Source organism: Hyperoodon ampullatus (genome assembly GCF_949752795.1).
Source record: "Hyperoodon ampullatus genome assembly, chromosome: 1".
NCBI classification, from domain to species: Eukaryota; Metazoa; Chordata; class Mammalia; order Artiodactyla; family Ziphiidae; genus Hyperoodon; species Hyperoodon ampullatus.
Genome location: NC_136914.1, coordinates 217,782,836 through 217,925,932, shown reverse-complemented (window position 1 = coordinate 217,925,932; position 143,097 = coordinate 217,782,836). Strand labels below are relative to the sequence as shown.

At 44.1% G+C, this 143,097-nt stretch overlaps 2 protein-coding genes and 1 long non-coding RNA gene across 6 annotated transcripts; 1 reads left to right on the top strand and 2 right to left on the bottom strand.

Annotated features, from left to right (window-relative positions):
- Positions 1-23,668: 23,668 nt before the first annotated feature.
- Positions 23,669-45,856, bottom strand: BAG3 (BAG cochaperone 3). Of its 2 annotated transcripts, none has more exons than XM_079707845.1 (4): positions 45,601-45,856; positions 30,350-30,676; positions 28,543-28,947; positions 23,669-25,030 (listed from the first exon to the last, which is right to left on the bottom strand). In XM_079707845.1, the coding sequence occupies exons 1-4, from the start codon at positions 45,784-45,786 to the stop codon at positions 24,215-24,217; spliced, it is 1,734 nt and encodes a 577-aa protein (XP_079563971.1). In that variant the 5' UTR covers positions 45,787-45,856; the 3' UTR covers positions 23,669-24,214. The 2 variants fall into 2 exon arrangements, with proteins under 2 accessions (XP_079563971.1, XP_079563972.1); XM_079707846.1 differs by having other exon boundaries at positions 28,546-28,947.
- Positions 45,857-54,201: 8,345 nt separating this feature from the next.
- On the bottom strand, positions 54,202-97,842 carry LOC307058997. The gene is made up of 3 exons (XR_013811107.1): positions 97,596-97,842; positions 89,753-89,907; positions 54,202-54,273 (listed from the first exon to the last, which is right to left on the bottom strand). It is a non-coding gene; the product is annotated as an uncharacterized lncRNA (long non-coding RNA).
- Positions 97,597-118,455, top strand: TIAL1 (TIA1 cytotoxic granule associated RNA binding protein like 1; the record flags this gene model as incomplete). 3 transcript variants are annotated; one of them, XM_079712665.1, is made up of 12 exons in its annotated part: positions 97,597-97,628; positions 105,267-105,363; positions 110,816-110,914; positions 111,154-111,208; positions 111,366-111,453; positions 113,345-113,420; positions 115,349-115,457; positions 116,129-116,224; positions 116,333-116,417; positions 116,649-116,772; positions 117,110-117,249; positions 118,078-118,455. In XM_079712665.1, the coding sequence occupies 12 exons, from the start codon at positions 97,597-97,599 to the stop codon at positions 118,202-118,204; spliced, it is 1,128 nt and encodes a 375-aa protein (XP_079568791.1). In that variant the 3' UTR covers positions 118,205-118,455. The 3 variants fall into 3 exon arrangements, with proteins under 3 accessions (XP_079568791.1, XP_079568790.1, XP_079568792.1); XM_079712664.1 differs by having other exon boundaries at positions 110,765-110,914; XM_079712666.1 differs by lacking the exons at positions 97,597-97,628; positions 105,267-105,363 and having other exon boundaries at positions 110,873-110,914; positions 118,054-118,455.
- Between the last annotated feature and the right edge of the window lie 24,642 nt (positions 118,456-143,097).

Genomic DNA, 143,097 nt, shown 5'->3' with positions numbered 1-143,097 from the left:
GTCAAGGGACAGGTCAAGGAAGTCTGTTATTCCTGATATTATTCATCATTTTTCCTGGAAGTTCTAGACACCACAATAACACAGTTTTTAAAAATAAGAGGCAAAGGGCTTCCCTGGTGGCGCAGTGGTTGGGAGTCCGCCTACTGATGCGGGGTACATGGGTTCGTGCCCCGGTCCGGGAGGGTCCCGCATGCCGTGGGGTGGCTGGGCCCGTGGACCATGGCCGCTGAGCCTGCTCAACCGGGGCCTGTGCTCCGTGGCGGGAGAGGCCGCGGTGGTGAGGGGCCCGCGTACCACAAAAAAATAAAATAAAAATAAGAGGCATAACACTTAGAAAAGGTAAGACAAAATTATCATTATATACAGATATGATTGCCTACCTCGTGCTCTACCACCAGAACAGCTGGATTGGAGACTGTATTAGTCTGCTAGGGCTGCAATAACAAAATACTATAGACTCGTGGCTTAAACAACAGGAGTTTATTTTTTTACAATTCTGGAGGCTGGAAGTCCAAGATCAAGGTGTCGGCAGTTTTGGTTTCTCCTGAGACTCTCTTTCCTCATATGGCTTTTGCTCTGTGTGAGCTCATCCCTGGTGTGTCTTCTTCTTCTGATGAGTACAGGGCCCCACCCTTATGACCTCATTTTACCTTGGTTACCTCTTTAAAGGCCCTATACCCAAAGAACTTCACACCGGGTGTTAGGATTCCAACATTTAAACGGGGGGAAACACAATTCAGTCCGTAACAGAGACTATGGCCATAACTGGGCTTCTTGATATCTTCCCAGTGGAACTGATCTGAGAGAGGGAAGAGAAAGAGAAAGGGAGAGAGACAGAAACACAAGTCAAGCAGGCATGCTAAAAGCTCTCTTCCCTAGTTTCTCCACTTCTCCTGGAGGTGGAGAGGGAGTGGGGAAGGGAGGGAGCAGATGTGTTAGTCTAAGAGTGGATGGAAAGCCTTGCTACTCATTAGAATAACCTGGGGAGCTTTCCAAAATTGTCCATGCCTTGAGGGGGCGTCTGGACTCGTGGATTGCTTCTTTGAGAAATACTTCATATACCATAAAACACACCTTTAAAAGTGTAAAACTCAGTGGTTTTAGTATATTCACGAAGTTGTGCATCTATGATTGCCGTCTAATTCCAGAACATTTTCATCATCCCAGAAAGAAACCTCAGATCCATTAGCAGTCACTGCCCATTCCTCCTTATCTCTATCCCCTGGTAACCACCAATTTACTTTCTCTCTCTATGGATTTGCTTGACATTTCATAAAATGGAATCATACAATATGTGGTCTTTAGTGTCTGGCTTCTTTCATGGGCTAGTGTATTTTTAAAAAATCTCTCTGATTGTGCAGCCAGGGTTAAGAACCAGATGCTAGCAGAAGTCCCTTCATGGAAACAAGAGAAGTTCCAGAGGAATTTTTCTGAGCCTCACCTAGGGTCAGTGGAGAGCAAAAGAGAGTCCCAGCAGCTCTGGCAGAAAAAGCTGATAAAGGGTTCTGACTGGTCTAGCTTGGGTCACATATTCATTCACCCCTTAGCCAACTGTAGTGGCCAGAGAATAATCACATGATCACTCCTTTGGCCTTTAGCCTGAGGAAAATGGGAGCATTGCTGAAGGATTTTAAGTAGGGGAGGACATAATCAGATTGATTGATTGATTGATTAAAAATATTTATTTATTTATTTTGGCTGTGCTGGGTCTTAGCTGTAGCATGTGGGATCTAGTTGCCTGACCAGGGATTGAACCCAGGCCCCCTGCATTGGGAGTGCAGAGTCTTACCCACTGGACCACCAGAGAAGTCCTCATAATCAGATTTAGAAACATTTACTTGTCTAGGAAATTCAAACTATTGATGCTAAGGAAAACAAATTAACCTTAAGACCCGAATATTAAGAGTCTAATGCAATGATGCTGCTAATAAAAAAAGATACCCTCTGTTATGGACTGAATGTTTGTGCCACCCTTACCCCCCCTACCCCAAAATGTATATGTTGAAACCCTAACTCCCAATGTGATGGTATTTGGAGGTGGGCCCCTTAAGTTTTAAGTGAGGCCATGAGGGTGGGGTCCCCATGATGGAATTAATATCCTTACAAGAAGAGGATGAGAGATAGAGCTCTCTCTCTACCATGTGAGGACATAGCACAAAGGCAGTTTTCTGCAAGCCAAGAATAGAGCCTTCATAGAACTCAGCAATGCTGGCACCCTAATCCTGGGCTTCCCAGCTTCCAGAACTGTGAGAAATAGATTTCTCTTGTTTAAGCCAACTAACCTATGGTATTTTGTTATGGCAGCCTGACCTGACTAAAATATCTCCCAAGTCCAACTACCAATATATAGCAAATACAGAAGACTGAGGATCTAGTTAAATGACACCGTGGGGATACAAAAGGAATTATACTGTTAATTATTTTAAAACGTGATAATGGTATTTGAAAAGTCTTTACCTTTTAGAAATCCATATTGAAATATTTATGAATGAAATCATAGGACATATGGGATTTGCTTCAAAATATTATGTGAGTGGGGAAGCAGATTGGGATAGGGATGCAGCAGGTCTGGTCTGGGTTGATGGTTTTTAGGGCTGGGGGAATAGGAACACAGGAACATTATAGTATACTGTCTTCTTTAATGTACATTCAAAATTCTGCAAAAAGGTTAAAAGTAATAAAAATATATATTTATATTAAAGCAGGCCTGACTCCATTTTTCATAGTGGTTTGAGTTTTTGTGTATATATAAAAGCACTAAAACTATATTTCTTTTAAAAAGGAAAAAGAATACTCTGGCCATAGTGGATTGGAGGGGTTGGAAAACTGGAGGTGGAGAGCCCGGTTTAGAGGCTGTTTGAATGACCCTAAGAGTAATGGTGATGGCAGGAGGGAAAAAGAAAAAAACAAAGAGACACTTAGAAAGTGGAGCGCCAGGTATTCGATATATTAAGGAATTACTGTCAATTCTTTTTTGTTTGTTATTTGGTTGGGTGTGGAGAGTGATAGAAAGAGAGGCATAAAGTATGAGGCTCAGTTCTTGGCTTGAACAAGGGGTTGGTGACATCTTCTGAAGTAGAAAACATCCAGGGAGGGAGTTCCCTGGTGGTCCAGTGGCTAAGACTGTGCTCCCAATGCAGGGGCCCAGGTTTGATCCCTGGTCAGGGAACTAGATCCTGCATGCTGCAACTAAAGATCCTGAACGCACAACTAAGACCTGGCACAGCCAAATAAAGAGAAAAAAAAGAAAAAGAAAAGAAAACATCCAGGGAGGAAAAAGTTTGAGGGAGAAGGTGGTGAGTTCAATGACTTTGAGGTACCTGTGGGGCACCCAGGTGGAGCTGTCCAGTTGGTTAAGAGGTCTGGGAGGAGGTCAGGCAGGTAGAGAAAGCTATTAGTATAGAGCAGGTGATTAAGGCCGTGCGGGTGCCTGTAGAGGGACCAGCAGGAAGAAAGGACTCTGGAGAAGAAAAGAAATCTGAGCCCAGGAGAAGGCTGACTTCGAAAGGAGAGCTAGGGCTTCCCTGGTGGCACAGTGGTTAAGAATCCGCCTGCCAATGCAGGGGACACGGGTTCGAGCCCTGGTCCGGGAAGATCCCACATGCCGCGGAGCAACTAAGCCTGTGTGCCACAAGCACGGAGCCTGCACTCTAGAGCCCTTGAGCCACTACTACTGAAGCCTGAGCACCTAGAGCCTGTGCTCCACAACAAGAGCAGCCACCGCAATGAGAAGCCCGCGCACCGCAACGAAGAGTAGCCCCCATTCGCCACAACTAGAGAAAGCCCACATGCAGCAACAAAGGCCCAACGCAGCCAAAAATAAATAAATAAAAAGAAAAAAAAATGAAAGGAGAGCTAGAGAAAGAGGAGCCCACAAGACAGGCTGGAAGAAAGCAGCCAGAAAGTTAGGGGGAGAATTAAGGAGTGTAAATGTCATGGAAGTTGTATGCAAAGGAATAGGAAAAGGGTCAACAGTTTTAAAAGCCACGGAATGTTCATAGACAGAAAGAAATGAACACTAGCCATTGGATTCAACCACAAAGACATTGTTTATGACCTTGGTGAGAGCAGCTTCTGGACTGCTGAGCACATAAGCCAATTGCCTTGGGTTGAAGAGTGAATGGGAAGAAAACAAAGATGCTTCTAATGGCCTGCTCTCCCCCTCCGCAGCCCCTTATAACGGAGGCTGCCCTGTGCATGATCCTTTGGCCCTAAATAACCACATCTTGTAATATGAGGTCAGAGACCTGACTGTCTCCTCTACTGAGGAAATTATCAGGCTAATTAGGTTCCATCTCTCTTGGGCATCTGTCTGTTGACAGTGGGAGCTGGGTTAAAGATTCAACGAGCTGGAGTGATCATTATGGGATGGTGCTAGGTGAGAAGTAGAGAGAGGGGAGAATGGAAGAGATGGTCAGAGAGAAACAGAGAGAGAGGAGAGGAGGAAAGGGGAAGGGAGAAGAGTGGAGGGGAAGGGAGGAAAGATGAGGAGCATCCGATCCTGATGGGCTTGCAAGTCTTATTTCAAGTTTCTGTGGGACCAGCTTTGTTTCAGTGTCTTATGTCCAGATTTGCACATGGTTTCTAGTGTGTTCCTGCAAGAGGCAGCTCCCTTGTGCCAGCCAGAAGGGTCTCTATTCCAAAGGAACTTGAGCAGGAAGTGAGGAAGTAGAGGTGGTGAGTGTAGACAACTCCCTCCAGAACCTTGGTTTTGCAAGGGAGGAGAGAGATGGGGCACTAACTGGATAGAGTGATGAATGACTTAAGGATATTTTAATGCTGATGGGAAAATCAAGAGAGAGAGAGAGAGAAGCTGGACACTCGAGAGAGCTGAGATAATGGATAAAGCAAGATCTCAGAAGAGGTGGGTGGTGAGATCATCCTCAAACAGAGCCCATGAGCCCAGTGTCATTGGCACTGATGCATCTGACCTGCATCTGCTCCCCAGGTCAAAGTGGGTCTCTTCTCAGCTGCCCCGCTGATCATGCTTCCTAGTAAGGGAGGAGCCACAAAGACTTTGTGCTCTGTCTTAATCCACCATGTCATTCTATCAGGCCTTTAGCAGCTTGGGTTCAATGTATAATATGTCATGTCAAATGCCTCACAGACTTGCTAAGTCACTGCCTGGTAATATTTGACTGCTGTATGTGATTGCTTCCCGTTGGACTTTATCAGCACCCGGCTCCAATAAAGAGCTTCAAAGATGAAGTTGGTTGGAATTCTCTGGTGGTCCAATGGTTAGGACTCAGTGCTTTCACTACGGATGACCCAGGTTCAATCCCTGACCAGGGAACTAAGATCCCGCAAGCCACGCAGCGCAGCCAAAGGAAAAAAAAAAACGATGGAGTTGGTTACATTCTAGCTGTTTTGATACAGCTCACTTAAACACTGGTTTTAGCAGATGAGTTGGGGAATAAATAGTAATGTTCAGCTGCATAAATGATATTAAACAAGGAATGAGGAATTAATGCTAAAGAAATTGCTATTTACCTTTACTTAGATAACAAAGGAAACCCTTAGGGACTTCCATGGTGGCACAGTGGTTAAGAATCCGCCTGCCAATGCAGGGGACAGGGATTCGAGCCCTGGTCCGGGAAGAACCCACATGCCACAGAGCAACTAAGTCCGTGTGCCACAACTACTGAGCCTGTGCTCTGGAGCCCGCACACCACAACTACTGAGCCTGCGTGCCACAACTACTGAGCCTGTGTGCCACAACTACTGAGCCTGCGCTCTAGAGCCCTTGAGCCTCAACTACTGAAGCCCGAGCGCCTAGAGCCCATGCTCCACAACAAGAGAAGCCACAGCAATGAGAAGCCTGCGCACTGCACCGAAGAGTAGCCCCACTCTCCGCAACTAGAGAAAGCCCACTCTCAGCAACAAAGACCCAACGCAGCCAAAAAGAAATAAATTAATTAATTGTTTTAAAATGCTTTAAAAAAACCCCCCCCCAAAAAAAAGGGAAACCCATAGTTTTTCCAAAAAGTTCAGGGAATATAGTAATGTAGAGCTTACAAAGTAAAAGTTTCCTGTGTTTCAATTCCAGAGAGAATCTATTTATATCAATAATATGACATATATTTCCCAGACCTGAGAGTACCAACATATGATATACACATAAATACAACAAAAATGCTGCCATTCACCTTCTCTTCTACAGCTTGCTTTTTCTTTTTCTTTTTTTTTAACATCTTTATTGGAGTATAATTGCTTTACAATGGAGTGTTAGTTTCTGCTTTATGACAAAGTGAATCGGCTATACATATACATATATCCCCATATCCCCTCCCTCTTGCGTCTCCCTCCCACCCTCCCTATCCCACCCCTCTAGGTGGTCACAAAGCACCGAGCTGATCTCCCTGTGCTATGCGGCTGCTTCCCACTAGCTATCTATTTTACACTTGGTAGTATATATATGTCCATGCCACTCTCTCACTTCATCCCAGCTTACCCTTCTCCCTCCCTGTGTCCTCAAGTCCATTCTCTACTGTCTGCGTCTTTATTCCTGTCCTGCCCCTAGGTTCTTCAGAACAATTTTTTTTTTAGATTCCATATATATATATGTTAGCATATGGTATTTGTTTTTCTCTTTCTGACTTACTTCTCTCTGTATGACAGACTCTAGGTCCATCCACCTCACTACAAATAACTCAATTTCATTCCTTTTTATGGCTGAGTAATATTCCATTGTACATATGTGCCATATCTTCTTTATCCATTCATCTGTCGATGGACACTTAGGTTGCTTCCATGTCCTGGCTATTGTAAATAGAGCTGCAATGAACATTGTGGTACATGACTCTTTTTGAATTATGGTTTTCTCAGGTTATATGCCCAGTAGTGGGATTGCTGGGTCATATGGTAGTTCTATTTTTAGTTTTTTAAGGAACCTCCATACTGTTCTCCATAGTGGTTATATCAATTTACATTCCTACCAACAGTGCAAGAGGGTTCCCTTTTTTCCACACCTCCTCTCCAGCATTTATTGTTTGTAGATTTTTTGATGATGGCCATTCTGACCGGTGTGAGGTGATACCTCATTGTGGTTTTGATTTGCATTTCTCTAATGATTAGTGATGTTGAGCATCCTTTCACGTGTTTGTTGGCCATCTGTATATCTTCTTTGGAGAAATGTCTATTTAGGTCTTCTGCCCATTTTTGGATTAGGTTGTTTGTTTTTCTGATATTGAGCTTCATGAGCTGCTTGTAAATTTTGCAGATTAATCCTTTGTCAGTTGCTTCATTTGCAAATATTTTCTCCCATTCTGAGGGTTGTTTTTCATCTTGTTTATGGTTCCCTTTGCTGTGCAAAAGCTTTGAAGTTTCATTAGGTCCCATTTGTTTATTTTTGTTTTTATTTCCATTTCTCTAGGAGGTGGGTCAAAAAAGGATCTTGCTGTGATTTATGTCATAGAGTGTTCTGCCTATGTTTTCCTCTAAGAGTTTGATAGTGTCTGGCCTTACATTTAGGTCTTTAATCCATTTTGAATTTATTTTGTGTATGGTGTTAGGGAGTGTTCTAAGTTCATTCTTTTACATGTTACAGCTTGCCTTTTCATTTAACAATACTCAAAACTGAATATACAACCTGATAATTTTGTAAATTACACATGTATAGAAAAAATAGTAAAGGGAAATATAACATAATGCCAATAGCAGTATTCCCTGGGTATTAACATTATGGAAGAGTTTCTTCATTGCATATGTTTTTTGCCTTCTGAATTTTCTTCAATGGAAGTAGTATATTACTTCTAAAATCAGAATATGTATATATATATATTACTTACTCATATATGTATAATCTATATATACATACATATATGCACACATATTAATATATGTATAATATGTATACCTGCACACACATGCACACACATATTATACATATAATTTGAAAACAAGAGACAAAAATGATGAATTATCTATATCTCGGTTAGTTTCTCATTTGAACAAGTTGCCTGTATTTCTGCTAACGTTGATGTTACTACAGAAATCCATTGAGATGAATGAAATGCAGGCTCAAGTCTTTATTTTTTTTATTTTTATTTTTTGGCCACACCATGTGTCACTTGTGGGATCTTAGTTCCCCAACCAGGGATTGAACCCGGGCCCACGGCAGTGAAAGTGCTGAGTCCTAACCACTGGACCACCAGGGAACTCCCTAGGCCTAAGTCTTTAGAAACCAAGCCTCCTCTCCGTGTTGCAGGCCCATGGCTAACTGCCTCACTCACTCTTGCTGCCATCACTGTCCTGCTTGGAAAGTCTCCACAGCAGAAGGCAATAATAGATGGGGAAAGAAATTGTGTCACAGACCTAAGTGACCCTGCCGGAGAAACCCAAGCATTAGCATTTGTGGCTCAAAAGGAAAAAGGAATGCAAGTCAGGAATGTATGAGTTCAGACACACTTGCAAGTGAAACACAACACAAAACAAATAAGAAAATGTATTGGTTCACATACTGAAAAGTCCAGGAGTCAATATCTATCAGGCATGGCTGGATCCAGGGGTTCAAACTATGTTATCAGACCTTGGTCTCACTGTCTCCACCTCTCAGCTTTGTTTTCCCCTGATTGATGGTTTTGTGGCATGTTCTCTCTGCATAGTGACCCCTGGAAGCTCCAGGTCCTCCAGAAAAAGATTCTCATAGCTTCAGCAAAAGCCACAGAGCTGATGCTGGGGCTCTGATGAGCCAAGCCTGAGAAATGTATAGAAAGGAAAAAGGCCCCAGCTGAGCCAGGTGGCCTGAGAGTGGAGGATCAGAGTTTTCCCAAAGTAAAACTGCGGTTCTTCTGTTAGCAGAAGGGGAAACAGTGAGCAGGCAACAACATCAGATGCCCGTGTTGGTGATCAGGTTTATTCTGAGATCTGCCTTACTTGTGGGGAAGTCACCCAATCTCTCTGGACACTGATGTCCACATCTGAAAATGAGAGGGCTGTACCAAAAATCTCTAATGCCCTTTCCAGCTATAAGGGGTCAGTGTCACAAAAAAATTTTTTTCCAGAAAAAAACTGAGGGTGTCAGCTGCTGAGCCTTCCCCCTCTATCAGGCCAGGCACCTGATCTTCCCAGGCAGTGGGGGTAGGATGGATACTAACAGGGGACCTCCATGCCCCACAGGCTTGAACTCAGGCCTCAACATCCATCCTGTCAATCACACACATGCTGCTGTCCATTCCACCTGGAGCTCTGATTTGGCCCTGGTGAAGGCAGGCATCAAGGACAAGGCAGCACCTTGCCTAATGAGTTCACGTGTGTAAAACACCAATTCTCTGCTCAATAGACTTCAGTACCTCCCTATTATCAATCAAATTTGGCAAAAAGGGCCTCACCTTGAGTTTTAAGGCATGATATGGCCCCTAGGTAACCTGACAGATGTATTTATTTCCCACTACTTCTTTGTATACATTCCATGCTCCAGCTACTCCAGACAGCTCACTGTACGATTTCTCCCCAGCAAGGCCCAGAAATCCCCTGTTTCCTTTTCAAACTTCCCTACTGGATCAGTCCTCAGCAACTTAGAGGGAAGGACTGAGTCTTGCTTGCTGATGTACATCTAGCTCCTAGCATGATGCCTGGTATAGAGTAGGCACTCAATAACTATTGAGTAAAAATTTCCCTGAATGAACTTCATACTTTTCCACCTGCAGACTTTTGTTCCCTTTATTCCTGCTCCCCAGAAGATGCTTAAACCAGCTTCCCCTAATCTACCGTCCTCTCTCTCCTCGAACCACTCGAGTCCCATTACACCTGCATTTTATTAGCATACTATGTTCCGTCATGCAGAGCCTCAGCACACCGTGTCTGAACTATTGGTTTGCCTGTTTTGCTGCTGCTCACGCCCTCACCCCTGCTAGATTGGGAGGAGCTCCCTGGAGGCAAAGGATAGGTCTCATCCATCTCTGTATCCCAGTCTTATTATACTCTCTGTGTCTTGGCAGCAATTAGAATAACATCTGCCATAGAGCAGGTATCAACAATACCTGCATAACCCAGGTGGGACAGGCCCCTCTTCTGTGTCCTGGAGTGCTTTCTTGCTAACATATTGAGGGGAGAGTGGTAACAGGAATCAGATAGTCCTACTGTCTCGCAATCTGGAAACGGCTCTCAGACAATAGGACTCTAAGTCTGGTGACGTCCAGCGGTACCTCAATGGCAGGGGTCCTGGAGGAGGAGAATTTCGGCTTCTCCTCTGTTGGAGACACACCCCCAGTTGATCAGAACTTGCTTACCACTCCTTTGCCTGCCTTACTAGTCTTTGCTAACACAAACACCACTAAACGTGATGGAGGCCACAGTTGTGGACTGAGATGCCAGGAGATCTCACAGAGCAGCCAGTATAGTTTTTAGAGGAAGGAACAAAAGAAATGCCTGCACTTAGGCAGTTCCCTTGTACCACCCACAGTGAAGAGGTCTTATAGCATTAGGCCTTCAGAATAAGGGCGTCCACAAAGACACTCCTTTTCTCCCCTTCTCTGTCCATCTCCCCTCATGCCTCCCTTTCCTCCAGCCCCCGCACCCCACCGTTGTGGAACTGGACCTGCTGCCCTATTCTTTCTTTCTAGAAACTCCCCCTTCTTCACAGTTTATTAACCCTCTTGCCCAAATCTTGTTGATTTTTTTTTCCTGCTTATTCCATCAATTCCTGAGAAATGTGTCCTAAAATCTCCCACTATGATTGTGGTCGTGTCTATTTCCTTTTATGTCTGTCAACTTTGTCATCTATTTTAAAGTGATGTTTTTATTAGGTGCTGGATATCAGGTAGGAAAACTTACAGATATAATTTGAGGCTCTGGATGATGGTAAGATTTATTTTTGCTTCTGGCAGGCAGTAGGGTCTGGGCAGATACCCTTACACTCTGGTTTTAAACCAGAGGTGATTCTGCTCACCAGGGGACACTGGCAATGCCTGGAGATAGCTCTGGTTGTCAGAACTTGGAAGAGGGGGTACTACTGGCTCCTCTAGTGGGTAGAGGCCAGGGATGCTGCTAAACGTCCTACAACACAGGACAGTCCCCTCAGCAGAGAATTAGCTGCCCCCAGATGACAACAGCACTCAGGTTGAGAAACCTTGCAAGAATATAAACTTGCCAATCAAAAATAGAGCTGATTGGAAGCTGAACTTCCATCTTTGTGAGGGTTTCTCTATTTTCACCCCACTCCTTGCTGTAGCCCTTTGGAAGTCTCAGCTGAAAGCCCAAGGTGATTACTTGGGCTCCTCCTCCTTGGGCTCCAATTTTTGTCCCCTTAGCATAAGATGCTGGAAACTTCTCTGCCTCTTAAGAATGGGAAAATATCTCAAAACGAACTTCTCTGTTAACCCTTTTCTCTAGGATCTTGGCCCTCAAATCCTCACCATCTTGGTAGCTCACCTCCAAACACATGTCTTCGATGTTTTGTTCAGCCTTTCTAGCTGTTCTCGATAGGAGGGTTGATCTGCCGATCTGCCATTATGGAACCACCGCTGTCCACAGAGGGAGGAAGTTGCTTCTGACTCTCTTCTCAAGTCTTTCAAAGGCAGGCTTTAGGCCTTACCGTGATGCTGAGTTTCTTCTCTGCCCATACCTTGCCCATGTTGCCTGGAGAGGGGCATCTCTAGTCCCAGTGGCAGGAATGATGATGGGTGCTCTGATTTCCCATAATTACTGCCACCATCAAGAGCAACGGGAGAGGGCTGTGGGGTGGTGGGGTTTCTTATTAGTCATCTAAGAAGTAAACATGACTCATCATTAATTTTTCCATTCTCAGACAAGGATAAAATAGCTCTGTCTTGTATGAGGAAATTTTATTTTGACCCTGCTCTTTATGAAAGAATAAGCCTGGCATTAAGTGCTAAGACCATTTGCATTTTCCCCCCCAAAGTCAGGCTTGCATTGCTAGGAAACCAACCAAGATATGAGTGGGCCATATCATCTCATCTCAATGGGTGTGGTCAGTTTCCATTACTGGAATAGAATTCTAATCAGATTGTGAATTGGATTATTTCTGATTCACAAATCTCCCCAATTTTAGAAAATGGGGGTGTCTCATTTATTCATGGAATGAAAGCATGAATGAATGCATGGCTGTGTTCTAATCTTAGACCAGCACCACATCCTGTACTTGCTTTTTTTACTTGGTTTTCAAGGAAAGCCTTGGTCTCTGTTAGTGTATCACTTGTATTATAAGAAATAAAAAAATAATGAAAGAAGGAATTCATTCTGAAATGCAGCCCACAGTCACAAGAATGACTTCCTGAGAAAGCAGGAAAGGATTTCTTCGGGCTGGGGTAAAAATGGAAAGCACAGTCATGAGTCGCCCCCTACCGCTCAATGGGGTGAAATCTCTGACCTCAGATTTTAATTATTTGTGGCGTTGAGTCCTCTGTTAGCAATCATGGAACTGAAGCTGTATTTCGTGAGTCCAAGGGGAAGCGGCTTGCTAATACACACAGTGAGTTACTGGGGATGCTGGGATGAAGAGCCAGGATCTCAGGACCCCAGGGACTAATTTAATAGCCACCCAGGCCAGCAGCTGCCAGCTTTAGTCTGTGCTCATAAATTAACTCCCCAAGAGATTTCCAACTTTCAAATAGCTTTTGGTAAAGCCTTAGATCTAAAGAAATATTTCGAGCTTCACATTCCAATGTATCACAAATAAAATCACATTTATAATAAAATAAACCGTCTCAGCCATACCTTTTGTACTAATTGATAATGTTATTCTTGGGACCCCCTCCTTCTCTCCCTCCCTCCCTTCCTCTTTTTCCTCCTCCCTCCTTCCCCCTACCTCCTATTTCCTCTTTTCTCTTATCATTCGAAGAATCTTAATCCTTAAAACCTTTCATGAAATGAATGAAATGTTATTTCATTATTATGAAATGTTACTTTATTGTTAAACTATGTATTTTATAAAATCTTGATCGTTAGGATGAACTATAATGAATAAAATGGAAGAGTTACCATATTTTTAGTATTTCTAAACCCTCAGGGTTTAAAAATATATTGGGGATAATGATCATTTTGTCTCTTTTTGTCTGAAAGAACTTTGTGACCCAATAATTCACCAAAATTATCTAAAATTTTTAAAAAATATAACTGGGCACCTATTGGGAGAAATTTATAAATTATGCCATAATTATGATTGTGTGTGGGAGGGCGGACCCAGAGTCATCTTAGAACTTTCATTATTCAGGCAAGAGTCTCCGTGTAGATTCTTTTAGTTATGAAGATTTTGTGCAAGTAGGCACTCATTGCCATGAGTGGAAGGTGACGTAAACTTTTTTTAAAGGGTTGATGAAGCCCGTTTCTCCCTTAATACCTCTTGATAAGTAAATCCGGTTGCCAGGGAGAAAGAATATAAACTTGCCTAACAGTTAAGGAGTTTTGCAGGGGCAAAATCTCCAGCTCCCAGGCCTTTCTCTCTGAGATTCAAAGACAGGAAAACCTGTTGGGATAGATGAAAGGTGGCTGACAGAAAAGCATACCAAAGGCCCCAAGGGAAATTCTGTGAGAGAAATCTGAACTGGAGACCAGGGGTGTGGGGTGTGAAGGTGGGGAGATTGTTGGGGGGCGGCAAGGAGCTTAGCTAAGGTTCACAGGAGGACATACCTGGAGGCCCAAAGGTGGAAGTCCATGGGTAAAAATTGGTTGACTGGGACTTCCCTGGTGGCGCAGTGGTTGAGAGTCTGCCTGCCGATGCAGGGGACGTGGGTTCGTGCCCCGGTCCGGGAGGATACCACATGCCGCAGAGCAGCTGGGCCCGTGAGCCATGGCCGCTGAGCCTGCGCGTCCGGAGCCTGTGCTCTGCAACGGGAGAGGCCACAACAGTGAGAGGCCCAAGCAAAAAAAAAAAAAAAAAAAATTTGTTGACTGTTTCAGCTGCATTCTGTTGAAGTTGGCTAAGACGATTGTTCAGGTGAAGGTGTTCAGAAGAGCCTTGTTATAGTGATAAACACCTGTTCTGCATCACACCTGGGAAGGAAGGTGAATTGTGAACCCCTCTCAGCAGCCATATTCTTTGTGTTAAGTAAACTGTTTAATCTGCTTATGCTAACAGGTGTGTGAGTTTGCGATCCAATGAGCTGGAAAGGTCCGTGTCCATTACTCCTAGGCCTCAAGCTTGGGCTGAATCTTCATGGGGACCACATGCTGGTTCCCGCACAGGGTATGGCTGAGGAGAAAGTTCTGGATCCAAATGTTGGCTGTATCAGTGTGATCCAAGAGAGCCTTGAACTTGGACCCTGGAATGTGGCCCCAAGGTGGTGGCCTTAGGGATCCAGGCCAGGTCTCTGCAAAAGGAGCAAGTGTCCACCCAACAAGGAAGGGCCTGCTTTCAATGGCAACACCGGGGTGACTTTGAGGCACTAGCTGGTGAAAAAAGCTCACCTCCTGTTCTCTCTCTCTCTTTCTGTACCTGCAGCAGGATGGAGCCCACTGACCTGAGTGCCTCCTGAGGTTCTTGGATAACTCAGGGAGGAAAGGAGAGGCCTTGTGATGAAGGCACGGGGCTTTTGCCCATGAGGGCACGCAGGTGCTCCAGCAACTAATTGGAAAAATTAGAGACCTGACTGTATGTGGACCCCAAAGCATTGCTTGAAGCAGATAAAACTAGTTACAAGGTCTCCTAATTTGCCTTGTTTAGAGTCCCAAGAAAAGCAATACCATTTTGTTTCTGTAGCCAGCTGCCCTCTGTGTGTGGTCCTGAGATGAAGCTGGTCACATCCTCAAGCACTCTGCCTTTAGGGAATTGCATCATTCAAACGTCTTCTCCTCCCCACAGACTGTGCTAAAGGTATGGGCATTCTGCAGCCTTGCTTTGAACATGTTACTCTGCTTCATCACCCTGGCCCTAGCTGAGTTGACCAAGGCTGAATATCCAACCCAAGACAGACAATCTGTGGACTAGTCAGTGAACTATATCTCCTGGTGCTAAGAAATGAGCTGTCAGCCAAATCTATACTCAAACATTTTAACTAAGATATGTAAAGAATGAGATGTGGAGAAATTGGAACCTTCCTACACTGCTGGTGGGAATGTAGAAATAGTGCAGCCACTTTGGAAACCAGTCTGGCAGTTCCTCAAAAAGTTACACATAAGAGTTACCATGTGACCCAGCAAGTATATTCACTTGGGTATATACTCAAGTGAGATGAAAACATATGTCCACACAAAAATTTACACACAAATTTTCATAGCAGCATTATTCATAATAGCCAAAAAGTGGAAACAACCCAAATACTCATAAACTGAGGAATGGATAAATAAAGTGTGGTGTATCCACACAGTAGATGTTTTTCAGCACTAAAAGGAAGTGAAGTCCTGATTCATGCTACAATGTGGATGACCTTGAAAACATTACATTAAGTGAAAGAAGCCAGTCACAAAAGATCAAATATTGAATGCTTCCGTTTATATGAAATGTCCAGAACAGGTAAATCTGTAGAGACAGAAAGTAGATTAATGGTTACCAAGGGCTGGGTGTGGGGAGAGGGTTACGAGGAAATGGGGAGTAAATGCTAATGGGTGTGGAGTTTTGTTTAGGGAGTGATGAAAATGTTCTAATGTTGTTGTATGTTTTTTTACATTAATTAACTTATTTTTTTATTTTTGGCTGCACTGGGTCTTCGTTGCTGTGCACACGCTTTCTGTAGTTGCCATGAGCGGGGCTACTCTTCATTGTGGTGCGTGGGCTTCTCATTGCAGTGGCTTCTCTTATTGTGGAGCACAGGCTCTAGGCGTGCAGGTTCAGTAGTTGTGGCGCACAGGCTTAGCTGCTCCGCGGCATGTGGGATCTTCCTGGACCAGGGCTTGAACCCGTGTCCCCCGCATTGGCAGGCGGATTCTTAACCACTGCACCACCAGGGAAGTCCCAAATGTTCTAATGTTGACTGTGGTTATGGTTGCACAACTCTGTGAATATACTAAAAAAACTGAATTGTACCTTTTAATGGGTCAATTGTATGGTATATGAATTATATCTCAATAAGGCTGAAGTTAAAAGAAAAAGACATGTAGATAATGAAACAGTGAACAGTGGGAGAGGAAGCTAAACGGTTCAGATATGAAGAAAGACCATGTGGCCATGAGGAGCCTTCGTAAACTGAAGTTCTGGGTGTAGAGAAGCTATATCTCCAGGAGGGATGGAAGGAGGAGGAAGGTGATAAAGTCTCCTAAAGCTGTGTGATTTCACTGCTTTTCACATTATTCCCACACTGGCGTGGTCATTTGAAGCTAAGCAGTTCCAAGAATTTATAGGTCATAAAGAGCCACATTGTAGGTATTCCTCCTGGAGCTTGTCCACTGTGAATTTCCATGTGACTGATTCACGACTGAGGCCTTTTTGCTGGAAGTTTGTCTATTCTGTCACACCCTTCCTGTATCAGTGGGAGGATGCTAGGAAGGCACGTGGGCATGGGGGGTTTTGTGAGGCTGGGCATGTATGTCTTTAAGGATCTAGGTCACGAGCTGGCCCTCACACATGCTCTGTCTGGCTCAACACCCCACCATCTAGGATTGGCTTTTCTTACATTTTGTTTAGAAATGTATTAAGGGGCATCCTTTTTGTGTCTCAGTTTTGGAATTGGACTGTCCCCTTAAACATTACCCTTCCATATACATAATGTTGAGGGGCCCTGAAGGGTGACTGCCATTGTTAGATACCAACTGCCAGGGGCATTAAGGGTCAGTGTGCTCTTACAGCCCCCATTTCTCTATTCCTGTGTGTAGATTCCAAATCTGTGGTCAGATTCCAGCTCCCAGGAACCACTCTGTTTCCTGGTCTCTTTGCTGAGGTCATTCTTCCCAAAGGTTCCATCTCATGGCAATTGGAATGGCCAGTAGTTGCCAACTTGAGTGCTTCCCTGATGGCATAATGTGCCCTGATTCTTATGTCCTAATCGTTGTTGGGTAGAGAAGAGCGGAGCAATTTCAGGAAGAGCTGGCAGCTCAGTCCAATGGCAGACCCCGGGCCGCTCTGGATCCCAGCCTTCCTTCAGCTCCTGATCTTCTCAAGGCCTGGCCCGGGTGTTTCCTGGGTTCTGGGGATCAAAGATCTTTGCAGTAAACCCTGTTGCTTGAGATCTTATGCGGGGAGGGGGTCTCTGTTCCCTGTTCCTTGCAACTGTAAAATCCCTGCCTGGAACGCACTGTAAAATGACATAATCCGGGGCTTCCCTGGTGGCGCAGTGGTTGAGAGTCCGCCTGCCGATGCAGGGGACACAGGTTCGTGCCCCGGTCTGGGAGGATCCCACATGCCGTGGAGCGGCTGGGCCCGTGAGCCATGGCTGCCGAGCCTGCGCGTCCGGAGCCTGTGCTCCGCAACGGGAGAGGCCACAGCAGTGAGAGGCCCGCGTACCAAAAAAAAAAAAAAATGACATAATCCAGGCCTGAGCGGGGGCTTGCAGAGGTGGATGGTGATAGCAGGGAGAGAAGAAACCGAGGTGTGTGTGATTACGCCTCCCCTGGACTCTGCCCAGATACCATCTTGAGGTTGGAGACCAGAAGGACCTGTGGAACGGTTCCTTGGCCCCTTCTCCTTGCCACTGGGTGGTGTGTAGGGAAGGATGGTGGAAACAATGTTCTCAGTTGGACAAATTGTTGTCCCCAGGATTAGATGTGTTAAGGCATGTAGAGTGAGGTGCTCTTATTGTCACCATTTAACTGAGGGAGAAACCAAGGCTCAAAAAGGTTAACGAACCTGTCCTAAGGTCACAGAGCTATTGAGTGATGAGGCTGGGATTGGGACTCAGCCTATCTGACGCCAGCGCCGACTCCCAACCGCTGCCCTTAAACCGTGTGTGAAGAGCGCAGGCCAGGAAAAGAGGAGGGACTTGAATGTGCTTGCACGAGGGGGCCAGGAGACAGCCCCTGACTCCTTTGGCACAGAGCGGTTGGGGCTGGAGACCTCGCAGGCCGGCCAGCTCTGAAGCAGACACCACAGGGCACTGCTGGCCGTCTTGAGGGCAGGATGAAAGCCGTGGATGCGGTGGGGAATAAAGCAGGATTTCCACAAGATGGAAAGAGGGGGAGCAGGGAGCTGAGCAGGGAGCTGTGGTTATGGCTGCACAACTCTGCGAATATACTAAAAAAAACGGAGTTGTACATTTTAATGGGTCTGCCACTTCTCCCGGTCACATGGTCCACCCCAGGCGGGGCACAGTGGTCCGAGAACCTGGGCCACAGCCCTTGCTCTCTCAACTCCCAGGGGCAGAGGGAAGGACGGAGGGACCGAGACAGAATTACGTATTTATACCACAGTTGGACTTGAGCCTTGCTAATTGGCAGCAGAAGGCCAAATCTGGCATGCAGATGGGTTTTGTTGGGCCTGCTGGGGGTTTTTAACATTTTAAAATATTTAAAAATTGAGAGACTTCACAGAAACAGATTTCTGGCCTTGCTTGAAAATTGGAAAGCTCTTACAACACTGGACCCATGTCCTCACGTGGCAACGAAGGGCTGGGACGGAGGAGGGTGGTGTCTGCCCCCAGCCACGCCCTCTGGGATGGCTGGCTCTGCTGCTCCTCCAGCTGGTGGCCTCCGTGAGCGTCTGGGATTGCGTCCCATGGAAGGCTTGTGCTGTGACAGCGCTGATGGTGCTGAAGGAACCCTGGAGTTTAGATTCTAGGTTCCTGGAGGGTATCAAGTGACTGCTCACTTTCCTGTGTGCCCTGAAGGCAACTGTGCATAGACGTTTGGTGCTCAGGAGAAAGTAGGTACCAGAAACACTGACCCAGAGGTGACTGGGGTCTGGGAAGTAGAAGCCAGTGACCCAGTGAGAATGTAAACAGTATGTATCATCAGTCAGGGCTCTCCAGAAAAGGTGTGTGTGTGTGTGAGTGTGTGTGTGTGTGTGTGTGTGTGTGTGTGTGTGTTTAAAAGAGATTTTAAGGAATTGGCGATCGTGGGGACAGGCAAGTGGGGAACCTGTGGGTCAGGTCCCCAGGCTGGAGACTCGGGCGGCAGCTGACCCTGCAGTCTTGAGGCAGGATGTCTTCTTTTCCAAGAAATCTGTTAGTGCTCTTAAGGCCTTCGACTGATTTTATGGGGCCCACCCACCTTAATGAGGGTAGTGGTCTTCTTCACTTCTACAGAATACCTGCACAGCAACACCTAGACTAGTGTCTGCTTAACAGCCGGGTACTATCACCAAGCCACGCCGACACAGAAAACTAAGTGTCACACAGTGATAGGAGCCGTGGGATGAGGACGGGAGCCTGGGAGACCTCACTGTAAGAGTGGGCAGGGGACGGGGCGAGTCCAGGCCGCTCTGCCGGGACTGCAGCCCAGGCCACAGGCGCGGGCAGGGGGCGGACTGCAGCAGGAAGAGCAGAGCCTGGGAGGCCAGGTGCTGACTTCAGCTGCTCTTTCCAGGTATTTAATAATAAGGGGGGGGGGCTTCCCTGGTGGCGCAGTGGTTGAGAGTCCACCTGCCGATGCAGGGGACACGGGTTCGTGCCCCGGTCCGGGAGGATCCCACATGCCGTGGAGCGGCTGGGCCCGTGAGCCGGGGCCGCTGAGCCTGCGCGTCCGGAGCCTGTGCTCCGCAACGGGAGAGGCCACAACAGTGAGAGGCCCGCGTAACGCAAAAAAAAAATAATAATAATAATAATAAGGGGAGTAAACTGGGGATTGAGGGGGAAATCCCTCTTTTGGGTTTGCACTTTGTCGGCTCAGGAGAAGGAAGGAGCCAGGCGGACAGGAAGATGGAGGGGCTGATGGTGGGATTTCTCTTTGGATCAGAGGAGACCTGCTTCCTCAGCAACAGGGCTGTGGACAACCCAGGGCATCAGGGTGGAGCGCTGGCTAGGGCAGGAAAGGACAGGAAAGGGAGTGTTCTAGAAAAAGGCCCCATCTGCCTGGAATTCTTTTTCCCATGCCTTCCCCATCTCCTTGTACCTCCTTAAGCCTGCCTTTTTAGCCACACAAATTATTGCCATGAGAATAAATTATTATAAAAATTGAAGCAATACAAAAAACAAAAAACAAAAACTGCCTTCCAGAGGCTCCGGGAACTCTGCCCCCCACTACCCTGGGTGCCCGAGTACGGGGACCTGAGCACACGACCCGTGGCTGCCTCCCCCACTGCCCACAGAGAGCGGACGGCACCAGCTCTGGCTTCTCCTGCTCTCTCTGCTCCTGGACCCTCCTCGCCCTGCTCAGGACTCTCCCCCCGGACTGAAGCAGCCCTTCCTGGTCTCCACTGGTTCCTAGTGGGCAGCGCTGGACAACAGGCAGCTTGAGTATCAGGAAAGTAGGGACACGCCCAACCTCACATACACACAGCTGGAGGAATGTTTTGATTTTTAAAAAAGCAACAAGAGTATAGACAGGGCAAACTCAGATCATCCTTACTCTTCTTTTGAGGCTTACGGTTGTTTTTCTTTTGAATGACACTGTGGGGAGGCACCACGATTTTTTCCACGCTTAGGGCCTCCAAGGGCTTAATCCAGCCCCGCCTTGCACCCCTCCACATGCAAACATTTCAGTGCTCAGAGGATGTAGGGACACAGCCGAGAAACAGAGGTGCAGCCCAGGAAGGGCACAAAGACACAAAGGGCATGTGTGCCCTGCTGGGGCTTCTTTTGTGCCACCTGGAAGTTCAAAACATGCTGGAACACAGAAAGAAAGGTATTTGCCTGGGTGACTCAGACATGTTCCAGCATTTTCCCACAGGCTCCTGCACGTCCCAAAATAACTGCAACCTTGGATCCTGTCCCTTGGCCTATGATTACGTTTGTATAACGTTACAGAGCGGCGGCCACCCTCACACGGGCACTGCAGGAATGCCCAGCCCACGACGGAGCTCCGTGCTGCATGGCTGGAGAAAAAGGAAGCACAGAGACCACAACAGGAAGAAGTGCCAACTTGCTGGAATCACCCAGACCACCAACCAGGGCCTGGGTCAATGCCTACCTTTCATAGATGGGGAGAAAAAGGCCCAGAGAGGGAATCAATTTGCCTAAACTTACATTCTGGGGATTACAAGAGAAAGCTGGTGGGAGAGCTGGCTCTAAACTCTCCTCAACTAATATTGATGTTTATTTCTGAGTAAACGTCAATTTAGCCTTGGAATCCTAAGACCTTAAGTCAAAGGAACTTTAAGGGACCTTGGCCGTCCAGGGTGCCCATGTGCCAGGTCTGGACAACAATGTGGGAATAAGGTGTCAGAATGGACCTGCCCTCAGGGGACTTACAGTCTTGCTTAGGAAGTGACTAGAGATATGAAAACAGCTGGAAGACAACTGTCCCCTGGCAAACAGACGGAAGGCTGTTGGGAATCTTGGGAAATGGAAGTTTGATAAGAAGCGTACTGTCTGAGCCAGGAAGGTCTCACAGACAGGTAGGCCTCAAGGGTGGGCGCAGACTTGGGTGGGAATGGCTGGAGGGGAGCAGAGGCAAGGTGAGAGGGGGAGGGGAGCTCCAGGAACCTCTGGAAACCAAACCCTGGGGTCTGGGCGCCCAGCGTTGAGTCTGCAGGTGACTCTAGTATAGACGCCATTACTTAATAGTTCCAAGTTGGGAATTCCCTCGCAGGCTCACTGCCGAGGGGGAACTAAGATTTTGTGAGACGCGTGGCGCAGCCGAAAAGAAAATAGTTCTAAGTGACTTGTTTTATCTGAGAGACAGGAATAACCTCATAGGATTTGGATGCAATATGTTAAAAAAAAGAACCGATGTTCTGACCAAGGAAGAGGTGAGAGGTTATTCTCAAATCTCTGTGGTACCTCACGTGGAGTCCTTTTCTTCTCGGTGCTAAAGAAGATGGTGAGACCAGCATGCACTTCAATGTCTCCTGGGCCTGGATTCAATCCTGCCCCTGCTCCTGGCTCGGCCAGCCCAAGTCACTTCCTTCGCCCATTACACGAGGACGTTAATTACAGCTAATGTGCCAGCAGGCACTCCTTTCACTGCTTCCCGTGTCTGATTTCACTTAATCATTACCGCTCCCCTGGCCCCATTTTACAATCGAAGAAACCAGGAAAGAAAAGGCTATGTAACTTGCCCACCGTCCCAGAGCTTTTCCGTGAAGCTCTGATTTGTACCCAGTTCTGAATCAAGCCTGTGTTCTTAAGTATAATGTTCTCTCTTTTTTTAATGTTCTCTTAAAGAGCACTGGGATGATTAAATAAGCCGAACTCCCCTGACACTAGGAGCCACTCAGTGGATATATGTCCCCTGTCTCCTACAGGGGCAGACAGGCACGTTAACAAGAGCCTTGCAGCCAGCACTATTATGCCCAGCCGGTTGCCGCCGTGCAAGGCCCAGGAACCACCAACACAGGTTGGGTAACTCCTGCCTGATATCCACGTACCATCTAATTTGGATGATTGAAAACATTCTAACTACGTTAAAGGGCTACCTGTTGATGGTCTTCAGTGATAAAACATCAGCCTAATTCAGTAACCACTTAAGAAGCCTTCACGTTGAGATCCGTTGAGTAGATGCCCAAGTCACCAAAAAGATGGTCACATTCTTTATCTTTGATTCATCTAAGAAATAGTCCAGTTAGCTTTTTTCCTATTTACAAATTTGCGTTTCTAGAATCGGTGGTGGTGTTAGCAGTCAGCTTTTACTCCTCAAATGAGTTCACCCTGTAAAGATGTTGGCGGATTCCCATGGGGATGACCTCATCCTTTCTCATGAAGCTGAGAGCAGCAAGCACACTGGCGTGTATTTTTGTGCAGCATCATCAGGCACCAATATTAAACTCAATACAGTCATGAGGAATTCAGCTCAGGGGCTCTTAAGCCAGAGGGCTCCCTTGGAGTTCCAAGATCTCAGACCCATCTTCCTCTTCCTTCTCAATTTCAGGTTTATTTGGCAAAGGACTTAAGAAAACAAGATCTTGCATATCTCCACATTCTGGGCGGTGGTCCTTCCCAAGCTCTTAAAAAACCTGAGCCCAGAACAATCTTCTTCCTCCCAGTGGCTTCGCAGTGCATCTGATCCCTAACCCCAGTGACTTCGAGGAACCCAACCTGAGAAGATAAACCTGGTCTCGGACTGGCGTGGTGACTCAGAGGAATGTCAGATAAAGATGACCCCAAGTCTCTCATAGAACGTGTGCCCAACCCCCAGTGAGCTGGACTCCAGGGAACGCTTGGGCCAGCCTCAGACAATACTGGGAACTATGCACTTTTTTTTTTTTTTTTTTTTTTGCGGTACACGGGCCTCTCACTGCTGTGGCCTCTCCCGTTGCAGACACAGGCTCCGGACGTGCAGGCTCAGCGGCCATGGCTCACGGGCCTAGCCGCTCCGCGGCATGTGGGATCCTCCCGGACCGGGGCACAAACCTGTGTCCCCTGCATCGGCAGGCAGACTCTCAACCACTGCGCCACCAGGGAAGCCCAGAACTGTGCACTTTTGAACCCACTCAGCCCTTTAGTGAGGCCTGCGGATGGCCTGGGGCCAGGTGGGCAGAGATGCACCTCTGCTGGTGCAATCTGAGGTGTGATGGGCACGTTCCCATCGCCTGCGTTCACAGCTCTGAGTCTTCCCAGGTTGCAGCTGCAACCTGAGAATGAAAAATGACCAAGACTCATTTTCTCATGGGTCGGGCCAGTAGAGATGTTACAGATCCCAGAGCAGGCTTGTAAATGTGTCTGTTTATTTTTCCTGAAGCCAGTGAAAGACCATCTTGATGCTGTCACTCTTCAAAATTTAGAAACCACAGAAGACATTCTGAGTTACATTATTACTTTATTTTCCTTTTTTTAAATGTAGCATTAAAGTCATCCAACATACACATATTCCTACGGCTCCTTACACATTTTATTCTATCTAAAGTTAAGTATTTTAGCTATGAGATGACAAGAATCATCCCATTAAAATGGCAACACTTCTGAAAAATGGGTTTCATGTTTACTGATGAGAAATTGCCTCCCCATCTACCCCGCAAAAACTCCTTCAGTCCAGAGCTGTAGAAAGACAGTTCACATCCATGACTAACATGTGGGACCCATACAGAGAGGGCTCCAAAACAACAAGCTACGGGGTTAAACTTCTGTAACAAGCAACTTCTTTATTTGTACAGAATACGAATACAGAAGAAAAGCATCATTCTCCTTTTAGCCCTTTTATTAGTGTGTTTTGCCTCCACCCAAGTTACTGCGTACCAAGCGGCTATGAATAGTAAAAACCAACCGATTTTAAGTGCCTGAAATGCATGCAACTTAAAATTCTCTAGAGCACACAATCAGTTCCCAGTCTCCGGGGCTGATTTTTTATTTAGTGGAGACTATGGTGCTGCTGGGTTAGCAGCTGTGTCTGTCGTGCTGCTGGGGTTTGGAGCTGCTGCTTCTTTGGCTTCCGGCTGCTGGGTTTCAGTATTGGGATCTTCTCCACTTCCAGCACTTTTCTTGCTCGTGTCTGCTGTCGCGGCACCCATCTCCATGATTTCCTGAAGTGGCTGATCGGTTTCAAGGGAGCAAGGCTGGAGTTCATAAACCTGGACTTGACCTGGGACATCTATTGCTTTCTGTTCAAGTTTTTCCAGGATGGTCTGAACCTTTCTGACGCCATCTCTCCTGGCCTGGCGGACATCAGCTCGTCCTTCTGGGTCTACCGAATCCAGGGCCAGTAGCTCTTTGGTCAAATACTCTTCTATCATCAGGTACTTTTTGTCCGTCTTCTTGCCTTCAAAGTTGTCCACAGCCTGCTCCAGCCCTTGCACCTTCTCCAAGATGGCTTCTACTTTCAGCACACCTGGATGTTTTGGGGGTACCTCAGCTTCTTCTGGTTTTGGAGGTGTGGCTTCTGCAGGGGCAGGGCTGGGGGCTGCTCTCTCTTCTGCAGCCACGTTCTTGGGGGGAGAGGGGACGGCAGAAGGGGCCGGGCTGGGAGGACAAGGCACCGGAGCAGAGGGAACCTTTACTTCCACTTTCTCAGAGGGAGGCGGGGGCTTCTGCGAAACAGGTTGAGAATCCACCTCTTTGCGGATCACTTGAATCGGGATGTGTCCAGGAGGGAGATCTGGTCCAGCTGGGCCTGGCTTGCTTTCTGGCTTGTTTTCAGGTTGGGGAATAGGCGAAGGTTCTCGATGGGTCATGGGTTGCTGAGAAGAGGCAAGGACACAGAGATAGTTTTAATAACTGGCTGAGAGTCACAGGCAGTCGTTTGTAGCTAGTACTGACTAGAAGAAAACAGAAATGACTTTTTTGAAGTTTAATAGTATAAGAGGGATTTTCAAAGTCAGCCAAACCTGTTACAAAATTAAAATATGATATTCATCATGTATGTGACCAAACCATTGTTATGCTCCCATTTGTTAACCTTGGTCTCTTGGTCTGTCATCTCTCACTGAATTTTTCTGGAGATGGTATTCTTACGGCAATGAAAAGAAAACCAATATAATTTTTAAAAATGAAAATACCAAAAACTCATGCTGACAGCTGAGTTACTTTACCTCAAAGCAAAGTCCTGGGTGACTCAGACTTTCAGGTGATGGAGCCAAGGAGTAATAATGGCCACTTGCCCCCCTTCATCACCCTGTGTGACAGTCTCCACTCAGGGTGTGGCCTTCCCATCTCCTGTTTCAGAAAAGTTATAATCATCTTTTTTTTTTTTTTGCGGTACGCGGGCCTCTCACTGTTGTGGCCTCTCCCGTTGCGGAGCACAGGCTCCGGACGCGCAGGCTCAGCGGCCATGGCCCACGGGCCTAGCCGCTCCGCGGCATGTGGGATCTTCCCGGACCGGGGCACGAACCCGTGTCCCCTGCATTGGCAGGCGGACTCTCAACCACCGCGCCACCAGGGAAGCCCTCATCTTTTTTTTAAAAAAAAAAAACCTATGACAGCCTTGTGGTTTCTGCCCAGACTGATGTATTTTTTGAGAATAAGCAAGATGCTGAAAATGGGTAACGCAGTAAGAATTCTGCCTGGACACATTTGTGCCAGAGCTAACATTCAGCAGTGCAGAATCTCTGCACTGACTACATTGGCTACAGAGGCTGAGATACTCTTTAATATGACTATAAGCTATAGCAATATTTAAAAAAATTAACTATGCTTGAAACAGAAACATCTTGGTTCACCTAGCATTTAAGTGAACATCTAAAACCCCCTTAAAAATCTCACACACTGATTTTATCAACTGGGAAATAGGAGTTGGACTACATTATTTCTAAAGTACTCCATATTAAAAACACTAAATCCCACTATAATGTTCAGTTAGGTCAAATCTCTGCAAGCCTCTAAAACGGGACTTCCAAACAAGGTATAAAAGGGAGGCCACTACAAACAAATAAGATTAAGTGGAAATAGGATTAAATATTGTTTCACCAATTATAGAAAATATTGATAATATGGGAAAGATATGAGAGAAAACATCTCCAGCTTTGCAAATGGGCACTTCTTTCCCATTTGAAAGGATTACTGAGTCTGAGTAAGGATCTGATGGACGCTTGGCTGTTTGAACACCAGTAGCCTCCTTTTCCATCAAATCTCTTCTGCCAACCAGAAATGCTTAACTTTGGCCCTTAGCACTCATGAACCAGCCACACGCCTCTTCTTGGGTTTTAAAACAATGGCTGAGTAAGCGACTTTGGAAACACTTAAGAGGGGGCGCCCTATGGCTTGTACTCTTCAAAAATGTCAAGGTCATGAAAGCAAAGAAAGACTGAGAAATTGTTTTCCAGATTAAAGGAGACTAAAGGAAAACAACATCTGCATGCAGTGCTCATGATCCTAGATTAGATCCTGGAACAGGAGGAAATTGCTATAAAGGAGATCTGAAAATGGACTGTGTATGAGACAACAATGTTTTAAGGACGTTACACTTCCTGCATCTGATAATTCTACTGTGGGTATGAATGAGAAGGTAGCTCTCTTAGGAAAATATCTGCTGACATATTTAGGGGTACTGGGCATGATATTTACAATTAAACCTCAAACAAAAAATATAGATAATAATATATGGAGAGATGAAAAAATTATAAAGCAAATGTAGCAAAATGTTAATAGTGAATATGGGTAAATCTTTGCTTTCATGACCTTCATATATACTGGACTTCTCTTCTGTAAGGTTGAAATCATTTCCAAATAAAAAAGCAAAAAAACAAACAAACAAAAAACAATAAAAGGAGGTGTTCTGTTTGAGGGCCCTGAACAGTGTCACCATCTGTAGTAAGAAGATGCCCTGCATTTGTTTACAGGGCACTTTCCTTTTAAAAACTGTGACCAAGGGACTTCCCTGGTGGCGTAGTGGTTAAGAATCCGCCTGCCAATGCAGAGGACGTGGGTTCAAGCCCTGGTCCAGGAAGATCCCACATGCCACGGAGCAACGAAGCCCGTGAGCCACAACTACTGAGCCTGCAATCTAGAGCCTGCGAGCCACAACTACTGAGCCCACACACCACAGCTACTGAAACCCGTGCGCCTAGAGCCCGTGCTCCGCAACAAGAGAAGCCACCGCAGTGAGAAGCCTGCACACCGCAAGGAAGAGTAGCTCCCGCTCGCCGCAACTAGAGAAAGCCCGTGCGCAGCAAGGAAGACCCAACACAGCCATACATACATACATACATACAAATAAATAAATAAATAAATAAATAAATGCAAAGGCACTTCCACAATGTTGAAAAAATAAATAAATATTTAAAAAACAATGTCGAAAAAATAAATAAATATTTTAAAAACAATAAAAAATAAAAACCGTGGCCGAGAATTCACTCAGCAGCTGAGCGGCCCCGGCTGCCGAGTGTTCTCCGGCTAAAACTAGAAGACTTCCTCCCCCAGGAACCAGTGCCTGCACGTCTCTACTGAAGGATAAGCGGGCCCTGCCTGTAACTTTCACCAGGCAGGCAGGAAGGAAGGAAGGCTTTCCATCCGCCCAGCCAGCCGGGCATCGGCCAGGGAATGTGGTCCTCTACCGCAAAGGAGGAGAAAGGAGTTAAGACATGCTCCCTGTGGCCAAGGTCAGAGCAGAGCTGAAGGGAGCGGATGAACACTTTTGAAATAAATGCACAGGATAATCAGATGCTGAACTGTAAGGGACTCATACTAGGCACCGTGGGAAAGATGAGGAGGCTTCATGGAAGTGGCAAGACTGGCTTGTCCCTTGGAGGATGGGGACAGCTTGGATTGTGAAGGCATGTCAGGAAGTGGGTCCAGCACAAGCAAAGGCACAAAAGAGGAGACAACAGAGTGAAGGGCCTGCAGAGTGCAGGAAGGGGTGTGAGTGAGGCCGGAGACGACGCTGAGGGTGGGGTGTGGAGGGGCTGCAGGGCACTGCAAGGGTATGGTGGGCACTGAGACACCTGGGCCCCGCCACACAGGTGTGTGACGCTGTGTTCTGCCCGCTGTTGCCCACAGTGGTGGCTGGAGCTCTGCCCCTGAGGCAGCTGCAGCGAAAAATGAGCAAAAGCTGTAGAAAGCACTGGAGGTTCACAGCCCTCGCCTGCATTTCTGCTGATGACCAGCCGTTTTCAGGATCTTGCTCTCCCCCAGTTATGCGCGTAAACCAGGAAGGGCTGGTGGGGCGGGGTGGGGGGTACCCAGGGCACCTGCACAGAGCTCCTCAGGCCCTGGAGAGATGCTGCCCCAGCTAGTCTGCCGACACCGACTCCCATACCTGAGGCCTGTCGACCACGGTTTGCACACGGAGGGACGGCGGGGAGTGCACCGGCGCGCTGCTTCTGGCTGGAGAGCCCTCCCGGCTGGACGCACCCCGGGCGGGTGACCGGAACGGGGATGCTGCCCACATGGTCCGGGGCTCCCAGTCATCTCCCTGGATCCTGTGGTACACAGGCTGGTGGGTCTGGTATTCACCCTGCTGAGCTGGGTAGTGGGTCTTCTGGGCTTGGTGGAAGGAGGGCTGGGCTGCCGGCCGGGTGACATTCTGCTCATGTATCACAGGGATGGAGATGTAGCCCCGGGGGAGCTGGTGACTGCTCAGGCTGCTCCTGCCAGAGGAGGAGGGCAGGCTGGCCGAGGAGGACGAGGATGAGCAGTCCGAGGCAGCCGGAGACTGGGATCGCTGCAAGATGCAAAGGGTAGATGCACAGCCCCGTGAGCCACCCGCTGTCCAGCCCTCCGACTCTGTCCCCATTATGCGCCTGCTCTGGGCAGCAGGTTTAATATGACCTCCCGTCTGTAAGCCTTTCCATTTTCAAAATGTAGTGTTAAGACTGGGAGCTCAGGAGTCAAGAGGCCTGGGCTCAAATTCTTAACAGCTCAATAGCTTTAGGAGCCACGTTTAACCCCCAGCCCAGTAACTGGGCTGAATTGACTATTCGGTAAAATAATCTGTGCATGTGTCCCCGCCCCAGTACCACACACAGGAAGCGCTTGCTACATTTTATTTATTTTTGTCACTTCATTTCCTCTTTCCGTAACCCTTTTCCTGCTTATCCACAGAGAACTCAGCTGGGCACTGGGAACTGTGTCCCCTGTGTGGACCGAGGCAGGCCAGGTCCCTTTCCCTTCCCGACCACCTACTTTCTATTCTAGAAAATCAGAAGGGTGTTTCCCCATCTGGCTTCTAAGGGCCCTGCTAGCTTAAATTTGTTCAGGTTTCTCTGACTGATGTGTCACTTTTGATTTTTACAACAAAAACATTACAAATTCAGGTACCGCTTCTCCAAGGAAGGGAAAAGAGCCTCCTGGTGTCCCACATTAACTATGATTTTTCACCCCCGGAGCAAGCATTTGTGCTCAAGAGCAGTGCAGGAGACACGACGGGATGGTGCGCAGACAGGAAAACCAAGAGGGCTTAACGGCTCAGGATTCCTACTGGGGTCCACTGGCCTTCAAATCTCAGCTAAGAACTGGATTAAGAACTATTCTTTAGACATTAGTGCAAGAAGTGTCCGCTTCAGGCTTAAAACCTGAAAAGCAGCTGCCTTCCTGACTCCTGATTTTACATTTCCTTTTAAACTGTGGACACTGTAAGGGCAGGTATGCGGTCTCATTTTCACGTCAGTACAGCTCCAAGCAGTTAATACTTACCTGTGAACACTGAACTGAATGAAATAACACAGAGTATCTCTGCATTTCTGATATAGAAAGCTCGGTGGGTGTACGGGGCATCACATGAGGAGCCAGAAGGCCAGGCTTCCAGTCCCAGCGATGCCACTTCCAACTTTATGATTTTGGACCAAGCTGTTTACCCTTCTGAGCCCCAATTCCTTAACTACCAAATAAACCATGATCCCTGCCCACCTGAAAAACCAACCTGTGAAACGCTGGGGGGACGCAGGGCTGTCTTGCAAGCGATCTTTGCTGGGTGACCTCTGACGCTGCAGGCCAGGCCCAGATGCCCCGCATCTCACCAGGCGTTGCCCTGGGCACCGCATCAGGGTCTGGGGCAGCCTAGGAAGCACAAAACCCGGCACCCCCGGGTCGCACCCCACAGGCCCGCGAGCCAAGCCTCTCCTTACCTCAGGTCCATGGGAGGCTGGGGGCTGGGCTGCTGCTACCGCTACCGCCTGTCCACACGGTTTATCTGGCTGGGTGGCTTCCACCACTCCCCGCAGAGGTGACTGGGGCCTCTGTGGGGCCGCCGGGGCTACCTCGGTTTGGAAGCGCTGCGTCCCAGGCTGGGGGTAGGCGAAGACAGGATGTGGCTGCCGGCTCTGGGCACCTTCGTGGAGGACGGGGATGGGAATGTAGCCTGGCCGGAGCCGGGGGTACACGGTGTGGCCTTCTCTCGTGGGCAGCGGCCTGGAGCCCTCCCTCGAAGGCCCGTTTGCAGAGGATGCGATTTCCTAAAATAAAGAGAAACACAGACCTGTTAGAAACTGGGAAGGAGACAGCCCTGAAGAGGAGCAAGCATGGCACCGAGCACTCCGACCTTCCAGAGTGACCCTGGGTCCCGCAGTGCCAGCCAGGGCAGCTGAGCACAGAATGTGTGGGCACCTCCCCTGACCCCCCACTTCTTCCAGATGCCCCACCCCCTACCGAAGCCGCTGTATGTGCAGCAGTTTAAGAATCAGAAGCATCCAGAGGAAGCAGAGGAGCTAGGGTATCTGTTGAGCACAAGAGAAGCCCCAGGTTCCCAAACTGGTAAGACAGGTTTCTTTTCTGGGTGACACGGCAGCAGTGCACATAGGTAAGTCACTGACCGCCTCCCAGATCTTCAGACCCAGATCAGAAGGCGTGAGGAGCATTCAATTCCAACTCCCTAAGCCACAGCCAGCTTCTCCGCTTTCTAAAAGGTCCTCATGTCTCCTAGCGATACAGACTCGTGCTGGACCCCAACGCAGGCCACAGCTTGGAAATCTGCCGAGAAGGGGCGGCAGCGGGAGGCTGCCTCCTCAGGAATATTTTCAGAACAAGCTGCGAGGAAGGGAGATACACAAGGAATGCAGAAGCAGCACAGGATGAGAGAACAAAACCCGGGGATTAATTGTGCTGGTCTTGTGATGCCAACAAAGCTTGCTTGGCCAGGAGTGGCTGGGTCTCTCTTATGTCCTCTCACGAAGTTCTCCCTTCAGCGGCCTGGCTATTTTGGGACCCTTGAGAAGGCCAAGTTCCAGATGTACCACAGAGAAAGATCTTGTTTCAGACAACAAGGCTGGCCCGTCACTCACCGGGCAATGTCACTTCTCACCAAGCAGAGGCTGGGCAACTGAAACCAGGGACCCCCACGGCTTCCGGTCCTGACGATCTCCTGAGCACTAGAGGGTCCTCTTACAGAGGAGGGGGCTAAGGATTTGTGCCACTGACACACACCGAGTGGGTGAACTATTACGAAGGAGCGTGATCCTTCCTCACGAGGCATCCCTCTGAGCTGCAGACGAACGCCAAGAGCTGAGGCTCTAGGAGCTTCAGGGTGTAATTCCCAAGGGGGCAAAACTGGTCACAAGTAGGGAGAGCGGAGGGCTGACCCTGGAACTTAGCCCTTTCGGACCCATGAACTGCTTGCCTCCTGCCGAGCCCCGCCCCGGAGGGCCTCCAGCACGAAGGAGAGGCAAGGGTGTTGCCATGTCCTTGGGGACGCCAGCAGACAGGCACTCTCAGATTAGAATACCCACGTGCTCAGGGCAGCGGCATTATCTTAGCCTGCTTAACTCAGGGCACCCAAGAGCAGGGAGTGGGTCCAGGCCTCACATTCAGAACCAAATTCCTGCCATGAGAGGGACACCAAAAGGGAGGCAGCACCAGGGACCGAAGAAACGCCGTGCCGCTCGGAGCTGACTCACAACAGGCCGTCCGGGCATTTTCTCCACGCACTGGGCACCTTCCTTCCAGCCTGGAGCAGGGGCCTGGACGAGTGCCGGGGCATCGTCTCTGCGGGCTTCCTCCTGGCCACACACAAAAGCAGAGCTGAGCGGTCAGCAGCCCTCATCCGCTGACTGGCCCCTGGTCAACATCCTCCTCCCGAGTTGATTGGTACCATGGGATTACCAAACCAGCGAGGCACGATCCCTGCCCACTGGGGGCTGCAAGAAACAAACAGGAAGCAAAACTACCTGGAAAGCACAGGAGGCCCTGCGGATGGGGGGCCGCCTGGGCTTTTCGAGTAGGAGGGGGCTTTCCTAGAGAGGATGCAAGTCCATTCTTACCTCTGTTAGCAACAGTTCTTTCATCTGGGGTAGTTCTCTTAACCTCAGTGAGCCTTAATCCCCTTTTCTAGAAAATGAGCTAGCAACACCCACTTCACAGGACTGTCGTGAGGTTTTATGAGAGCACGTCAAGAGGGACACCCCCCCCAAAAAAAGAGGGATGCCGGGAAGGCTAAAAGGCATGTGAATCCCCCGCTAAACAGGCCCACGATTATGCTCCTCAGACCCCAAAGTGTCAGAGGAATCAAAGCTGAAGGACGAAGTTAACTGGTGGTGACCGGAGTAGAACGGTGACTGCACCTGGAGAAAACGGAGTCGTCTGGGAAGGACGGGATCCCCACCCCCGCCTTCGGAGGGGATGGAAACGTTCTCCGTCTTTCTCTGGGTGGTGGTAAACGGGTGTACGTCCGTGTCGAAGTCTCTCACACCGTCCACTTCCCTGGGACCCCAACACTGCCCCTCCCTTGCCACATTCCACCCACACTGTCCAGACCGAACAGGTGAGGGCTGCCACCCCCAGCATCGCCACGCAGCCGGCTGCTGGCTGGGCCTCCACCTCAGACCCTCCCGGGGCCTGGGAACAGTACAGAGGCCTGGCTGAGGCTTGACGGCTCCTGGGGGAAGCCCCCGGACCCAGAAGGTACTGGAGCGGGCCTGCCACGAGTTGTGCTTTTTATGCATCTCCCTGAGCATATTTTGTGCCTCAACTGAAAGAGAAAAGGGAAGAAAAAGGAAGGAAGAAGGGAAGGCGGGCAGGAGAGCAGTTCCGCCTGCCCCAGGGGCTGCGACAGCGGAGCCCATACCTGACCTGGTCTTGGGAGCAGTGCCACGTCCGGGTCCGTGGAGGGAGCGTGCGGTCACCGCAGGCAGGGCTGGGGGTGTCAGGGGCCCAAGCTGGAAGGCAGGGTGGCTACGGGAGGCCTGGAGGCCACTTTCCTACAGTCCTGAGGTCTGCACTCCTGGTTCCATGTGAATTAACGACCCATTTGTGCCATGTGATAAAAACCCACACATCTCTCATGATGGCCTCTGAAAGAAGGCGGGCTCCCGGGCCACTCTGGTGGGGGCTTTGTTTAGAAAACACTGCTTTAGGCAAGTTAAAAAGACCACCTCACTTGTACAGAGTAGAAAACTAACACTTCTACGTGAATAATTTAAACCGAAAATGAAACGCCCACCCATAACAAGGTCTGCACCAGATGCTGACACCACCTCTGTTTCTACTCTCCTCCCATCAGAGCCCTGTCAACAGCAAATGCTTCAGTTTTACTAACCAAAAAGCACTGCCCCAAAGAGTTAAATTGCCCTTCCTATCTTCTGTGGTGTTTTCATCACAGTCTAGTAAAAAAAAAAAAAAAAAAAAAAAAAAAAAAGACGTAATTTTTTTCAAAGGAAAAAGTTTGGTTTTTTTTTTTTTTTGGCCACGCTGCGCGGCATGTAGGATCAAACCCGCGCCCCCTGCATTGGAAGGGCGGAGTCTTAACCGCTGGACCGCCAGGGAAGTCCAAGAAAAAAGTCTTTTAAATGTTTAATGTTTATAATTCTCCTAGAATACGACTAGAACATGTCTCCTCAGTCCCATAAGAAGTGTTCTCGAGTTCAAGCCCAAGCCTACTGGTTATACCAACCAGCATCTTTCATAGAAGAAAGGCACTACCTGCCCCACCCTGACTTCACTGGGGACTGGGGACTCCGTCTCCTGGGGGTTGCACTTCTGTGTGACCCCGTGATAGGGACGGGGTGCCATCACAGTCACCAAGTAGATGATGGCCGGCCCTGCCTCCTCATCACCACCTGCCTTAGCTCCCTAAGGAGCAGTGACGGCTTTACAGGAAGCGTTTTCCAATCAGCTCAGCTCATTATCCTTACCTGTGGGCAGAGCCATCAGGAATACATACATATGAAATCCAATTAGGAGACAAGAGCCTGACTTCCACTGCTTATCTCACTGCATTAATTTATAAAATGAACTGGTTCACGCTTCTGCTTTGTGCATTGCATTAAAATCTTCTGCAGGTGCCAAACAACTCCATGAGAAGGCCGGGATAAAAAGGAGGGAAAACTACCTCAGGTGAGCCAAAGTCTGCCCTATCCAGTACAAGGTATATTACTAGACAAGCCTGGGGCCAGGTTCTGAGCTTGGATGAGCCCGTGGCTCACACAGGTCTTGTTTGCTTAAGAGCACAACTAAACTTCACTGCTGAGTTTTAGTAACAATGTGGGTGCTTAGGGGACAGCTAGGAGACTTGGAAAGAGGCTGCGCTTGGTCCTAAAGCCGACACTGCCCTGAAATATGTGCGCTACGCAAGCAGCTCACATCCCCTCCCTGGGTCTTAGTTTCCTCAGCTGTGCAATGAAGGGGAGGCCCAGATGTTCTGTAAAGCAGTGGTTCTCAGACTCTAGGGGGCGTCCGGGGCGCCCAGGAAATGCAAAAAAGTGCAGACGCTACGCTCAAACCCCAACAAAGTCTGACTCAGAAGGTGTGTGGGCAAGTCCAGCCCCCATGGCACTGGGAGCACTGACCTAAAGGAGGTTCCTTGCAGCCCTGACGTTCTCCGCGTCCTATGATTCCAAGATCTCTTCTAGCTCTAAACACCTACATAAAGCTCAAAAACAAGGAAAAGCTGATGTGGCGGAAATCTAAAAATGACCACTCTTGACTGTACCCAGTTAAATCACATTAGAACTCTCTGGAATTCAAGGTGCTCCAAAGTTTCATGAACCAAGTGAAGAGGAGGAAGCTGCTGACCTTGCACCTTAAAAGCAGGGCGGAACCATAAACCCTGAAAACGGCGCCCCTGTGAGCCCCGACCCCAGCTCCACGGTACGGTGCTCTTTCAAACGGGGGCTCAACACCTACAAACCACAGTCTGAATGAAGGGGAACAGCGACAAAGGCAACTCTGAGGGCTGCCCTGCAGCACCTCCGCCTCCACAGCCTGGAGTCCTAAGTAGGACACCGATTCTATCAACTGGGTTTTTAGGCCAGAAGAGTCTCACGCCTGCCAGGCAGTGACTTTTACTAAAGACACTTCAGAACTCCTAAAACAGAAAAAAAGATGGCGGGAAATAAGAATCCTGGGACTCCCCATTTAGCGAGGATGTGGATCAAAAGAAAGTGGCTTGGCTTGCCTCTTTCAGGCAGGAAGCAAAACAAAAGAAAAGCTTCCTTCTAAAGCGCACAGACCTGCGCTTCAACATTCTACCAAAACTTCGTTTGGTATTACAGGCCACAGACATGAAATAAGGTATCATTGCCAATGTGATATATAAAGACATATCTATATCCCCACAGCCGAACTCAAAGTTCCCACTGGGATGTGGTAAAGGGTCTCTTCTACTGCCCCAGTCCTGTTTGGGGCACGTAATGGACTTCGGGCAAATTCTGCATAATAAGTAAAGTCCACATCCACCAAGGTCTGTTTACAGCACTCCTAGTGAGACAAGAGTCTGAGCTGTAAGCAATCTAGTCCCAGGTGCTTGGAGGTTTTAACTGATATGCCCTGTTATTAAAGTATGTATACTTATCTACAAAGAGTTACAGATGTAGAAAATAAACTTATGGTACCAGGAGGTAAGGGGTGGGGGAGGAATAAATTGGAAGATTGGGATTGACACATACCCACTACTATGTATAAAATACACAGCTAATAAGGACCTACTGTATAGCACAGGGAACTCTACTCAATACTCTGTAATGGCCTATATGGGAAAAGAATCTAAAAAAGAGTGGATATATGTGTATGTATAACAGATTCACGTTGCTGTACACCTGAAACTAACACAACATTGTAAATCAACTATACCCCAATAAAAAAAAAAAAAAGTATGTACAGTTGATCCTGGGATTACTGAGATGGGTGTCCCTATGTGCTTCTGCTAGGGAAAAGCACATTTTTAAGATGTGCTTAAAACAAGAGAGATGAGCCCGTTTTCAAGTTGCCATTCGGGACTCCAATCCCGCCCTGCTGCTCGCCAGGTGTGTGCCCTCAGACAGGACTCCTTGCTACTAAGACTCAGTTCCTCCAGCTATAAAAATCCCCATGCGTTCCAGGGCTTTTTGCAAGATTTAAGTGAAATAAGGCACGAGAAAGTCTTTGTAAACTCTGAGCTGTCCCGTGCCCTATACAACTACGTTCCTCCATTCCACAAATAGTTACTGATGGACCCAGCTTTTACCAAGCAACAGTTGGTTGGGCCTATTTACAGAGTTGTGAATTTGGCTTTAATTCTTCAGTGATCTCACCAAGTTGGTAATGAGCCTGTTAGACTCTGAAGCCCCTTTATCTGAGAGTCTTAAGAGCACTAATTAGCAGGGATGGCACTTTCTCTGCTAAGAAGTGCATCTAAAGTTTCACAACCTGGAAGCAAACACAGCTAAAAACAACTCCAGGGGCCTGAGCGCTAAACTCCCTTCTCCCTTCAACAGGCCCCAGGCGCTGAAGGGGTCTGCCTTGCAGACAAGCTCACCTGAGAATCAACACGCAACCTGCAGTGACTGTGGTTCCTGCACACATGCCCCTGAGACCCAGGGGAAAGAGCCAAGCCAGGCTGGGGCAGGAGGCGTCTGGGAGTAGAACATCTGCTGGTGTCCCCCTAATACTCTCAGTGTGTCCCCCCAGGGCGTATAAGCAGTCTCCAGGCCACAGCTGGGTATGTCCCCTGCTGGGGAGAGCGCTCGGGGCTCAGAGGCCCCCATGGGCCCCCTGGACCCCTCCTCAAGGATACCATGGAGCAGATGTGGCCCAAGGTCACATGGGAAGTGACTGCAGAACCAGGAAGAGAATCCCGGTCACTGGAGTTCAGCTCCTGAGCTCAATGGCTTCAGGGAAATTAAAGACTAACTACTTCCTCTTCAGGAAAAAAAAAAAAAAAAAAAAGGGTAGGGATCAATCTAAAGGCATAAATCACAAACGGAAAAGTACCTGAAATTTCCATATTAGGAAGTGAAATCTTGTCTGAATTTAGATAAAGAGACCTCTTCATCCCCATGGACACATTTCCATGGGTTTCTCAAGGTTCTTTCTCGGACTCAGGTAGAACACTGTTCAGTCACTGGGCTCCTCCGTCTGTGAGATGTCAACCATGCAAAGCATCTGTTGGTATCAGGGTGCTGGGCTTCCCTGGACATGTATTTTGTACAAAACACAGTTTCGCAAAAGAAAAAAATCTCCGATTCATCAACCACAGCTCCGGCAAGGGGAGACTCTGACAGATGGTGGTAGTCTCGGGGGGACTGCTGGAAGGACCCCTCCCCCACCCTAAACAGCTTCTCAAAGCACTCCTTCCCCAACAACCACCCTCCCCCAAAAGGGTGGTGGCAATCAGAAACCCCCTGCCTCTCTCCTTCCACCCACGGTGACATTTCCCCCGCTTAGGGCAGGGTCCAGTACACCTGTGCAGAGGGCCAGCCCCTCGTTTAACGTGGCTCCGTTTCCCCCCAACACCACTGGGCACTTGGTCGGTCCTCAGGCCTGTGCAGAGACTTGGAGGGAGAGCCCTGCCTCAAGCAGTCGGGATTACGGGTAAACACAGCGCCCCCTGCGGAACACAGGATACACAGCTCCCCTGGCCCATCTTGGGCAGGGTATCTGGGGTGAGTCCACAGACTGATGAAGCTGTGGGCTGCAGGTCTGGCTGAGGCTCCAGAAGGCCAACAGCCTTCATCTGCCCTCACGCTGAGTTACTGCCCAGCACCTACCACACCCACGAGGGACACAGGAACCCCCCGGGAAGCGTGCTGAGGGTGTCTGGACACTGGTGGGAGGAGAGTCAGCTAAAGTGGTCCAGGGGCGATAAGAAGAGGCCTTGCCTTGGGAAACGAGACTTCATACCCATCTGGGAACCAAGAGACCCACGTCCAGCCAGCACTGTCCAATCTGTGGGAAAGCCAAGCGCCTGTGAATCCCCTCCGACTTCTTGGCAAAGACTGGGACTGTCGCCACGGACCACACATGTGCCTCAGGTCAGGCCCTGGCTCATCACTTTCCCGATCCTCATGACCCTGCTGGACAGGTACTGGTGTATGCCCGTTTCTCAGAAGGAGAGACTGAGGCTCGGGGAAGGTGAGTGATTTACCTGAGATCACCAGAACCCAGGTCTGTCAGACGCCAAGGCCGGGGATACGTTAACCCTTTCACTATTCCTGCCACCCCTGTACACTGTGTGATAATGATTGGCTAATGTCTCCAAACCCTTCACCTTCTTGGGGTAAAACGCAGCAGGAGGGAAAGCATTTCATTTCGCCCGGTTGGAGCTGGGCTGAGGCGCAGACCTGGAACATTCAGTTCGAGTGTGGTCTCGGTCAGGGAGCCAGGGCTTGATGCTGAGTCACTGCCTGGCTGAGGCAGGGCAGCGACAGCGGGGCTCACCTCTGAGTCACACAGCCCCAAGACTCCACACAAGCCCAGCATGGGGCCTCTGCAGGGAGAGAACCCAGGTCTAGCCCAGCAGGAGCGCTGGTCCCGCTCTGACACTCAGGGTCCGTGGAATAATCTGGAAGATTCAAAAGTGATGTGGCTGCCTTCTCTGCCACACACGTCCTCTCCTTTCTTCCTGCCGTTTCCATTTCTCAACTATTCATTCTTTCTTTTTTTCTTTCTTTGTCCAAGAAGAATTTTTTAAATAACTGAAAAGAACAATTCTACTTTAAGTTAAATTAAATTAAATTTTCAAGAAACTGAGGAAGTTACTTCAAAATAGGAAATGTTTGTTCTTCAAAAGGATGCTAAGGCATTTTCAGGGGAAAGTCTCGCCTCAATCACTAGGGACACAGCTCTGCGCAGGGAGCTCTTGGGAGGCGCACTGTTTACAGGCTCCTAACGTAGGCAGCAGGCAATCTACAATCCCGGGCGCTTCAGAATTGACAGTGAATAAGAGGCTTCGCTCTGCAGCGTCTGATCTTACTGCCAGCCTCATGGACAGAAAAACTGGAGAGAGACTCCTTCCGTGGCGCCGGGGCTGCTCTCTGCCGCTGTGGCTTAGAGGCATCTGGCTGTTGCCAGCAACCGGCCTCCCCGGCAGGCCTGCTCCAAGACGCTGTGTCACTGGCGGGGACAAAAAAGAGCTTCTCCAGAGCCGTAAGGATGAATTTAGGGAATCAATACCAAAGTCCCCGGTGGAGAAAAGGCCATTCAGAAATTCAATAAAAAGGAACCGGCTCCCGGGAGACATCTGGGAGCAGAAGACACCACCGCTTAGGAACCAACAGAAGGCTTCCCGCGACACGTCTTCAGGAAGGGAGGCTTTCCTTCAACCAGCCTATCCACTCCGGAGCCCAGGCCCAGGTTTTACTCTTCTCCACGCAGGATCCTTCACACGCTGAGCCTGTAGACCCTGCCGGGCTCTGAGAGGCAGAAAGGGGAAAGAGACGCAGACTGTGCCTCTGGGACTCCCAGTCCACAGGGACGTGACCCCGAGGCAAAGCAGAAAAGTGCTGCCTTTTGGAAGAAAGATTCGAATTGAAGTAATGTGGAGTCCAGAGCAGGGATAGCCTACTTCACCGGAGAGACAGAATAAATGCTTTGTGGAAAATGGCACCGAAGGAGGCAGAACTGTCCTCTGTGTGGCCTTTAAAACCATGACTTGCAGAGAGCAGGTGCTCAAAAATGTCGGAAGAGATGAATGAGTGAAGACTGGGGTCCATCTTCTAGGTTCAGACCCAGGCTCAGGAAACGAGCCAACATTTCTGATCGGCTGTAAGAGATGGACTCAAGGCTGTTTACGCTCCTGGCGAGCTCGGAGCATAAAGGACTGAGTATAAAGCAGCAGCCAGGTCCACTAGCGGCAAGCCTGTCTGTCACCTGGGGTGGGGGTGGGGGGGCGTGGTAAACCTCTGGCCACAACAGTCTTTCTGTTCCGTCATAGCTGAGGGGCCAGGCACATCCTCTCTCTCCAAGTCTGTTTCCTCATGCATAAGGTGAGCCTGACAGCCTCCACCTTAGTGAGCTGCTTTGAGGATTTAAAGAGAGAAGGTTTGGAAAAGCACCCACCTGCGTCTGGCACGTATCTATAAATATGTTGACAGACAAAAAAATAGTTCATCCCTTCCTAAAGAAATTCTCTCTGCTTAAGCTTTTACAAGCTGCCTGGCTTGCTGAAAAGCTGCCAAGGCCCCCAAAGAAATTGTCATAGAAATATGTGAAGAGTTTAAGAACACCAGATATCTCACGCAGCTGCACAACGCCAAACAAGGGCTAGAGATCAGCTTCCACATCTGCAAAAGGAGGGGATCTGGAGCCTAGGTTCAAAAGTCCAGCTGTGAGTCTGAGGGCTGAGGCACAAAAGGGTGTGTAGACTTGATTCACGAGCAATGGGGAGCCGGGAGGGGCTGGAGGATTCCTCAGTCAGGTATGAGAGAGGTTTCCTCAGCGTCCATCAGCACTAGAGGGTCCTTGGAGGTTCCTAATAAGCAAGGCCTTTGTCATCTGCTCCCAGTTTTTCTACACAAGGTGTCTTAAATATGTAAGAGCAACATGAAAACAGCAAAACTATGAAGGAGAAAGAGGAGCTTTGGATTACGCATGGTTTCTTAATTTTTATGAAAAATACCAGATCATTTTAAAATGTCAATAGGAAGTTAACAGACATGCAGAGTGGTTTATATAAGGCAACTGTGTGTCATTCCAGAAACGAGGACAGTGCTAATCAAGCCTCATGGGTGGTATGAAGCCTTCTGACTCACAGGCAGCCCAACAGCAACAAACAACCAAGCCTTCCCGGCCCTGGCTAACGTCAAACGCTGCCACGGTTCCCAGGCACTGACTCTACCCTTGTAAAGGGTAAATATACTCCACAAAACAGGGTACAAGCTTTGCTCAGTTCTTGCATAAGCCAAACACAGACTGCTATTTAGAAGGGAAAATGAAGGTCCTGGATGAGCTGGACTCATAAGGCATCTGGCCATGTTCTTTATCCACCCCCAGCAAATCACTATTCATCAGTCATAAAGAAATTTGCTCCAGAGTAACTGCAACTTGCTGGAAATACAAAGGAGAGAATGGCCACTCATTTCCTGACTGTGTTCCGATTCTAAGAGGCACAAGAGCTTGCAGTCAATCTGCAAAGAACAAGGTGATCTCATCTTTAAGAAAATTCAGGAAGCTCCGCCGAACGTGAAGGGGAAGAAATGGGGCTCTACGTCAGTCGACATTCAAAACATTTCCGATTTCCTCTGAAAGGATGTTCCTACCTGTCTCGCACAGAGCCTGAGGATAGTCTGTCAAATGACTGTGGTGAGATTCTGCCGGCAGCGGAAGACAAGAGGGAGAGACTCTGGCTTGCTTCTTCCTGGGGTCCAGGAGGGTCTCGGGACCACCTTCCCACACCTGGCACTGGCACCCCACCAGGCTCCAGCCCTCCCCACGCCACCCCTATCTTTGTTCCCAGAAGCCACGCACCGGGCGAGTTTCACCACGAAGGAAGGGAGGCTCCGGTGACGGCTCTGCAGGTTAGATGTTGAGCAGGCCCCTTGAGGATACCAAGGCCTACGCAGGCGCACGTGAAGTCACAGCTCCCCCGCCCCCCTAAGAAGTGGGATCATTGTCCTTCGGGGGCTCCCAAATGCCAGACTGCTGGAATCAAGAACCAAGAGGGAAGCTTTTTTGACATACAGATTTCTGGGCCCTACCCTGAGCAACTCAGATTGAAAAAGGGGGTACCCAGCGGGCAACGCGTGTTCTTAAAAGGCTTCCCTGGAGACTGCCAGGCTTGGGAATCCGTGCCGGGAGGAGGGTCTCACTCTGGTCGCAGGAAGGTTTGTGAGGGAGCAGCACAGTGCCGCGCTCCGAAATATCTGGGCTCTGTTTATTTAGCAAGAGAGCCTGGAGGAGTGGCTGCACAGAAACTGTACATCCCCTGATTCCAAAGTGGACGTCAAGCTCTCTGCCAGAGACGGGGCCTGGACTGGTATGAAACTGCCAGGAGATTAGTGGGAAGCCCACGTGTGCAGAAAATTGATATCCGGGAAGACTGCAGGTTCAGTTGCTCAGAGTGGAGCTGGATTAAGCCCAAAGCCTTTGCCTCTAGCTGTCCTGCCTCTGCAATGAAGGGCAAGACACTTGCTTTCAGTTGCCGCCTCTGTAAAAATGCGATGAAAAGTCACTCTAACCACCTCAGGGGAATGAGAGAGGATCAATCGTAAGACAACAGAGGATAAGACTAAACCAAAGTTCTAATCTTTTTCTTCTTTCGACGAAAGCCATTTCTGTAGCTACATGGTTAAACTGTAAACACCCAGAAGCTGTCTTCTCCAGAAGAGGGCTTTCTCTGTTTTTCATGCTCAATGAATAGCTCTTTATTGATTGACAGCATCTCCTCTTGAAAGTAAGGATGCTCAGGGGGTCCTCTTAGCTCAGTTCCTCTAAAATCACCCTTTGTTTTCTGCCTGAGCCCTTTTCTCCTTCCACGTTAAGAAACCAAATTTCGAATATAAAGTAACAGCGAAGGATTTTCCATTGTATTTACTCTGGAGTAAGGTGTCATTCATATAAGTGAAAGTGAATTAGTCACATAGATGTTCTGTGTATATCAAAGCACAGTCTTGAAAGCAATGAAGCCCAGAGCTAATGAACTGAATGTTAGTTTTCTCCCTATGTTTTGGTACCATGCTGAGAAATCTCAAGTAATTAATTTGGTAAAGAGAGCTCTTTTCTTGAGTTGATCACATCCAGCCATCACCATCTAAGTAGTCACAGAACGGAAGTCAGCCACCCAATACTTGATGGTTGGGAGGACACAAAAATTATCAAGTATTCCAGCCTGCACGCTTCATGGTTTCATAAAAATTTAAGACACTTCTACCTTCCTCTGAACAGATACACTGCCTCTTATCGACTTTTCAGTGTAGTTCTCTCTTTGCTCTTGGTACTAGCTGAGTGGCCTTTGGAAACACACTTGAACTCTCTGGGTTGTTTTTTGTTTTTTTGTGTGCTTTTCAAATATATTTATTTATTACGTGGGCTCCGTAGTTGTGGCTCACGGGCTCTAGAGCCCAGGTTCAGCAGTTGTGGCGCACGGGCTTAGCTGCTCCAAGGCATGTGGGATCTTCCCAGACCAGGGCTCAAACCCGTGTCCCCTGCATTGGCAGGCGGATTCTTAACCACTGTGCTACCAGGGAAGCCCCTCTCTGGGTTTCTTAGAAAAATAGAGGCTGGGGTAAAAGGTCTTTAAGGACCTTTCAACTTTAAAATTCTGACTGTTAAATTTTCAAATCAACTTTTCCAGCATCAGACTTCTGATTTAGTAGCTCGTATTTTCTACTTGTCGAGAACAATAGTAGTAACTCAACCTGTTTTTTTCCCCTTTGAGAGAGTTTATAAAACCACAGCCTAACCCATCCACTGTACAGATGCACAAAGATCTCAACGTGCTGGGTGAGTTTCATGTTGAAAACAAAGTGCCAGCAAGGTGGGACGTAACACTGCACTCACAGTGGGTATGTTCAAACTTGATCTTCGTTCACCACCAAGGATGCCAGCGGATTCTGACTGTCCCTGTCTCTATAGGAAGGAAGCCTCAAAATGATACTTTTTTTTGTTTTTTGTGTTTTTTTGCCCACAGTAAAGGTCTACATCCTTGCAGGCTGCAGTAACAGAGCTGGTTTGAAATGAGCATCAGTTTCACTCAATAATGGGCTGAACAGACAAGCAAAAAAGTATACATGGTTATGCCCATCCCAGCTAATTATAGCCTCTGGTACTAATTTTCAGAAATAAATATACAATTAATTTCTTATAAATGTAAGCTGCTGAATCTACAATGTCTCACTGTTGGGCACCAGTCTTATAAATATTTTTAAGAAAAAACTGCATAAAAATGAAGGTGGATAACACAGATCTTTCTTCTAAAATAATGATTTATAAAGCATTTTTAATTTTGTGAATTTTTAAATCTTCAAAATAACTTATCAGCTCTTTATGACTTTTATTTTTATTTTGCCCAGGCAACGTAACACTACCCTTTAAGTATTTTTCTTTTTGCCAAGCTTAATATTTTGAAAAAGCTCAAACTTATAGAAAATTACAAGAGTAGTACGATTAGTTATAATTTTTTAAGTTAACAGACTCATTCCAAGTTTCTATTTTCAAATTTTCATGCTTCTAAGGATTAAGTAGTATATATCCCTGTATATATGTAAATGAGGCATCCTTCTAATACAGAAGTATTACTACACAGTTATTTGTGTATTAGAAACAAATCCTAGGTATTTTAGTAACATAACAAGGAAGGGAATGTATTGCCATTTAAAAAAAAGAAGTCTCTTTCTTGCCAGTGTGAGGCAATGTCTAAGGCAATAGCCAACTAGGAGACAGTCCCACATCTTTAGTTTAGAAACTGCCTGGAAGAACAGCATCTTGTTTTTAACAAGTCATACTAGAATATATTCTTAGTGAAAACAGTTTCAACCAATAACCCAATTTTAATTTCAAATACAGAATGGGAAAAAAAAAAAGGAATGAATTTACATCCAGCCTCCTGAGTCACTCTGTGCCTGAGATGGGAGGGTGAAGTCAAGACACCTTCAATCCAATTCAGGAACTTTAGGGGGTAAAATTCCTAACAGACCCTAAAAGACCGCCACCCCAGCTTGCCAATGGCCCCCCGGCGTCCGCCAAAGTACGGTCAGCAGGGTGAAACCCGGATCTCGGCCCTGGAAGCCGGGCGGAGGCCGCGGCGGGGCCTGGCCTGGGCCTCCGATGCTGACCAGGCCGGCCTCCCCTCGTCTCCTGGCCCACGGCCCCTCGCATCGAGCCGGTGGACCGACCCCGGCACCACCGCGCGGGTCCCACTTCCCGCCCGACCCCCGGAAACCAAACGCGGCCCAGGGAGGACAGTCCTCTCCCGGACCTCTCCCTCGCCCCGACGCCGGCCAAGGGAGGGGGCTCGTGGGGGGGCAGCAGGCCGACCCCCATGAGAGCTGGTATCCTTCTGGGGGGTCCGTGCGTCCCAGGTGGCCTTCACTGACCTCCGGGGCACCGGCTCAGGCGGGCTACGGCCGGCGGGCACCTGGCGCCTCGCGTCCCCGCAGCCCGGCCCAGTCCAGCCGCCCCCTACGGCCCTGTCCCGACCGCTGGCCGTCGAGGGGGGGCCGCTGACCCGGCGGCCTGCGGCGCGGGCCCTGCTCACCTTGGGGACCTCGGGGGGCACGCGCGGGTCGTTCCACGTCGTCGTACGGCTATTGTGGTCCACGAAGAAGGGCCAGCCGGTCTGCGGGTCGATCTTGATTTCCCAGCCAGGGGGCAGGGGGTCGCGGTCGCCGGCGCCGCTGCCGGACGCCATCTGCACCATGGGCGAGTGGGTGGCAGCGCTCATGCTGGGTCGGGGTTGGCCCAGAGGGGCGGCCGCCGGGGTGCCGGATCAAGGGGTGCCGGGTCACGGGGTCGCGGGGTGCCGGACCTCCAGGTGCAGAGTCGCTCGCTGGCCGCGGCCGGAGCTAGAGTCGTGCGCGCCGCCGACGTGTCCGGGAAGCCGGCGCCGGGCACCTTTATGAATTAAAGGAGGGGGTGACGTGGCCGGAGAGGGCTGGAAGCGTCTGGAAATAGCCTCCTCGCTGCCAAAGGGGAAGGAGGAGATAAAGGGAGGTAGCAACTGGCCGGCTAGAAACTTCTGGTCCCATCCAGATAAGTTGGCGGCGGCGCCGCTTGGATGTGGAGCTCCGCCCTGAGTCATCGGCTATAATCGTGGCGGGGCGGGGCGTGGGCGTGGGCAGGGCGTGGGCGGGGCCTCGGCCAGGCCGCCCCTCCTCCAACCCTCCACCTCCTCCCCAGCCCCAGCTTCCCCGGCGGGGGTCCCCCGGCCGAGATGGCCCTGGGGTGGGCCCGGTGCATCCGCGGAGTGCGCGTGCCGCCGGCCGGCAGGACTAGCGAGCCCCAGGGACATCGTCTGTGTGTCCTGGGCCGGTTTCGGTTTTCAGACTCGTTCCCTCTTCTTCGAGCCGCGTGGGTGTTCCCGGGACTGGCTCCTTCGTATAAAAACAAAGTCATCGTTAGCCTTTAAAGTCGCTGGATTTAAACTCGAGTCTCTCCCACCTCCCCTTTGCATCCCCATATACTGATACTCCAGGATATTGGCCCTCAGTTAGGTTTTAATCACTTTTTTCCATAGGCTTAAGGGCCGTCCGGAAGGAGCTCTGGAGTGTTGATCCGACACCATCACCAAGCCAGGGAGAAAATGGAAGTACAAATGGAAACTCACCTGCCTTTCTTTCGAAACCTAAAGAAAGATTGCATCAGCGCATGGTTTTATGCTCCTGAACCTCAAATCTGAAATGTAGAAACTATCATTGCATTGAATAACTTTAAAGGAAAAAAAAATATTCTTTTGGGTTTGGATCTTTTTTATGGTGGAAGTTGGTTCTTGCTATCTTAATTTGACCTTCATTTGGAAAGTAGAGGAAAATTCAAATCAGGAAAAAATTTTGTTTGGTTAATTCAGTGGTGGGTTGCACTTGTAACCTCAGCCAAGCACCTCAATTCCTCTGGGAGAGAGAGTGCGCCCCCAGAGGCAGAATGTTTGGGGGGGGGTGTCCCATTTTAGATCCTTAGGCATGCAGACTCATTCCCTTAGCCAGAAACATTTTGAGAAGTTGCCTTGGACTAATATTGGGCCCAACTTTCCAACTCAAATGCAGAGAATACTCTGGAACCCTCAGAGACAACACCTTTTGTGTCTTCCCGCCCTCAAATTACTCCTTTTGGAGCAAATGCTAGAGAGGCCTGCCAGTCACGTCCAATGGAATGTTTCTCACTTACATAGGTCTACTTACCAGCTTTAAAGTACAAAAACTCAGTTCTGTGAAAACACAGAGATGATTAAGCCCCAGGGACTGACTTGGGTCACCAAACACACGAGAATGAGGTATAAACCCAAATGCCAGTGCAGTAATTTATCATAAGAAGTATGACTATTGAAGGAGCTGGACCCTCAAGTGCACTAGTCAGTGGCTCTCTTATTCTTCCTTATTTCTGAAACCCTGAGCACAAGGCTGGGCCCAGAGTTCATATTCAGTAAATACTGATGTTTATTGAAGATTGATTCCAAAGTGAATTTTTATCTCTGTCTTCTTCCTTTGCTCAATTTGTTTCCACTACCACTACGTTTAAACACTGAGAGTATTCTTTGCTGGTGTTTTGTTTATTTGTTTGTTTGTTAGATTTGCTAGACAGAAGCAGGGAGGAAGCAGGTTCCTCTGGGATTAACATAGCTGCTTCTGAGAGTTATATTCCACGGGAGCTTCAAGTGGGTTTGTCTAAAATGGAGCCGTAAGTCTTGGAGAACTGCCTGGAAGAAGCTCCTTTGAGCCATGCTGAATAATGAGGGGCATATCTGTCCTTGGTGACTTTTTTTCTTCTAGGTCTTAGGACACGCATTCCCCAGGGACTATAGACTGAATGTTTGTGTCCCTCCAAAATTCATATGTTGAAACGTAATCCCCAGTGTGATGCTATTTGGAGGCGGGTCCTTTCAGAGGTGATTAGGTCATGAGGATGGAGCCTTTATGAATGGGTTTAGTGCTGTTGTAAAAAACACCCCAGAGATCTCTCTCACTGCTTGCTTCCACCATGTGAAGGCCCAGTGAGAATACAGCTGTTCCTCTGGCTCCTACCAGATACCGAATCAGCTGGTGCCTTGATCTTGGAATTCCCAGCCTCCAGAACTGTAAGAAATAAATTTCTGTTGTATATAAGCCACCCAGTCTGTGTTATTCTGTTATGGCAGCCTGAATGGACTAAGACACCAGGCCTTCTGGAATTCACTTGCCCATATCAGAAGCTTAAACATGACCCTGAATTTCCCTTTCTCTATTCCTTGACTTTGGGTACCCTTCTCTTTCTTCAGTGTCACCACCCTGGTAAAGGTCATGCTTATCTCTCATCTGGACCCTGGAAACAGCCTCTAATGTTGTCCATGTCCAATCCATTGACCAAATGGTGGCCAGAGTGATTTTTTTCAAGCACAAATGGGCCATGTCCTTTCTCTGGTTAGCATGCTTTAATAGCTCCCCATGGCCCTCTTTATACCCAAGTCCAACACTCCTTGGCCTGGTGTATATCAGACCCCTCTTCCCCTCTTCCTGGCACCCACTCCGTGCTGGCCCTGCTGGACTGCATCATGCGCACACTGCTTCCTCAACCTTCTTCCCCGCCCCCGACGCCTCCCACTCCCTTTGCCTGGCTGACTCCTTCCTCTCCACCTCCAGGTATCACCTTGGGTATCACTTTCCTTCGCCTTCCTGGTCTGGGTCATGTGTCCCTTCTGGATGCTCCCATACAAATCCTGTGACACCCTATCAAGTGCACTGCATTACAATTGCTTGCTTGATGGTCTGATTTGCTATGGATTGAGTTTCTTAAGGGCAGGAGCAGCATCTTGATCAACACTGAGTCCCCAGCCTGTAGCACAGTGCCTGGCAAATAACAGCTATAACAACAACAACAATTGTAATGGCGACCGCTTATTAAGCATTTACTGTGTGCCAGTTACTGTGTTACGAGCTTGATGTGGATAATCTCATTTAATCTTTGTGATGGAGCCTGTGATCCCCTTTCAGGCATGAAGGACCTAGATGCTGGGAACACTGCAGGAAACCCAATCTCAGGTGTCCTTTGGGGATTGGCTCAGCTGAAGAAAACTGCCTTGCACATGGTCACACCTCCTTCTAGGGGCAGCCTGGATCCAGTGACTGATCAACAGAGGGGCATCACTGCCCTGTCCTTTGGGTCCAATTCGGGGTAGGGGCTAACGCGCTTTCCCAGCTCCAGAGCGCCCTCTGGGTTTGGCTGCTGCTTTCTTGGGACTGCATCCCAGCTCTGCTGCTCCCTCTGCCCAGGACCCCTTCCTGCTCTCCCTCTTACCCCTGTTGCTCTTAAGAGAATCCCTTCATAAAATCCTGCTGGCTAACTTCTGTCTCACAATCTGCTTCCCGAGGAACCAAACCTGGAACAATCCTCTCAGCAGCCTCATGGGTAAGTGTTACTAAGATTCTCCCTTTACAGATGAAGTAATTAAGGTTTAGTAACTTGCTCAGTGACACAAAGCTCATGGATTTAAGTTCAGGCAATTGATTCTAGAGCCTACGCTTTTAACCAGGCACTCAGTAAATACAATAAGTGAATCAATGGCTTAGTCCCACTAGTCAGCAAGGAAAAAAAAATTTAAAGCTACTATTGAGAAACAAAGCTTTGTGCACATAATTTTCTCAATGCCGAGGAAACAAGGGCAGCAGCAAACGTCTGGGGACGATCACAGTCTGTCCTGCCAGTGGTGTGGACGGGCCTGGCTGACTCATAACACAGGTCACAGAGAGGGGACTCAAGCCCAGCCATAAAGGAGAGTTCTAAATGAAAATGTCACCTGAAAGATCTCAGTGTCTGGATGATTTAATCCATTTCTAATGGAACACGTGAGCTGGCACAGAAGGACAGCCAGCTCTCCTCAATCTGTGCAAAATGCTGATCAGCCCAAGTTGCTTCTGTTTGCTTTGAGATGCGATCAGAGAACAACACATGCATCCAGGGCCACCTGGATGGAAGCTCTGGCCTCTTTTGAATGTCTTGATGGTCAGGTTCATTGGGAGGGGCCACAGGCAGTAGGTGGTAGAGCAGAGAGATGAATAGGAGATGTCTGGTCTGGTTATGCTGTGTAGACCTCAGTGATAAGCTCTAGATATACACCCCGTGGAGGGGGAGGGGAAAATCAATATGGCTTAGCTCAGAGTTTCAGATTTCAGCACTAACTATGCATCTGTTTGTTATTAAAAGTTATAGGCTGTGCCTGCTCCAGCCCGGCCGCCCTGTGCTCTCTGACCTCCTGTGGCAGGTACATCCTGTTCCAGGCACATCCTGTTCCAGGCGTCTGGGCCTTTAATCATAAACTACTCTGCTTTGTTATTTAACGGTCTATGTTCTTCCCTGAAAGGATGGCAGGAGCCGTGGAAATGGGGACGCTAGTGTTAAAAGCTAATTTTATTTTAAAGATTTTTTTTTTTGATGTGGACCATTTTTAAAGTCCTTATTGAATTTGTTACACTATTGCTTCCATTTTATGTTTTGGTTTTTTGACCGCGAGGCAAGTGGGCTCTTAGCTCCCTGACCAGGGATCAAACCCGCACCTGCTGCATTGGAAAGCGAAGTCTTAACCACTGGACCACCAGGGAAGTCCCAAAAGCTAATTTTTAAAAAATATCAGGCACAGTGCTAAGCACACCAGGACCTGATCTTATTTATTTCACGCAGCAGTTCTAAGATGCATTAAGCCCATTGCACAGAGGTTTAGAGATATTGAGTAACTTGCCCAAGTTCACATGGCTGATCAGCAGGTAGAATAAGGATCTGAAATTAAATCTGTCTGATTCCGTGGCCTGTGCTTAATTACAAGGTTAAACACGCCTTTGCCTTGTGCTGCTTCGCCATCCTCCCATCCTCAGTGAGTCCCAGCTGAGCAGCTGTGCTAGGTTGGATAGTGTTCCCCCCAAATTCATATCTACCCAGAACCTCAGAATGTGACCTTACTTTGCAGATGTATTCAAGTTAAGATGAGGTCATACTTGATTAGGGAGGACCCTCATCCAATGACAGGTGTCCTTATAAGAGGAGGAAAATGTGGCCACACACACAGACACACACACACACGCAGGGAAAACGCCATGTGATGCAGAGATTGGAGTGATGCACCGACAAGCCAAGGATTGCCAGCAAACACCAGAAGCTGGGAGAGGCAAGGAAGGATCCTCCCCAGAGACAATAAATTTCTGTTGTTTTAAGCTACCCAGTTTGTAATACTTTGTTAAGGCAGCCCTAGGAAACCAATACAGCAGCCGTACTATCAGTCTTTATTGTCCAACCCAAATGTTGCTTCTGTAATCCATAATAAGAACCACCCTTTGGAGCATGATTGACAAATTGTTTCATTTGTCCCTCATCACGCACAGCCATGCAGGGAGGTAGACTTTCTTGATTCCTCATCTCCCCACCAGGCAGAAATCAACCTGTAACCGAAAGTGGGGTCCGGCTGCTCACTACTCAAAAGCCAATAAAGAAGCCAGGTTGGTGGAAAGGAAAGTTTGCTTTATTTTGGATGCCGGCAACCAGCGGGGTGGGGGAGGGCGGACGCCTGTCCAAAGGCCGACTCCCCCCTCCCCCGACAACCAGTGGACAAGAGCTTCTATAGACAGAGGGAGGGGGCTGCATGCAGAAACAGCACAGCCAGCTCTGACAGTCATCTTGAAATTTGGTCATCGGTGGTCTGATCAGCGTCATCTCGATTGTTTTAGGTACAGTTAATCTTCAGTTCCAGGGCCGGTTTGTTTCCATTTTTTTGAGGCCAATTCTCAGAACTGTGGCAGCTTATGCTGTGGCTACAGTCTGGTCACCATGTAGTTCACTTCTTCCACCTGGTGAGGGTTTCAGTACCTATAAGACTGCTCGCAGGATGTGGCTCAGAATGTTATCTGTAGCCCTTAAGGAGGAACTAAAGGTCCTTGACTATGCTTAATGACTAAACTATTATTATTTGGTCTCCTTTGACTGTTTTCCTCTGTTTCTGCATTTTTTCACTTCTCTGATTAAACTTATTCTTTGGCTACAGTTTTTCCGCAGACAAAAGGCAGGCGGAGGACATGGGGGGCAAGGACCATAGGGTCCTGCTCCGTTTCAATGCCCTCTTTTCTTTGATACTCCTCAGTCTTCAAGAGGGACGGGTACAGAACAAGAGGGGAAGAAAGTTTTGGGTAGAGAGTTAGTCATCCACTTGGCAGAGGACCTCGGGTTTAGTTGCATTTCTGTTTCAACTTTCCCCAACTGTTTGAGGGAATGGGGCGACGACCGCTCTTGGCTACTTCTTGCTGAAGTGGGGCGTAGTCCTGTCTAATTTGGGGAATGGACAGAATTGGAAATAATCTCGAGCTCCATGCTTAGCATCCATATTTTGTATTATGAGAACATTACCTCTCTCCTTGATTCCTTTTCATAGTACCTGGACAAACACGTGAAAATCTGTAGACATTTTACAGTGAAGATACTAATCAAGATGCATCTATGTATTATTCTCTGAATGTATTTTTTCTTAATGGTTAAAGCAGATGTACAATGTATGTTTAATAGGCCATAAACAGGCTGTTTTGGTTTGCCTGAAGTTCAAATTAAATCATGTAGAAGCCAGAATGACTTCCCCGTACCTCAATATGTGAAAATTTCCTCCATCATTCCCCCCTTTTAATTGTAACTCTTTCCATAGAAAGCACTGATACGCAATATGCTTTTCCAGAGTGGCTCAGTTGCCTGCTCTGGATCCATTCATGTCCCTCGGTGCTAGGCCTCTTTTTGTTTGTATATTTGCCTAGTTGTCCACGTTGAGGGAAAACTAATCAGATATCATGAACAGACTCAGAGGTATGTTAATCGGGAAATGCTTTATAGACCATACACTTTACCATTTATATCCAATTCTCACACAAACATTGTACATGTGCTTTAAGCAGTAAACTTGGAGCCAGCAGTGATACACACCATGAGTAGTTATGCTCTGTGACAACTTCACTGGACAATTTTTTCCATCCTGAACATCAGGGTCAAAAGTATGGTTAGAAACAAAAAAATAGCGTTCGGTCAGAATTTTTTTTTTAATTTCTTACTCAGTTCAACAGTATGATCTGAAAGTTATCAAATGTTTTCCATATAATGAAACATACCAAATAATCCTAATTGGTTTAGAAAAAAAAATTTCTTAACACAGAGAGAAAACCAAATTTAGTCTTGTACCAATTTACTGTTAATAAAAAATTCATTTACCTAATTAAATTCAGTCTAATCTTAATCCTGACAACATACAAAATTCTTTTCTCAAAGTTCTTTTTTCACAAACCTGTTATCATTTTTTGGATCCATACAAATTTGTCCTTTTTTTTCCCCACCCAACCAACTGTAGGACAAAATTTTTATCATCATTTTTCCTCAACAAAAATATCTCCATGGGCTTCCCTGGAGGCGCAGTGGTTGAGAGTCCGCCTGCCGATGCAGGGGACATGGGATCGTGCCCTGGTCCAGGAAGATCCCACATGCCGCGGAGCGGCTGGGCCCGTGAGCCATGGCCGCTGAGCCTGCGCGTCCGGAGCCTGTGCTCCGCAACGGGAGAGGCCACAACAGTGAGAGGCCCGCGTACCGCAAAAAAAAAAACAAAACTCCATTCTTTATACGTTTTCTTCACTGACAACACATATCCTACTTGCTTTATACACTGAAATGTTTCCCTTATCATTTTTACATATTACAGTTTTAACCCTTAAAAACCTTAACAAAGCCAAGAAACAGGTAATTGGACTATTTGTTATATCAGTATTTTCTGATTGGCAAACTTAAGAACATATTCCATAACCTCTAAAAGCATACATTTTGAGCTTCCCTGGTGGTGCAGTGGTTAAGAAACCACCTGCCAATGCAGGGGACATGGGTCTGAGCCCTGGTCCAGGAAGATCCCACATGCCGTGGAACAACTAAGCCTGTGTGCCACAACTACTAAGCCCACGTGCCACAATTACTGAAGCCCACGTGCCTAGAGCCTGTGCTCCACAACAAGAGAAGCCACTGCAATGAGAAGCCCACGCACCACAACGAAGAGTAGCCCCCGCTCGCCACAACTAAAGAAAAGCCCGCGTACAGCAATGAAGACCCAACACAACCAAAAATAAATAAATAAATAAACAAACAAAAAAAGAGCATACATTTTTTCATAGCGCAATTTCTCTTTAATGTGGTACAAGACGTGTGTTTAAGAAACCCAAACATCGTTAGTTTCCCTCTTGGTCTGCAAGAAGACAAAAAGTAGGTAAATTTAGATTTGTTTGATATGTAACTGCTAATTTTTTTTTAAAGCCAGTTAAATAGAGCTCTTTACAAATTAACCACAGACAGACACATATTGAGACATACGTACAACCAGACAGAGATCTCATTGTTTTATCTTTTTACATTTCATGAATTAGGCATTGCAATTAAACTTATTAGTTTATGAATAACAGTCAGAATAACAGTCAGATTTACAAACTCAATTTTAAAAGGTTTCTTTTTCTTCCCCCCTTTTTTTGGCTTGAAGTTTTACTAATTAACCCAAGGCTGAAGCCCCAGGCAAAGTGGCCTGTGTTTGTATTTCAAGGACACGATAAGAGTTAACCTCAAGCTTTTTCCTAGGCATATTTTTGTTCTCTCAGGGTCAGAATTCTGAAAACAGCATTTTATCAAGCTAGCTTTCTCTAACTGCATATACAAAAAGAATCAGTTTTGAAATTTCAAAGAGTTTTTATGTTGATCGGTTTTCTCAGGAGTCTAAAGAACACTGTTGCCATACATTGGTTTTAAAAAAATCATCTTTCTTTTTCTTTAGTCATAATTTTATAGCTAAAATTGTTTTAATGAATTGAACCTGAATTTCCCATTTTACACAAGACCACAAAGATACCGATCACACAGATGGAATACACACACCCCAAAAGACAGATCTATCACAAATCCTCTTCAGAGGATGACCTGTATGGAGGCCCAAACAAACACTTCCCCAACACAAATGGTCCTCAATGGTAGACAGATGTCAGAACCAATTGGAATTGTCTTCCCTGAAAAGTACTAAACTCTTAACTCATTTGGATATGTTTTTAAATGAGGTTTTTTTCCTTTCATCTATCAAAGTCCTCCATATCTTTCAGTGATGTCACCCTGACTAATCATCAATGAATTGATAGTTTATCAAGCCAAAAATCAATGAATAGTAATAGAAATGGAGGAAGGGAGTGAAAAATGACTAGTTACCTATTTATTCATTCACGCCAGCAAACATTTGAGGGCCAGTCTCTAGGACTATAATGATGGATGAAATGTCAGCTCAGCCCCTTTTGTGGAGGTGAGAACCCCATGAACAGTTAAATCATAGCACAAAATGGTAAATGTTATTGCAGAGAATAAGATGTTCTCAGAGGTCAAAAGACAGAGAAATCAACCCAGACTGGTGGACATTTATGTTGGGGAAAAAAATTTAATCATTAATATACATGCATGATACAGAACTCAAAATGTACCGAAGGATACTGTATTCATTTGCCAGGGCTGCTGTAACAAAGTACCACAGACTAGTTGGTTTAAAACAATGCAAATGCATTGTCTCATAGTTTTGGAAGCTAGAAGTCCAAGATCAAGGTGTCTGCAGGGGTGGTACCTTCTGAGAACCACAAGGGAAAAAAATCTGTTCCCATGTCTCTCTCCTGGCTTCTAGCGGTTTTCTGAGAATCACTTCAATCTCTGCCTTCATCTTCACCATGTTCTCCCTGTGTGCCTGTCTGTTTCCAAATTTCCCCTTTGTATAAGGATACATGGCTCATTGGATTAGGGGCCCACACTACTCCTGTAATGACTTCATGTTAACTAATTACCTCTGCAATGACCCTATTACCAAATAAGGTCTCATTTTGAGATACTGAGGGTGAGGACTTCAACAAATGAATTTTGTGGGTCACAATTCAACCCATAACAGTACTCAGAAAAAAATAAATCTCCTTTCCTCTCATGTTCCCAAGCCTCCCAGGTCCCTGCTCCCAGGTGCCCGCAACCAGTAATCCCAGGTTACTGGGTATTCTGCCATGCATTTCTTGGCATGTATGTGCATACTTCCCATACACAAATACTAGCACATCACGTGCACTGGCATCCTCTTTACTCTTTTCACTTAATACCCTGTGAAATTTTCCATATCAGTCCACACAGACCTTCTTTATTCCCTTAAGTGGCAATACAATAGTCTATAATTTATTTAACTGGTCCTCTCTTAATAAACATTTAGATAGTTCCCAGCCTTCTGCTTTTACAAACAATGCCACAATGTATATTCTCTGACACACATCATTTTGCATGAATGTACAAGTACATCTATTAATACCTGGAGGTGAAAGTGCTTGGTCATTGAACCAGTGCATTTAAAAAATTTGAGATGTTTTACCAAATTGCTCTCCAAAGAGGTCAGAAAAGGTCAGCCTTGCACGAGCCGTGTTCACAGTGCCTGATTCCCCATAATCTTACCAGACTGTGTACCTAACTTCCTGATCTTTGCCAATCTGATATATTCGCTTTGTATTTTTAATTTGCATTTCTATTATTACGAGCATAATTGAGCATCTTTTCATCTGTTTAAGAGACATTTGGTATTCCCTTTCTTTGAAAAGCCTGTAGCTATCCTTTGCCCATTTTTCTGCTGAAACTGAGGAGGAATGAAAAGGATTTTTACAGAAGCAGAAAGATGGAATTTTAAAGGGGCATCAGATAATTGTGGGGCACATGAAGATGAGGACTGGCCCTGAAGGATGGCTTGAAGAACTACCACCTCTCCAGCTGTTTGAGATTTCTTCCTTCTCCAGCCTAAGAAAGAGTCTGCTCAGGAGCCAAGGGGAAGCCTGGAAACTAGATTCTAGGTTTAGAATTGCACATTTAAGCTTGGTCTGGGAGTTGTCTGAGAAAGCACTGGGCCCCTCCTTTGAGCCTGGTTTATCTCCAGGGGGCTGATCAAAGTTGGTGGGGGCCGGGAGGGGGCATAAGAGGTGGGAGCTTGTTGCTTGAATTCGGAACAGGTTTAAGAGAAAGGTGAGGCTTGAAACAGGTACATAAGCCCGAAAAAGACAGTCAGAGACCAGGTTCAGAAATTCCTCCCTAGGCCACAGCATGCTTTTGTGTTGTTCTTTTGTTCTTTCTTCACCGGCTAGGGCTGTGCTGAGTTCAAACTCAAACGAACAGCCAGTTCTGTCTCAATCTGTCATTATCTTGGAAGGTGTAACTGAGTATGTCTGAAGAGCTGTTTTCAGAACAGAGAAAGGATCCGGGTTATGCTTCTGGTTTCTCTGCAGCCGCGTGTTTTGCACTCTGGGGATTAAGCAGATGTTGGTCACACATCCCCTATTGTTTCCAGAAGGTGCATAGGGTTGCTTCCAGAGGGTCTATCAAGTCTTGCTGTTCTATTCTTCCATTGTTTGGGGATTTATGGAACACCTCCTGACAATAATCCCTGAGCTTGGCCCTGTGGGAAGATACAGACATGCAAGAGCTGACCTGTGGGGCTTCCCTGGTGGCGCAGTGGTTGAGAGTCCGCTTGCCAATGCAGGGGACACGGGTTCGTGCCCCAGTCCAGGAAGATCCCACATGCTGCGGGGTGGCTGGGCCCGTGAGCCATGGCTGCTGAGCCTGTGCGTCTGGAGCCTGTGCGCCGCAACAGGAGAGGCCACAACAGTGAGAGACCCGTGTACCGCTAAAAAAAAAAAAAAAAAAAAAAAGAGCCGACCTGTGCCTTCCAGGATGGTAGACTCTAGTTAGGGAAATAAGGCTACTGTGATGGTTAATTGTATGTGTCAACTTGGCTGGGCCATGGTGCCCAGATACTTGGTCAAACATTATTTTGGATGTTTATGTAAAGATGTATTTTGGATGAGATGAAGTTTTAAAAATAGTGGACTTTGAGTTAAGCAGATTGCCCTCCATAATGTGAGTGGATCTCATCTAATCCTCGAAGGCCTTAATCAGAACAAAAACTGATATCCTCTGAGCAAAAGGGAGTTCTGCCAGCAGACTGCCTTTGGACTTGGACTAAAACTCTTTCCTGGGTGCCCCACCCGCTGGCCTATCCTGAAGCTTTTGGACTTGCCCTTCCGCAATTGTGTGAATCAATTCCTTAAAATAAATATTTCCTTCTCTCTCCATCTCTCCTCTGCCTTGTGATAGATAGATAGATAGACAGAATCTGTTGTTTCTCTTTCTCTGGAGAACCCTGACTAATACAACTACTAGTGAGTTGTGTGACCCTCAAGGCAGTATCTGACTTAGCACAAGCTGAGAGAGATGCTGAGGGGAGGGAGGAAGGTGGGCCTCAGCCGTCAGGGAGGCCTTGAGCAGGAACTGGAGAGTTGAGCAGGATTCTGAAGCAAGGACAAGTTTGAATAAGTGGAAGAGGGAGGAAGGGCCTTCTGGGAGGGGAAAGAGCAAGAGGAAAGCTGGGCCTAAGCAGGGGAATGATCCCAGAGCCACAGGTGCTCCTGGCTCCAGGTACCTTCCACACTGCAGTTGTCAGAGTTGCAACTGGACCTTGTTAGTAGAAGTATGTGTTTAATGTCTGACTCCCTCTTAGGCCATAACCTAGTGTTTTTTAAGCATACATATTCCCCATGCCTACCTAAATTGTTACCACAAGTTGGTGCTGAAGAAATTTATTCATGGAGTGAATGTATTCACTTTGTCCTTGTATTGAATTATAATCTATGGAAGAATGAATTCCCAACCTTGTTCCAAAAGGGGTCAAGAAATTGGCGATGATGGTTAAGAGAATTACTTTTTCCCAATAGGGAAATAATTTTATTACTTTCTTTCCAAAAAAGATACTCATAAACAATTCAGACAATGCAGAAAAATAGAAAATAGAACATCTGTAGTCCTGCTGCCCAGAGATGAGATGGAAATGAAATAACATTAAATCATCGTTAACTGCCGAAATAATGCCATTTGCAGCAACATGGATGGACTTGGAGATTGTCATACTGAGTGAAGTAAGTCAGACAGAGAAAGACAAATATCATATGCTATTGCTTATATGTGGAATATAAAAAATGGTACAAATGGACTTACAGAGAAATAGAATCACAGATGCAGAAAACAAACTTATGGTTACCAGAGGTGAAAGGGGGGAGGGATGAATTGGGAGATTAGGATTGACATACACACACGACTAGATATAAAATAACTAATAAGGACCTGCTTTATAGCACAGGGAACTCTACTCAGTACTCCGTAATGGCCTATATGGGAAAAGAATCTAAAAAAGAGGGGATGGGCTTCCCTGGTGGCGCAGTGGTTGAGAGTCCGCCTGCCGATGCAGGGGATGCGGGTTCGTGCCCCAGTCTGGGAAGATCCCACATGCCGTGGGGCAGCTGGGCCCGTGAGCCATGGCCGCTGAGCCTGCGCGTCCGGAGCCTGTGCTCCACAACGGGAGAGGCCACAACAGTGAGAGGCCCGCGTACCGCAAAAAATAAATAAATAAAAAAAATAAAAAATAAAAAAAAATAAAAAAGAGGGGATATATGTATAACTGATTCACTTTGCTGTACACCTGAAACTGACACAACATTGTAAATCAACTATACACCAATAAAATTTTTTTTTAAATCATGGTTAACTGTAGAATGTGATATGTTATTATTGCCACGTTGTCAGATCTCTCCTTGCTCTTGAACCAGGACCGTCATATTTATTAAGCACCTACTGCTGTGTGTTAGGGACTGAAATACAAAGGTAAAGTAGAGAGACACAGGGTTTCCTTGCCTTCCGGGAGGGTTGAGCAGATTCGAGAGAGTCTCACAGAATCAAAGCTTTTCCCAACTTGGGTGTTTCTGTACCACCTCTTGGCCGCTGGACACATGGTCTTTAGTTGTTGCTGTGCTTGAAATACACATTTTCCTTTCCCCTTCCGAGGCTGTGGAGAACAAATCTCTCAGGGCATTTCTCTGGACCCATTCCCATTTTATACAAAATAGGTTGTTAAATTTGAAGGGCCCTTTTCATTTTTTCTGTGGATCCCTCTGGCAACTCAGCTTCTTTAGTTTTATGATTTTGGGGGTTATTGTTTGTGTTTAAAGATCACATTCTTCACCCTGACAGGCCAAACTGGTTTAGTTTTTATCACTCTTCACTCACAAAAAGAAGCATTATTCTCAGTAAATAGAGAGGAATAATTAGCAGCATTCCCATTGTTTATGTTTGGATTTTTTAGTGTTATTTTTTAAGTACATAAATAATATACAAGATATACCAGGGCTTCCCTGGTGGCGCAGTGGTTGAGAGTCCGCCTGCCGATGCAGGCGACGCGGGTTTGTGCCCCGGTCCGGGAGGATCCCACATGCCGCGGAGTGGCTGGGCCCGTGAGCCATGGCCGCTGGGCCTGCGCGTCCGGAGCCTGTGCCCCGCAGCGGGAGAGGCCACAACAGTGAGAGGCCCGCGTAACGCAAAAAAAAAAAAAAAAAAAAAAAAGATATACCATTGTTTGAAAATGTGTTTTAAATTTTAAACTCAAGTATAAATGAAACATTTCATCCAGTGTCTTAATCTGTTCTTTCTCTGCATTCTTTAGGGTTGTTCTCACACAGTGGAGGCTAGAGCTTAACCCACTTGTACCTGGGAAAAATCTATTATGATTTTCCAAAATGTCTCTGTTTCCCAGATTAATTTTATTCACTTTACCCACCCAGCTATCCTGTACTGTTGATCGGCCACAAGTTTCCAAGACCTACTTGGGAAGTGGAGCAGGCAGTGTTTGCCTTTGTGGCATCTACGACATGGTGAGGCAGCCTGCACCCTCTGGGACAGGCCTGGTAGCACCCTAGGAGTCCATACAGCATTCCTTGCCCACAGCGCTAGGCTGGTAAATGTGCATTTGAAAGTCGGGCAAAGCATATGCTAGTTATTAACAGCTCACTGTCCGTGCCAATAGCAGGCAGGTCCCAAAGACAAGGGAGGCCAAGCTGTGCTCACTCTGGACTCAGTTACCAACCTCATGTGGGAGAGGAGGCCAGCAGTTAGGTTTCTTTCTCTTTTTCTTTCTTGTTCGTGTAAAAAGCAGAACTAGATTTTGTGATTAGAATTTAAAGATTTTTATCGTTTTCTCTGTAATTACACAAGCAATTTATATACACTCTGTAAAAGTTGGAAAATACAGAAGTCACAGAAGAAAATGAAGGTCTCACACATGGATGGGAACTTTTCTTTTCCTTAATATTTATTTAGGCCACACTGGGTCTTAGTTGCAGCACGCAGGATCTTCTTCACCGCAGCGTGCGGGATCTAGTTCCCTGACCAGGTATGGAACCCGGGCCCCCTGCATTGGGAGCACAGTCTTACCCACTGGACCACCAGGGAAGTCCCTGGATGGGAACTTTTAAGGAGACGGGATTAAGATTGAGATGGGGAAGAACGTGCTCACAGTTCGGAGTGAGCTCTTGGTCACTGGCAGTGTTAACAAGGAAGGGGACTGAATGACCAGCCTCTAAAGGGCCTTCCTGCTCTGATTCTGACAGGAAAACCTGTCCTCAGCCTGCTGGGTTTTAAACAGTGTGTCCTTTTTCCCCACCATTGCCCCAGAGAGCAAAAGAAGGCAAAGTGAATCAAGGCTCTGCAGAGTGGCACTTGCAGAAGAGGGTTAGTTCCCTGGGAATGCCACATCTGTCCGTTCATTCATTCACAACTCTGTAAATATTTATTGAGTGGTTACTATGGACAGGGCACCACACCAAGCTCAGGGGATTTTCCGTGAACAACACAAACTCTAGACCATGGGCATGAAAGTTGTACGGATAAGAATTTAGTCACAATTGTTAACACCAAGAAGGAACAGCCATCCTAGCCAGAAAGTTGGGAAGGCATCTTTGAGGAAGTCACACATCAACTGGCCCTTGTTGGATGAATAGGAGTTAGCTGGACAGAGGAGCCATTCTTCAGTATGTGTGAAGGTCTGTGTTAACCAGCAAGGCCTCTCTAGTGTGTGGGATCTTATCCCAAGGGCAATGGGAGTCATTTGCAGAATTTTAAGCCATGAGTGACATGATCAGATTTGTGTTTTTAGGAAATCGTTTAGCTGCCATGTGGAGAATGCCTCGTAGGAAAGCAAGATTGGAGGTCTTGGGACTACTTAAGAGGCCAACATGAACATCTAAGTGAGAGATGGTATGGCTGGGACTAGAATGGGGATAATATTAATGAAGATTAGGTTTTATTGAATGTATAACTAAGTGCCAGGCACCTGCATGATTTCATTCAATCCTCACAAACACCTATAAAGTAGGTATCATTATTTTTGTTGTTTTATAGAGAATGCCGAGGCTCAGAGAGTTTAAGAAATTTGCTCAAGGTCACACAGTTGGTGAATGGAGAGTCAGGATTTCAACCTGGGCACTCTGGGTCCAAAGCCTGTAGGCTTAATTACCATATGTACTAGAAAGAAATAGATAAGGTTCAAAATATACTTAGGAGTAAGAAATAACAGAACTTGGTGATTGATTGGATGGTTTCTTCCATGAATCCAACCAGATGATTGGTGCCATTTTTTTTTTTTTTTTTTTTTGGTGGTATGTGGGCCTCTCACTGTTGTGGCCTCTCCCGTTGCGGAGCACAGGCTCCGGACGCACAGGCCCAGCGGCCATGGCTCACGGGCCCAGCCGCTCCGCGGCATGTGGGATCTTCCCAGACCGGGGCACGAACCCGCTTCCCCTGCATCGGCAGGCGGACTCTCAACCACTGCGCCACCAGGGAAGCCCGATTGGTGCCATTTATTATGATTGGGACAGCTAACTCAAAACAAAAAAAATTTATAGGTACAGCTTAATGGGAGAAAAGTTGCAGATCAATTAATTTATACTAGGGTAATAATGACAGCATATACTTATATGGAGCTATATGCCATATGTTCATAATCTTTCATGAGGATTAATTCATTCTGTTTGAATGTTTGTGTCCCCCCCCAAAAAAAATTCATATGTTGAAATCTTAACCCCCACAGATGATGGTAGTAGTAGGTGGGGTCTTTGGGAGGTGCTTAAGTCATGAGGGTAGAGCTCTCATGAATGGGATCAGTGCCTTATGAAAGAGATTCCAGAGAGATCCCTGACCATCTTCCACCACGTGAGGACAAAGTGAGAAGGCACCAGCTGTGAACAATGGAGAGGGCTTCCCCCAGAACGGATCATACTGGCTCCTTCATGTTGGACTCCAGCCTCCAGAACTGTGAGAAATAAATTTGTTCATGTAAGCTACCCAGTCTGTTATTTTGTTAGAGCAGCCCAAACAGACTAAGACCATTCTTATTTCACAGATGAGAAACAGAGGTGCAGAGACCTCAAGTCACTTACCCAAGGTCACAGAGTAGAAAGTGTCAGAGCCAGGACATCAGCCCAGGCAGGCTGGCTGCCGAGGCAGGCTCTTAACCATGGGCCATGCGGCTTCCAGGAGCTTCTGCAGCATAATGGTTCCCCTATGCAGGACCAGGCTTCATCAAAGCAACCACAGAGTGAAAGCCCCGACGTAAAATTGGCCCATGGACATTTAAATAATAAAACCTGTGACTAGCATCTTTGGACTTTGCTCACTTACATAGGAATTGTGAGTCTGCTGTAAGCTGCTTATTGGTAGGGCCTGAACTGCTAAAAAGGGTTATTTTCCAAATATTATTTTCTGAATTGGTTGGGAGGTTTTTTGGTAGGAGGATGACAAGTTATTTGATGAGGAGTCCACAGGGAGACTTTTCGCAGGCTTCTGACGACATCTTTTCATTATGCAGATGTGGCCTTCTTGGTGCTGAAAAAACTTTGCTTAATTTGGATGCCTGTGGAATTATATTTGGCTGCTATTAAAGGAAACCAGCGGAGGGGCAGTCATTAGTTCCTCACAAGAACGGATGTCTCTGCGTAATGGAGACTACAGCTTTCCTCAAATCATACACAACCCCCTGTGATCTAGAACCTGAAGGGGATGGATGCGCGTGTGTTTAAACAAGCCTTCGAAGGAAGCCTCAGCCCCTGGAGCCACCCACAGGAGTCCTCATTCCTGTTTCAGAACCTTCGAGAACTTCCCACCACTCTCGGGGAACAACCCAAACTCTTCACTGAGCCGCCAAACCCACCGCAGGGTCGCCCCAGCCAACCTTGCCAGCTTTCCTCCCCTTCACCCCACCTGCCGGTCCCACTACAGAGTCTCACCTCCCCACAAAATATCCTATACGGGTTCCTTCCTGACAGAAATGCCCTTCTCCCTTCTCTTCATCTGGATCCTATCCATCTCATCCTTCAAGACCCTGGCAGAAGGGTCTTCTTAGAAAACTTTCCCCACCTGACCCAGGTACTACTAGTATACTTTATTATACACAACTTATAATTATTTGGTTATGGGCGTCTTCCTCGTTAAACAGAGAGGCCAAGGATCAACTTATTTGTACTTATTTTTCTTCTTTCTCCCCATCTGTGGCCCATCTGTCCAGCACAGTGCCTGGTGAGCAATAGCCATACTGGGCAGACTATGCTTCTTGAGCTCTGACCCCACCTCCTCCCAATCTCATCTTAGCAAGACTATCCTGACCACGGACTAAACTCTACGCTAAAGTCTCTATGTTTTGGACCATGTGAACCTTAACTCCCCTAAATGTCTGGGCTAGGAGTGGGTCCCCAGAAGCCAACTCAATGTCTGGTATGTGACCTGCAATGACCTGGGAAAAAAAGATGAACTGAACCCGCAAGCTTTGCTTTTAGGAACGTGAAGTAAGAAACATAGAAATAACTGGCAGAAGACAGAGGTGTGACTGAGTCACATGAAGGGCAGAGAACAAGAGTGAAGACTTAAGGATGTCTGCTACCTAAGTGTCCAGAGCTGTCTTGGCTCCAGGATACCCTCTAGCTCTTGTCTCAGGGAGGCCTGGCTGTGGCCACTGTTCTTGATTTCTGAGCTCCAGTTTCCCTTCGTGGTAGCCAGCCTCCAAGATGGCCCCATGACCATCCCCTCCTGGTACTTGCCTTTGTATAGTCCCCTCCCACATTGAATAAGGCTGACTCATGTGACCAATAGGATATTGCAAAAGAGAGGGTGTGTGACTTCCAGGATAGAACATAAAAGATATGGATGATTCTGCCTTAGTCTCCTGAATCACTCCCTCTGGGGGAAGCCAGTCACCATGTTGAGAAGACACTCAAGCAGCTTTGTGGAGAGGTCCTTATGGAGAGGAGCTGAGGCCTCCCACCAGCAACCAGCACCAACTTGTGAGTGAGTCACCTGGGAAGTGTATCCTCCTGCCCCAGTCAAGCCCTTGGCAGACATTTTGACTGCGTGCAACACTGAGCTGAAACCTCCAGCTAAGCTGCTCCCAAATTTCTGACCCACAGACACTGTGTGAGATAATAAGTGTTTGCTGTTGTTTTAAGCCACAAAAAGTGGTAATATGTTATACAGTGATAGACAACTAATACCGCTTTTTGTTTCTTACAATAAAAATTCCTTGTAGGGACTTCCCTGCTGGTCCAGTGGTTAAGAACCTGAGTTCCAATACAGGGGACGCAGGTTGGATGCCTGGTTGGGGAACTAAGATCCCACATGCCGTGGGGCAACTAAGCCCATGTGCCACAACTAGAGAGCCCAAGTGCCGCAACTACTGGGGCCACGTGTTCTGGAGCCCATGCGCCACAACTAGAGAGAAGCCCACACGCTGCAACAAAAGATCCCGCGTGCCGCAACTAAGACCCGACACAGCCAAAAAATAAATAAATAATTTTTAAAAATCCCTTGTATTGGCTTGTGTGTAAATACTCACTATTTACTCACTGCTACCTTGTGTGGTTGGTAGGTTCTCATCCACATTCTAGGGACATTTTATGCCCTAGGATTAGCATCTGCTCCACTGAAAGCCTAGAAGAGATATAATACATCTCTCTGTATTGTTTATACCAATGACATGTTACTTAGGTTTGGTGTGTTAGTTTTCAAAGAGCATTTTATATACATCTCATCTGATCCTCTTAGCAACTGACATGGGTGTGTAATTCTATTGAATACATTTCAGATATAACTACCACTATAGATTAACTTTACATTGAAAACTTTTGCATTACTACATGGATAAAGCACTTTTTGCAATTCTTTCACATACATTCAGGATCTATAGGTTTGTTAATTCAACAAATATTTACTGACTTCCTACTATGTGTAAGGAGTTAGAAAACATATAGAAAGGAATCAGAATTTAATCTTGCCTTCAGAGAATTTACAGTCTAGCAGGAGCATTAAAACGTGTATATAAATAACTAAAATACCATGTAGAAACTTCTAAAGCCCTAACACCTGGAACTGAGCACTGGCCTTCTCCTGAGGATTACACTAAAAGCTTTAAATGGATAATCTTCCCTACTTGGATGTGATATCTATGGGGGCGGGGTGGGGGGGGAATTTGTCCTTAACTCTAACACCCGTGACAGTATTTGTCACAGAGTAAATATTTCTTTAGTGAATGTCACTGAGTCCTCACAACCTTATGAAAAAGGCAGAGTAGCAGAATGGTTAGTGCATAGATTGTAGAATCAGTCTCCAGAATTTGGATCACTCCTACTTGCAGGGGAGTGATCTTGGAGAAGTTACTGACCCTCTCCACTACTCAGTTTCCGGACAGGAAGAGTGAGGATAATCATAGGTATCTGGTTATATTACCTAATCATATTATCTCACGGAGTTATCCTGAGGCTCACGTGAGACAATTCATGTAAAATACTTGGAACAGTGCCTGACACATGATAAGCTCTAAAATGTTAACTCCTGTTACTGTCACTGCCATGATCCCCATTTTACAGACAAAGAAATGGAGGCTTGGAGATGTTTAGCAAGCAGGGGTACATGCTTTTAACTGTATCACTCTAATAATTCCATAAAAGGTGGTAAAGGAAGGTAGTCTGAGATTAGTGTCAGAACATTTTCTTGTAAAGATAAAGGAGAGTGAGTTCACATCTCAAGACGATGATCAAATTAGCAGCGCACCTCTTCTGAAAACACCTGTTCTAAACCAAGGTCAACTGGATTCTGGCCAGAAGTTACTTTGACTACTTCCCCTCTCAGACAGTTGGTTATTTCTGGCAGAGAAGCCCCCCTGGGGATCCCGTGGCTGGAGAAGCCATTTTTGCACGACTCACCAGGCAGTTCATAGCACAGCTTAGAAACACCAAGGGAGAGCAGGACTACTAATCATGCTGTCTGCTGATGTAAACTCTATCTGGATACAGCAACATTTTAAAATAACCTCAAATACAATTACCACCCTGAGGAGAGGGGCTGGTTGAACGACTAGAGAAATATCATTCAGATGGTTCATTAGCTCATTACAGCACTCCACAAACCGTGTATGCAAGGCAGCAGCTCTGGGGCTGGGTCACAGGGCTGAGCTCAGGGGCCGGAGGGAGGCTCAGCCCTCTCTTCTGGTGCCAGCACCAGGAGGCGGCGTTCCTGATTGACAAAGAGGGACTCTTCCCTCCTTGCTGTCTCCCTAGCACTGGTGGGAAGGTGGTAGGGGAGGCCCAGAGATACTTCCACGCCAGGCCATGGGGCTTCAAAAGGTCTATTCCTCTCCATGGCTGCTCCCTGCACTCGTAACCCAAGACAGACCCTCGCAGAGCTTGGACGGGGCAAGCAGGTGGCGGGCCACTCATTTAGTTAATGAATCTGTTGTCTCTGCTGTCTTGAGCTCTGTGTGGAAGAATCCTGGGGAGAAAAGGGCACCTGCTGCCCTACCACCTGGGGAGCACCTGCCAATCTTTCAGTCAGAACAACCTGAATTCTCACTACACGGCACAGGGGTAGCCACGCAGAAGCAGGGCCAGTTGCGTTGCTACCATAGATGGGGGATGAAAAACTTGTTTAAAGTTGTGAAAAGTGTTTGCAAAGCATGTAGGACACCTACTGCTTCGGACAGGCCACTCTTTGAACCTTGATTTCCCTGGCTGTAATGGAGTTAGTATTAGCATCTACCTCCAAGAGTTATTGGATCAAATGATGTAAGGGATGTAGTTTTCCGCATGATGCTTGGCAAGAAGCCAGGGCTCAGTCAATTTTTCTTGTTGTCATTTGATCCCATGCACCCTCTTACTTACTTAAGGAGAGCAGATTCAGACCTCTACTCTTTCCCCTAGGCGCACTCCTCCTTCAGCATTCAGACTCTCTTGATGTTTGGCCAGCCTTGTGATGGTGCTAAAGACTGACTACTCACAACTCTTTTTCTGAATTTTTAAAATCAGTGTCAGTAACACACTATCTCCTGAAGAGCAAAGGCCCCCCAGCAGCCCCAGGTTAGAATTGGCAGGACCCCACTCCCACCCCCTGCCAGCTTTGTTTTGAAAAAACATTCCTTAAGAGGAATATAATTGAGCCTAGCTGGCTATACTACTCTATTTTTCTATTTTCCTCCAAAGTGAAGGCCGGACATTTCTGGCGCCAAAGACAGGATTAACATTGCTCAGCCTAGTAAACGCACCCATTTGGATTCAGCACAGGTAGCATTAGCACCCCAACCGTTTCCGGTAATCAGCTTGAATGATCCAGGCCACAGGCTTGTAAATTGAATTCTAGAAGTGATTTTTCCATCGTGGAAGCTGTTTTAATTGTGGCTTCTGCAGAGGAACCTCAGATAAGCCGCAAACTTACAACCCCTGCACCTAGGTAACGTTTCTACACAATGGGAACCTGTGGCAGCACAATGAAGAGGCCACTGGGAGGCTCAGAACACAACTGCTGGACAGAGCCGCCTACCTGCTCTGAGCACCCGCGCGCGCCAGACAGGTGACCCTGAGCAACCCCAGGGGACCTGAACCTGGGCTCCATCCTTAAATACCTGCAGTCCAAAGAGGAAGGTGTGTTTCACTGTAGGAGGCTGGCATGGCGGTAAACCCTGGTGCTGTGAAAGCATTAGCTCAGCTTGGGGGTTGAGGGTGTGACATCCGAGCCGAATCTCCAAGATTAAGTAACAGTCAGCCACGCGAAGAGAGGGCATTTCAGGCAGAGGGAAGAGCAAGCTAGGACCCAGAGGTATGAAACGTGGTGTGTGAGCGTGGCTGTGTGTGTGTGTATGCACACACGTGTGTGTGCCTGTGCCTCCAGGCAGCCCCGTGTTCAAGTGGGAGTGCTGGGAGACTAGCTTTGCCCATCACCATCATTTTTAGCCTCAGAAAATCCTTCAGGAACTGCCCCGGTACCTTATCTCCAAGACACCAGATTTCTAGAGCATGAGATTCAGAGCACAATGAACCCTCCCAAGTTCTGCAGAGGCCAAGCAGTTGCATTTCCAAGCTGGATCTCTGGAGTGCCATGGGGCCTGAGTAATTAAAATTAAGGTCCATGGGTGGCAGAGTGGCCAGTCCATGGAGGCTGAGGCACCAGAGCCCAGGCGAAAATTCCAGGACACAACAATCAGTCCAGGAAGATCTCGGCTGTAGACCACAGGAACAAGATTCAGGGCAGTTTCAGAGGTCGTTAGGCAGGTGGCCACAGGGCAATCTGGTAGCAGATGGCCACTTTGCTCAATGTTCCTCCAGCGAAGAAGACTTGAGGGCAGACAGAGCCTGGCTCAAGAGGCAGGAGCCTTGCACTTGTTCACTTTTTGTATCCTACACAATTTGGGTGAAGGATGCTTAGTAAGGGGGGGCTGAACCTATGAAATTTGTGACACCTGTCCACCATCAGGTCACCCACGGGAAGCCCACAGTGGAAGTTCACAGGGAATCAGACAGACCTGAGTTCAAGTCTGAATCTTGCAGTTTGCTGTGGGCCTTAAATTATTGAGTTGCACAAAGTGCCAGATTCCTTGCTGTTAGAATGGGGGTAAGGAGGCTCATGGGTAATTGTGGGTGTCAAACGAATTGTTAATGTAAGGCCTGGCATCATGATGAGTGTTGAATGGTAAGGGGTCTTATCCAGGTACCACTGGATAAAAGGTTGCAGTCAGTGGGTAATCTTAAATTATGTAGGCTACTGGGGGACAGTGCTACCCTTCAGTTTTTTTTTTTTAAGTATTTTATTTATTTATTTGTTTGTTTATTGGCTGCGTTGGGTCTGCATTGCTGTGCGCGGGCTTTCTCTAGTTGCGGAGAGCGGGGGCTACTCTTTGTTGTGCTGCATGCGGTCTTCTCATTGCGGTGGCTTTCCCTGTTGCAGGGCACGGGCTCTAGGCACACAGGCTTCAGTAGTTGTGGCTCACGGGCTCTGGAGCTCAGGATCAGTAGTTGTAGCGCATGGGCTTAGTTGCTCTGAGGCATGTGGGATCTTCCCGGACCAGGGCTCGAACCCATGTCCCCTGCATTGGCAGGCGGATCCTTAACCACTGCGCCACCAGGGAAGCCCCTACTCTTCAGTTCTGAGGCCTCCTTAATGTCGCCCTAGTGGCAGTGGGGTCAGCTCGTCCATAATCACACGCTTAGGAAACCAGAGTCGGGGGCTCCTGAAGCACCTCACACCGGCCTCTCCTCCTTCCTGCTTCCACTGAGCTCTGCTATGACTCCAGGGGCTCCCGATCACCTTCTCCATGCAAGGCTGCCGGAAGAAAGTGCATCCAGCGAGAAGTGATGCAACCTGGATTTTAATTCACTGTCATAATAGAACCTGTTGGGACTGAATATTTCTACTGCCCCTCTCAGTTTCAAAATCCAAGAGGGAAAGATTTTATGAGAGAAGTAATGTAGATTCAAAGTTAAAAAAAAAAAGTCTAGGACACTGAAACTGAGTTACGTTACTTCTCCTGGCCTCAGTTTCCTAATCTGTAATTGAGAGATAATAGTACTATCTTCCTCTTAGGATTATTGTGGAGATTAAATGAAGGCATTGAAAAATGCTTGGTGCAATGCCCAGCGGAGAGCAAGCACCTCACATATGTTAATGATAGTCATCATAGCCATTGTACTTCCAGAGATGATGTAGGGTCTCTTTCCAGAAATACTCCATGCTTACAACAAAATTTATCTACATACACATGCTCACAGAGAGATGTTATACTTAACGCTCTGCAACTTGCTGTTTTCACTTAACAATAGTTTGGGCATGTTTCCATATTAATGCATATTGATTTCCCACATTCTTTTTAAACAACTGGGCAGTATTTCATTGAATAGGTACCATAATTTATATGACGAAAGGATAGCACTTAAAATATAGAATTAAAAACTTGTCCAGAGGTTCTATATTTGAACATGCATGCAAAAAACCATTGGAATAATTCAAACATCCTTTACAACATTTACAAATCTTATAGACTTGACCGGCCCTGTGTACCAACAGTGGTGCAGAGAGACAAACTGGAACCTCAGATCAAGAGCAATGTGGACCGGACTGGACGTGCCTAATGGGGCCTGTTAAAAACAGTGTAAGTTACTACACTTATTTCAGATTAATCTGGAACAGAATCAACATTAAAGGAAGTGTAATAGTTGTTTGTTCAAGCTTTTAACTATAATGTCAAAGGACCAGTGGTTTTACTGTTATTTTTCCATTTGGCTTCCTGGCACCTGGAATTCAATCAGTGTCCCACTGTTCAGAGGTATTTTGAATTGTGCCAAGTCTTAATTGAAGTGGAAGTGCCTGAAACCAGAGTTAATACTGTGAGCAATGCGGAGGCGAATTTAGGGAGGTAAACAGTTGCTAGCTCTGCATTTCAACTCTTTTTGGCTCCTGGGGTCCACTTAAATTCTGGGAGTAGACTGGATGCTCAAGAGCTGGACTGAGCCAGAGCTGCAGCTCTGGTGATTCTGCTGAGCTTTGGGTTCCCTTGGAATGTAAGAAAAGAGTTCTGCTACAGGGTCCAGGACCCAGGGCAGTCCTCACCTGGCACATGAAGCCTACTGAATGCACCAGGCACTGTGCTGGGAGCTAGAGATGCAATGGACAACAGAATGAGAGAGGGTCCCTGTACTGTAGGGTTCTAGTTGGGGAGACAGACGTAAACAAGCAAGAAAACAAAATGGATAGAGCTTAGGGTTAGCACCCAGAAGGAAATAAAGTGATGAAATAGAGAGTAACTGGGAGAGTCCACTTTCCATAGGACATTAGGGAGGGGACATGTGAACTGAGACTTGATAGATGAGAAGGGCCTGGTTCCGGGGAGAACTGAGAGAGACCTTTCTAGGCGAAAGGATGAACAAGGTCCAAGGTCCTGGGGGTGGGGAAGGGCTCGGTATGTTTGGTGAACCGAGAAAGCCCAGGTGGCTGGACCATAGTGACAAAGAGGAGAAGAAACTCTGCCAATGGGGCCTAGATCTTGCAGGGTCGTATAAACCATAGCAAGGAGCTTGGATTTTATTCTCAGTGCCATGGGAAGCCATAGAAGATGTTAAGCAAAACAGTGATGTAGTCTGATTCCTATTTTTTCACAAAGACCACGTGACTGCTATGTGGAGAATTCATTGAAGGGAAGGAACGCCATGGAGAAGGTGGTGCCCATATTCCAGGCAAGAGTGGTGGAGACAGTTGTTACAGCAGCAGATGCACAGCTAAGTTATAAATTCCTCCAACAGGTCAGAACCCCTGCAGGCTCCAGGATACAAAGATCCTCCAGGGTTTCCAATCAACCCACTCATCAGTCCTCTGCTGAGCACTTGCCTGGCACAGACACAGGTGTCTGGTGCAATAGGGGTTATAGGAAACGCTAAGACAGACACCTGTCTCATGGGTAGACCAAACATCCCCACCTGACGAACTGAAGCATAAGATGCCAGGCCTCAGGCACTGGTGACTGTGGGCACAAAAGTCAGGGGCAGCAGGGGCGATTTCATTAGCTGCACAGACATCTGCCTTTGGGACCCTTGGCAAAGCTGTGAACTCTATAATGTCTCTGCCGTCTTCATTTCCCCAGCCAGGAATACAGACCCACCTCATCTCCCACACTGACCCTCTACTCAGACCCCACCTGCCAGCTTTCACGGTCCCAACACGCAACTACTTTTTACTTTTTTATTTTTAAAATTGTTTTGGCTGCACCACGTGGCATGGGAGATCCTAGCTCCCCGACCAGGGATCGAACCCGCACCCCCTGCACTGGAAGCGCGGAGCTGTAACCACTGGACTGCCAGGGAAGTCCCCCATCTGCTTTTTAAAGCGGTGCTGTAACCCAGGTGGATTTCTCATTTTTGGTCTGGGTGGGAGAGAGAGTTAAGTCTCCACCTGGGGACTTTTGCCAGAACCGCTCGGCTGCAGGTGAGCAGAAAGGCCACATGACAGGCTTGGGACTAAACTAGTGCTGAGTAAGTTCAGAGAAGGCAAACCTCAGGACAAGACATCCAGCGGGGGGGGAGGGGGGCGCAGCTGAGCTTTGACAGCTTTTAGAAGCTGGATTCGAGGATGCCTGGCAAGGAGCTCCTGTTAAATGAGGCGTGACTTTTCCTCTGGTTGCTTTTACAATCGTCTCTTTGCCTTCGGTGTTCGGCAATTGCACTATATTGTGTTGGGTGTGGATTTCTTTTCTTTTTTTTTTTTTTTTTACCATACCTGATATATACTGTAATTCTTATTGCTATGAACTGAAATGTCCCCACCGCCCCTCCCCCACAAAGTACATGTGTCGAAGTCCTAAGCCCCAGTACTTTAGAATGTGACTGTGTTTGGAGATAGGGTCTTTAAAGAAGTAATTAAGCTAAATGAGGTCATTAGGGCCCTGAGCACATAGGCTCTGATGTCCTTATGAGAGAGGACATTAGGATGTAGATACACACAGAGGAAAGACCACGTAAAAACACAGGGAGAAGACAGCCACCTGCAAACCACAGAGAGAGGTTCAGGAGAAACCGATGCTGCCAATACCTTGATCTCAGACTTCTAGCCTCCTGAATTGGGAGAAGGAAATTTTCTGTTGTTTAAGCCACCCAGTTCGTGGTACTTTGTTAGGGCAGCCCTAGATGCCAAGAGACTTCTCACTTCCAATAATAGAAGCCAGCAAAGAGTAGACAATACCTTCAAAACACTGGGAGAAAATAAACGAAAGAATGAAGGTGAAATAAGGGAATAAGCTTTTTGATTACTTTATGACTCTTAACTGGGAACAAAAGGATATGACTTCAAATCAAATATTGGGAGAGTATGAGGGTTGGTGAAAAAGAGTTTACTAGAAAATTTTGGAATCACTGTAGTACTAATTGTTTCAGGGAAGAATCAATAAGTGCTAAAACCACTGCTGAAAAAATGTTGGGGAAAAGGATATTTACATCAACTCGAATGATTACTTCACAGATTACTTATTAATTACAAACAGTAATTTCCTTTCCAAAGGAAAAATCTGGTGGACATCTTCACCAGTTATCTTCTTCACATCTTCTTTAATATGATCAGTAATGGGACAAATCAACACCATGTAGCTTCTAATGGGATGTACCGAGGACACAGCATCACCTATAAGGTGTTCCTACCAAAAATATTTAGCCTGAATATAATTATGAGAAAACAATGAGACAAATCCAAATCGAGGGCCTGAACCTTTAAAAAGTGTCAATGTAATTAAAGAAGAAATACAACTGTGATATATTAGTATTTGAAAGAAGAAGGGAATGGAAAAAGATTCAGTCTAGTTTAAGTTAACCCTTAACTTAAAGGAGTAGAGATTAGATGAGAGCCTCGAGGGGGAGCATATAGATAGAAACCTGGGGGTGGGTTATGTACTAATTCTTAGGTTGGGTGGTGGGTTCCTAAGAATTCACTTTATTATCCTTGACACTGTCATATGTTACATATATTCCTTAGTATGTGTTACATATTACATCATGTTTTAAAATGGCATTTAGCTAGGGGAAGTCCGGAATGCCCAAATTCTACCTTTGGCCTATCAGCTCTATCTAGACCTAGTTCCAAAACAGGAGGGAATGGCAGGCAACTGGGAGGCCAAGGGGTCATTGATCGTTTGCTCTAAACCCCAATGCAGGGAGAGGAGGTAAGCTGGGCTGGGCCGGTATTCCCCCTCTTGCCCGGGTGGGTGGGGCTGTGAGGCCTGCTTACAGGTTCTGAGGTCTAGTACTTCCTGCCCCAGAACTCAGACTTGAGTCTCAGATTTTGCCACCGTGATGAGAGGAAAAGTTGGCTTCACACAGACCCTTCATCATCAGGGAGAAATGTAGCCAGAGGGCAAGAGCGAAGGAGCCAAGTGCAGAGCTGGTGCAGGTCGGGAAAAGAAGGGGGGAGGGATGAGAGGCAGTTTGGTCACATGTCCTTGGGGAGGGAGCAGGCCTGCCCTTTTCTATTCCTGCTATCATTTTACCGGAAGAGACTGAGGAAAGAGCCACACTGTACCCGAGGTCCCTTTAACTCAGTAAATCTGTCCACTGGCAAGTGCGGCCCATATTGAGTTCCAGAGAAACTCCTCTTGACCTCAGGGTGGAATCAGGCGTAGGCCGGGAGGAGGAGAGGAAGGGACCCTGGATTCCTTCTCCTGGAGGACAATCCACTCCAAACAAGTGGCTCTGGTTTAATATTTTAAAATTTAAATTGGCACAGTTCTTGAGGCTTAATAAATGTTACATTGCTTCCTTTCCCTTCTCCTCAAGGAGCCCACAGTTTCCTCTGCCCAAACTTTTGATGGTGAGAGGTATGTTACCCTTACTCCCCATTGGGTCAGCCAGTGGCTGGCTGGGTCCTTGGGGACAGAGCTCCCTCTGCTGGCTCACAAGCTGGAGACTTCTGGATGTTGAACAAAACCCTTCTTATGTGACATCAACTTCAAATAATTGTCATCATAACAATCTATAACAATTTGCTTACTATCTAGTACAATTATCTATTGCTATAGATTAATAATGTTACTATGAAGTATAGCAAGGGCTCTGGAGTCAGCCTGGGACCCTTATTAGCAGTGACCTTTGGCATATTTCTTAATTTCTGAGCCTCAGTTTTCTCATCTGTACAATGGGTATAATAATACTGTATCAGTCAGCAAAAGAAATTACACTAGTTGATTTAACAGAGGGAACATGGGGAAGTTGTTAAACATGTGTTGGAAGACTGAAAAAATAAAACAGGTATTTTGAAGCTACAGACAGTAACCACAAGAGGCAGCTACCATTCCTTTGGTGGAGAGAAGAGGTCGGGGTTATTAGAACTGCTTCAGCCATCTATTGCTGCTCAACAAATTACCCCAAAGCTTAGAGGCTTCACATTATCTGGGTTGGCTGCACAGTTCTTCTGCAGGTCTCACCTGGGCTCATTCATGCTGCAGTCTTCTGCTGGAAAGTAGGTTGGGACATCCTGGTGGTTGGCCTCTCTCTCTGTCTCTGTCTTTCATCCTCAAGGAAACTAAACGGGGCTCCCTCATGTGATGGTGGCAGCAACAGTCCAAGAAAATGAGTCCCAAAGCATAAGTTCTGATCCAGGCTCTGCTTTGTGTTAGCTGATATCCCACTGGCCACAGCAGATCACCTGGCCTAGCCCAAGTTACGTTGGCGGGGACTCCATGAAGGCATTGAGTTCAAGAGGCAGCATCCGTCAAGGGTCATTGGTGTAACACTTGATCACAGGAACCTACAAATTTAGAGGAGGGGGTTCCAGCTACTGCTGCTACCTCAGGACCTTGGAGGAGGGGTCTCACGGAGCTGGGGCACAGACAGCTGAAAAGTGGGCGCCACCCAGCAATGCCGGGAATGTGCAAAGAAGTTGGAAATTGGAACCATCTGCTGTTCCTGGCAAGCAAATAAGGAACAAGTCCCTTCTGCCTTCCAAACTCCCCCTAGTGGCCCTTTTTTGGCCAGTTGACAAAGTAGAAATGTACCTTGCAGACTCCCAGCCCTGGCATGAATCACAGAGCACAGGGTAGACGGGTGAGAGCTGAAACGAAATCTCCCTTGCCTTGCAGGCGTGGTGAAGACTGGTATTGTTTGCACAGCCCAGGTGAAATGTTCAATAAGGGATAACTATTTTTATGTTATTAACTCTTTTTTCATCTTTCTTAAGCACAATTGCACTGAACTCTCACTATACTAGGTACCATGCAATGAGATAAAATTTGGAGATAACTGAGGCTTTATTCTATCCCAATATCTTCTTACTGCTCTCTGGCCCTCATCCATAAAGGCAGTGACATTTATCATCTCAGGGGGGAGTGTGTCAGGGCTAGGCCTGTCACAGAAGTTCACAGAGCTTCTGAGTGGATTTTCAAACATTTAACCAAGACAGTGGTCTTGAAAGCTATACTTTTCAATTGCAAGAGCTAGGCTTATTGAGAGAGAAAAGGTTTCCTGAGGTTTCAGAAACCAAAAGCATAGCGAGGAAAGGAAGCCGTGAGGTCCCTGGAACAGTTTTTTGCTTTTTTTCCTGCCCTAAAGGAGATGATAGTGACAAACCAGCAGGACAGAAAGAATCAGAGGGGCTTAGCTGGATCTGTTATCTTGGGCCTGCAGGAGGGGCCCTATACTCTGGCCTCTCCAGGAGTTAGAAGGGTACACACAAATTGCTGTGGGAGTGCCAAGAAAGGAAAGATTTACGTATTCTGTCTCAAAAAGCTGGGAACAGCCTCATCTCTGCAGGACACAGACAACACACTCAAACTAGGAAACTGAAAGGAAATGAATCAAGGATCTATTTTCAAAAGTATGGGCAGGGTTTAGTAACAGCAACAAGGGGGCATTGGTACAGTACCCTGGTACTAATAACAGCTGGGAGCTGTCAACTACCACTTGAGGCTTTGACAGAGCAAGAAGGACCAGTTACTAGAACCTGGTGAGCTGTATGTTGAGGGCCCATGGCCGAGGCGGGGGTCACAGCCAGCCCATTGTAGCGCAGCGACCCAGTGGGCAGGAAGTTGAGGGAATAAATACTGTCTTCTCTTTCCTCCTACGTGCTAATATGAGGGTTGCCAGATTACATGGGAAATACCTATGCTAAAGTATTGTTGTTTAACTGAAATTCAAATTTAACTGGGTGTCCTGTATTTTATCTGGCAAACCTAGCCAGTACTCCCCATTGGCTGAACCCAGGCAGAAGCCAGAGCCCAGGACAAGCTACTGATGCAGCCATAAGAGTCCCTTTGGGTTTTTTTTTTTTTTTTTTTTTGGCGATACGCGGGCCTCTCACTGTTGTGGCCTCTCCCGTTGCAGAGCACAGGCTCCGGACGCGCAGGCTCAGCGGCCATGGCTCACGGGCCCAGCCGCTCCGCGGCATATGTGATCCTCCTACACCGGGGCACGAACCCGTATCCCCTGCATCGGCAGGCGGACTCTCAACCACTGCACCACCAGGGAAGCCCTCCCTTTGGGTTTTATTTGTAGGCAATAGGGATAATGGTAAATTTTCAGGAAAAGGTAATTATTATTACTAAATAATACTTTATTTAATATTCATAGCAACACTACTCATGATAGCATAAAGTGCACATTAATGAAAGAATGAATACACTGCAATGGTCACACAATGGAATGTAACACAGCAGAGAAAATAAACTAAAACCACATGCAACAACATGGATTTTTTTTGTTTTTAACAGTCTCAGTTTATTGGTGTTTGGGTTTTTTAATATAAATAACACTATTTCAATAAAAAAGTATAATTTATGTAGGGTACATATCTCAATTAAATTTAATGTACATGGCATATTATTTTTAAAAATATTTTTATTAACTGCCTTGTGTGCCTCTTTAGTTTTTTGTTTGTTCGTTTGTTTGTTTGTTTGGCTACACCGCACGCAGGATCTTAGTTCCCTGACCAAGGATTGAACCTGTGCTTCCCTGCAGTGGAAGCACAGAATCTTAACCTGTGGATTGCCAGGGAAGTCCCGACATTATTTTTAAGATAATTACTATATTGCAGATTTAGTCTCAATTTCTATGTATCATTAATATATTTAAGTAGGCAGTTTTGTGTTACCATACAGTTTCTTCTCAGTAGAATAATTTTCTTTACATGATTGCCTCCTATTCATTTCTTAGAATATTTTTATGAAGGTATAATTTATATGCAGTCAAGTAACTATCATAAAATCAAGCTATAAAACAGTTCCATCACACCCCAAAATCTCCCCAAACCCTTCTGCAGTCAACTCCTCTTCCAGCCCTCGACCTCTGGCAACCACTGATCTGTTTTCCGTCCCTACAGTTTTGCCTTTTTCAGAATTTCATATAAATGGAGTCACATAGTACGTAGACTTTGGAACCTGACTTCTTTCATTTAGCATTATGCATTTGAGGTTCATTGCTGTTGTTGCATGCTTGCTGTTTCATTCCTTTTCACTGTTAAGTGTGATTCCATTGTATGAATGTTGTACCAGTTTATCTATTCAGAAGTTTAAGGATATGTAGGATATGTACCAGTCAGGGTTCTCCAGAGAAACAGATCCAGTAGGATATACATATATGTATATATGTACATATATGTATACATAAACCTATACATATATACACATGCATATATACCTCTATACCTATCTACATCATCCGTATCAATATCTGTATCTATGTCTATCTATATATCTACTGAGACAAAAAATGTATTTTGAGGCCCATGTGATTGTAAGGCTAGTAAGTCCAAAATCTGAAGGGTAGGCCAGCAGGCTGCACACTTAGGCAGGACTTCCATGTTACATTTTCAAGGCAGAATTTCTTCTTCTCCAGGAAACCTCAGTGATTGCTCTTAAGACCTTCAACTGATTTGACAAGGCCCACCCACATTAATGAAGGTAATCTCCAGCACTTAAAGTCAACTGATTGTAAATGTTACTCACATCTACAAAACACCCCCACAGCAACATCTGGACTAATGTCTGGCCAAACAACTGGGCACTACAGTCTAGCCAAGTTGGCATGTAAAATTAATTGTCACAAGATACTTCCAGTTTTTGGTGAACATGAATAAAGCTGCTATAAACATTCCTGGTGTGGGTTTTGTATAAGTTTTCATTTCACTCGAGTAAATAACTTAGAGTGGGGCAGCTGGATCATATAGTAATTTTTATGTTTAATTTTATAGATAACTGCCAAACTGTTTTTCAAAGTGGTTAAGGGGGTGAGAACTTAAGGTAGAGTCTCTTTTTTTTTTTTTTTTTTTTATTAGTTTCTGCTTTATAACAAAGTGAATCAGTCATACATATACATCTGTTCCCACATCCCCTCCCTCATGCATCTCCCTCCCTCCCACCCTCCCCATCCCACCCCTCCAGGCGGTCACAAAGCACCGAGCTGATCTCCCTGTGTTCTGCGGCTGCTTCCCACTATCTATCTACCTTACGTTTGGTAGTGTATATATGTCCATGCCTCTCTTTCCCTTTGTCACAGCTTACCCTTCCCCTTCCCCATATCCTCAAGTCCATTCTCAAGTAGGTCTGTGTCTTTATTCCCGTTTTACCCCTAGGTTCTTCATGACATTTTTTTTTTTTTTAAATTCCATATATATGTGTTAGCATACAGTATTTGTCTTTCTCTTTCTGACTTACTTCACTCTGTATGACAGACTCTAGGTCTATCCACCTCATTACAAATAGCTCAGTTTCGTTTCTTTTTATGGCTGAGTAATATTCCATTGTATATATGTGCCACATCTTCTTTATCCATTCATCCGATGATGGACACTTAGGTTGTTTCCAGCTCCGGGCTATTGTGAATAGAGCTGCAATGAACATTTTGGTACATGTCTCTTTTTGAATTATGGTTTTCTCAGGGTATATGCCTAGTAGTGGGATTGCTGGGTCATATGGTAGTTCTATTTTTAGTTTTTTAAGGAACCTCCATACTGTTCTCCATAGTGGCTGTACCAATTCACATTCCCACCAGCAGTGCAAGAGTGTTCCCTTTTCTCCACACCCTCTCCAGCATTTATTGTTTCTAGATTTCTTGATGATGGCCATTCTGACTGGTGTGAGATGATATCTCATTGTAGTTTTTTTTTTTATTATTTTTTTATTTTTTTTTTATTTTTTTTTATTTTTTTTTATTTTTTGCTTTATCACAAATTTAATCAGTTATATGTATACATATGTTCCCATATCCCCTCCCTTTTGCGTCTCCCTCCCACCCTCCCTATCCCACCCCTCCAGGCGGTCACAAAGCACCGAGCTGATCTCCCTGTGCTATGCGGCTGCTTCCCACTAGCTATCTACCTTACGTTTGGTAGTGTATATATGTCCATGCCGCTCTTTCACTTTGTCACAGCTTACCCTTCCCCCTCCCCATATCCTCAAGTCCATTCTCTAGTAGGTCTGTGTCTTTATTCCTGTCTTACCCCTATGTTCTTCATGACCTTTTTTTTTCTTAAATTCCATATATATGTGTCAGCATACAGTATTTGTCTTTCTCTTTCTGACTTACTTCACTCTGTATGACAGACTCTAGGTCCATCCACCTCATTACAAATAGTTCAATTTCATTTCTTTTTATGGCTGAGTAATATTCCATTGTATGTATGTGCCACATCTTCTTTACCCATTCATCCAATGATGGACACTTAGGTTGTTTCCATCTCCGGGCTATTGTAAATAGGGCTGCTATGAACATTTTGGTACATGTCTCTTTTTGAATTATGGTTTTCTCAGGGTATATGCCCAGTAGTGGGATTGCAGGGTCATATGGTAGTTCTATTTGTAGTTTTTTAAGGAACCTCCATACCGTTCTCCATAGTGGCTGTACCAATTCACATTCCCACCAGCAGTGCAAGAGTGTTCCCTTTTTTCCACACCCTCTCCAGCATTTATTGTTTCTAGATTTTTTGATGATGGCCATTCTGACTGGTGTGAGATGATATCTCATTGTAGTTTTGATTTGCATTTCTCTAATTAGTAAAGATGTTGAGCATCCTTTCATGTGTTTGTTGGCAGTCTGTATATCTTCTGTGGAGAAATGTCTATTTAGGTCTTCTGCCCATTTTTGGATTGGGTTGTTTGTTTTTTTGTTATTGAGCTGCATGAGCTGCTTATAAATTTTGGAGATTAATCCTTTGTCAGTTGCTTCATTTGCAAATATTTTCTCCCATTCTGAGGGTTGTCTTTTGGTCTTGTTTATGGTTTCCTTTGCTGTGCAAAAGCTTTGAAGTTTCATTAGGTCCCATTTGTTTATCTTTGTTTTTAGTTCCATTTCTCTAGGAGGTGGGTCCAAAAGGATCTTGCTGTGATTTATGTCATAGAGTGTTCTACCTATGTTTTCCTCTAAGAGTTTGATAGTTTCTGGCCTTACATTTAGGTCTTTAATCCATTTTGAGCTTATTTTTGTGTATGGTGTTAGGGAATGATCTAATCTCATACTTTTACATGTCCCTGTCCAGTTTTCCCAGCACCACTTATTGAAGAGGCTGTCCTTTCTCCACTGTACATTCCTGCCTCCTTTATCAAAGATAAGTTGGCCATATGTGCGTGGGTTTATCTCTGGGCTTTCTATCCTGATCCACTGATCTATCTTTCTGTTTTTATGCCAGTACCACACTGTCTTAATTACTGTAGCTTTGTAGTATAGTCTGAAGTCAGGCAGCCTGATTCCTCCAGCTCCGTTTTTCGTTCTCAAGATTGCTTTGGCTATTCGGGGTCTTTTGTTTTTCCAAACAAATTTTGAAATTTTTTGTTCTACTTCTGTGAAAAATGCCAGTGGTAGTTTGATAGGGATTGCATTGAATCTGTAGATTGCTTTGGGTAGTAGAGTCATTTTCACAATATTGATTCTTCCAATCCAGGAGCATGGTATATCTCTCCATCTATTTATATCATCTTTAATTTCTTTCATCAGTGTCTTATAATTTTCTGCATACAGGTCTTTTGTCTCCTTAGGTAGGTTTATTCCTAGATATTTTATTCTTTTTGTTGCAATGGTAAATGGGAGTGTTTTCTTGATTTCATTTTCAGATTTTTCATCATTAGTGTACAGGAATGCCAGAGATTTCTGTGCATTAATTTTGTATCCTGCTACTTTACCAAATTCATTGATTAGCTCTAGTAGTTTTTCGGTAGCATCTTTAGGATTCTCTATGTATAGTATCATGTCATCTGCAAACAGTGACAGCTTTACTTCTTCTTTTCCAATTTGGATTCCTTTTATTTCCTTTTCTTCTCTGATTGCTGTGGCTAAAACTTCCAAAACTAGGTTGAATAAGAGTGGTGAGAGTGGGCAGCCTTGTCTTGTTCCTGATCTTAGTGGAAATGGTTTCAGTTTTTCACCATTGAGGACAATGTTGGCTGTGGGTTTGTCATATATGGCCTTTATTATGTTGAGGAAAGTTCCCTCTATGCCTACTTTCTGCAGGGTTTTTATCATAAATGGGTGTTGAATTTTGTCGAAAGCTTTCTCTGCATCTATTGAGATGATCATATGGTTTTTCTCCTTCAACTTGTTAATATGGTGTATCACATTGATTGATTTGCGTATATTGAAGAATCCTTGCATTCCTGGAATAAACCCCACTTGATCATGGTGTATGATCCTTTTAATGTGCTGTTGGATTCTGTTTGCTAGTATTTTGTTGAGGATTTTTGCATCTATGTTCATCAGTGATATTGGCCTGTAGTTTTCTTTCTTTGTGACATCCTTGTCTGGTTTTGGTATCAAGGTGATGGTGGCCTCGTAGAATGAGTTTGGGAGTGTTCCTTCCTCTGATATTGTTTGGAAGAGTTTGAGAAGGATGGGTGTTAGCTCTTCTCTAAATGTTTGATAGAATTCGCCTGTGAAGCCATCTGGTCCTGGGCTTTTGTTTGATGGAAGATTTTTAATCACAGTTTCAATTTCAGTGCTTGTGATTGGTCTATTCATATTTTCTATTTCTTCCTGAGTCAGTCTTGGTAGGTTGTGCATTTCTAAGAATTTGTCCATTTCTTCCAGGTTGTCCATTTTATTGGCATAGAGTTGCTTATAGTAATCTCTCATGATCTTTTGTATTTCTGCAGTGTCAGTTGTTACTTCTCCTTTTTCATTTCTAATTCTACTGATTTGAGTCTTCTCCCTTCTTTTCTTGATGAGTCTGGCTAATGGTTTGTCAATTTTGTTTATCTTCTCAAAGAACCAGCTTTTAGTTTGGTTGATCTTTGCTATCGTTTCCTTCATTTCTTTTTCATTTATTTCTGATCTGATCTTTATGATTTCTTTCCTTCTGCTAACTTTGGGGGTTTTTTGTTCTTCTTTCTCTAATTGCTTTAGGTGCAGGGTCAGGTTGTTTACTCGAAATGTTTCCTGTTTCTTAAGGTGGGATTGTATTGCTATAAACTTCCCCCTTAGAACTGCTTTTGCTGCGTCCCATAGGTTTTGGGTCGTCGTGTCTCCATTGTCATTTGTTTCTAAGTATTTCTTAATTTCCTCTTTGATTTCTTCAGTGATCACTTCATTATTGAGTAGTGTATTGTTTAGCCTCCATGTGTTTGTATTTTTTACAGATCTTTTCCTGTAATTGATGTCTAGTCTCATAGCATTGTGGTCGGAAAAGATACTTGATACAATTTCAATTTTCTTAAATTTACCAAGGCTTGATTTGTGACCCAAGATATGATCTATCCTGGAGAATGTTCCATGAGCACTTGAGAAAAATGTGTATTCTGTTGTTTTTGGGTGGAATGTCCTATAAATATCAATTAAGTCCATCTTGTTTAATGTATCATTTAAAGCTTGTGTTTCCTTATTTATTTTCATTTTGGATGATCTGTCCATTGGTGAAAGTGGGGTGTTAAAGTCCCCTACTATGATTGTGTTACTGTCGATTTCCCCTTTTATGGCTGTTAGTATTTGCCTTATGTATTGAGGTGCTCCTATGTTGGGTGCATAAATATTTACAATTGTTATATCTTCTTCTTGGATCGATCCCTTTATCGTTATGTAGTGTCCTTCTTTGTCTCTTCTAATAGTCTTTATTTTAAAGTCTATTTTGTCTGATATAAGAATTGCTACTCCAGCTTTCTTTTGATTTCCATTTGCATGGAATATCTTTTTCCATCCCCTTACTTTCAATCTGTATGTGTCTCTAGGTCTGAAGTGGGTCTCTTGTAGACAGCATATATATGGGTCTTGTTTTTGTATCCATTCAGCCACTCTGTGTCTTTTGGTGGGAGCATTTAGTCCATTTACATTTAAGGTAATTATTGATATGTATGTTCCTATTCCCATTTCCTTAATGGCTTTGGGTTCGTTATTGTAGGTATAGTCCTTCTGTTGTGTTTCTTGCCTAGAGAAGTTCCTTTAGCATTTGTTGTAAAGCTGGTTTGGTGGTGCTGAACTCTCTCAGCTTTTGCTTGTCTGTAAACGTTTTAATTTCTCCATCAAATCTGAATGAGATCCTTGCTGGGTAGAGTAATCTTGGTTGCAGGTTTCTCTCCTTCATCACTTTAGTTATGTCCTGCCACTCCCTTCTGGCTTGTAGAGTTTCTGCTGAGAGATCAGCTGTTAACCTGATGGGGATTCCCTTGTGTGTTATTTGTTGTTTTTCCCTTGCTGCTTTTAATATGATCTCTTTGTGTTTAATTTTTGACAGTTTGATTAATATGTGTCTTGGCGTATTTCTTCTTGGATTTATTCTGTATGGGACTCTCTGTGCCTCCTGGACTTGATTAACTATTTCCTTTCCCATATTAGGGAAGTTTTCAACTATAATCTCTTCAAATATTTTCTCAGTCCCTTTCTTTTTCTCTTCTTCTTCTGGAACCCCTATAATTCGAATGTTGGTGCGTTTAATGTTGTCCCAGAGGTCTCTGAGACTGTCCTCTGTTCTTTTCATTCTTTTTTCTTTATTTTTCTCTGCATCAGTTATTTCCACTATTTTATCTTCCACCTCACTTATCCATTCTTCTGCCTCAGTTATTCTGCTATTGATCCCATCTAGAGTATTTTTCATTTCATTTATTGTGTTTTTAATCGATGCTTGATTCATCTTTAGTTCTTCTAGGTCCTTGTTAACTGTTTCTTGCATATTGTCTATTCTATTTCCAAGATTTTGGATCTGGGAAATAGAATCTTGGATCAGCTTTACTATCATTATTCTGAATTCTTTTTCAGGTAGACTGCCTATTACCTCTTCATTTGTTAGGTCTGGTAGGTTTTTATCTTGCTCCTTCACCTGCTGTGTGTTTTTCTGCTTTCTCATTTTGCTTATGTTACTGTGTTTGGGGTCTCCTTTTTGCAGGCTGCAGATTCGTAGTTCCCGTTGTTTTTGGTGTCTGTCCCCCGTGGCTAAGGTTGTTTCAGTAGGTTGTGTAGGCTTCCTGGTGGGGGGGACTAATGCCTGTGTTCTGGTGGTTGAAGCTCGATCTTGTCTTTCTGGTGGACAGGTCCACGTCTGGTGGTGTGTTTTGGGGTGCCTGTGGCCTTATTATGTTTTTAGGTATCCTCTCTGCTAATGGGTGGGGTTGTGTTCCTGCCTTGCTAGTTGCTTGGCATAGGGTGACCAGCACTGTAGCTTGCTGGTCGTTGACTGAAGCTGGGTGCTGGTGTTGAGATGGAGATCCCTGGGAGATTTTCGCTGCTTGATATTATGTGGAGCTGGGAGGTCTCTTGTGGACCCGTGTCCTGAAGTTGGCTCTCCCACTTCAGAGGCACAGCACTAACTCCTGGCTGCAGCACCAAGAGCCTTTCATCCACCCGGCTCAGAATAACAGTGAGAAAAAGTAGAAAGAAATAATTAGTAGAAGAAAGAAAGAGAGATTGAAAGAAAGGAAGAAGGGAAGTAAGGAAGGAAGGAAGGAAGAAAGAAAGAAAGGAGGGAGGGAGGAAGGATGGAAAGAAAGGAAAGAAAGGAGGGAGGGAGGGAGGAATGAAAGCAAAAGGAAGAGTGAATGGAAGAAGAGAGGGAGGGAGGGAGGAAGGAAAGAAAGAAAGAAAGACAGGAGGGAGGGAGGGAGGAAGGAAAGAAAAAGAAAGTGGAAAGAAGAAGGGTGGGAGGGAGGGAGGGATGGAGGAAAGAAAAAGAAAGAAGGAAAGGAGGAGCAGAGGGAGGGAGGGAGGAAGGGAAGGGAGGAAAAAAAGAAAGAGCAGGTAAAGTAAAATAGAATAAAGTATGAAATATAGTAGCGTTATTAAAATTAAAAAGTAATTATTGAAAAAAAACACGGACCGAAAGAACCCTGGGACATATGGTGGAAGCAAAGCTATACAGAGAGAATCTTACACAGAAGATTACACATACACATTCACAAAAAGAGAGCAGGGGGAAAAATCAAAAATCTTGCTCTCCAAGTCCACCTCCTCGATTTGGGATAATTCGTTGTAAAAAGAGGAAAAGGGCGAAAAGTCTGAAATCTTGCTAAGTCCACCTCCTTAATTTGAGATAATTCGTTGTAAAAAGAGGGAAAAAAAAGGGGGGAAAGTCTTAAATCTTGTCCTCAAGGTCCACTTCCTCAATTTGGGATGATTCGCTGTCCATTCATGCACTCCACAGACGCAGGGCACATCAAATGGACCGTGGAGCTTTAATCCGCTGCCTCGGAGGCTGCACAGAGAGATTTCCCTGTCTCTGCTCTCACAGCTCCCGGGTCTCAGCCTTGGACCCGGCCCCGCCTCTGCGCGTAGGTCGCCGGAGGGCGTCCGTTCTTCGCTCAGACAGGACGGGTTTAAAGGAGCCGCTGATTCGGGGGCTCTGGCTCACTCAGGCAGAGGGGAGGGAGGGGAATGCCCTCTCCTCGCGCACCAGGCAACAAAAGGGAAAAAAGTCTCTTGCCTCTCCGGTAGCTCCAGACCCTTTCCCCGGACTCCCTCCGGGCTAGCACTAACCCCTTCAGGGTCTCTTCCTGCCGCCAGCCCCAGACCTCTCCCTGCGCTCCGACTGAAAGCCGATACCCGAGCCTCAGCTCCCAGCCCCGCCCGCCCTGGCGGCCGAGCAGACAAGTCTCTCGGGCTGGTGTGTGCCTGAGGGCACCGATCCTCTGTGCCAAAATCTCTCTGCTTTGCCCTCCACACCCCTGTTGCTGTGCTCTCCTCCGCTACTCGGAAGCTTTCCCCCTCCGCCACCTGCAGTCTCCGCCCTCGAAGGGGCTTGTAGTGTGTAGAAACCTTCCCTCCTTCACGGCTCCCTCCCACTGGTGCAGGTCCCGTCCATATCCTATTGTCTCTGTTTATTCTTTTTTTCTTTTGACCTACCCAGGTATGTGGGGAGTTTCTTGCCTTTTGGGGGGTCTGAGGTCTTCTGTCAGCGTTCAGTAGGTGTTCTGTTGGAGTTGTTCCACGTGTAGATGAATTTCTGATGTATCTGTGGGGAGGAAGGTGATCTCCGCGTCTTACTCTTCCGCCATCTTCCTCCGGCTCTCAAGGTAGAGTCTCTGAACTGATGACTGTGTCCACGTTAGGGTCCTGATCGAACAGACTTGAGATCAGGGAGTTAAAGCACTACAGGAAGGAGCACGTTAAGGCCTCTGGAGGACGTAATGGATCCCAGTCCCCAACTGTAACCGACCACAGATTTGAGAACCCTTTACCTTTCAGCAGATCAGAGGTTTGTGACTTTTTTTTTTTTTTTTTTTTTTTTTTTTGCGGTAGGCTGGCCTCTCACCGTTGTGGCCTCTCCCGTTGCGGAGCACAGGCTCCGGACGCACAGGCTCAGCGGCCATGGCTCACGGGCCCAGCCGCTCCGTGGCATGTGGGATCTTCCCGGACCAGGGCATGAACCCGTGTCCTCTGCATCGGCAGGCGGACTCTGAACCACTGCACCACCAGGGAAGCCCGAGGTTTGTGATTTTTTGAAATTGTTTCTAAATGACTTTACATGCAGTAGAGGATGAGATTGCTACGGGCTACGTTTTTCAGTGTGTCTGCGTTCCTCATTTATCTGATGTCAAAGTTAGATCAGCCTTTCACTATATATGTTTTAGTTGCTTGATTTTACCAAAAGTAGGGCCTTTCATCATCTACAGGGCACTCTCAGGTCTGAAGCTTAGTATTGGGGAGGGGAGGGTTAGTTTTTCCACTGGTGCAACCATATTGATACTTTCTTTCCTTTTTAGATTAATTCTAATTTTTGTCAGATCTATATACATCGTTTAAAGGATCAGAATCTCTAAGGCTTGTTAGGAAAACCAGAAATTCTCTCCTGGAACCTCTCTCATTTCCTATTCCCAGAATCATCCATTTTCAACTCAACTGCATTTTTTTTTTTTTTTTTTTTGCAGTACGCAGGCCTCTCACTGTTGTGGCCTCTCCCGTTGCGGAGCACAGGCTCCGGACGCGCAGGCTCAGCGGCCATGGCTCACGGGCCCAGCCGCTCTGCGGCATGTGGGATCCTCCCAGACCGGGGCACGAACCCGTGTCCCCTGCATCGGCAGGCAGACTCTCAACCACTGCGCCACCAGGGAAGCCCTCAACTGCATTTTTAGTATTTACATCCCTATCTTTCAATAGCTTGACTATATTGCCATTTCCCGGTTCCTCAATTTTAGGCATTATCTATTGACTTGCCCCTATAAAACATATGAATTTATCTCTCTTTCACCCCTCATCTACCACACAAATGCGTATTTTCTGTCCTCTCATCCTCCAATATGTACCATAATTTTGGTTAAATCAATATTCAGTGTCTTTATTATCATGACCATGTAAATGCTATGCACAGCTGAGCCAAATAATACAATATAATTATCAATACTTCTCCTTTCCTATATAATTTTCTTTTTAAGGAGTTGGTAAATGTCTTATTTCCTGTTCACTCGGTTTACCATGTACTTATTAACTTATCCTCCAATTTTCCCCCAGTTGTTTGCTCTCCTTTCAATAAGATCAAGCAAATTACGTATTCATTACATTTCATCTTCTTGAAGAAATCTCTCTCAGACTCTTTTTAAAAGATTGTGGTAAAATATACATGACAAAACTTACCATCTTGGGCTTCCCTGGTGGCGCAGTGGTTGAGAGTCCGCCTGCCAATGCAGGGGACATGGGTTCGTGCCCCGGTCCGGGAAGATCCCACATGCCGCGGAGTGGCTGGGCCCATGAGCCATGGCCGCTGAGCCTGCGCGTCCGGAGCCTGTGCTCTGCAATGGGAGAGGCCACAACAGTGAGAGGCCCGCATACCGCAAAAAAAAACAACAACAAAAACTTACCATCTTAACCATTTTTAAGTGTACTGTTCAGTGGCATTAAGTGCATTCATATTGTGCGACCATCAGCACCATCTATCACCAGAGCTTTTTCATCATCCCAAACGGAAACTCTGCCCATCAAATACTAGCTCCCCATCCCTCCCTCCCCCAGCCCCCAGCTACCACCCTTCTACTTCCTTTCTCTCTGAATTTGACTATGCTAGGTACCTCATATAAGCGGAACCATACAATATTTGTCCTCTGTGACTGGCTTATTCCACTTAGCAGAATGTCTTCAAGGTTCATCCATGTTGTAGCATGTGTCAGAATTTCCTTCCTTTTTAAAGCTGAATAATATTCCATTGCATGTATATACCACATTTTGTTTATCCATCCATCAATGGACACTTGGGTTGCCTCCACCTTTTGCTATTGTGAATAATGCTGCTATCCACATAGGTGTATTGTTTCTCTTTGAGATCCTGCTTTCAATTCCTTGTGGTATACATTCAAAAGTGGAATTGCTGGATCATATGGCTATTTCTATTTTTACTTTTGAGGAACTGCCATACTGTTTTCCACAGTGGCTGCACCATTTTACATTCCCATCGACAGTGCTCAAGGGTTCCAATTTCTCCACATCCTCACCAACACTTGTTATTTTTTGTTTTTGTTTTTTGGCATTTTCGATAGTAGCCATCCTAATGGGTTTTGGGTAGTAGCCTTTCCTTTTGATTGTTCCTTATCAATTTTTAAGGTATAGTTCCTCTTCCTCTGATTTCTCCTTATGTGTTAGTGTCCTCTCATATTCTCAGCCCTCCTACCTTCCATACCCTCCCCAGGTGACACTTTCTCTCACCTAAGACTTCAATTATACCTACAGATTAATTACTCCCATAGCCAGTCTTGGTCCCTACATGAGCTCTAGACTACCATATCCATTTGAATGTTGGGCAGCTTTAAGAACACGCGCAATCAGCAAGTGCAAAACCAAACTAACTTTCCCTAAAACCTGTTCTTCTTCCTGTATTTCCTGACTCAGCGAAAGACCCCACAACCTGGGCAGATGGCCAAGCCATTAACAAGGGACTTAACTTGGTTTTTCCTTTCTCCCACCTTACTGCCTCCCTGTTATCTTGTATCCATAACTTTGTCTTCTTCGTTGCTACTGCCTAAATCCACTCAATTTATAACTCCTGTTCTCTTATCTGGACTATTGAAATTATGTCCCAGAAGCTCTCTCAACCTGAAACCTTTCATCTGTATGATAATCTACACAACTGCTTGAGTTATCCTGCTATAGTACAGGTCTGATATTACTCCTCTGCTTAAAACCTCCAAATATACATGGAAGGGTAAAGGACCAAGAGTAGCCAGGACACTTCTAGAGAAAAGCAGGAAGGAGACTAAGCCTACCATGATTTGAGCTTATTATGAAGATAATAGTTTTGTATTGGCACAGGCATAGAATAGAGACCCCAGAAAAAGCCTGTGCATATCTGAAACTCTGGCATAGGACTCTGGTGACCGTGAAGGTACCCTACTAAGACCTCCCTCCAAGAGAACCTGGGGCAAGGAGCATAGTTAGTGGACAGCCTCCAGGGCTTGCCCAGGTTAGAAGACAGCAACTTTAGATCCACTGTAGCATTCATGTAGACACCATGCTCTCTCCCAAGGCTGCTTTCAGCCAGGGACTGAGACAGCAGGGGTACAGGAGATGGGCCATTTCTGTCTGACATGGGTCTCCTCTAAGAGGCAAACTTTTCTCTCAGGGTCCCCAATGGCCTAGCCAAGCCTTTCTTACAGCTGCAACAAGTTGAAGGCAATTCCTAGGCAACCCTCCTTCCTCCCTTCTCTCTTCATAAGTGTGCAACCTGTATTGTGGGACTCTTGCCTATTCCCATTCTCTCCTTTCATCCTTCACAAGAGTTTCCCCTCAATGCATCTCTTGCACATCTAATTCCATTTTGTTACCTTCTTAGAGGACCCAAATTACACGATGACATAAGGAGCATGTCAGATCCATTGGGAAAGGTTGCGTGGAGCTGTTCAATGAATGGAATTTTAAAATAATGATTATCCACATGGAAAAATATGAAATTGGATCCCTACCCTACATTTGTATAAAATTTAACTCCAGGTAGATTAATGACTTAAATTTCAAATACTAAGTTTAAAAACTTTTAGTAGACTCTATGGATGAGTATCTTTCGGAGTCTATAATTTAGACCTCGAGGTAGGGAAATATTTCTTAAACAAGACACACACATACACACACACACACCCCAAATAAATTTGACCACTTTAAAATTAAGCACCTTTGGGAATTCCCTGATGGTCTGGTGGTTAGGACTCTGCACTTTCACTGCCAAGTGTGCGGGTTCTCCCCTGGTCGGGGAACTAAGATCCTGCAAGCCACACGGTGCAGCCAAAAAATTAATTAATAATTAATTAATTAATTAAGCACTTTTGTTCATTAAAGACATTTAAAGAGAGAGGTTGTAAACTGGGAGAAGATATTTGCAATATACATAACTGTGAAAGGATTAGCATCAAGAATCCCTTAAGGGACTTCCCTGGTGGCTCAGTGGTTAAGAATCCGCCTGCCAATGCAGGGGACACGGGTTCGAGCCCTGGTCTGGGAAGATCCCACATGCCGCGGAGCAACTAAGCCCGTGCACTACAACTACTGGGCCTGCGCTCTAGAGCCCGCGAGCCACAACTACTGAGCCCACGTGCTGCAACTACTGAAGCCCACGCACCTAGAACCGGTGCTCCACAACAAGAGAAGCCACCGCAGTGAGAAGTCTGCACACCGCAACGAAGAGTAGCCCCCGCTCACTGCAACCAGAGAAAGCCCGCGCGCAGCAACGAAGACCCAACACAGCCAAAAATAAATAAATAAATAAATTTATATATAAAAAAAGAATTCCTGGGGCTTCCCTGGTGGCGCAGTGGTTAAGAATCTGCCTGCCAATGCAGGGGACACGGGTTCGAGCCCTGGTCTGGGAAAATCCCACATGCCGCGGAGCGGCTAAGCCCGTGAGCCACAACTACTGAGCCTGCGCGTCTGGAGCCTGTGCTCCGCAACGGGAGAGGCCGCAACAGTGAGAGGCCCGCGCACCGCGATGAAGAGTGGGCCCTGCTCACCGCAACTGGAGAAAGCCCTCGCACAGAAATGAAGACCCAACACAGCCAATAAATAAATAAATAAATAAATATTAAAAAAAAGAATTCCTTAAAATCAATGAAAAAAAGCACATTTCAACCCAATAGAAAAATAGGCAAAATATATCAATAGGCATTTTTCAGAAGAGGAAACACATATGGCTATTAAATATGAAGAGACGCTCGATCTTATTGATTAGGTAAATGCAAATTGAGACCACACTGAGCTACCACTTCGACAAATAAAAATGTAAAAAGTCTGACAAACACAAGTGTTGAAGAGGTTGTGGATCCACTCATAAGCCCTCCTACATAATGCTAATGGGAGTACAAATCCATGTAACTTTGGAAAAAATGTTTGACATTTTTGACATTATCTTCTAAAATTGAATACTCACATACCCCGTGACTCAACAATTCTACTTTTAGGTATAGACTCGAATAAACAAAAGAAAGCTCTTGTACATCTATAACAGGAGAGTACAAGAATAGTCATAGTAGCACTGCTCACAACAGTAAAAACCTGGAAGCAATCCAGATGTCCATTAACGAGAAATCAGACAAAATGTGCTACATTCACACACTGGAATATCATACAATAGTGAAAATGAATGAACTAAATACATAAAATATGGCTGACTCTTCCCATGTTACAGTGGGTGAAAAAAGTCCAAAAGGATACAAAGGCATTGTTTTTTACCTTTGTAATGGACTTTATTTTTAGAACAGTTTTAAGTTTACAGAAAAATTGTGAAGAAAGTACGAAGTTCCAATACATCCTCTCTCTACCAGCATACAGTTTCCCCTATTATTACTATGTTGCATTTATGGGTACGTTTGTTGCAAATGATGGACCAATGTTGACAGATTATTATTAACCAAAGTCCATAGTTTACATTAGGATTCACTCTTTGTGCTGTACATTCTATGGGATCCATCATTACAGTACCACACAGAATAGTTTCACCACTGTAAAAATGCCCTGTGTTCCACCTATCATCCCCATCTCCTGCAACCATTCATCTTTTTACCATCTCCATATTTTTTGCCTTTCCTAGCATGTCACACAGTTGGAATCATACAGTATGTAGCCTTTTCTGACTGGCTTTTCCTCCATGTCTTTCTGTGGCTTGATAGCTCATTTCTTTCTGTCACCGAATAACACTCCATTGTCTGGATGTACTACAGTTGTCCCATTCACTTATTGAAAGACATCTTGGTTGCTTCCAAGTTTTGACAATTACAAATAAACCTGCTGTAAACATTCACGTGCAGGTTTTTGTGTGGACATAAGGTTTCAACTCATTGAGATACCTAGGAGCTATGTTTAGCTTTGTAAGAAATTGCCAAAATGTCTTCCAAAGTGGTTGTATCACTTTGCACACCCACCAGCATTGAATGAGAGTACCTGTTGCTTTACATCCTCACCAGCATTTGGTGGTGTCAGTGTTTGGCATTCTAGCCATTCTAATAAGCATATTCTTTTTTATAACATCTTTAAAAACAATTCAAAAATACATGTGTATACACACACACTTTTTTGAAATATATATATGTATATATATAATAAAATTTTGTAAAAAGGAAAACAAGAAATGGTAAATTCAGGATTTAGGAGGATGGTTAACCCAGGTGAGAGGAGGCAGGAGGATGAGTTAGTGTGTATGTGAGGCAAACCGAAGAGTTAGATGCAAATTGATGCCCTAATAACTTTTTTTTAGGGTGGAGGGCTCACAGTTATTATTACATTTTTAAAAGTAGGCTGAATAAGGACCCACCACAGATGTCTACGTCCTAATCCTCAGAACCAGTGAATTTATTATGTTATGGTAAAAGGGATTTTGCTAATGTGTTTAAGGGTCTTAAAGTGGGGAGATTATCCTGGCCCAATGAAATCACAATGGGTCCTTGTAAGTCAAAGAGGGAGGAAGGATGATCAGTCAGAAAGAGAGGTAAGGAGAGAGGCAGTCAGAGGTCAGAGGGAAGAGGACGCTATGCTGCTGGGTTTTTTTTGTTTTGTTTTTTTTTTTTTTGGCGGTATGCGGGCCTCTCACTGTTGCGGCCTCTCCCGTTGCGGAGCACAGGCTCCGGACGCGCAGGCTCAGCGGCCATGGCTCACGGGCTCAGCCGCTCCGCGGCATGTGGGATCTTCCCGGACCGGGGCACGAACCCGCGTCCCCTGCATCGGCAGGCGGACTCTCAACCACTACGCCACCAGGGAAGCCCTATGCTGCTGTTTTTGAAGATAAAGGGTCCAAAAGCAAAGGAATGCAGGCAGCTTCTAGAAGCTGGAAAAGGCAAGAAAACCATTCTCCTCTAGACTTCAGAAGAAACCAGCCCGGCCAACACCTTGGTTTTAGTCCAGTGAATCTGATTTCGGACTTCTGACCTCCAGAACACTAAGATAATGCATTCCTGTTGTTTTAAGCCACTAAGTTTTTTACAGCAACAATAGGAAATTAATACAGTGGGCCAGGCATGGATCAATGATGAATTGGATTATGATAAATACAGTTCTATACCCAGGTCCGGTTAAAAAAATAAAACCCTTGAATAGCTCCTCACTGACTGGAAGACAAAGCCCAAACTCCTCAGCCTGGTATCAATCCTTAACAACACGGTTCTATAAAGCCCCTGCCCACTTCTCTAACTTAGCTCTCAATATCCCTACTCCATGTCTTCCCCCACACCTCCCTCCCCCAAACCCATACATTTTAGCCATGGGTCCTGGCCTCTGTGCCCTTTTGCTGTTCCTATTGATTCATGGGGCTCAATCCTCTCCTCACGGTCTCTATGAAGCCTCCCAGAGCGAAATCCCCCCTCCTCCCCATATTGACTTTACAACGCTTTTCTTGCACGGTTCACTCCCCTTACAGGATTAGGATTCACTGGTAGTGTCTGTAAAACCAACTCTCAAGGCACTGTTTAACTGGGACTCTCAAGCTCCGGCAACAGGCTGAAAAATCTTTCTTCACCATTATCCTTCACTAGGCTACAAGAGCGGGTACGAACTCAATCACGGTCTCCTAAAGATGCTTAGAGAGGGAGGTGGGGTGGGGATGGAAGCATACCGTGAAATGCTGCGGGCGACAAAGCAAATTCTACAGTGTTATGTAGCCAGTTTGAACATGGTTTCCCACATGTTCGAACAAGACTTCGTTCCCCGTCCATATGATGGATGTCTGTAAACATAACCTTAAGTCTGTGCACGTCTCTGCCCAAAGACTTCCTCTCTAAGAATAAGGGGGTAGGAAGGCATTATCACCCCCTGTACACCGACTCGAAGAGTCATTTGAATTGAGGGCTGCCTTTCTTACCCCCTTATCCTATGAGTTAACGGATGGGGAAACCTTTGAAACTTGTAAAGCAATCTACAAGCCGCCTACCCAGCCTAGAATACCTATTTGCGGGAAAACGCGCCCACAGGACGCTGCCGGCCGTTGGGAAAGCGGGAGGAGCCCCGGCGAGTGCAGCCTGCAGCTCAGCGCGGGCCTGAGATCCACCTCAGCCCCTCCGCCCTCGGCGCGGGGCGGCGGTTGATGACCGCGGGCCGGCCGTTTTGATTGATACAGGAGGGCCGCAAGGGCCTGAGGGCTCAGACACCACGCGGAGCCAAAGCACTGCCTCAGCCGCAGTTGAAGAAACCGCTCTCGGGCTGGACGGAGGCGGAGCAGCAGCTCGGGCTGAGCCAACAGAAGAGCCTTAAAATGCCTGGAGCAGCCCTAGGACAGCCCCCAGCGCGAGGTACTCAGGGACTTGTAGTCTACCTCCCGGACAGCACTCCTTCTCGCCTCGTTTCCCCGCCTTTTAACGTCGCTTTTATTCTTCCCCTCCCCTCCCAGCGCGCCGGCTTCCTGGTCGCCACACGTCTCACTACACTCCCCAGACTACACTCCCCAGAAGTCTCTTCTTCGCGTCCCAGCGCGCCGCGGGCGCCGGCCGCCTTCTTTGGACTGCAGTTCCCAGAAGCCCTTTGGGGAAGTGCTTCCCTCTCTCATTTCCAGGACCACAATTCCCAGAAATTTCAGCTTCCTGGCGGTTCTCTTTTTACTCTATCTCTTCTTGAGCTGGCCGGGCTTCGCCGACCAGCAGGCACACAGCCACGACGTGACCCGTCGTGACCCGGCACAGGGCTTCCTCAGCGGCCCGTTTTCCTCCTCACTCAGTTATCCCTTTTGCAGGCTGTCGCGGCTGGCCTGAGCGGTGACCTGGCGGGCCGCGCCTGCGCTCTGCCCCGTTTCCTGCCTGGCTGGTGGCGGCGGCCATTTTGTTCATCCTCCTCCTCCTCCTGCTCCTCCTGGTTGGAGCGCAGTGTCCGGAGCGGGCTGGGGGGAGAGAGCCCGAGAGTGGGGTTCGGTGCCTTTTCCTCTGTCCCCAGCCGGTGCCCGTAGCCCCCCTCCCCTTCCTCCCCACCCCCTCCCCTCCCCGGCCCTGCCCTCCCCCTTGTCCCGGGATCGCTCCGTCGCACCCACCATGATGGAAGACGACGGGCAGCCCCGGACTCTGTGAGTACCCGAGACGAGGGGTGCCAGGCGCCGAGAGGCCCGGGCACCGCGGGACGCTGTGGGAGGGAGCAGGAGAGCGGGGCCGAAGGCGGGACTCTCGGCGGTTCCCTGGCCGCGGTGGCGCGGACGCGAAGTGCATTCCTCATCTGTCCCTTTTTCCTTAGAAAGGAAGCGCTCCCTTCCCCCAAACACAGTCACTTCCTGGGGTCCGGGGCTTATTTCGACCTTTTCCTCTCGCGCCCTTCTTTGCATCCTCCTCCTAAGCCGGGTTTCTGCACGGCAGAGCCTGTCAGGCCCGGGAGAGCTCCTGCTCCCCCTCTGCTCCGGGGGCCCTGGGCTGGGCCGGGAGCTGCCGGTCCCCCACGGGGGCTGGGCCTGGTGGGGGTGGGACTGGGGGGTGGGACCGCAGCCACATCCCCTGCGGGCCGCGAGGAATTAGCACTCAGGCCCTCCAAGTCCCCAGTCGCTCCCGGCTCTTATCCCAAGTTGACTCTCCGAGGAAGCCGGACATTCTAACACCACTCAAGCCCCTACTGTCTTTCTGCCCCACGTGCCCCCGCCCACGCTGTCAGAAACACTTCGCCCAGCGCCCGCTACTTTTAAAGTGCAAAAGGGATCCCTCTTGCCGCCGGAGCATCTTTCCCTTCTTGGATGAAGAAGTTTACTTTGAGCGCTACCTGCGCTAAACTGACAACCAGTTGTTAAAGTGGTGTTACCCCCTCCTAATCTGTGGGTCGAGACGTTCAGAGTTGAATAAAATGATGTTTTTATCAGCTATTCGATGTGTCTTTTGAGCGCTTTTTCTTCTATCTTGCTGTTGCTCTTTACTCTGAAGCCCAGTGTAATGAATGAATTTCGTCTTTGAATCGCTTATTCGAGTTTCCTTTCCTTCCTAATGAAGAGTGATGACTCAGCATTTGCATTCCTTCCAAATAGTGTGACACTCCTTTCTTTTTTCCTGCATTTTTTAAGTGTAATTTCTAATTAAATGTTTAAGTTGGGCACGTTGGGTTTTCCTAGCCTCTCGAAGCTCAGCACACCTGCCTCGAGTGCAAGGAGTCAGTCAGGTCGCTGCTTTGTTTTCTCTTGCCTCTGCCTGGTATTGATATGATCATAGTTCACTTGGCTCTGCTATCTGATGGGAAAATTACTTTTTGGGGAACAGATGAAGGTGAATGGGTACTTAGGAAGTTTGACTAGTTTCTCATCTCTAGTCCTACCAAAGAAAGTTTGCTCAGTAAAGAAGGTAGATGTCTATGTTCAACATTAATACAAGTTTGGTTTTTTGGCGGGGGGGGGGAGCTTGCACTTTTTTATTCCTACTTCTCTAACGTCTCACTAAAGTATCTGCTATCCCTTTTGAGAATTTGAGGTCAACTTAAGTACATCAAATGCTTGAATGGGAAGTCTGCTTAGTAGGAAGTTTTGTATCAATATTTATGTTTTGTGCTGTCTTCCATTTCTGCTCTCTTTTCCCAGAAAAGAGAGAATTGGGACAAACTTGAAATTTGTCCTCTAACATCTATTGAAGCCAAGACTTGGTATTTAGTTAGCAATGTATTCTTTGATGGAAGCATCTGGGAAAGCTGGATTTAGGCCTAGCAAGCATGTATTTAACAACGAGAAAAGTTACTTTGTATTTAAAAATCTGAAATGTCATCGCATCATAATAGCTACCGAATAATTGGTAAATCCTCAAGGCATATTTCTCATGAACTGTATCTATCTGTTCCTTATGAAGAATTCCTGTTTTGTCATGCTAAACAACGCTATTGCAGTACCTTTAATTCATATAAGCACTTTGCATCTGCCGTCTCCTCATCTCCATCAGATCTTAGACCATAGACTAATAAGCTAACTTCTTTGTCACTTATTTCTTACCTCTACCTTCTCCAGTCTCCTGTTCTTTCTCAGAAACACAATTAAGTTGTCTATGTTTACAGTTATCTAAAAATGTGACATGTATACATATAAGTAAAGAAACATCTTGAGCTTCGTTGTACCTGTATGTCAGTATATGTTTACTATTCTGTCTTCCTTTTTCCTTCTCCCACTCTTCTCCATGGGAAGGACTTTTTTTTTTTTTTTTAGACAAGGACTGCTACATCTTCCTAGGTCTTACCCCTGCAGCACTTAGTTCACTGCCTGGAACGTAAGAGGTACTCAAATATTTTACAATGATTACTGTATACTTCCTTTCATTAAATTAATATTAAGTCCGTTTTTTTAAAGTCCTGATTGATTTAAAATTATACAAGCAACCATGATGGTCATATGTGGTGAGGTCTGTTGATTTTTATATATTTTTTTTTGAAATTTGAAATGTAAAATTTTGAGATAAAAGCAAATGTTTCACAAGTGGATTTTTGTCAGATTTAATAAAAATGCATATTTTTTTAAGTGTTCATTTTACATATTTCTCAAAGGGTTCTTTTAGATACAAGTAACATGATAAAAACTTTGAAGGTGACTTTAGAGGTTGATACCTAGTAGGGTTTTTTGTTTATTTATGGAGATCCTTCTTTTATTTTACATCATGATCTTTGGATTAGGCTTTCAAGTGGATAGTGTGTTTTAAAAGAATGTACTCTTAACAAAGCTTATCTTAAACTGTTTTCTTAATATGCCTGTGTGTTACTAGTGAGGTTTTTTTCCTGCAGACACACAAGCTAAGACATATGGTTCTATCATCAGAAAACAATATGGTGTTTATAGCCTAGGTAGGTCTTTAAATATTCATTACCTACAGTATTACTAATTTATTTGATGGTATTTAAAGTGATATAGAATTGCTTTGATGTTGAGCCTAAAATTTGTCATATAGTTTCTTTGAAGGTCTGTTTTCTGATGTTCTTTGTTCCCATTTGACATTTTTTGTATTGGGGGGTAAATGTATTGGGTATCTTGGGATCTAAAAAAACAAATGAGATCATGCTGTATAACACTGGTGTTGGAAGTGAACTGCCTGACACCTACCTTGTAGGACCCACATTTCAGATTTGTGTTGTGTGTAACTTTGAGTGCAGTGATTTGATCCATGGTATATCTGAATCTGTTATACAACATTAAATTGTAATGGTGTTCTATTGTAGTTTTATTTTCTTCATCTACTCGATGCACCAAAATGAGTAGGAATTGTGGATCTGGAATTATACCATGTTAATGCAATGCCATCTTTAAGGCTGTTTTCTTCCCGATAGAGACTCAGTCAAAAGGAGGAAATAAACCATTCATTTAGAGTATAATCTGAACATCTAAGGGCAATAGCAGTAAATACTGTTAAATCCCATTATAAAATTGATTAGCTGTACCATAGATTTGGCTATATTGTGGCTGTAATTAAGCCTCTCATTCAATCTAATCATATTTTCTGTTTCTTTAAAATGTATGTGTATGTGTGTTGATATTCCTTATATAGTTGGGCAGTTCACTTGTACCTCCTGCACCTTTCCTCCACCCTGCCTCCTTCCTAAAATGAAATATCGACAAATTGATCAGCACATGAGAGGCCCATTGAAGGATATTGTTGCAAAATCTCCTCTTATATAGGAATTTGCAAGAACAAAAGTAAAAATATTACTTAGCCATAGTGTCTTCTGTAAAAGTGCTGGTAATTTCAGCCTTCGTAGGGCTAATCTTTTCAGAGTGAGAGCACATTCAGTATTGAAAAGTGTGATTAGTGTTCTGAAAGGCATGATGTTCTTAACTTAAAATTCTGCCTGGTTGTACATAGGAAGTAGTTTGGCAATGTGAACTTTTGCCTACTGTGAAACTGCCAAGTTCTAGTCTCAAATTTGATTTTAACCCTGACTTTAGGGATAAAGACATCATTTTCCGTTTTTAATGCGTTAGTTCCTACAGTTCCTGTTCTTAGGAGACAAAATAGACCTAAAGTTTGCTTTTTTTCCCTGCCTTGAGTTAAAAATCGTTTTGGAATTTCCGAAGTGTTTACTCTTTGAATTGATCTCAATACAAGAATTTGAGCCATTTGTCTTTTTCTGTTATTTTGTATGTGTTCTTCAAGTAGAAATTTTATATTTAAACCCTTGGAACTTTAGAATATATTGACGATTTTATAACCAAAGCAGAAAGAAAGTGAAGTGTAGATGATTTAGAAAGAAAAAGGAAATATTTCTATATGCTACCAAGAGATGATGTTTTTACCAGGTCAAGAGTTGAATATTTTTGTTAGTATTTATTTTGGGACAGATAATTTTATGATAACGTAAAGGTACTTAAGCTGTATAGTATTTTAAAAGCTGTAAAATGTTTCTGTATTAAGTGTTATGATGGATGAAGGCAAATGTAGGTGAATGAATTACAGAACTCGTGAGTAAAGGAAAAGGCAGTCTCAGGTTTGTGTATAATTTAGGTGAAATATATCCTTTTTATCCTGGCAAATTAAGATGTTCTACATGTTGTTATGGAAGGCCATTTTTATTTTTATTTATTTATTTATTTATTTATTTATTTATTTTGCGGTACACGGGCCTCTCACTGTTGTGGCCTCTACCGTTGCGGAGCACAGGCTCCGGACAGGCAGGCTCAGCGGCCATGGCTCACAGGCCCAGCTGCTCTGCGGCATGTGGGATCTTCCCGGACCGGGGCACGAACCCGTGTCCCCTGCATCGGCAGGTGGACTCTCAACCACTGTGCCACCAGGGAAGCCCCTGGAAGGCCATTTGTATATTAGTTTTTGGAGTTTGCTGCTTTACCAACTGAACTTGTAGTGGAGATATTTGAAAAATAGGAAACCTTAAAACTAAACTTTTTCTCTAAGTATTTCATGACATTCTAAACTTGCATTAACCTTTTGCTCTTTGTTATCAGTGCTTGAAATATAAATTATTATATCTAAATGTGCCTCTAGAAATTCTTCAAAATCTGTAATTGATTAGAAATAGGTTGACTTGGAATAAAAATCCTGTGAAACAGTAACAGCTTTAGTTGTGACTGTTAGGTATGTAAGGTAATTAAGGCCCGTGCAGTTTTTTCCTGGAAAAATCATTAAACAGTCATACAATTAAAATTATTTAAATCATTTACAGTTTGTTACATTCAAGTGATAATTTTAACTTTGTTACTAGTTAGCTTTCATATGTGAAAATCAGTTTTATCCACTCCTATTCTCTTAGAAATGAGCTAACTATTAGCATTTTAGGTTAGTTGAGTGTTAACACTTCAGAGACCAAGGTCACTGTTCATTTTCTTTACAGATTGGTCCACCTTGTACAAAAAGAAATTCCATGGATACAGGTTCACAAACCCCTATGAGTTAAAAAAAAAAAAAAAAGGCAATTGTCTGGCTAGCTCAGAAGCCTATAACCTTTCACTACTGCTGGGAAAAGTATGTCACTGCACAGCCTACTGATGGGTCTGCTCTACTTTAAATATAACAAAAAGGTGGCATAGTGGACCTAAACCAGTTTGTCACTGGTTTAGTCTTCCATTTAAGTAACGTTGGACTTGTGTTTCATTTTTAGAGCATGTTAAAGTTATTAGCACCCATTGCAGTGAAATTCTTAGGTGAAAAGAAAATTGCTATTCATTCTTAATCAAATTTTTTTTTCTTTTTAACACTTAACCTTACCTTTCTCAGTCTTATTTTTCCCTTTCAGAGTATCCTATCTTAAACTATGGCAACCGTAGATACAAGGCTTATATTGGTCTCAGTACATTGTTTCCAGATGTTATATATTATAGTTAGGAAAATAAAACTTATGTCCTTTTACTTTCTAGAAGAAAATGTGTTAAATTTTATAAAAATTTTATAAATGTTGTTTGGTTTATGAGGATCATAACTGATGTGAGTTTTAGGAACTATATGCTGAGTGCGAGAAAGACTTAAAGTTTATTAAGCTAAATTAAGATAGATCCATGGTAAAGAAGATGTGGTACATATATATAATGGAATATTAACCATAAAAAGAAATGAAATTGGGTCATTTGTAGAGATGTGGATGGACCTAGAGTCTGTCATACACAGTGAAGAAAGTCAGAAAGAGAAAAACAAATATTGTATATTAACACATATATGTGGAATCTAGAAAATCGGTACAGATGAAGCTATTTGCAGGACAGGAATAGAGAGGTAGGCTTAGAGAACGGATGTTTGGACAGGGTGGGGGGGGATGAATTGGGAGATTAGGTTTGACATAAATACACTACCATGTGTAAAATAGATAGCTAGTGGGAACCTGCTGTATAGCACAGGGAGCTCAGCTCCGAGCTCTGTGAAGACCTAGATGGGTGGGATGGGGGAGAGGGAGGGGATATACGTATACATAGAGCTGATTCACTTCACTGTACAGCAGAAACTAACACAACATTTTAAAGCAATTATACTCCAATAAAAAAAAATCCATGGCACAAGGTGGTCATCTCTGGGTGGTGTTTTCTTTTAAACTTATGTGTATTTTAAGTTTCTTATACAAAATACATACATTCAATTTGTAATTTTTTTAAAAATCCAAAATTTTTAGATATGTTATATTCAAAAGTATACCTGGGGGCTTCCCTGGTGGCGCAGTGGTTGAGAGTCCTCCTGCCGATGCAGGGGACGCAGGTTTGTGCCCCGGTCCGGGAAGATCCCACATGCCGCGGAGCGGCTAGGTCCGTGAGCCATGGCCGCTGAGCCTGCGCGTCCGGAGCCTGTGCTCCGCAACGGGAGAGGCCACAACAGTGAGAGGCCCGCGTACCGCAGAGGAGAAAAGTATACTTGGATTTGTCTTAAATTTTCCCTGAATTTCTAGAGAAATTTTTATATTTGCTTTGTTATCTACATAAAGATGTATTTTGTTGATTCTGATGCATTTTTGAGTATGAATTTTATTTTACCCTGCTCTCCTAAAACAAAACTATGAAGACCTACCATCCATAACAATCTTATTGGCAAGACAGAAAGAACAAAATCCTTCAATCTTTGTGTTTTGCTATAACTTTAATTCTTTTCTTTGTTCATGTAATTGCTTTGGTTGGGGGTCTAAGGTAAACTCACCTTGTGTCTGATATCCTTCTATGATCAGGTGTTTTAATGAATCAATATTTGTGGTATTATGTGTGTGTGTTATACATTATTTTGAATTGTGTTTCATATCTAATTGTAGTTATCTTGAGACTGATTTAAATTTTTATTATTTTTATTCTAACGATGAGAAAGCGATATATAGGTACAGAATAATATGCTTTGGGGGGTAAGTAAGGTCATATTGATTTTTTTTTTTTTTTTTTGCGGTGCGCAGGCCTCTCACTGCTGTGGCCCCTCCCGTTGCGGAGCACAGGCTCTGGACGCGCAGGCTCAGCGGCCATGGCTCACGGGCCCAGCCGCTCCGCGGCATGTGGGATCTTCCCGGACTGGGGCACGAACCCATGTCCCCTGCGTTGGCAGGCGGACTCTCAACCACTGCGCCACCAGGGAAGCCCTGTTTTTAATAGAGTCTTTTGAAGTGATATTTTCTAAGAACAATTATTGCTTTCCTAAATGAGAGTTAATCTTACACTCAAAGGATCAGGCTGAGTTGGAAAAATTTTACTGAAGACAGAGGAAGTTAAAATGAAATAAAAGGTGATGAGTAGATGATAATGTTTTAGAGCCAGAGCTGAAGGGAAATTGCTGATTTTTTTTTTCTTTCTGTACAGATACGTAGGTAACCTCTCCAGAGATGTGACAGAAGTTCTTATTCTTCAGTTATTCAGTCAGATTGGACCCTGTAAAAGCTGTAAAATGATAACAGAGGTAAGATCTTCCCAGTTCCCTGTTCTGACAATTAGCATAATGTTTAACAGTTTGAGATACATGAGTTGATTAGTATCATTTTAAGTTTCAAGTTACTAGATGGAGAGATTCATGTTGTGTTGACTGATTTGATTTGACTGACAAACTAGGTTTAGAACGGAGTTTTATTTGAGAGGACAGTTTCTGTGCTATTATTTTCAAAGGGTCCTTCATGATGTAGTTATCTTCAAGTGATTCTGCTTGTGTAAAGTTGTTAGAGCTTATCTCAGAATGTGGAAAAACTAGGTTATATTTCATCTATTTCCAATAAGAATGTTGTATTTCATATATTTCCAATAAGAATTGGTGTGTGTAGAAGAACATTAGGTTATTATGAGCATAGTGCCACACAAGCACCTTCAGCAATTTTAGTAAATGCTGACGGAACAACTTTATGTAGATAGGAATTTAAATTGTTAGGATAATTTATTTTCCTTTTTTTCAAAAAAATCTTACTTTACTTTTTATACTTTCCTGGTTAAGACTCTGTAGCAGTGCCCAATGACTCGGGTTTCAGTTTATTTATTAACACTTTTTTTTTTCAACTATTTAGTATGTACCAGATACCACGGTAAGTGCTAGGGATACACTGGTGAATAAAATGGTTCCTAGCATGATAGAATTTTCCAGTCTATGAGGGAAACAGGAAATAATAGGCACTAATGATATAGGATAATAAATACTGTGGAAGTTGATAGTTTAAAGTGCTATAGGAGCTTATAGGTCCATACAGTCTTCAGTCAGGGGAGGATTCAGTGTCTAGGCTGAAACCGAAAAGGATAGTAATGGAAACTGGCTAGACAGGAATTTGAGAAAGAAGGGAATCCAGGTAGAGAGAAGAATGTTGATCAAGCCTGGTAGACAGAGAGCGGGAGTGCTTGTGAGATAGAGGGAAAGATAGAAACCATAACATGGTTGGAGTTTCGAAAGGGATTTGTCTTAGGAGACTAATCCTAGGCAGGAGTGTTCAGCAGGGGGCAGAGCTGTGCTAAGGAGTTTGTGTTATATTCTGAGAGGGAGGGGAACTGTTAAAAATAGGTAAAGCAAAGTGGCCTTTTGATCTTCATTCTTAACTAATAAGGATAATTATCACTCTGTTCTGGTATATTATCTCTTCTTTCCTTCCTGTCTTTGATTATTTAGTCATTCTTTCTTTAATTAATCAAAAATTTACTTTGTGCTAGGCACTGTTCAAAGCATTGGGGATATAATGCAGCGCTAGACCAGTGAGCTTCACAGGAGTTTACATGTTAGTGAGAGTATTGTAAATAACAAGGAAACAAGATAATTCCGGATAGGAATAAGAGCTTTGAAGAGAATATAACAGTTCTGTGATGATGATTGCAGTGTTGGTGCTGTATAGGCTAGGTGGTGAGGGATGACGTCTTGCTGCAGTTGGCATCTATTTTGTGAAAGTAGTAATGTAGGTTCTTAAGGAGATGGGAACTGAAGTTGCATAATTGAATGTTGAGGCTTTTTGGTTATGATCTGTGATCTAGAAATCTCTAATCAGTGAGCAGTTGACTCAACCAAATTTTAAAAGATCAAATGAGTCTTCTTTAGACTATGGATGTTTGGTATGGGACCAACATGATAATGACTACTATCAGAAATCACCTCTTTGAGCTGAGATAGGAATAACAAGATGGTGCCATCTACATTAAGAGCTGGAGGCAGAGGGAACAGCCCATACAAAGGCCTTGAGTTGGTAATGAGCTTGGTGCATTTGTGGAACCAAAGACCAGGGTGGCTGGAACCTGGTGAATGGTGGGAAATGAGTATAATAGCGTAGGCAGTCAGGGTTTGGAATCACACAGGGCAGTATGAGCCATGACAGAGTGTTTGGATTTTTCTCTGGTTGCAGTGGGGGTTTTAAGTAGGGCGATGAAGTATTCTTTTTTATTAATTTATTTGTTCGTTTGTTTTTGGCTGCATTGGGTCTCCATTGCTGCGTGCAGGCTTTCTCTAGTTGTGGCGAGCGGGGGCTACTCTTCATTGCGGTGCGCGGGCTTCTCATTGCGGTGGCTTCTCTTGTTGCGGGGCACGGGCTCTAGGCACGCAGGCTTCAGTAGTTGTGGCTCGCGGGCTCTGGAGCGCAGGATCAGTAGTTGTAGCGCATGGGCTTAGTTGCTGCGCGGCATGTGGAGTCTTCCCGGAGCAGGGCTCAAACCCATGTCCCCTGCATTGGCAGGCGGATTCTTAACCACTGCGCCACCAGGGAAGTCCTCCTCGTGAAGTATTCTTATTTGCATTTTTAACGTTACTTTATTTGGAAAATGGTTATTGTATGGGGAATGAATTTTAGGGGGCAAGAGTGGAAGGAGAGGGAAACCAGCTGTGTTTATTTCACTAGCCTAGGTAGGAGATGATGTGGGGTGTGGGGAGCTTGTTCTTCAGAGTCGTAGCCATAGAAATAGAGGTAGATAAGTTTGGGATACATTTTGGAGGTAGAATCAGTAGGACTGGATTGTCCGTGGGACATAAAGGAAGACATCAAGAAAGACCCCTTAGATTCTTGTTTGCAGTTGTGTGTATGGTAATGCTATTTGCTAAAATGGGCATGGCATGACTGAGGGAGGCACAGGATTGATTGGGGGTGGGGAGTGGTGGGAATCGAGCTCTGTTTTGGCAATGTTAATTTTAAGATGTGCATTATACATATAAATGGACTTTATATGTAGGCAGTTGGATAAACTGTTTTGGAACTCTAGAGAGACCAGTGTTGATGATACTAGCTTGCAGTGATCATTTGAAGCCATGGGACTGGATAAGATCTAGCTCCTAGATCTAGAGAGAGCGCCGAGAGAGAAGAGAGTAGAGGGGGCCTAGGTTTGAGCCCTGGAGCATCTCAACACTTAAGTGACATTTATAGTTTGAGTTAAGGAGGAAGAAATACTTTCTGAAAGATCCTCCAGTGAAGAAACAGGAAAACCAAGAGAGTATGGTGGAATCTACAGGAGAATATTTAGAAGAGGAGGAGAGTTGTCAACAGTTTTGAATTCTGCTTGAAAGTGAAGGTGAGGACAGAGAAGGGATCACAGAGATGGCAGGGAGGTCATTGGTGAGCTCAACATGAAGTTTCCTTGCCATGGTTGGGTTGGGAACTGACTGGAGTGGGTTTAGGAAAGAATGAAATGTGAGAAAGTGGAGAGTCGCTAGAAAATTTTTGAGAAACATTTGATACGTATATTTTTTAAAACCTGTGTGCACAGTCAGCCATATGGAGGGGTGGAGGAGTTTGAAGTGAACTTTCATCATTTATCTGTATTCTACAGCTCCTACACTTGAACTTGTAAATAGTTGTAAAATTTCATATTTCTTTGTCTTGACATTTATGTCATCCAACAGAAGTTGGTGACAACAGCATGGTAAGGACACAGTTGATTTCAGAGTGTCACTTGGTGGTGGTGTAAATGGGAAGCTTTCAAAGGGCATGAATTCATGAACTCTAGTACAGACTATTCGTTTCCTTTCATAACTTTCATTTTAGTGTATGAGAAATCCCTTTCCTCCCCTTAGTTTTACGGTGTTTTACTTTAGATACTGTTTATCGTAGATTCTAGTTTTCCCTGTATACTGTAATGAATGTATATTGTCAATTCTAAGGCAAATGTTAAAAAATTTTAACATCTCTGACAGTGACAAAAAATGGTGTCTTAAATGAGATGAAATGCAGTGTGATGTGAATATATGTGTGTGTGTGTGTGCATGTATGTACATACATTGAATGGGATCTGGCCTACTACTAGTTAGATAAATTTGAAGTCAGTATGCATGAGTAGACTAGTTTACTAAAGCCCGTTGTTATCATAGTTCTACCATTGGACTCCTGTATGTTTTGCTATGGTTAACAGTGTTTTCCTTAGAGACCATCAGGGCAGAAGAGGTAGGAGTACAAGGAAAAGTTGACTAGCACAGTTTTAGCTTCTTATTTACCATTAAACCTTTTCTTCAGTGAGTGTTATTGGTAAACGTTAACTTTTCTACAAAAGGAATTTGAGTGCGTATTTCTGTTTGGAGTCTTTTCCCTATTTCCTTTCTCTGCCTCGTAAGAACAGCATTCACGTGGCTACAACAATAGGATTTTGTATGAGAGCCCATAGTAGTTTTCTTGTCAGTATTAATGATTACGCTTTTTTCCCCTCAAGGAAATGCCTTCTGGTTGCTTCACCACTATTGTTTTAGACGTCTTATTTTGGATTTTTCTTCTAAAACTTCCCTGGAATGAAAAACAGTGGTTGTTGAAAAGAGCTTTATTTTATCTGGTATTTTTAATCCCTTGTAAGTGCAACTGGAATTCCACATTTTAAACATTATTTTTAGATATTTTACATTGAATAGTGATATTTTTAACCTTATGTAAAAATACATTTGTACAACTGTGTAGCTGTTCAATATAGGTTGCAATCTTATCAAATTCATTTCCATTTTGGTTCATAGGTGTTACAGTTGTTATATCTTAGGTACTTTCTCACCTTATATTGGTGTTTTATATTCATTGGTGTCATATTAGGTACTCACTTTTTAAAAATTTTTATTGGAGTATTGTTGATTTACAATGTTGTGTTAGTTTCAGGTGTACAGGAAGGTGAATCAGTTATACATGTACTTATATCCGCTCTTTAGGTATTCACTCTCTTATGTTGGTGTTTTGTGATATAAAATTTTAGCTTTGTTGTGGAATATTTTATTCAGACACATTTTCAGAAAATCTTTTCTTAATCACTAGTATATTTTTCTGGTCTTTGGAAGACCAAATTCAAAGTGTATAGAATCTCCAGAGCTTCAGAAGATTTTGAAAGGTAGGGATTTCATTTCAACAGCTTGTTATAAAACTGAAATTTTTCTTTTTTCATTCTTATTCCTTCCTTGTACAAAAAAGAAATACATAATCTCGCCTTATTATATGTATCAATAGTACTAATCCTAGTTTCGATCAGGAGTAAAGTTTGTAAAGTTGGTTCATTTCTGTATTTTTTTTATAGTCATGGGATACAGTTTATGAAGGATTATGATGCATAAATAGAATTCATCCCTTTGAAAATAATGTTGGGAGAGAAGAGCAGTGGTAAGGAGTGGTCCTTATCTCTCAAATCTGAACTTGAGGTTTTGTTTGGTCTAATATAAACTTCTGTTTTATATTTAACATACTTCACCAGAATTCTGTATTTTGATTTAATGCTGGTAGTCATGATTCTGTACTGCTTTGTAGTTCTGTTTGAGTACAACAGTATTCTGAGGTGCAAAGTCAGGTATAGGTGTAAATCTTATTTTTAAAGTGTTAGGCTTTCATAAGCTTATGCAATCTCACCTCTTACGTGCCTAGCTATCAGTAATGTTTTTTCCTGGATTTTCTTCTCAGCAACCCGATAGCAGAAGGGTCAACTCTTCTGTTGGATTTTCTGTTTTGCAGCATACAAGCAATGACCCATATTGCTTTGTGGAATTTTATGAACACAGAGATGCAGCTGCTGCATTAGCTGCTATGAATGGGAGAAAAATTTTGGGAAAGGTAAGATAAGAAATGATGGCATCTTTTGAGTATATATATTTGCATGTCAAGTTAGTTTGTATTCTTTCTTAGCAAGTTTTTAACAAATATTCAGCTCTGCCAAGCGATGGTTTTGCTTTATTCAGCCTAGTGCTTTTACCAAAATAATCCTGCTTGATAAAATGATTTAATAAGTGGTAAGTGTTGTGATTCATAATGACATGCCTAATAATTTTATTAAATATAATCTTTATTTTTAGGAGGTCAAAGTAAACTGGGCAACAACACCAAGTAGCCAGAAAAAAGATACTTCCAGTAAGTACTCCTGCTGCATTTTACTGTGGAAGAGTTCTAAAATTATCCTTGGCAGCATTACCAGCTCAAATAGGTTTTTTTCTTCCTTTAGTGTTGCCTAAAAAAGGTTTAGTACCTGACTTCTTAAGTATTTGATTACCAAATGCTTTGATTTCAGATCATTTCCACGTGTTTGTTGGGGATTTGAGTCCAGAAATTACAACAGAAGATATCAAATCAGCATTTGCCCCCTTTGGTAAAATATCGTAAGTATCATAATTAATACTATATTCAATAGTGATAGGCAAAATTGTACATGATTAACTTGTATCAGAATTAAGATTTTCTTTCCCTAGTTAGTGTGATTTTTTGTTTGTTTTGTTTTTTTGATTAGTAGATGTTGTTGAAAATGTTAATGTCATTTCAGTGTTTTGGGGTCTTGTTTTCATCTAATCCTGTGTATAATATGTTAAAAATTAAGTGATTTTGTTTGTTATCTTTAAAGCAGATGTTTGGGTGGTAAAACTTATTATAAAGTCCAGCTTTTTGTCAAGTGTTTTCAAACTTTGGTGGTTAAAGATATGGGTTAACCAAAAATAAATGATTCATACTGTGTATTAAACTTTTATAGGAGGAATTTATAAATGGGGAAAGTAGGTGAATCCTTGAATATATTGTGAAATTGGAAATGTACATGTTTAATTATAATGATAAATGTGTTTTGATATTTTAGCTGAAAAGTAGCATTATTACAGTAGTAAAATGTTTCAATGTCTGAGCCATAAATGTGGGATTAATTAGTAGATTTTTTTTGTTAGTGGTATTTGATTCTGCTAGGGTAGGGCCCAATTGTGGTTTGATTTTTTTTATTTTTAAACAAAGTTGGTGCTCAGATTTTGCTGTATGTTACTTGATCAAATATATTGGAAAATTTAAAGTGTTACAAGTTCTATAAAATGTTTATCACAATTTATCTATCTGCTTAAAATCACTGTATTTTATGTATTTATTTCCTTTAGATTGAAGTTAAATGCTTTAGTACTACTTTACAAAAATATGTTGCACCTAAGAACAACAGTATTTCTCTCTACAATTTGTTGTTCTGTAGATTTAATTTATTTGGTAGATTTAATTCTTAATTTTCTATTTTGATATTTACTTTGCTTTTTAATCTAGATGTGGTAAGTAGTACTGTTTTAAAAATCAGTATAAAAAATAATACAGGTTGCTGTTTTTCAATCTATATTTATACCTGAGACCTGCAGTTTTTCTAAAGTCCAAGTCACAATTAAAAGTAATAGCATTCTGGTTATTTTGCAGAATTGCTCATAAGAATGGACAGGATCTTGAAGGCTAACTGCAAGGAACTGTGCACACTGGAACTCAGTTGTAGATTTTTTTCTCATTTCTATTTATTCTTATTATACATTATTTATATATACATATTTTAGTATTTACATTTTAACATTCTATATTCAGTGGAGTTCTATATTTCCAATCATTTTAACTTACTCACTAAAATTTCTGTGTAAATTTGTTGTTTTCGTACTGGTGTGCTTAGCATTGTTGTTAGTTTTTTATTCTCCTTTCTTAAATTTCTGAAAATGTCAATTTTTCAAAATTTACAGCTGCCCAAACTCCAAAATGATGGTAGAGAATTGACCAAGAAAAATAAAGAAATCTGTTAACAGGCCATGTATGCCTTTTTAATTCCTATTTTTTCCTCTTTTTCAATTTTTTAATATTTCATATATTTTGTATCACTAGGCAGAAGACATTTAACTATTTAGAGATTGCATGGTAAAGTAGTTAGCATTGTTACAGTAATTTATAGAACCAGTAAACCTTAGAGGACACTAGTGAATAGAATATTAGAAAAGGAAACTATTGTTCCTATTAATCTTCAAATTTGAGCATTTAGTTTAGAAAGCACAGGCTATTTGATTAGGTTGCATGTTTATTACATGTTTTTGTCCTACTGCTTTTTTCTAACAGGTAAAGAAGCGTTAGGGAGAGTTCAGGAATGGCTGTAGTTAATTAGGGCTAACTGGAATTTTATTTTAAAAAATGCTCACAATACAGTGTGTGTGGTTCCTTTTAGTTTTTATTTTGAGGATGACTTTTACTTCCCTCATTTAGCTGTGCTTCTTTTCACAGGGATGCCCGAGTAGTTAAAGACATGGCAACTGGAAAATCCAAAGGCTATGGCTTTGTATCTTTTTATAATAAACTGGTATGTTCTTTCAACTCAATTTGAATTTAATGCAAAATTTAGTTATTAATGAATATTTTTGGATGTTGACTACAAACACAACTATTGTGTAATTTTGTTTTAATAATAAGGTGTAGTTCTTTTTTTTCATAAGCTTGGAAATAACTGGGAAAAATAGGCTGATTATAATGAAGTATATTGAAGCTTGCATTTGTGACTTAGGGTAAGATGTGTTAGAAGTAAAACTCACAACTAGGACAAATGAGCTAATCTCAGAATTTGAAGGGAAGTTAAATTATATTTGTCTTGGGACTTCCCTGGTGGCCCAGTGGTTAAGACTCTGCACTCCCAACGCAGGGGGCCTGGGTTCAATCCCTGGTCAGGGAACTAGATTCCACATGCATACTGCAACTAAGAATTCGCATGCCGCAGCTAAGGAGCTCACCTGCCGCAACTAAGACCCGGCACAACCAAATAAATAATAAAATAAATGTTTTTTAAAAATTATATTTGTCTTAACCATGAAAATCTCAATTTTAACTTTCTTAAAATGCTTTTATTTATTTATTTATTTATTTATGTATGTATGGCTGCGTTGGGTCTTAGTTGCGGCATGCAGGATCTTTTGTTGCAGCGTGCAGGCTTCTCTAGTTGTGGCTTGTGGGCTTCTCTCTAGTTGTGGCGCATGGGCTTCTCTCCAGTTGTAGTGCACCACATGGGCTCTGTAGCTGGGGCACGCGGGCTCTCTAGTTGTGGTGCGTGGGCTTAGTTGCCCTGCAGCATGTGGGATATTAGTTCCCCGACCAGGGATTGAACCCACATCCCCTGCGTTGGAAGGCGGATTCTTAACCACTGGACCACCAGGGAAGTCCCTTAACTTTTTAATTATTATCCATATTTTTGTAGCTGGGACGTTCATGACTACAGCAAATTGTGTAAGTGAAATTTTAAGCAATTCGTCTTGATTTTTGCATGTATTTAAGAACGAGGTACCAAATATCTAAGCATTTGCATTAACTGTAACATCAGATAATAAAATGGGCTTTGGTATTAATGTTTTGGAACAGTTTCAACAACTTAAATTATTTACATTTTATTGAAGCAGTAAGATAAAGGGCAGGAGTTGTATCCTTTTTTTGCTTAGATTCATTGCAAATTCACATTACTTCCTAAATTCATTTTTTGGGAATTCCCTGGCAGTCCAGTGGTTACAACTCCTCACTTCCACTGTAGGGGGCATGAGTTCCATACCTAACTCAGTTTATTGTAGAACTCAATTTTACAGCATTCTAAATCATAATGCAGAAGTCTTCCGTCTTAAGTTTTAAATCTTGTGTCATAGTCCATTGATATTAGAATGTAGATTGGGGGGGTTAGGTGATATTTAGACCATAGTATCAAGAATTTTTATTTACTTCAGTAAAAGTCATATTACAGATCAACCACAAAATTAAGATATTTGAAAACAACTTTGTCTTTTTTTTGGTGATCAGTGGGATTGTAATTTTCTCCTTTTATGTTTGAATTATAATTTCCCTTGATGCTTAAATGCTATCCTGGGTTGTTGTTTTTTTTAATATTTTAATTTATTTATTTGGCTGCACCGGGTCTTAGTTGCTGCATGCGGGATCTTCGATCTTCGTTGCAGCATGCAGGATCTTTAGTTGTAGCGTGCGAACTCTTAGTTGCAGCATGTGGGATCTAGTTCCCTGACCCGAGGTTGAACCTGGGTCCCCTGCATTGGGAGCGTGGAGTTTTAGCCACTGGACCACCAGGGAAGTCCCTATCTTGGTATTTTAAAATCTATAAATAAATATCGCTTTAATGAGTCACTTACTGATAAGATTTATTGGATCCAGAAGTGCCAACGTTTTATTTCATCTTAATGAGTCTTATGAACCACTCTTTTCTGTATTTGTAATTGCTGTTTTTTTTCTTTTTCTCCGTAGGATGCAGAAAATGCAATTGTGCATATGGGAGGTCAGTGGTTGGGTGGTCGTCAAATCAGAACCAATTGGGCCACACGTAAACCACCTGCACCTAAAAGTACACAAGAAAGTAAGATATGTCTCCTTTATATGTTTTTATGGATACTTCACAAAATCATGTATTAATTTAGTCTTAATTTCTTAAAATTGAAATTTTATTAGCATTTCAAGACTCATTTCATCTTCAATATAATTGTGGGAAAATAACTGGGCTTTGATGCGAGTATATTTGGAGCTGTGAACCAGGTGATTTTATAGGTCAGATCATAGTGTCAAGGAGAAAAAATTCTATTTCTCCCTACTATGAGGCATATCTTAATAGTATATGGTAATCAGTTTTATAATGCTGTATAACCATCAACTTTTTTTTTTTTTTTTTTTTTTTTTTGGCTGCGTTGGGTCTTCGTTGCTGCACGCGGGCTTTCTCTAGTTGCGGCGAGCGGGGGCTACTCTTCGTTGTGGTGTGCGGGCTTCTCACTGCGGTGGCGTCTCTTGTTGCGGAGCACGGGCTCTAGGCGTGTGGGCTTCAGTAGTTGTGGCACGTGGGCTCAGTAGTTGTGGCTCCTGGGCTCTAGATCACAGGCTCAGTAGTTGTGGCTCATGGGCTTAGTTGCTCCGCGGCATGTGGGATCTTCCCGGACCAGGGCTCGAACCCGTGTCCCCTGCATTAGCAGGCAGATTCTTAACCACTGCGCCACCAGGGAGGCCCCATCAACATTTTTGTTTTCTTTCTGCATATAGATAACACTAAGCAGTTGAGATTTGAAGATGTAGTGAACCAGTCAAGTCCAAAAAATTGTACTGTGTACTGTGGAGGAATTGCTTCTGGGTTAACAGGTATAGTGTCTGGTTTTCTAATCCCCTTCTCTGGAGCTTCATCATTATTAACAGCAATTTCAGGATAACATAAACCTTAAATATTTTATTTGTATGTTTGTTTTTCAGATCAGCTTATGAGACAGACATTCTCACCATTTGGGCAAATTATGGAAATCAGAGTTTTTCCAGAGAAGGGCTATTCATTTGTCAGGTAAAATCCTACCTTAAGTCTGATCCATTCCTTTCAGTTGTATTATTTGATCCCCTCAGGTATCAGAGTTTGTTATTTTAGTACTTCTTTGCAATGTAGAACTTTAAACTCCTGCATGATGTACTTTAGGAAAATGCCAAGTCGATAGTTATAAATTAAGGAGTTTCTGTATTACTTACTAAGTACTTAAAAAAATAAAAAACAAAAAACTTCATTCTCCTCTTATCTTAGATTTTCTACCCATGAAAGTGCTGCCCATGCCATTGTTTCGGTGAATGGTACTACAATTGAAGGACATGTTGTTAAATGCTATTGGGGTAAAGAATCTCCTGATATGACTAAAAACTTCCAACAGGTAATTCAATTTTTCATAGCACTTTTTAAGGTTTCCTTCTTACATATCTACATAAAAGCTTTAGAAACTGTAAAAGAAAGCAAACAAAAAAGTAAAGCATATAGCTGCTTTCAGTTGATTTTATTAATGCTATTTCAAAAGTGATTATTTTGCGGTATTAACTGAATCTTAATACTTTCTTTTCACAGGTGTCACCACCCCAATAAACTTAGACAATGATAAATAACAGAGTCCTATTCACATCAGGGTGCTTAGTTTTTCTCTTCCTTGTCTCCCACTTTCTTCAAATGCTGTGTTTCTTACTTGTTCCCTAAAACAGTAATTTGCTTTTTCCTAGGTCGACTATAGTCAGTGGGGCCAGTGGAGCCAAGTTTATGGAAACCCACAACAGTATGGACAGTATATGGCAAATGGGTGGCAAGTACCACCTTACGGAGTATATGGGCAACCGTGGAATCAACAAGGATTTGGAGTAGAGTAAGTTGTTTGAGTTTTTCCGGGATAGAAACACATAGTTCCGACAAAAGGAATTAAAAAGTTGTTTTCCTAGGGAGAGTCTATTTAAACTAGATACATTGAACTATGTGGCATTAACTATGTGGCATTATAAGCAGTGTAGAAACCTTATGAAAAGTGATCTGTAATGCTAAAAATTTGCTTTTTATTATCTAGGTGGAAAGGGAGTTTGGGGTAACATGAGGTGTGTCCTCCTATCTCTATGAGCAGTTGGTAGAATTTGATTTACATTTCTAATATACTGTTTTATCTACTTGTTTATTCTTTCATGGAAAAGATCTCTGTCTGGATATGTTCAGCAATTTAATGATTTATGCCTGTTGGCTTGTGTGAGAAGTCTCCGAAATTTATCTAATATAAAGTAGCTCACTTTTTTTCCTTTATTGATAGATTGCCTTGGTCCCTTGTGCTTTTTCTAGCCAGCCCAAACCTTTATTTTCACCAGTTCTTCCTCCTGTTTACAAAGTAAACTTGTGTTTTTAAAATTGTTTATAAATTGATATACCATGTGTGCCATATATGATGGGTAGATGATGAGTTGAATCATTTGTCATTTTTAAAAAATCAGTTTTGAGATACTTTTCAGAGAAGTCATATGTTATCTTAGCAAAAATTTAAGACTAATATTGGAATATATATTTCACATATGTGGATATGTATCATTTCTTTCCTCTCTGTTTTAAGTATGTTGATTCCTTGTTTATGATTAGGCTCTGCTTGACTTGTATAACTGTATAGATAATTTTTTCTTTGCGTTTGCTGAAGATTTTTTTTTTTTTTTCTTCCAAGTCAATCACCTTCAGCTGCTTGGATGGGTGGATTTGGTGCTCAGCCTCCCCAAGGACAAGCCCCTCCCCCTGTAATACCTCCTCCCAACCAGGCTGGATATGGCATGGCCAGTTACCAAACGCAGTGAGCTGGGACTCTAAACAAAATGTAATTCATGATAGCTTCAATTTCCTTGTGACACTCTGAAGACATGAAAGTAGACATCGGAAAATGAAAATATTTATTTTAAAAATTGAAATGTTTGGAACCTTTAGCACAGCTTTGCTTTGGTGAAGGACACATGTCTTCTAGTTCTGCCTTTTTAAGTTTTTGTTCATGATGGATATGAACATGATTTTTCTTTGTGTACAAAAACTACAATAAAGTCAATTAAGACAATTCTGACTACAAATTTTGATATAATAGGAGAAATGGGTAATACATTTTGATTCTTAGATACTATTCCATTTTTATCTTGCTGTTCAGTATTTTAACTCACTGTGTTTTTAAAAGAGCAAAAAAGGGAGGATCGTGGAAAACTGGGAAAATCACAAATAAGTTCATCTTGAACCTTGATACTCCCCTCCCCTCCCCCAAGGTGGACCACATTTGAAGTCAGCAGAAAAGTGATATTGAGAAGAAATGCATGATTTTGGAGTCGCTTTGGAGGAAATACTTTCTCTGTGCCTAAAGAAACTGAAGCCAGACTGATAAAAGAAATTTTGCAACCTAAATAAGGAACAGCATTGTCTGACTTACTTGAGCAAATATTGGTGGTCCAGATTAAGACATATTTTTAAAACTTTAAAAAGTGTTGATTATTAAAACTGTAGTAAATTACATTTCATTTTGGGGGAAAAATTCCAAGTATGGTGTTTGTATTAAGGTCAGACAGTCATTCTTATGCTTTTACATGAAGTTTAAATGATATACATTGTAAATATTGAATACAGTGTTTAAAAAGCATGCTTCAACATAGAAGTAGCAGCAATGTAATTATTTGAAGTAACACTTAACACACTCCACTGCACTGAATGCAGTGGATGAATAAGAATGTTTAAGACTGACATTTCCAAGGTTGGCTACTATGTAAAATTAAAATTATACAAATTACTATACAGAAAAAGCCTTAATTTTAATTTCATACAAATCTTTGATGCATTAGTACATTTTAAAATGTCATTGGAAATTAGATTTCTTTTTTTTTCTTTTTTTTTCTTTACATCATTTGGTATGTAAATACCTTGATTAAAACCTTGTAAACCTATTTCAAGGTTCCTATAAGTTGTATAGTACAGTGTTTTTAAAAAATCTTGGGGTGTTTTTTAAAATTAGATATATTTTGCCCGAGAATTTTTTTAACAAGATTGCTAAAACATCTTATTTAGACAGTTTGATGTACCAATTTATAATTGGATATTCAACTTAGATAGTATACAGAGTTGTGACTTTTATTTTAATTAATTTTTTCCTTGTGGGTAGTGTGCATGGGATGACAAACCTGAACAGAGGCTGAGTTGTATGAGTGCAGAGTTTGTAAATGAATTGATTGGGTAAGATTGACATTTGCTTCTGAGGTATTTTTCAGGCCATGTGCATAAAATCTGCCTCAAATTTCTATCATAGCAGGAATGTAAAAGAGATAAAAATCCTATGTTTTTGAGTTCTGACAGCTAGGGGGTGCAAATGTTTAGGCGGCGTATTTGAAATGTTCTGAGGTCTGGACACCAAAATGAGCAAACTCTTTACAGTTAAGTAATAAGATTCAGCTAGCACCCACAGATTACTGTTTTTTAAACTTTTGACGTCTTACAGTTAGCTTTAAAATAATGATGGTTTTATAAATTGGTCTCCACAATAATTTTGGTATTTTCCTTCTTCCCCCATTTAGAAATGTGTTGAACATGAAAATTTACAGGGTCTGAAGTTGTTCATCTTTGGGCCAAATTTTTTATGGCACTTTAGTTTTAATCACAGTACTCATCTATTACACTCTTCTATTATAAAATTTACCCTTATTTCTTTTGTTCATGGTTAGTGTCTTTGGGGGATGTTATGGAAAAGTTACTTTATATTTTATAAGGAGAACACTCAAATTAATTATACCTCCTAGTTAAAATTTCTTAAATATATGTGAAACTTGAACTAAAGATTTTTTTTTTATATATATATTGAGAAAAGCCTATTAAACTCTCAATTTACCTTTTTTGGTCTGCCAGTAAACTAAGTAGCTAAATACAGTACCAGCTAAATATAGCTACTTGTATATTCTATGATTTAATAAAATGATCCAGACTAGCTATATTGCATAGTAAACATACAACTGAAGTGTCCTTCATCTTATCTGAAAGAACAAGATTACATGCTCAGTTTAATTAATGGAAGTTATTTCATTTTAAATGGCTTTTAAAAAATAAAGCTACTTATCCAGATGAAATGCACCATTTTAAAATACAACTGTCAAGCTATTCAAGACTATTTTATAACACAAATTGAGGTCAGTGCTATCTTGATCCAATTTAAGCCTAAGAATCGTTGCATTTTCCATGTTCATTAAAAACAGCAGCAGAGATTCTTCGGCAGGCAAGAAAATGTTTATTTCATAATCACTTTGAGATTTATTTTGGTGATGTGTTTCTGACTGCCATCTTTGCTCTCATCTCTCTACTAGTATTTCCCCCCATGCCATTACCACTTGATTTTTATGTCTGCTGGCAGTGAGAGGCTAAAATGACTGGCCAACGTAAGCCAAAGCTGTAAACAACAGTTGAAGTAAGTCTTTCAATAAAGACTAGACTATATGATAAGTGGCTTTTTCTTATTGTCGTTTATTACATAATTATTCCTTGCAGCCTGCCGTGAAATAAGTAATTCCATTTTCTTTTACGTTCTTAGTAAGGTATATGGAGTATACATATATTCAGGACCTATTTCTGTGTTCTTTATAAGTGATAAAAGTCCATTTGCTTCTGTTGGATTAAAATTTAATTTCTGGGTATGGAGGAGTAGAAATTTGCATCCTTAAAAATGTATGCTCTTGAATATTAATATTGTAAAATCTCATTAGAGACCACAAATAATGGGAACCATAATTTTACCATTTCTAGATTGAGCTTTGGTAGTACCTATGAGTAAAGATTGCACTCAACAAACAGAAAAAGTAGAAAAAGAATTTAATAAATTATCTAGACACCTTTCTAGCAGGTATACCCAAATTATATCTTACCTATTCATTGAAAATCAGCATTTGGGCTTCCACTTAATACATTATAAACATTGAATTTGCATTTTTAGTATGTATTGGAAAGATGCAAAAGTGATTTAGGCTTTTATTATTATATAAGCCTTTTTTGTTTGTTTTTTGCGGTACGCGGGCCTCACTGCTGCGGCCTCTCCCGTTGCGGAGCACAGGCTTCGGATGCGCGGGCTCAGTGGCCATGGCTCACGGGCCCAGCCGCTCCACGGCATGTGGGATCTTCCTGGACCGAGGCACGAATCCGTGTCCCCTGCATTGGCAGGCGGACTCTCAACCACTGCGCCACCAGGGAAGCCCAATAAGCCTTCTTAAGAGGTCTAAATGAGTGGGTTTAAGTGCAGATAAACTAGAAACTGTAATTCACAACATACTGTGTATCTCTTTTAGGGGCGAGAATAACTTGATTTTAGAATTGCCCAAATGTGAATAGAGGAGAGGGAATTATATATAGTCGTTTATCTTAGACAAAAATCGGGGCGGGGGGTGCTAATAGTCATGGACCCTTTTGTTGAATTAGGGTTTTGTTAAGGGAAGAGAAGATTAATTCACATAACGTTCATAGTTTGGCTTTTGAACAGTGTCAGTTAGAGTAACAGTTGACAAAAGGTATGTATCCAGTAAGTGATTTCCTTAGTATTCCAACCTGGTTCTAATACATAATGCTGAATTTTCACTTTTCCAGATTGTTGCATTTTTCAAAATTCAATAACCATTGTTGCGCTGAGATATTCCTCTGGCAAAGTGATCCACATCTAATATTTTGAAGTCAGCTTGGAAAGTTTGCCAAACATGACAAAAACTGAAGTGCTGTTGGATAGCTGTCAGAGGAAAGCCAGGATAATTTTACATTGAAAAGTAATCTCTTGGGGTGGAGCTGTCCACTTGTCTATCTTGCAGCTGGGCTTAGCTTGCCTGTGGACCTCCTGTTTTGACTGTGTGTCGCTCTTGTGAACTGACAAGAGTTTGCAAACAGTGTGGTTATCAGGTGGTGCTGCAGAATTGTATTTTTGAGGTAAGCCAGGTTTTGCTATATATATATATCCAGTGGATATCATAACTTGCCCACCCGCAATTTTTTTTCTCCTGTTCCTGTATCCTTCTTCCTTGGGTTTTGGTATACCAATGAAGAGAAGTCCAAAACCATCTGGACAAAATGGGCGTGAAATATGTAGCCATATGCAACTGTGTCTGTTATGAAAATTGATACTAATATTGCATAAATTTCAGATTTTCACAGTTCATTTTACTGGTTACAAGTTGTGAGTTGAATTGTTCCATATGTGGTTTATATGATTGCTTTTGCTCACAAAAATAAAGCCAATTCTTAAGTCTTAACATAACTAAACAAAATAGATACAATAATTTTAGTTACCTTATTTTTAAAAGAACTCAACTTGGAAGAATATTTTTAACTTCCTTTTGCTAGGTTATATTTTAGCATGTTGCCCAGCTCATCCTTGGTTATCTGTTTAATGAGATTGGGAAAGGAGTGGTGACTAGGGTAATGAAGAGGGGAGAAGTCCTTGATTCTGAAGAGCATTGATGTGGGAATAGACAGTCTTGGGCAAGTGTAGTAAACCATGCATGATAATCAGAATTTGGGTGCAGATATTTAATATGTTAGCTCAAACTGCACATTTTGTCAGGAAGACTAGGAGACTTTACCAGGTTATAGAAAATAAAGTATTACCAACATCTTTGTGTCATTTACTGGCCCTGATTGTTTCTTTTCAATTTCCTTTAATGTGTGTTTTATTTTTGTATCTATGTGTCTATTAGAATGTTGGGCACATGCTGCTGTTTTTAAAATACTGCCTTTGAGCATTTTCAGTAAAATGATGGGATTATGATATCCTTCAGAATCCACATTTAGTTTATTATAACCAGGAATCTTTTATTTTTAAAAATGGATAACTTCATTCCCAGGTTGCTTCACTATTTTTCTGTCTTTGGTTATGTCAGTTTTCCTCCATTAGAATGTAAGCTCCATGGGGGCAGGACCTTCTAGTAACTACACAAACCCTAGGACTTACATAAGAATACTTGGCACATGGTAAATACTCAGTAAATGTTTAATGCATGAACATGATTGAGGAAGTAAAAGTAAATGAATATTTTAGTCTCCCTCTTAGAACCAGAATACCACTTGGTGTTCTACTTGAGTAGAACTTGATCAGAATGAACTGAGTGCTTGTTAAAATGCAGATTCTGAGGCTCCACAGTTGTGGGTGAATGTAATCTGAAATAAAATTCATTGGCATGGTTTCCTTCCTTTTCTAGCTGTTGTCAGGGGAAGAAAATCCCATGGGTAGTGGTCACACATTTCCCAGAAAAACTCGTTTTTTAGAGTGCATGATCACTATGATTGCTACCCAATATAGTTTAAGCATCTTTCAAAGGTGATTAGAATGTACACCTGATGGTAATGTACCTGGATGTACCGGGTAGGAACCATAGCTACTCCTGTATAGCACTGTTCAAGGACATGAGTGATACTGGGCCATGGTGTCAGATAGTTTGGGGAGCATTATTTTCTCAGAAGAGGGGCTACCAGCAAGGCAGAATTGGGTTTCTGGACACGCAGCATCTGAGTATAATAGACTACTTGGAAATAACCATAGGAAGTGACAGAGTTGAGATTCTTCAAGTAGCGATTATGTATATAATTGCTATATATATATATCACATAGACATCTAAAGTTTGTGTGTGCTTCAGCAGTACTGATAAACTGGTTAGGATATAAGGAAATTTCCTAATTATGTGAGAATAAGAGAGTTTATAAAAGACTTGTAGGAAAAGAGTAGGTAATAATTTTAATAGTATTGATCTCTCATGGTACGGTATCACCTGCAAGTGCACGTTTCAAATAGTGTATTTAAAATTCAGTCTGCCCTTCTCTCACGAAGGGTAAATGTTTATTGAATGCCCTATATTCTGTATTTCTAGTTTGATTGGGTCTTACATGTGTCCTGAAACTAGTGCTGTCAAACGCAAAGGATTAAATTCTAATATATCTGGAAATTACTTGTGTTTACTCCCAGGAATTTACAGCCTTACTCAAATTTGTACCTCGTTCAAGCAAATGGCTTTGTCTTGACATTCAATTTGCTGATGCTTTTATTAGACCTTCTAGACTGGTGACGAAATGCAAAAGCAGGAAAAAAAGGAATACATCTCACTTTATAAATCTCGTCTTGCTGTCTTTTTTTTTTTTTTTTGCGGTACACGGGCCTCTCACTGTTGTGGCCTCTCCCGTTGCGGAGCACAGGCTCCGGACGCGCAGGCTCAGCGGCCATGGCTCACGGGCCCAGCTGCTCCGCGGCATGTGGGATCTTCCCAGACCAGGGCACGAACCTGTGTCCCCTGTATCGGCAGGCGGACTCTCAACCACTGCGCCACCAGGGAAGCCCTGCTCTCTATTCTTATGCTAGTCTAACCTACCATCTTCGATTTCGACTACTACAGTAGCTTCCTACCTGGTATATATACTTTAAGAAGTTAGGACATGACAGAGAAGTACACACACGTGTACAGCTCTGAACTTTTACAAAGCGAACACGTTCATGTCGTGCCACCGAGATTGGGAAATCGGACATTGACAGCAGTCCAGCAGCCTTCATGCTTTTTTCTAGTTTCTGACCTCCACTCTTCCCCTAAGATAACCACTAGCCTGATTTCTATGATCTTAAATCAGTTTGCTTGTTTTTGAACTATATAACTGTGGAATTAAGCAGTGTATATTCTTTTGTTTCTGAATTAGTGTTAATGGGTTTCTTGTTGCACATAGCTGAGTTTTTCAGTGTGCTAGTAGTGTGTGAATGTGCTACAATTTATCCATTCTACTCTCCTTTAAGCACTTGGTTTTCCATTTGGGAGTTATGTATAGTGCTGTAATGAATTTTTATAAATCTTAGGAAACATAGTACACATTTCTGTTGAGTATACCTAGGGATGGAAGTCTGAGTTATAGGATATGTGTCTGATCAGTTTTAGCAGATGCTGCCCAATAATTTCCAAAAATGGTTGCATCAGTTTGCACTTGCATGCAGCATATGAAAATTCCAGTTACTTCCCGCATTTCCTCAACACTAGATATTATCAATCTTTTTCATTTTTAACTGTTCCGATGTCTTACCTATGTCTTAACCTAAGCTTTTAGCAGTTTTTTCTACACAACAGCCAGAGTGACTTTAATTTTTAACTTACTGTTATATAGGTAACTCTTAAGTGTGATACATAATTCAGAAGATTAAAAAAAGGTATACAGGGGGCTTCCCTGGTGGCGCAGTGGTTGAGATTCCGCCTGCCGATGCAGGGGACACGGGTTCGTGCCCCAGTCCGGGAAGATCCCACATGCCGCAGAGCAGCTGGGCCAGTGAGCCATGGCCGCTGATCCTGCGCGTCTGGAGCCTGTGCTCCGCAACGGGAGAGGCCACAACAGTGAGAGGCCCGCGTACAGAAAAAATATATATATATATATACAGTAAAAAATTGTTCCTCCCACTGTCTCCTAGCCATCTAGTTCCCATCTCAAGAGACACCAGTGTTACCAGTGCCTTGTATGTTTTTCAGAGATACCTATATATGAACATTTATTCTTCCTCCCTTTTCCGCATAAATGATAGTGTGTTGTATACACTTTTTTAAAAATTTATTTATTTTTGGCTGCATTGGGTCTTCGTTGCTGTGCGCGGACTTTCTCTAGTTGTGGCGAGCAGGGGCTACTCTTCGTTGCAGTGCGTGGGCTTTTTCATTGCAGTGGCTTCTCTTGTGGAGCACGGGCTCTAGGCGCGCAGGCTTCAGTAGTTGTGGCACGTGGGCTCTAGAGAGCAGGCTCAGTAGTTGTGGCACACGGGCTTAGTTGCTCTGCGGCATGTGGGGTCTTCCCGGACCAGGGCTCGAACCCGTGTCCCCTGCATTGGCAGGTGGATTCTTAACCACTGCGCCACCAGGGAACCTGTATATACGCTTCTGCACCTTTCTTCATTCACTTAATAAATCTTAGTATACAGTTGCATTAATTTTTAATAAACATTTACTAACATGTAGCCTGAAAATGCCTCAATAACTTCCCACTGGACTTAGCATAAAATCTCAAGTCCTTGACATGCTGTACAGCCCTGCACAACTGGGTGCTTTCCTACCCATCTAGCCCTTCTCCCCCTCCCCCCGTTAACAAGCTCCAGTCACCCTGGCTGAGCTTTCCCACCTCAGGACCTTTGTATATGCCTTCTTAGTCTAGAAAGCTCCTACCACTGTCTACTTGGCTATTTGTATCAGCTTGTCATTTTTTTCAGAAAAGTCTTCCCTGACTGCCTCATTCCCACATCTAATTTAAGGATTGCCCAGTTATACTTTCATTATCCCTTATTTTTTCTTTATGGTCCTTGAAACAATAGACACAGATAGTTATGTGATTATTTGATTAATGGCATTCTACCAGATTGTAAATTCCACGAGGGTAGTGATTTTGTCTCGTTTGCCACTCTCACAGTGCCTGTGTATCAGAAGCTTAATGAATAGTTGTTGAGTGAATGAGTAAGTTTTTATGAGGTAAGTTTGCAAACTTTACAAAGGGCCTAATGGCAAATAATGATGATAAAGTAGGAACAGAAGGGAAATAGATGCACAGTGTACAAAACTGGAGCGTGGGTCTGGTTAGATCTGTTAGAATGAGAGAAATGCACTGCTACAGGAAGCAATGTGGGTCATTTATTATTATTATTATTCAAGACACAGTTGCTGCACCTTCCACCTTGTCACTCCCAAAGTCAAGTGGGCCATTGAGAGCTTCCTCTGGCAGTCTAGGTGGCTACTGCTGGTGATGGGAGCCTCTCAGTTCTCAGCTGTCTTGGGGGAAAGGCAAGTCAGCTTCCTCTCAGGAGCTGCTGTTGATGTTCCTGAACGTGCTTGTGGCAGTGATTGGAAAGGAAATCAAGAGGGAAGCCGACCTAGGTGCCAGATCTGCCCTTCTGCCCTTCTCCTGTCATGCACGCCCGCCTCATCCCCTTCTTTGCCACTGGCAGCTGTTCCCGTGTTTACAGTTGAATGCACCCTGACTTATCTTCCGCTCCCGGATGGGCTAGAATAAGGACAGGGTGTTCAAAAGAAAGAATAAGTAGAGATCTAAGTAAAAATAACTTGGAGTTTAAAACGTTTTAAGTTCTGGGAACAATGATCTAGTTGGCTATATACATTTTAAAATTTTGAAAATTTTTAGACAGTTATTTCCATTTTTTAAACTTACCTTAAACTGAAAACTTTACTGTGGACGTAAAAAGCTTTTTTTTTTTTTTTTACTCCAAAAAAAAAGCAAAACAGTAACAAATGTTGATGAGGATATGGGGAAATTAAAACACTTGTGCACTGTTGGTAGGATTATAAAATGGTGCAACCGCTATGAAAAACAATCTGGAGAGTCCTCAAAAAATTAAAAAGAGAATTACCACATGACCCAGCAATCCCACTTCCAGGTATATATCCAAAAGAGTTGAAAGATTCTCAAAGAGGTATTTATACACCCATGTTTATAGCAGTGTTGTTCACAATAGCCAAGAGATAGAAGCAACTCAGATGTCCACCGACAGATGAATGGATTATACAAAACATATATACATACAATGGAATATTATTCAGCCTTTTAAAAGGAAGGAAATTTTGATGCATGCTGCAACCTGGGTGAAGCTTGAAGAAGTTGTGCTAAGTGAAATAAGCCTGTCACAAAAAGAAAATTACTGTGTAATTCCACTTGTATCTAAAGTAGTCAAATTCATAGAGAAAGAAGGTAAAGGGGAGGTTACCAGGAGCTGAAGGGAAGAGAGAAAAGGGAATTGTTTAATGGGTGTAGTTTCAGATTCGCAGGATGAAAACGTTCTGGAGATCTATTTCACAACAATGTGACCATACTGAACTGTACACTTAAAAATGGCTAAGATGGAAATCTTTATGTTGTGTATTTTCAACACAATAAAGTATACTTTTGAATTTTATAGCTCATATTAAAAAATAATAAACAGAATCGTTACTGCTTCGGCCTAGGTACTATTTTCCTTTCAGATTTGTAACTGCTCTCAGAATTCTTCTCATTTTCTCTCTGACAGAATTAGTCTCCGTGTAAATTTACTCAGCTTTCTTCTTGTTAGGTGACTGTTCTTAGATAACTTTTCCTTTTGAGAAACAGTACTCTTCCACATCTTTGCTTTGTCAAGTTTTCATTTTATGTGACAGAACTTAGTTATTTAAGACATTAGGTGAGTTAAGATCTCAGCTAGTCATCAGCTTATTAGTGAATTTCCTCTTACATTGCCTTAAGGTGATTTTAATCTACTGGCATTTTTTTAACCTAATGACATAAAAATATTAGACATGAAGAAATAAGGTAGGCCATCAACCTCAGCAACACTAGGAGAACAATGCCTGCAAAATGTAGCAGATAACAGTCTTCCTCAACCGCTGCGTATCCATTAATCCTATAAAGTCAGGAATATGGTATGTTCGCCCTTGGAGAATTTACCGCTGTTTATGTTAAGGGTGAAAAAACTTTCTGGTGACCCTGACTGAAAAAGTTTGAGGGTAGTACTGGCCGAGAACAGACGTGGCCTCAGCTGGAAAGATTGTTCAAGGTTGTAAATAGTGCCTGGCTACAAATTTTACCTGTATCTGTAAATCCCTTCAAAATATGGACTGGATCAAAAATGGCACTTTATAGCCTATGATGTAAATGTGTGGGATTAACAGTTATTAAAGAAGGTATTTTGGTATTTATGACTGGAAGCATGTAAAACTAAGTACTGTTAGTGGATTCTCCTGTCTTTATCAACAGAGATCATCTAACAATCCTGATAAACAGAAATTTGTGGTATTTGCCTCCCATAAAAGGTAACTCCTTTTTATGGGCTGAAAACTTTGGATCTGATGATTGCCAGATCTCTGTGTGGAACTAGTGCCTACTCTTGAGAGGTGTAGCTGTGCAGACTATTTCTAAAGTGCATTTATCCAGTTGCTGGGCCAAGAAAACGCACTGCTTTTCAGCTTGCTTACAGACTCATTTATATATGCATACATGTGAATGCCTATAGGTGAATATGTACATACATGTTCATTTGTGTATACACACATGTATTTTTCCACCCCAAGTATCTTCAAGATCTGAGTTATGGTTTTGTATATTATTTCAGCTTTTTTTTCTTTTTGGATTAAGGTGCAAAAACTCACATGTAATGTTCCTTTAAAATCTGATAAAAATATCAAACTTGGGAGCCACAGTACATTTCCTGAGAATTTGGTCAATGAACGTCTAAGAAGTAGTGATTCAGAGAAGTTTCTATCTGGCTAAAATTTAGGCAAGAACGACATGATCTGCAGTCCCTGTGTTTTGTCAGGTGATTTTCTTATATGTTTACCACCATTTTAAACATTTTCTTCAACTACATGTGAAACAGCTATAAAATAGCGTTTAGGTGAAATTTGATGGCTGATCAAATGGTACTTGGAAATGGTAAATGGGAACATCTTGATAAATGATCTGTCTTTTGAAGATTGCTTTCTGCCTTGGTTAGGTTTTATGATTTTTAAAAGCATTTAAAAGAGTTCTGGAGATTAGAAGCATAGATGAATAACCAGATACTTTAATTAAAATCGTTAAAACTTTTGTATTTTTCAATATCAATTAGGCTTGGGTTAAAAAATAATTTTTTAAATGTTCATTGAATTCTGTCTTATGGAACTGATTAGTTCACAAAATGTCCATTGTTTTTACTAAGTACTAAGGAACATTTGTGGGTGTGTTATATTATGGCCGTAAACTTTAGTAATGTAACTTTTTGCTTTTATAAAATGAATTTCTTTTCATCATGCCAGATTTTATATATCCAAAAGGTGAAGTATATATTTGTCTTAAAAAGTAGTCACCTGGGCTTCCCTGGTGGCGCAGTGGTTGAGAGTCCGCCCGCCGATGCAGGGGACGCGAGTTCGAGCCCCGGTCCGGGAAGATCCCACATGCCGCGGAGCGGCTGGGCCCGTGAGCCATGGCCGCTGAGCCTGCGCGTCCGGAGCCTGTGCTCCGCAACGGGAGAGGCCACAGCAGTGAGAGGCCTGCGTACTGCAAAAAAAAAAAAAAAAAAAAAAAAGTAGTCACCTGTAATCCTCTTCACAAATGCTGATTCTTTTCAAGTCGTTTTTGAGATTGGTTTATGGTTTATAAGCCACACCCGTAAATTGGCCCAGCTATTTTACAGCTGTGTCTCGCAGCCCCCCACCAGCATTTCACCACTGTATCACCCATGTCATTCTGCTGATTTCCATCAAATGGCTTTTAGCAGTTTCCCAAAACTGGTTACGGCCGCAAGATATTGCTCACCATTAGACGTACCCAGGGAGAAGTTTTTTTGTAAGGTCTGAGCAGTCGCAGCACCCCGTTGTCTCAGGAATGCTGAGGAATGTCTGCATGATCACACAGAATGGACCACACTTAGTGGGAGATGTGTGTTGCAATACGATTGTTCAAGAAAAAAAACTTATTATGTCATGGTCATTCCTTATTTGTGCATGAGTTTGTGTGCAAAAATGCACTTCTTTTTACCTTTTTTTTTTTTGGCTTTTCAGAGAGCAGTTTTCATCTGGATTTTAAGGAAGGTCTGGTTAAGATACTTGAAAATGCCAAACCTTTTCCTCCTTTAACATTTAAAAATAAGATGAGGAACATAGGCAGAACACTCTATGACATAAATCACAGCAAGATCCTTTTTGACCCACCTCCTAGAGAAATGGAAATAAAACCAAAAATAAACAATTGGGACCTAATGAAACTTAAAAGCTTTTGCACAGCAAAGGAAACCATAAACAAGATGAAAAACAACCCTCAGAATGGGAGCAAATATTTGCAAACGAAGCAACTGACAAAGGATTAATCTCCAAAATATACAAGCAGCACATGCAGCTAAATATCAAAAAAGCAAACAACCCAATCCAAATATGGGCAGAAGACCTAAATAGACATTTCTCCAAAGAAGATTGCCAATAAACACATGAAAGGATGCTCAACATCACTAATCATTAGAGAAATGCAAATCAAAACTACAATGAGGCATCATCACCTCACACCGGTCAGAATGGCCATCATCAAAAAATCTACAATAAATGCTGGAGAGGGTGTGGAGAAAAGGGAACCCTCTTGCACTGTTGGTGGCAATGTAAATTGATACAGCCACTACGGAGAACAGTATGGAGGTTCCTTAAAAAACTAAAAATAGAACTACCATACGACCCAGCAATCCCACTACTGGGCATATACCCTGAGAAAACCATAATTCAAAAAGAGTCATGTACCACAATGTTCATTACAGCACTATTTACAATAGCCAGGACATGGAAGCAATCTAAGTGTCCATCGACAGATGAATGGATAAAGAAGATGTGGTACATATATACAATGAAATATTACTCAGCCATAAAAAGAAACGAAATTGAGTTATTTGTAGTGAGGTGGATGGACCTAGAGTCTGTCATACAGAGTGAAGTAAGTCAGAAAGAAAAAAACAAATACCATATGCTAACATATATATGGAATCTAAAAAAAAAAAGTTCTGAAGAACCTAGGGGAAGGACAGGAGTAAAGACTCAGATGTAGCGGGTGGACTTGAGGACACGGGGAGAGGGAAGGGTAAGCTGGGACGAAGTGAGAGTAGCAGTGACATATATACACTACCAAATGTAAAACAGCTAGTGGGAAGCAGCTGCATAGCACAGGGAGATCAGCTCGGTGCTTTGAGACCACCTAGAGGAGTGGGATAGGGAGGGTGGGAAGGAGACACAAGAGGGAGGGGATATGGGGATATATGTATACGTATAGCTGATTCACTTTGTTATACAGCAGAAACTAACATAACAATGTAAAGCAATTATACTCCAATAAAGATGTTTAAAAAATAAAAATGGTCTACATCAAAAAATAAAAATACGATGAGGGAACAGTGTTACAAAGTAGACACCAGGAACAGCGATTTTTAAAAATCATTTTTTCATGGATGTGAGGCGTGTGTATAAAGAGTACCAGGAGCCCAAAGACCTGAATTCCAGTCCTGTTTTTTCAGTTGTACCTGTGACATTGAACCGTTCTCCAGACCTCTCTGAGACTCAGTTTTCTACATCTATATTCCTGTATCATGAGGTTTAGGGAAGATCCAATGAAAATGTGTGTGAATGTGCTTGTTTAATCCACGGAGACCCACAATTTTACTTGCAGCTGGATTAAGACCCCTTCAAGGGGTTGTTAAATGAGAACAGTATTTAAAACCGTACTTAGAACCGTGCCACACACATACAAAGTGCTCAGTGAAATCTAGCTGTTATTGGTGATATCACCAAGTCTTCTTACCTCTTTTGTTATGTACTAGACACATGATGACCCTGTATAATAGCTTAAAAAGTCAGACAGTACAAAAAGTCAAGGAAGAGAGCACTCCCCTTCACCATCCTCTCCCAAGCTTACGCCTCAGAGGCCATCGTTTACATTTTTAAACTGTTTCTTCTGATATTTACCTCCACATAACAGGAACAATATACAATACTGCTGTCTCTTAAGGCAACAATCTTAGAATTTTGCTGCTGACTTGCCATTACGGTAGATGAGTATTTCGCTGTCTTACTTTTCGTTCTCCTCAATCCCCCTCCCCCAAATGTATCCGTTTTCAGTTAAAAGCATTTATGACTCTGTCATTACTAATTACAAGTCGTATATTTTGGTTGTTTTCTTTCTTGTACTCTTTGGGGTTTTTCCTGGGGTTAATAATTGACTGATTTTTCTTTGCTTAGTTTTCTATAAACTTGTCACTAATTTTAACCAAATAGAGCCACAGATGTATCAAATGCTTTTCAATACAATGTCAAAACATTCAAACTCATCAAATGAGGCTCCTGGAGCCTTCACTGTCATGCTTCCCTCTGGACTGGCTGTCCTGACTTTACCACATGCCCACGGGCATCCCAACAGGGACTTTGCCTCTCTTTGATGTTGGGTTCCCTGTTCCTAGGAGCCTGAGTTTTCCCCTCTTTTTGCATTTTCTTTTATTGTTGCACCATATCCTCCAGTAGTTTTCCAAGAAGTCCAATGAAAATTTGACTTCTGAACCTTTGTATGTGAGCTGGTTTTGATCTTTGCAATTAAAAAAAATTTTTAACAATTTTGTTGAGATGTAATTTATATACCATAGAGCAAGGGTCCCCAACCCCGAGCCGTGGACCGCTACTGGTCCGCAGCCTGTAAGGAACCGAACCGCACAGCAGGAGGTGAGTGGGGGTCGAGCGAGTGAAGCTTCCTCTGCAGCTCCCCGTCGCTCGCATTACCGCCTGAACCACATCCCCCCCTTCCCCGCCGAGGAAAAATTGTCTTCCACGAAATCGGTCCCTGGTGCTAAAAATGTTGGGGACAGCTGCCATAGAGTTCACCTATTTAAAGCATACAATTACATGATTTTAAGTATATTTACAGAACTGTGCAACCGTCACCATAACCTAATTTTAGGACTTTTTCATCATCCCCAAAAGAAAGCTTGTACCTATTAACAGTCACCCCCCCCAATTCCTTCTTTGCCTCCAGGCTTAGGTAACCACTAATCTACTTTCTGTCTCTATAGATTTACTTATTTCGAACTTTATCTAAATTGGATCATACAACATGTGGTATTCTGTGATGGTTCTTTCATCTAGTGAAATATTTTTCAGGTTCATGCATGTAGCATACATCAGGGCTTCATTCCTTTGTATTGTTTAATAATATTCTGTTGTATGGATACACCACATCTGTTTATCCCTTCATCAGTTGATGGACATTTGGGTTTCCACTTTTTGGCTATTATCAATAATGCTGCTTTGAACATTCATACACACAAGTTTTAGTGTAGACATTTGTTTTCATTTCTCTTGGGTAGGTACACAGAAGTGGAATTTCAGAGTTATACGGTAATTTCATGTTTAACTTTTTGAGGAACTGCCCAACTATTTCCAAAGGGGCTACACCATTTTACATTCTCAACTCATAGGTGATTTTACAAACAGCTTTATTGACGTATACATGGTATACGATGAAATGCACATACATAAAGTATGCGATTTAAGTTCTGACAAACGTATACACCTGTGAAGCCATCACCACAATCAAGATAATGAACATATCCATCACCTCTAAACTTTCCTTGTGCCCCTTTGAAATCCATCCTTCCCACCTGACCCCCCACCCCATTCCACTCCCTATTATCCCCGAGCAACCACTGATCTACTTCCTGTCACTATAGTTTAGTTTGCGTTTTCTAGAATTTTACATAAATGGAATCATACAGTAAGTACCCCTTTTGGCTTTTTTACTGAGCATAATAGTTTTGAGATTCATCCATGCTGTTGAATGTATCAATAATTCATTATTTTTTAATATTGATTCTGTTGTATGTATATACCACAGAATGTCCATCTCTTCAGCTGTTGATGGACATTTGCGTTGTTTCTGGTTTGAGGATATTACAAATAAAGCTGCTGTGAACATTCATGTAGAAGTCTTTGTATAGATATATGCTTTTATTTTTCTTGGGTAAATACATAGAAGTGGAATGTCTGAATTATACACTCGGTATATGTTTGACTTTTAAAGAAACTTCCAAACTGCTCTCTGAAGTGGTTATACCATTTTATATTCCCACCAGCAGTATGCTTTTTGTAAGTTTTTTGGAAATTGTCTGTTTTGAAATTTCATGCTGGTGTACTTTGTTGTAGGTGTGTCATTGTGCCCATTTTGTGGGCTCTTTCAGTTTGGAGATGAGTTTTCTCTAGTCTGGACAATCTTCTTGAATTGTATCTTTAATTTCCTCTCCACTATTTTCCTTGTAATGTGTTTCTAGAACTCCTATTACTTGGACTGATTCTCTACTAGTTTTCTTTCTCTCCTATTATACATTTCTTCATTTGTTCTACTTTTTAGGAGATTTCCTTGACTTTTTCTTCCAACCCCCTTTAAAAAATATTTTGTTTTTATATTTATATTCCAAGCTCTGTTTCTTGTTTTATGGATGCAATAACTTCACTCTCTCTCAGGTAAATACAGTTTTTTAAAAAAGATTTATTCTACTCTCTCTATTGTCTTTCCCCTGAATTCTTATCTTGTTTGTTCTGGTCTCTCATGTCAGAGGCATTCCTTAAACGTCTGTGATCCTCGCATACCCCTCATATTTGAGAAGGAGGCATCAAAAGCTCTCAGAAGCTGTATGTGTGTGAAAGAGGCTTGTGGACAGTGTACTTCTTTATGATTAGTTAGATGAGATAACTTTGGGGAATCCCCAAACATTCATATCTATTGTGTTTTGTTTTATTTATCAGCAACTTGCTGCTGACTTTCTGGATGCAGGGAGGGGAAGGGGCCTCCCAGTTCAGGATGCAGACCTTCACTTAACTCTCATACAGCCCAGAGTCTCATTTGCACCTCAGCCTGGCCAGTGGTCCCTAAGTCCACAGCCTCTGTGCCTCCACATTTCCCACAACAATTTCTGGTTTCCTGGGCTAAGGTGGGAGGGAGGCTGAGGCCTCCGTATACAGAGATTGATCCAAAACCCGTTTTCAGCCCTCACCTGCCCTGTGGTCCAGAACTCATGTGTGGCTCTGCACTGTACACTGGCCCCTCACCAGCGCCCAGCTGCCCGCATCTGGTGGTAGCTCCTTTATCTTGTTAAAGCGGTTTCTGCTGCTCCATCTGCTTTCAGATTGGTTGACATTTTATAATATTGTAAATCAACTATCCTTCAATTTAAAAAAGAAGAAATATCTCTTCCATTATTGCCTCCTTTCCAGTACCCTCGTCCAGGCAGGTTTGTATCTTATTATAAAAATATACTGTATTGGGCCTCCCTGGTGGCGCAGTGGTTGAGAGTCTGCCTGCCGATGCAGGGGACACGGGTTCGTGCCCCGGTCCGGGAAGATCCCACATGCCGTGGAGCGGCTGGGCCCGTGAGCCATGGCCGCTGAGCCTGTGCATCCGGAGCCTGTGCTCCGCAACGGGAGAGGCCACAGCAGTGAGAGGCCTGCGTACCGCAAAAAAAAAAAAAAAAAAAAAAAAAAAATATATATATATATATATATATATATATATCTACTGTATTTGTAAGGTCTTTTCTGTCATCTTAGTGGAGTTTTGGGAGAGACGGGATACGTATTTCTCCTCTGGATTCATCAGCACATTTTTGTTGAGTGCTCACTATGTGACAAGCACTCTTCTAGGTGCTGGGACAGCAGGGCTTACATTCTAGGGAGAGTGAGAGTAGAGTGAGTGTAGGTACTGTACAGAGAAACAGACAATACACATACATAGGAAGTAAGTTCCAGTATGTTAGAAGGTGGTGTGCGCTATAGAGAAACATGGCAGGAGTGGAGGAAAACGGGGCGTGGAAGTACAGGCGTGGGATTGCCATTTTAAACACCGATGAGGTGACATTTGGTTAAATACCTGAAGAAACTGAGAGCGCACGCCATGCATACCCAGGGCAGAGTGTTCTAGACAGAGGGAAGAGCCAATGCAAAGGTCATGAGGTGGGATTGTTGGGGGGTGGGGTTGAGGGATAGGGGGAGGTTTCGCTGAGTGAGGCGGGAGAACGGGAAAAGAGGTCAGAGGGGAAGAGAGGTCCCGGTCATGGGGGGTCTTGTCCGTCTTTATAAGGTCTTGGGCTTTCTCTTGGGGCCACATGGGGAGCCACTGCAGCTTTGAACAGAGGGTTGACATGGTGAGACTTCCCTTGTGTCTAAAGGCTCACTCTGGTTGCTGTGTTTAGAATAGACTATGGCAATTGGAAGCAGAGTGACCTGTTAGGAGGATGCTGTAGTAAACCAGGGCACTGGATGGTGACTTGGACGGGGCTGATGTGGAGATGGAGATGGTGCAAGCGTGGGCTTCTGGATTTATTTTGAAGGTGGAACCTGCAGAGTTACTTGATGGACTAGATGTGAGGTGTGAGAAGAAGGATGATCAGAAGGGACTCCGAGATAATTGGTCTGAGCAACTGCAAGAGTGGAGCTGTCTTCAGGGAAGAGGAGAAGGCTGCGGGTAGTGTGGGTACTTGTGGGCAGGAAGAGACAGATCCGTTTTGGACACACTCAGTTTGAGATGTCTTAGTCAGCATCCAAGAGGAGATGTCAAACAGGCAAGTCCAGGCTGGAGATGGAAAGGTGGGAGTCCTGTGGTCTGAAAATGGTATTCCAGGGAATTCCCTGGCGGGCCAGTGGTTAGGACTTAGCACTTTCACTGCTGAGGACCCGGGTTCGATCCCTGGTCGGGGAACTTAGATCCCACAAGACAAGTGGTGCGGCCAAAATAAAAAGTTAAAAATGGTATTTCACACGTACTTGGGTGAAAATGATGTGTCGATACATGTTCGCCACTTGTCGCAAATGTACCACCCTGGTGGGGTATGTTGATGGTGCGGGAGGCTGTACCGGGGGCGGGGAGTGAGGGGTGCGTGGGAACTCTGTGTACTTTCTGTTTAATTCTGCTGTGGAACCAAAATTGTTCTAAAAAACAAAGTCTATTTTTATTTTTTATATTTTTAGCAGCGTTGCGCGACTTGAGGGATCTTAGTTCCTCGATCAGGGATCTAACCTGAGCCCCCTGCAGCGGAAGCGCAGAGTCTTAACCACTGGACAGCCAGGGAAGTCCCCAAAGTCTATTTTTTTTTAATGATATTAGAAGCCATGAGACTTGATGAGATGGTCAAGGGAATAAGTGTGCAAGATGAGAGATCCTAAAATTAAGCATGCAGTGCTCACCTTTAAGTGGAAGGAGAGGTGGCAGTGGGGACAGCAAACGTGGTGGAAGGGACACCAGGAGAGAGTGGTGTCTTGGAAGTCAAAGGAGGAAAGTGGTTCAAGGGAGGAAGGCATCAACAGGGTCCGATGCTGACAGTGGCTCAAGTAAGACGGAGATGGAACTGACTTAAATTTCCCAAGGGGGATGCCACTGTGATCTTGCAAGAGCAGTTGAGTGGGGTGGTGGAGAAGCAAGCAGACTGGAGAGGGCTTAGGAGAGTGGAGGAGAGGGATGGGAGATGATGAGTGCAGACAACTCATTTGAGGCACTTTGCTGAGAAGTGCTGCAGTGAAATAGAGCAATAGAGAACTGCTTTGTTTTGTTTTTGTTTTTTGGGGTTTTTTTGCTTTGAGATTGGAGAAATACAAGTATGATTGCATACTGAAATAATTAACCTGCCTTTGTTTAGCAGGAATCCCGACTTGAATCCTAAACATACATAAAGGTCTTCCTTTTTCAGGTGTATCTTCATGGATGCAGCATGGTACAAGATAGAGTGTGCTGTGCCAGGAAGACCACTTTCCTATGACTCAGGAAACCTAGCATCACTCTTAGCCAAAGCCATCTGGGCCTCAGTTTCCTGATCTGCAGTGTAATATGCTGATCTCCAAGGATCCATCCAGCTGTGATATGCCATGAATGTGTGACTTGAAAAGCAAGGGAGATCAAAGGTGGGAAAGGCAGTCAATGTCTGCTTGCTTCTTCCACGGGAGATTAAAGAAAGCACAACTAACGTTGTAAAGACGTGGGCTTAAATATTTGTAGATTAAACCTAGTAGAGATTTTGATGTTTCCAACTACTGATCCCCTCCCCGCCGCCCCACTGAAAAGCATATTCATTGCAGAAATTTTGTAAAACACGAAAATATAATAATGGAAATTAAAATCACCCATTATCCCATCATCTAGAGGTAAATGCTAGTAACATTTGGGAATCGTTTCCATAAAGCTTTCTATCCATAAATATACTATATTTCCTCTCCTCTCCTACTAAAAACTCTCTATATTTGTATCCTGCTTTTTTCAATGACAGCTTCACAAGCACGTTCCCTACATCAGCAGTCCCCGACCCTTTTGGCACAAGGGACCGGTTTTGTGGACCACAGTTTTTCCATGGATGGGGGAGGGAGGGCGGGGGCAGGAGGGTTTTGTTCAGGCGGTAGTGCTAGCGATGGGGAGCAGTAGATGAAGCTTCACTTGCTCACCCCCAACTTACCTCCTGCTGTGTGGCCTGGCTCCTAACAGGCCTCGGACTGGTACCCATCCACCGCCCGGGGGGTGGAGACCCCTGCCCTACATCACCAAATACTCTTCATTCAGTTCTTACAACTGTTCAATATTCCATCATAGGAATATACTGTAACTTAGTCATTCTATTAATGGACATTTATAGCTACCATAAATAGCACTGATAAAAGAATTGTTATGATGTTCAACTTTGCACACAAATCTTTGTGTTTCTATTCTTTCTTTGGCATAAATGACCACTTGTAGAATTATTCACTGGTCTGATTGGTATAAACATTGTGAAGGCTCTTATGCATGTTTCCAAACATCATCTTAACATATCTGCCTCTCTTGCCTTCCAGAGAGGCTATTAACAATTTACTTTCCCGCCTTCACTGTGTGTGTCAATTGTATCATGCTGTTCTAACCCTGCCAACTTCCTATAATTCCTTTTTAAAATGCCACTTTTCACCACATATAAGCTAAAGTTTATTATTTATTAAAACAGCATTGTAGGGGGAGTAAGTCAGATTCCAGTACATTTTTGTGTGCCTACATGTACTGGGCACTATACCAGGTGCTTTCTTGTTTATTGCTAGTGAACAGCACACCCTTAGAAGGTGGGTGGCATCCTTTCTTTGTCCAATCCTAGGATGCTGTGTTTAAAGACACACAGCTGGGGAATCCCTGGCAGTCCAGTGGTTAGGACTCTGCACTTTCACTGCTGAGGGCACAGGTTCGATCCCTGGTCAGGGAACTAAGATCCCACAAGCTGCGGGGTGGGGGTGGGGGTGGGGGTGGGGTGGGGGTGGGGGTGGGGGTGGGGTGGGGGGAGACACACAGCTGGTCTGCTATATGGCCAGGATTGGTAACCAGGTCTCTTGGCTTCAAGCTGTGCACTTATGTATTTACTTAGTTTACAATATCTCATCTGCTTCAAATGGCTGAGCATATTCTTTATAAGAAACTAAAATATATTTTATTGTAAAAGACTTAAATGTATTCACAGCTTACCAGTTTTTTTTTTTTTTTTTTTTGTGGTACGCGGGCCTCTCACTGTTGTGGCCTCTCCCGTTGCGGAGCACAGGCTCCGGATGCGCAGGCTCAGCAGCCATGGCTCACGGGCCCAGCCGCTCCGCGGCATATGGGATCCTCCCAGACCGGGGCACGAACCCGTATCCCCTGCATCGGCAGGCGGACTCTCAACCACTGCGCCACCAGGGAGGCCCCGTACCAGTTTTTTTTTTAAGTTTTTGAGGATTAAAAATGTCAAACTCGGGCTTCCCTGGTGGCGCAGTGGTTGAGTCCGCCTGCCGATGCAGGGGACACGGGTTCGTGTCCTGGTCCGGGAGGATCCCACATGCCGTGGAGCGGCTGGGCCCGTGAGCCATGGCTGCTGAGCCTGTGTGTCCGGAGCCTGTGCTCCACAACGGGAGAGGCCGCCACAGTGAGAGGCCCGCGTACCGCAAAAAAAAAAAAAAAAAAAAAGTCAGACTCTAGAGTCAATGATCACTCTGAAATTCTGCTTTGCCAGAAGACATCCTAGTCCCCAGTGAAAGTTATTCAACCAAAGGTGAGACCAGCAGGGGTAAGACCAGCAGGGGTAGGAAGGGGCCAAACCACTTGTCCTCTTCTTGCTCAGACTGGCTACCAGTGTTTGTAAAGGCTTGAGATGAGCTACAGAAAGTGAGCAATGCTATTTTTTCTTTTTTATATTCATTTATTTGGCTGCACCGGGTCTTAGCTGTGGCATGCGGGATCCTCGTTTCGGCATGTGGGATCTAGTTCCCTGACCAGGGATCAAACCCGGGACCCCTGCATTGGGAGCTCGGAGTCTTAGCCACTGGACGACAAGGGAAGCCCCGGGAAGCCCCTGAGCAATGCTGTTTGGATGGAGAGTACCTTCAGCCATTGCAAACCACAGGCAGAACTTGAATCACGTGGGAGGGATGTGTGTGTGTGTGTTTTCTTTTGGCAAGCCTTAGGAACTGTGAGGCTCTATGCTTCTATACATGGTCTGCACAGCACATGTTGAAAACTGGCTTTTGGATCTTCAGACACTTGAAACAGGTATTTATAGAAATTTCATGAGGACAGTCTTTTCATGCACCGAAACAAATTTTAAACTGTGAACATTAAACCATGGGCCTTTATTTTTGTACTCACTATCTGATATGCTAACAGGACAGTAAAAGTGATTTGAAGCTGTTCTATTTTCCCTTCATTTCAGAAAGCTGTTCCAGCTAAGGCTGGCCGCAGTCTTAGCTTAGGACAGATTCATAAGGATGTCCTAGGCCACAGCTGTTTTTTTTCCGGACACAGCAGGGGTGGACCTGGAAAGTGGCATAACATTTAGCTGTGCCTAACTTTCACCCATTGTGCCAGTCTCCCTACTTCCTGCGTTAGAATTACTTGTAATTTGGTCTCTGGAGACGCTTTCTGGGGAGGTGCTGCACAAATTCCCTGGTTATTGTTACCTCATTTGTATGGAGGACTCTGTAGAGTTTGAAAGTCCTACTCTTAAAATGGCTGAACATGCTGCCTGGAGTTTAAGCATCACGGTTCAATCCCGTTATAACGGAGAGGAAGCTGGCAGGAGCCCAGGGTCGTAGGAGGCCGGCAACAGGAGACGCTTTAAAAACCAAGCTTTTCAGCTTGATTCTAACTCTGCTCCTGGTCACAATAGCCTGCCTCCTCGAGTTGCAGCTGAAAACCCGCAGCAGAGGGGCAGGGTGCTTAGAAACACTCTGAGTAAAATACTTTGAGAGGGGAAGGAAAGGTAGGGAGAGAAATGAGAAACAACCGTAGAAGGCCAGAGATGGGGGTGGGATTGGGGCTGAAGGGGTGGGTAGAGGGAGGGAGGAAAAATTAGCGGGATGGGAAGCTCAGAATAGAAGACACAAAGGAAAATGCCAACCAGTGAAAATACTGAGAAAGGATGGGTGGAGGGGGGACCGACGACTGGGGAACAGTTTAGAAAAATAGCAATTAGTACAGCTAAAAATAAAGACTAATTTAGAGACAAAGCCAGATACACAGGAAAAAAGTAGGACTCGCCAGAAGGACAATTCCTCGTAAACCAAATCCTCAAGAAAATGGGGCTAATGATACCCCCTCTTGGGCTGTTTTGCAGAAGAAATGAGGTAATAGATTCGAGTGGAGCTGGCGGCCCTAAGCAGGTGACTGGCGGCGGGAGAGGAGAAATCAGAAGTAGAGCGCAGTGCGGCCCCAGTGATTCCAAGCGTTGAGCGCAAAGGTCCCGCCGAAAGGTGCGCGACGTGTCCCGAAAGTTAGTGTCTCCGGCCAGCCGGTGTGCGGGGCAGAGGCATAGCTCCGCGCTGGAACCTGAGGGGTTCCTACGGAATTCCCCTGAGGTCCGCCCTTGGAGCCTCAAGACCAAGGGCGGAAGGCGCCCAAATTTCGGCGCCCGCGCAGCGCGGCCCGGGAGAGGGCGCCCACCGGCTCCGGCTCGGCTTGCTCCGCCCGCAGACACCGCGGCCCGGGTCCTGGCGACGCCCCGCTGGCTTTCGCGGCCGTGGGAAGGCCCAGCGCCCACGGAGTCGCGGGACGGGCAAGCCCGGGCGCGCAGGGATCCTGGAACCCGAGGGCAAGGAGGCGAAGGCCGTGGGCCGCACCTGGGTTTTGCAGAACCACGAGGCCTCAGCTTCCCGGTCTCTGGACCAGGAGGTGACCCTCGCCGGCCGCCCGGAAAAGCGCGCTGAG

Excerpts from the sequence above, each read along its gene's own strand:
- BAG3 (XM_079707845.1), bottom strand. The coding sequence starts at position 45,786 with ATGAGCGCTGCCACCCACTCGCCCATGGTGCAGATGGCGTCCGGCAGC. Across the intron at positions 30,677-45,600 it reads TGCCCCCCGAGGTCCCCAAG|GAAATCGCATCCTCTGCAAA; the intron begins GTGAGCAGGGCC and ends TCTTTATTTTAG. Across the intron at positions 25,031-28,542 it reads CCGTGGTCGACAGGCCTCAG|CAACCCATGACCCATCGAGA; the intron begins GTATGGGAGTCG and ends GCCTCTTCTCAG.